Source organism: Thamnophis elegans, chromosome 1 (genome assembly GCF_009769535.1).
Source record: "Thamnophis elegans isolate rThaEle1 chromosome 1, rThaEle1.pri, whole genome shotgun sequence".
Taxonomy (NCBI): Eukaryota; Metazoa; Chordata; class Lepidosauria; order Squamata; family Colubridae; genus Thamnophis; species Thamnophis elegans.
Window position 1 is genome coordinate 173,620,805 of NC_045541.1, and position 131,990 is coordinate 173,752,794.

The window sequence follows — 131,990 nt, forward strand, 5'->3', positions numbered from 1 at the left end:
CTGGGCATAGCTAGTCTAGTGAAGAGAAGGACCAGGGGAGACATGGGAGCAGTATTCCAATATTTGAGGGGCTGCCACAGAGAGGAGGAAGGGAGTCAAGCTATTCTGAAGAAGCTCCTCGGCTGAGAAGCAAAACATCTTCAAAGAAAAACGAGTTGCCTCTTGAAAAACACCTTTGGGACAACTATGATTTGGATAGCAATAGCAATAGCAGTAGACTTATATACCGCTTCATAGGGCTTTCAGCCCTCTCTAAGCGGTTTACAGAGAGTCAGCATATTGCCCCCCACAGTCCGGGTCCTCATTTTACCCACCTCGGAAGGATGGAAGGCTGAGTCAACCCTGAGCCGGTGAGATTTGAACCGCTGAACTGCTGATCTAGCAGTAGCTTGCAGTGCTGCATTTAACCACTGCGCCACCTCGGCTCAATGATGGATGACTGAGAATCTCCATAAACATCTGGTTTCATATTCTTTTTCCAAAAATCAAGTCCTTTTAATGATCCCTTCTCAATCAGACACACATAGAATAACGTGAAACAAAAATAAAGAGTTTACTATCCATAAAAACGAACAGAAATAGATCTTTATGTAAGAAAATGCATAAGGCAAAAGGTTGGCAGAAGCTGGGAAAAGTAACGGAGCTCACTCCATTATGCGGCGCTAGGGATTCAAACTATAAGGACAACACACAAAAACTGCAATTATAACTATATCACCTGATTTTGTAAGTCTTAAAAAAACAATTTTTAATGTTTACCAAACCTGTTCAAATATTTTCCCAAAAGGATAGATAATAATGTGACATTTTCTGATTAACCAAGCATACGATTTTCTGAAAAATGGCCAAATCACCCATCTTGGAAAACCAATCTTTTACATCTGAAATTATAGTATTTTTTTCACCTCCTAGTCTTTACACCAGTGATGGGCAACCTTTTTGGCGTGGTGTGTCAAAAATCGGCAAAAAATCGAGCATAACTCGCGTTGTGTGTCACTTCGACAAAAACATAATTTTGCGCAATTTATAGTTTAAACTACAAAAATGTATAATTGCAATATATAATTGTATTTAATAAACCAAAAACAAATTATTTAACATACCTGCTTAGTAACTTCTTTGTTCATCAGTCGATTTCATATGTTGCCCTTGATATTATTGAACTTGTTTGGGGTGCCGTGAACCAGGGCTGTGCAGTCGGCTGCTTCCAGCTCCATGTCCTCATCAACATGCCGCTCCAGCCCGCCCCTGCTATGAATATTCCTAGTGACGCGAGGGCTGCTAATGGCGCTCACAGTTCCCGTTGGCACTCCGCTGTTCCCTGCTGTGGTGCGGTCGTAACCGACAGTCCCAGTACAGGAGTAGACTCTCTGTGCCGGCCTGACTGGAGAGAGGCGCGCACTTTTCTAATCACTGTTCCCGCGCTCCTCTCCTGCGGGTCCTCCCTCGCCGCGCTGATGACGTGTGTGCGCACGGCACGCACGCCTTACCAGCAGCCCCTGCGCTCAGAAAGGGGCGGCGGCGATACAGTAAGTGATGTGGGCGGGGGAGATCACACGTCCCGCCCCCCCCCCATTCCTCCAGCACAGATTCTTTCATCCTCGGCGGCCGTGCAGGAGCCGAGGATGAATCGCATGAAATCCTGTGCGTGTCACCCCAAATGGCTACGCGTGTCAGCACTGACACGCGTGTCATAGGTTCACCATCACTGTTTTACACTCTTGTCTGAGTGCAAAGAAACTCACATTTGTCCTGAACATTGCATTCCAAAGAGTCAGTATATAATTCATTATTATATACATCTCTTTAAAAACCAGTTTTCTCAACCATTCTGTCAACGTATTACAGGTAGTCTTTGACTTATGACCACAATTGAGCTCCACATTTTTGTCACTAAGCGAACTGTTGTAAGTCGAGGACTACCTGTACCTGTGTGATCATTTGAGCCTGGCCATTTGTGCCTCCTTGAGTGAAGAGTCTGGTTTGGCTTGTTCTTTGAAACTTAGATCCTGCATCCTGATGTTGACGAGGTGCCAAACATTCCTCAAAGACATCTTAATTCCTACAGTGAAAAGAGGAACTGTCAAGGAACGCAAAGTGAAACCCCCTCATAACCTGCCCAGATATTTGCTTTGCCCTTTCTGGGCCGCTCTCCAAGTCCCACCCGTCTCCTCATAGCAAAGCTTAGCCCAGCCTGTTGCAACAATTGGGGAAAAACCACTTAGATCTGCAGCAAGAAAAGAAGCAGGTGAAGTCAACATTCTGCTAAAAGCCCTTGAAATGCCTTAAGAGGGATGGGGTGGTTTGCAACACCTCTGCCTTGAGATTAGCAAACAAAGCCACTAACGGGCTTGGCGTCTCCTTTTTGTAAAAAAAATAATTCCGCTGAGACACAGAGCCCCAGTATAATTTTAGTCCAACCTTGTTCGCTACATGGCAAGCAAGAGTCTAGAAATTTAGAAGCTGTTTAGGTTTAGGTTTCGTTTTATTTATATGCCGCCCTATTCCCAGCGGGACTCAGGGCGGCGCACAAACCCAAGGAGGGAAAGGGGAACACAAAAAAATACAAATACAGGCATTTAAAAACAACCAACAGCCACACACATCGAGGGGGGAAGGGAACTCATCAACCCCAGGCCTGCCGACACAGCCAGGTTTTAACGGCTTTTCGGAAGGCCTGGAGAGAGGTGAGGGTCCGAATCTCTGCGGGGAGTTCGTTCCAAAGGGCCGGAGCTGCCACAGAGAAGGCCCTCCCCCGGGTAGTAGCCAGATGACATTGGCTGGTAGACGGAACCCGGAGGAGGCCGACCCTGTGAGATCTGACGGGTCTTTGGGAGGTAATTGGCAGCAGGCGGTCTCTCAAGTACCCAGGTCCAATACCATGAAGGGCTTTATAAGTGACGACTAGGACCTTGAAGCGTATCCGGACACCAATCGGTAACCAGTGCAGCTTGCAGAGGATAGGTGTAACGTCGATGTACCAAGGTGCACCCACGATCGCTCGCGCGGCTGCATTCTGGACGAGCTGAAGTCTCCAAATGCTCTTCAAGGGCTGCCCCATGTAGAGTACATTGCAGTAGTTTCTAAGGAAATAATTTTCATAATCATTTTACAGGTTGTTCTTGACTTATGACCGGTGGCTTAGTGATTCTTCAAAGCTATAATTTTTGTGTCCCGCCAGCAGAGCTGGCAGCAGATTCGGACAGTGAGGAGGTTGGGGAGGAACCTGGGCCAGTCCTGGAGTCTGGGGAAGGCTCTGAGGAGGGCTCTGTGTCGGAGGCAGAGAGTGGGCCAGGGCCGTCTGACAGTTATCAGCTGCCTTCGGTGTCAGACATCAGTGAGGCAGAAGAACAGCTGGAGCCTGTTCCCAGTGTGCGCATGCGCAGAGTTGCCAGACAAAGGGAACAGCTAAAGAACGGGTGTCGGCTTGGGAGTAAGGCCACAGGTGGCCAATGAATGGAATGGAGGAAATAAAAGAGGAACAAAAGGGGAGTGGAGTTTGCAGGAGACAATTAGTTTGCTTAATTGGTTCTCTCCGAGACTCCTTGCCAAGTTTTGCAGATATCGGCCTGGCAGCTCTCCAAGCCAGATAAGGTCTGTGACTGTAAATCCTCCTTTAAAAGACTTTGCTGGATGTGAATGAGCAGAATTCACTGTAAATTAATACGAGAGATTTTTGTCGGGACAAGGAGTTTGCTTCATGGTCTTGGGAAGCCTGGGTCAGAATAATAATTCACCACCCAACAGGTACTAATAACTCACTTATATTGGCTCCCCCCCACCCATCTCAAGACTGCATTTTGGACTCTTGGTAACCAGCTGCATTTACAGCCATTTCCAGTGTCCTGCAGTCACCTAACCATGCTTTATTATTTACTTTTATTTATTTGTATCCTGCTTTTATTATTTTTGCAAAAAACTCAAGGTGCCGAATATATCCAACACACCTTCCTATTTTTCCCACAACAACAACCCTGTGAAATGGGTTGGGTGGAGAGAGAGGGAATGGCCCAAAGTCGCCCAGCAGAGTTTCACGGCTAAGCCGGGACTTGAACTCACGTCCTCCCATTTGTTAGCCTGATGCCATAACCACTAGATCTAACTGACTGTCTGGATGTACATTTTTTGGCATTTAGAGCAGGTATCAGACAAAAAGCACCAATAGAGAACAATGTGTTGTGAATGCGGCAGCCATTAAGCGAAGGCAGTCATTTTTAAACAAACTTAACCACTGTATTTGCTTCGCGACCGCCATATTTACTTAATGACCTCTGCAAAAAAGGTAGTAGAAATGGGTCCAGTCACATGGTGAACTACTTTATGACTGTCATGACTTGTGACTGCAAATGCTAGGCTCAACTGCTCCCATAAGTCAAATAACACCTATACATCACCCAGACTATATTGTTTACAACAATTCAGTGTTCTATTTCTTATACAGGTAATCCTCAACGTACGAACATGCACATTTCTGTTGCTAAGTACCATGTTTCCCCAAAAATAAGACAGGGTCTTATTTTCTTTTGACCCACGAAATAAGCACTTGGCATCTTATTTTCAGGGAGGTCTTATTATTTTTGAGGTGCAGGAGGTGGCGAGCATGGTCACCTCATGGCTGCTGCTGTGTGTTGCAGTATTTTTGGGGAGGGCTTATTATCTGGGGAGGGCTTATTTTTGGGAAAACAGGGTAAGATAGTTGTTCAGTGAGTTTTGCCCCATTTTATGACCTTTCTCGCCATAGTTGTGAAGGGAAAAATTGCAGCTGTTAAGCTAGTAACATCGTTATTAAGTGAATTAGGTTCCCCTATTGACTTTGCACATTAGAAGGTTGCAAAAGCCGAGTACGTGATTTCCGGGGAGACTGCAACCGTCATAAAGACGATTCAAACGCCAAGCACCTGCATTTTGATCATGTGACCATGGGAAAGCTGCAAGGGTCGTGTGAAAAATAAGTCTTTTTTTCCCAGTGCTGTTGCAAAGGGTCTCTAAAAAAAATGGTCGCAAGTCGAGGACTACCTAAATTGGGCAGCCTAAATGTCCCCCCCAAAACAGCTGGCACTGGCTATGGGAGGCAAACTCCATCTAAGCAGAGTTTTCATCATCCCTTTAAAAGGATTTTTATTGAAATAGTTCAAAATACGATCTCAGTCCGGCAGCTGCCAAACTGGCTGAAGGAGAAAGCTTTCGGCTATTTTGCAGTCTATTTCAATGATTTCATTTTGAGGCCATTTCGATCCACCTGCAGCGATAGTCCTTGTGCTATCCTTTCCCAAGCCTGTTTTGCTTAAACTGCATTGCTTCCAACCATGCGTAACCACGACTAATTTTAGCCAGATCGGGACACATAAACCACTTAATCTTGGCTGGATCGTGTTCCAGTGTTGTAGACATAAATAGCCATCTTCCAGTATTGAAAAGGCCATTGGACTGCAGTCAGAACATATTTACTCTGTGATGCTTTAGAGCAGTGGGGTTTTCCCCCCCAATACTGGCAACTTTAATAGGGGTGGAGTTCAACTCCCAGAATTCTCCAGGCTGGGGAATTCTGGGAGTTGAAATCGATCCCTATTAAAGTTGTCAAGATTTCAGACAGCTTTAGAGAAACATTTCTTAAAGTGTGGTCCTAAGACCCCTGGGGTTTCCACAAAACCATCTCAGGAGTCCATGAAATCAGAACAATTTCTCAGTGTTTCTTAAAAAAAAAACCAATACGACATTAAAATCCCAACTAACACAGCCATGAAAAGCAGCAGTGACAGCAAAAGGGCATTGGTACTTACCTGATACGCCTCTTCTAATAAGGTGGAGATAGCATCCATGTATGGGCTGACACTGTCCTTACTCTGATTGGACTGAGTCTGATTACTAATTAATTAGTGAGCCTTATAACCCTCCTCCTGAGGTGGCTCCACCCAGTTTCCAACTCAGTCCACTCTGGGACAGCCGGGTTAAAGGAGTTCTGAATTTTTTTTTTTTTTTTTAACAAACATGATTGTGGAGGGCAGAAGTGGAATCAATAGATGGAAATGGCAGGGTAGTGAATTTCATCCAAATAATCTGATACACTTTTAATGGTAATCAATAGAATATTGGAGAAATGGAAGATAAGGCCGAAGAAGATGTGATGTGTGTGTGTCTGTGTGTGTCCCTGCACTGATAGTATTTTAAGCAGAAATTTGCCAGGGAAACCTGTAAAAGCACTAAGTTAGGGGTGGGGTGGGGTGGACTAGATGGTCTCAATCAACCCTTCTTAATTTTAACCTTTCATTTTACACACACACACACACACACACACACACACACACACACACACACAAGTACCACTCACTCATCACAAAACCTCCAAAACCGTAAAGCCTACAAACTTGAAATTTGGCACATACTGTATTTTTTGGAGTATAAGATGCACCGGAGTATAAGACACACCAAGGTTTTGAAGAGGCAAATTAAAAAAAAGTAGGTAGAGGGATAGAGAGGGAGGGAAAGAGAGAGAACTACTGTAGGTAGGTAGGGAGAGAGAGAAGGTAGTTAGTTAGTTAGTTAGTTAGTTAGTTAGGTAGGTAGGTAGGTAGGTAGGTAGATAAAGGGATATATATATAGAGAGAAATAGAGATAGAGAAATGCAATAGGAAGGTAGGGAGAGAGGGGGTGTAGGTAGGTAGGTAGAGGGATAGAGAGAGAAATAGAAAGAGAGAGAGAGAGAAATACAGTAGATAAGTAGCGAGAAAGAGAGAGAGTAGGTAGATTGGTAGGTAGAGGGATAGAGAGAGAGAGAAATAGAGAGAGAGAGAGAAATACAGTAGATAGGTAGGGGGGGAGAGAGAGAGTAGGTAGGTAGGTAGATAGAGGGATAAAGAGAGAGAAATACAGTAGATAGTAGGGAGAGAGAGAGAGAGAGAGTAGGTAGGTAGGTAGATGTTTCCAGGTGTATTTATTCATGAGTAGAGAAGGAAATTCCTGACAATCTGCAGCACCTAAGACTTTGTTTCTGCTGGCATAACACTTGATCAATGTAATTTTCATCAATCAGTTAAAGAGCTTTCCAAAAGGAAAAAAAAGTTTTTGCACTCTGCAAACCTCCCAAAAACAGCCCGCTTTTCGTGAACACGGACCCATTTTTTTAAGGCATGAATAACCTTGGGGGAGCTTGCAGGGTGCTCCTGGGGTGGGTGGGCCAAAAACGAGCAAAAAACCGTGGCACGACATAACCGCGAATGTCAAAAGCGCGCCGACAACACCGCAGCGCTAAAACCGCGATGTCAAAAGCGCGCCGACAACAGCGCGCTGACAACAGCACGCCGACAGAAGCACGATTTAACTTAAGGTAAGGTTTAGGGTTAGGTTTAGGGTTAGGTTTAGGGTTAGGGTTAGGTTTAGGGTTAGGTTTAGGGTAGGTTTAGGGTAGGTTTAGCGTTAGGTTTAGGGTTAGGTTTAGGGTTATTTTTAGGGTTATGTTACAGCGCGCTTCTGTTGGCGCGCTGTTGTTGTCGCGCTTTTGTCGCGCAGTTTTGACGGTGCGGTTTTGTCACCGCGCTTTAGTCACACGCGCTTTAGTCTACTGCGGTTTTGTAGTGGAACCCAAAAAACACCCAATTTTTTGTGAAAACAGGCCCATTTTTTGTCAAAAAAAATTGCATGCATAGCCTTATGGAGACTGCTGTGGGCGGGGGGGGCAAAAATCGGCCTGTTTTTTGCTCATTTCTGCCCTCCCCAGCCCCCAGGAGCTGTCTGAAAGCCTCAATAAGGGTATGCACGGCCATTTTGTTGAAGGGGCAGGGCTTCAGGAGGCAAAAAATGGTGTATTCAATGTATAAGACGCACCCAGATTATCAGCCTCTTTTTTGAGGAAAAAAGGTGTGTCTTATACTCCGAAAAATACGGTATATTCTTCTTGGCTTCTAGGTGCTCGCTAAGAAAGGATTTTTCAAAATGACCATCAGATCATTAGTATTTCTTATTCAGTAATTAACACGCTCTGATGCTAAGGAGTTCTACTCCCCCTCCCCACCTGAAAAGAACTCTGTTCCAACTGCCAGTTGCCTCACATTCCATTATCTCAGTTCAAACTGGCAGATATTGCACTCCTTCACTCAAGAGCGGTCTGGAGCTCCTTACAGTACTAAATGTCGGTACCTCACCAAAATGCCTATACCTTCCACCTATGGAATTGCTTCCGGACTCAAGGCAGCGGGAGCGATGAGCCAATGGATTGAACCAGATTTCTCCTGCATTGCCTGATCACATAGTTTAACCACGAAACATGGATATCCAGCTAGTATATTTATATCCAGCTTGTACTATTTTACAAATAAGATGTGAATGTATTTAACACACCTTCCTCCTTCTATTTTCTTCACAATAACAACCCTTTATCAGATGAATTGGACTGAGAGAGATGGACCGAAAGTTGGCTGTCATGGCTAAGATGGGACTTGAACTCAGAGTCTCCCGCTTTCTAGGCGGATGCGTTAACCACTAGGCCAAACTGGCTCTGTGTTTTAATCCTGTGTTTCTAGAAAAATAGCAGCCAAACAACCAGTGTAGAAGATGAGCTTAATGTACAATAATCGAACCACATTGTGAGCAAACCTTTGGAAGAGGGAAGGCTCCATGGTGAGATTTTTCTCATTTCTAATGTTTTTATTTCCCCCAGTCGTCCTTTTAAAAGAACGCAGCCCATAATAGGCAAAGAATCATGCCACAGTCAGATCTTACCTCCGGCCAAGGATTTTTGTAGCTTAAAATTTAGGGAATTTGGAGAAGGTCGCAATCCTACATTCCAGAGTGAGGTTTACTCTTGAGTAAATGCACAGGCGTAACATAACTCCTAAAAAGGAAGGGGGGAAAAAACCTGTGCTGAGGCGTCAAAGAGAAACTGCTTCTCCTCTTCCAATGCTGAATATTTTTGGGGGAGGATTTCAATTAATTGGTAAAACATGAGCAATAGCTTCCTATCAGTTTGATTTGTGCCAGTAATTTCTTCATTAGAACTTTTATTCATTCCCAATCTCAGCAAACTTTAAGATGTATGGACTTCAACTCCCAGAATTCCCCAGCCACCATACATAGGCTTGTGGACAGTCCCAAGCTGGAAGAAAGACACTGGAAACATGGAGGCTGATTGGAAAAAAGGTTTGATGATGAGCAGAACCACCAAACACATGGTTCTGGTCAGGGGTGGGTTCCGGCTTCTGTTACTGCTGGTACTGTGCATGCATGCACATAAACAAAAAACACTGCAGAAGACAGACTTAAGATACAGAAGGATCTTGACAAACTTGAACATTGGGCACTATCTAACAAAATGAAATTTAGTGGTGAAAAGAGTTCTACATTTAGGCAAGAAAAACGAAATGCACAGGTACAGTATAGGTGGTACCTGGCTCAACAGTAGTAACTGTGAAAGGGATCTTGGAGTCCTAGTGGACAACCATTTAAACATGAGCCAGCCGTGTGCAGCAGCTGCCAAAAAAGCCAACACAGTTCTAGACAGTACAAACAAAGGGATAGAAACCCCATGTTTCTGCATTTCTCCCTTTGGAAAATATAATAATCTTCCTTTTTAAATATTCCTCAAAATATTTCATTCTTCTAGGAGGGTGTGTGTGTTTTCCTCAGACTTCAACACCCAGAATTCTATAGCCACCAGGAGTGGACTTATAAGGGGTTGCAATTTATTGTGTGTGAAAGATAAGATTGTAGATTGTAGATTGTAGATAAATTTATTTATAGGCCGCCCTTTTCCCTGAGGGGACTCAGGGCGGCTTACAACGTATAGGGGAGGGAGTACACACAATGACATGTAAAAACAGTACGTAATTAAAATATAAGCAACATTCACTCATCATTCGGGAGGGGACGGATTATAATCTTTAACCCCAGGCCTGACGGGATAGCCAGATCTTGAGGGCTGTGCGGAAGGTCTGGAGGGTGGTGAGGATACGAATCTCCACGGGGAGATTGTTCCAAAGGGTCGGAGCTACTGCTGAAAAGGCTCTCCTCCGCGTAGTTGCCAGTCGACACTGACTGGCGGATGGAACTCGGAGGAGGCCTAATCTGTGTGATCTGATAGGTCGTAAGGAGGTAATTGGCAGGAGGCGGTCTCTCAAGTACCCAGATCCACTACCATGAAGGGCTTTATGGGTGGTAAGTAGCACCTTGAAGCACACCTGGAGATCAACAGGTAGCCAGCGCAGCTCGCGGAGGATGGGTGTTATGTGGGCGAACCGAGGTGCACCCACAATCACTCGCGCGGCCGCATTCTGTACTAGCTGAAGTCGCCGGATGCTCTTCAAGGGCAGCCCCATGTAGAGCACGTTGCAGTATTCCAGCCTAGAGGTCACAAGGGCACGAGTGACTGTTGTGAGAGCCTCCCGGTTCAGGTAGGGTCCATTATGGCAACCATTTTGTGAGTGTGCTCTCAAAAATCCCAAATGAATGAACCAGCCTAAAAAGCTTGGATGTTCCTAACTGAGAGGAAATCTTTGGGTTCCTACAGGAAAACTCCTTGAGTTTTGAGGCTTTTGCTATAGTCCTGTAGGAAGTTATCACCAGAAAAATGAAATATCCTAGGGAATATTGAAAAGACAGAATATTACATTTCCCTGGATGTGAAAAGGAAGAAACATGTTCTAAAGAGAGAGTAGGAACCCTGCAGCTTCCTGCCCCCTCCCCCTTTGTCAATGGGCCATTAAGATGTCCAAGCCAGTCCCTTTACATAATAAAGAGTTCTCACTTTCAGATTCAGGGTGACCGGATTAAGGCATGATTAGCCTTTACCCACTCCCCACATGACATCTGAGAACTCAACCAAGCCTAGATTCAAAACACAGCCTAGAGAGTTGCCCCTTCATGGGCCCATGGGAGTCTGACAACCAATCAGAATACAAGCTCAAGATCAAAGGCCAGAGAGGGCACAAAACCAGGGATTTTCAGCATCTCAGCCTCTCTTCTCTTCTTCTTCACCCAACATTGAAGCATGTGGTCTCCCTTTTCTGTTCAGGACTCAAGCCATGTGGTCCTGTCCACCATTAAACCATCTTTACAAGCAGCCTCCACGTCTCCAGTGTCTTTTCCCCCCACTTGGATCCGAACCCAGAAAGACATTTCTTTCAACAGTCCTACAATGACTTACAACTCTTTCTTTTTTAGATATCCCTTGGACTGTTCCTCAGATTCTACTGAGTCACTCAGGCTGTGTTGTTCCCACAATCTGTTGTTGAGTTAGCTCATTTTCTGAGTTCGCACGAAATGTCAAATCATTAACCAGCCAGAAGGGCTGGACTCAGAGGTGGATTCGGACCGGTTTGGCCAAACTGGTAGTGGTTTGCTAGCCTAGGTTGCCGGAACTGGCAGCGACACAGGCCTACCACGACTCCAAACTGGTTCCCCGCTCCGCGCAGCATGCTTCCCCCCCACCATTTTTTAATGTTCTGTGCATGCAGAGACCTATTTATGGGAAACTGCACATGCGTGCAGAGTGCGTGTGTCTGGCATGTGGGTGAGCAAAGTAAGAGCATGTGCGCGCACAATTTTACATGCACCAAACCGACAGTAATGCCAGCAGCAACATACCCTTGGCTCACCCTCATCTGTCATTTGGAGTGATTGAAGACTTAAGATCAACACTCAAGAGCTTCCAGCGAGCATGTCCTTGATCTTGATTTGTGTTGTGTGAATATAGTTACTGGTTCTCCAAAATCTAGGACAGAAGTGGGTCAGTGGTTAAAATGCTGGCCTAGAAACCAAAAGATTGTGAGTTCAAATCCCACCTTAGGCATGAAAGCTAGATGGGGAATTTTGGGGCCAATCACCAGGAGACTGTGAGTTCTAGTCCCACCTTAAGCATGAAAGGCAGTTAGGTAAACGGATTGATTAAAGCCAATCAGCGGGAAACCATGGCTTAAGGTCTGGCTTTCAGCATTCAAAGCCTGCTGGATGATTTTGGGCCAGTCACTCTCTTTCTCAGCTTAACCCTCTCTAGGAAGTTAGCACACACCCTTCTCTTCTTGGTGGGTGCTAACTTCCTACAGTTGTCAAGCATCTGAATGTAAATCAGATGACTGTGAGATGCCAACAATGGTCATAAAGTGTGAAAAAGGCTCATCAGTCACTTCGTTCAGTTCCGTTGTAACTTCAAATTACCTCCACCAGACCGATTAGATCCCACAGCTTAGGCCTCCTCCGAATTCCATCCGCCGGCCAATGCCGACTGGCGACTACCCGGAGGAGAGCCTTCTCTGTGGCTGCTCCGACCCTCTGGAACGAGCTCCCCGTGGAGATTCGGACCCTCACCACCCTCCAGGCCTTCCGCAAAGCCCTTAAAACCTGGCTGTTCCGACAGGCCTGGGGCTAAAGAGCTTTTGCCCCCCCTCCTCGAATGGTATGGTTGTTGTGTGTTTTTTAAATTGTGTACTGTTATGTTCGTCTTTTTATCCCCCTGTCTGTACCCCCTTCCCTGACTGAATTGTGAGCCGCCCTGAGTCCCCTTCGGGGAAAAGGGCAGCATATAAATGTAATAAATCCAATCCAATCCAAATGGTCACCGAACAAACTGGTGAAAGTTGAGGCCTATTAATTAGTATGTTGATTTTAATCCAGATCTGGGTTAGGGGGAGGAAGATGTAAAAAACCGGGGGGGGGGGGGATGCCGAGAAAAGCCATTTATCAGACCTGGAGACAGCCCCCCCCCCCCCCCCAAATCCTGGCTCAAAGCAGGACAACATTTAGGCACAACTTTCTCTTTAGCAACTTTCTTCTGTTTTCTAAATCCCGCTAAGCTGGCGGATGGAGTGAGCCACCCGGTCCGTGGGCTGGGTGATTCATGCCACAAAAGTTCGAAAGGAAAAAGACGCAGCCATAGCTTTGGATTCCTGGCAGGGCTGGTGACTCAGTCTCCCTGTAAGGGACACGCTGTCCCCATTACACAGCATGGGAGGTGGTGGAAGAAAGAGTTGATGTCACGGCCAATTGTTTTCTCCCGGCCCACCGATCTTTCCGTCTTCCCTCTCCCCGGAGGTTGTGACCGCCCTGTGGACAATGGATCATTTAAAAGGAAAAAAAAAAAAAAAAAACCACACTGGGCAGAGCAAGGTTATATGAAGGTGCCAACCTGCAAAACACATTTTGGATCGTTCTCCAGTCGGATGTCCTTGTTAGCACAGAGGGTGAGAAAAAACCTCTGCACGAGCTCAGAAGACAGGCAAGGTTTGCCGTTCCAAATGAAAAGAAAAGCGACATCAGAATGTTTGGCCAATGCTGGGTCTGTTTGAGATTTATTTTGCACATGGACTGACTGGGTCGGTGTTTTTCTCAACCTTGGCTACTTTACTTTTGGTTCCACCACAAATCCGCGCTAGACTAAAGCGCGCTCGACGAAAGCGCGTACGTGACGTCATCACAGCGCGACGAAAACGGCACGCTGTGAGCGGTAAATTTAAAATTAACACGAAAACCTTACCCTAACCCCCCCAAACTTAACCCTAAACCTAACCCTAAGCCTAACCCTTAACCTAACCCTAAACCTAACCCTAAACCTAACCCTTAACCTAACGCTAAACCTAACGCTAACCCTTAACCTAACCCTAACCCTAACCCTAACCCTTACCTTTATGTGAATCGGCTTGCTTTAATTTTATTTTAATTTTATTTATTTTTAATTTTATTTGTCGCGCTGCTGATGACGTCACGTACGCGCTTTGATTGGGCGCGCTTTAGTGGACCGCGGTTTTGATGGGTCACGTTTACTTTTAAGATGTGTGGACTTCAATTCCCAGAATTCCCCAGCTACCATGCCTGGATTAATTCAATAAGGTTTAGGGGTCGACAATTGGGACTGGGATTTCCATTGTAAGCTGTTGCCGTGATTAGTTGAGTTAGACCTACTTTCGTGACGATTTTTACCGCAGTCGTGTGCACATCGCTGTGGTTGTTAAGCAAATCACATGGCCATTAAGTGAATCCAGCTTCCCAATTGCATTTTTGGACAGAAATCGACAAAAAGGGTAACAAATCACGATCACATAAGATTGTGATTTGCAACTGGTCATAAATGGAAAGCTGAAGAATGAGGGGTACCTTGATGTTTTCTGAGCCTGGTTTTTTTTTTCTTGCAGGCATTTCATTACCAAACTAGGTTATGTCATCAGTACAAGACCCCACTCCCTTCTAGTACTGGTGATGTTACCTAGTTAGGGAAACGAAACGTCTGCAAGAAAACAAGCAGGCTCAGAAAGACCCTTCATTTCAACCCTGAGCTACAAATATTCCCCTTTATTGGTATCAATAAGGTTTAGCTCACCACTTGAGACAGGTGGGAACTGAATATGCCATCTTAGAATACAAGTCAGACTGAAAATTTAGCGCTTGCATTCACACAATACTAAGATGGCATATTTTAACAGTGCTCAATTCTCTTCTTCTTTAGAATAGAGTGGAGTGGAGTGGAGTAGAGTATAATTCTTTATTGGCCAAGTGTGTTTGGACACACAAGGAATTTGTCTTTGGTGCATATTTATTGATTAGATTTTTATCCCACCTTTATTATTTTATAAACAACTCAAGGTGGCAAATATACATAATACTCCTTCCTCCTCCTCCTCTCCCCTCTCCCAACCCTGTGAGGAAATGGTGGGATTCAAATAATTCAGAGGTTCCCAAACTTGGCAACTTTAAGACTTGTGGACTTCAACTCCCAGAATTCTCCAGCCAGCTCGAGCTGGCTGGAGAATTCTGGGAGTTGAAGTCCACAAGTCTTAAAGTTGCCAAGTTTGGGAACCTCTGATACAACTGGTTCTCTGCCCTAATGACCAGCTGGGTAGGCAAGGCTCAGTGATCATGTGACTGGGTGGGTCTGCCCAACTCAATGTCACTCAGGCTGATGAGCCTTCGCCTTAGCTGTTACAATGGTAATAAGGGTTAACTGGAGAGGCTGTTTCAGTAAGCAGGGCAATAAAGATTAGGCTAGAAACAACACCAGAATGTTTCCTTCCTGCCTTCCTTATAGGATTACCCCTGTAAAATGGGGGAAAAAACAAAATGAGATTTCTTCCAACAACTGGCTCTCCGAACTGCTTAAAAAGTTAACAACTGGTTCTCCCGAATAGGTGCGAACTGGCTGAATCCCACCACTGCTGTGAGGTATATTGGCCTGAGACTGGCCCAAAATCACCCAGCTGGCTTTCTTGATGTTTTAATATTTTATAACATTCCTTTTTTTAAAAAAAACATTTGTAATTCACCCAGAGTCACTTGACAGTGAGATTGATGGCATATAAATGTAATAAATAAATAAGTAAGGTTTAAGCAAACTTCCTGGTTATTCTGTTCATTGCATTTTTTTCTCCTAGATACTTGTGACTCTGTTATCCGAAATGTAGTTAAATTTTGCTGTCTCATTCGGTATGCAAAATACACAGCAGACTGATTGATATGCCCAGGTAATTCTAGAATTTGTTCCTTCATAGCAGTGTTTCGCAAGCTTAGCCAAATTTAGGACAAATGGAGGTCAATTCCAAAATTCCCTATCCACTTAAAAAATTTATAGTGTAAAATCTTAACATTTTGTACTCATCACCATCCTATTTTTATACTATTAAAATGTACTATTACAGGTTGTCCTGGACTTACAACCACGATTTGGCGCAATATTTCTGTTGCTAAACGAGACAGCTGTTGAGTGAGTTTTGCCCCATTTTACAACCCCTCTTGCCACAGTTGCTAAGTGAATCACTGCAGTTGTTAAGTTAGTAATAGTTGTTAAGTGAATCCGGCTTCCCCATTGACTTTGCTTGTCAAAAGGGGATCACCTGACCCTGGGACATTGCAACCATCACAAATATGAGTCGGTTGCCAAGCATCCAAATTTTGATCACATGACTATGGGGATGCTGCAACGGTCGTAAGTACAATACAATACAATACAATAGCAGAGTTGGAAGGGACCTTGGAGGTCTTCTAGTCCAACCCCCTGCCTAGGCAGGAAACCCTATACCGTTCCAGACAAATGGCTATCCAACGTCTTCTTAAAGACTTCCAGTGTTGGGGCATTCACAACTTCTGGAGGCAAGCTGTTCCACTGATTAATTGTTCTAATTGTCAGGAAATTCCTCCTCAGTTCTAAGTTACTTCACTCCTTGATTAGTTTCCACCCATTGCTTCTTGTTCTGCCCTCAGGTGCTTTGGAGAATAGCTGGACTTCCTCTTCTTTGTGGCAGCTCCTGAGATATTGGAAGACTGCTATCATGTCTCCCCTAGTCCTTCTTTCTATTAAATGAGACATATCCAGTTCCTGCAACTGTTCTTCATATGTTTTAGTCTCCAGGCCCCTAATCATCTTCGTTGCTCCTCTCTGCACTCTTTCTAGAGTCTCCACATCTTTTCTACATCTTGGTGACCAAAACTGAATGCCGTATTCCAAGTGTGGCCTTACCAAGGCATTATAAAGTGGTATTAACCCTTCACATGATCTTGATTGTATCCCTCTGTTTATGTAGCCTAGAACTGTGTTGGCTTTTTTGGCAGCTGCTGCATACGGCTGGCTCCTATTTAAATGGTTGTCCACTAGGACTCCAAGATCCCTCTCACAGTTACTACTGTTGAGCAAGGTACCACCTATACTGTACCTGTGCATTTCGTTTTTCTTGCCTAAATGTAGAACCTTATTCTTGTGTTAACTGGTCATAAGTCATTATTTTCAGGGCCAGGGCCACTAAATGAATGGTATCAGTCAAGGACTACCTGTATTTAAAGCTTTATACTAGGATTGAAAGGTTTGTATCTGTGATGGCAAACCTATGGCATACGTGACAAATGTGGCATGCAGAGCAATCTCCAGGTATACCAGCAATCGTCCTTCTGGGTTCCGGTGCGCCAGCTGGTCTTCGTGCATGCGGGAATGCTGGAAACTGGAAGAATAGTTCCCTGGTGTCCATGCGCTTGCCAGGAAGCTGAGCTTCCAGTTTCCAACATGCACATGCGCGCTGGCCAGCTGGTCTTCGGGTGCGCAGGTGCACAAGAAACTGGAAGACCAGGTGAGTGGTGCGCATGCATGCACTGGAAACTGGAAGCATGCACATGCTGGGGAACTGTTCTTCTGGTTTCTAGTTCTCCTGTATCTGTGCACCGGGAAGCTGCTCTTCCGGCTTATGGCACTTCCCCCCCTCCCCCCCGCTGCGCACGAATGCTCCCGTTTCAGCACTCGGTGCCAAAAAGGTTCACCAACATTGGTTTATACTATTACTGTAAATTTCAACCGCAGCAAAGAAATATGGCTATTCTTCAAGGTCATCCCTGTGTTCCTAAACCTAAACTTCAAAACTGTCCTCACACATAATTCACACGTTAGCCTGGATCCCCAAGAAAAAAAGTGACATTATAATGAATAATAATAATACACATTGCCCCCCCCTCCAAAGAATCAGAGCACAAAATATAACCCGGGTGGACACAATCTTGTAGACAACCCTCACTCTGTCAAGGACCTTGGAGTACTCATATCTAATGATCTAAGTGCCAGAGCCCACTGTAATAACATTTCCAAAAAGGCATTAAGAGTTGTTAACCTAATAGCAATAGCAGTTAGACTTATGTACCGCTTCATAGGGCTTTCAGCCCTCTCTAAGCGGTTTACAGAGTCAGCATATTGCCCCCAACAATAATCCGGGTCCTCATTTTACCCACCTCGGAAGGATGGAAGGCTGAGTCAACCCTGAGCCGGTGAGATTTGAACAGCCGAACTGCAGAACTGCAGTCAGCTGAAGTAGCCTGCAGTGCTGCACTCTAACCACTGCGCCACCTCGGCTCTAATCTTTCGTAGCTTCTTCTCTCATAATATAGTACTGCAAACCAGAGCATACAAAACATTTACTAGACCAATTCTCGAATACAGCTCGTCTGTCTGGAACCCACACGGCATATCGGACATTAATACAATCGAACGAGTCCAGAGATATTTCACGAGAAGAGTCCTCCACTCCTCTGCTCATAAGAGAATACCTTATGCCACCAGGTTTGAAATTTTGGGCTAAGACAACTTAGAGCTACACCACCTTCCGTCTGACCTAAGCATAGTACATGAAATTATCCACGACAATGTTCTACCTGTCATGTATTCTTCTACCGCAACAATACATGACCTCACAATAGATAGAAATGTAAGGTAAACTGCTCCAAACTTGATTGCAGAAAATACGACTTCAGCAACAAAGTGGCCAATGCCTGGAATCACCCAGCCCTCTTCTAGAAAAATGAAATATCCTAAGAAATATTGAAAGGACAGAATATTTCTCTGGATGTGAAAAGAAAGAAGCATGTTTTAAAAGACAGAATAGCTGCCTGCAGCTTCCTGCCCATCCCCACTTTGTCAGTGAGCCATTAAAGCCTGAGCTAGTCCACTTTACATAATAAAGAGTTCTCCCCTTCAGCTCCAGAGGGATGGGATTAAGGTATGATAATATTGGCCCTTTACCCAACTCCCCATATGGCACCTGAGAACTCAACCAAACCTGGGTTCAAAACGCAGCCTAGAGAGTTGCTCCTGCATGGGCCCATGGGAGTCTGACAACCAATCAGAATACAAGCTCCAGATCAAAGGCCAGAGAGGGCACAAAACCAGGGACTTTCAGCATCTCAGCCCTTCTCTTCTCCTCCACCCATTGAAGCATGTGATCTCCCTTTTCTGTTCAGGACTCAAGCCATGTGGTCCTGTCCACCATTAAAACCATCTTTCCAAGCAGCCTCCATGTCTCCAGTGTCTTTTTCCCCACTGGAGCCGAACCCAGAAGGACATTTCTTCCAACACTGACTCTGTGATTTCATCCCCAAACCCCCAAAACGTTAACCTTAAGCTGTCTAGTGTGGACCTCACCCCTTTCCTAAGAGGTCTGTAAGGGGCGTGCATAAATGCACCAATGTGCCTACCATCCCTGTCCTACTGTCCCCACTTATTCATATCCATTTCCTGCGTACATAATCATGTTTATACTTACATCTGTTATCTTATACATGCTTGACAAAATGAATTGAATTAAAAATTAAATTAAAATCAAAGTTGTTCCACTGATTAATTGTTCTAACTGTCCAGACCCCTTGGGTACCATCACAAAACAACTGGAGCATCACTTGGACATCATCGGCGTTGACAAATTCTCCGTGGGTCAATTGCAAAAGGCAGCTTGACTTGGAACAGATGGCACCCTGCAACGATGCCTGAATATTATTAAACAACAATATCCGGGCCTACCATCCCCGTCCTAATATTCCCTTGTGTTCGTATCCATTTCATGTATCCAAAATCATGTTTATAGCGTGGCACGACAAAACCGCAGTCCACTAAAGCGCGCCCGATTAAAGCGCGTACCTGACGTCATCAGCAGCGCGACAAATACGACCGTGGAGAAAAAAGGGCGCTTTAAAAAGCGCTTTTAAAGCAAGCTGATTCACGTTAAGGTAAGGGTTAGGTTTAGGTTTAGGTTTAGGGTTAGGGTTAGGGTTAGGGTTAGGGTTAGGTTAAGGGTTAGGGTTAGGTTTAGAGTTAGGTTAAGCGTTAGGGTTAGGGTTAGGGTTAGGTTAAGGGTTAGCGTTAGGTTTAGCGTTAGGTTAAGGGTTAGGTTTAGGGTTAGGTTTAGGGTTAGGTTAAGGGTTAGGTTTAGGGTTAGGTTTAGGGTTAGGTTTAGGGTTAGGTTTAGGTTTAGGTTAAGGGTTAGGTTTAGGGTTAGGTTTAGGGTTAGGGTTCGGGGGGTTAGGTTTAGGTTTACGCGTTAATTTTAGCTTTACAGCTCACAGCGTGCTTTTTTCGTCGCGCTGTGATGACGTCAGGTACGCGGTTTTGTCGAGCGCGCTTTAGTCGACCGCGGTTTTGTGGTGGAACACATATATGTGTTGCCTAATACATGCTTGATGAAATAAAATAAATAAAAATAAATAAAATAATAAAATAAAACCCAGTGAAAGGCTCAAGGAGCTGGAGGGAAGCTGTCATGAAGGAGGCTGCTTCTGAATAAATCTTCACTTTGATGGTTTCAGCTTTTTGGTGGAAGAGGAGGAAGTGTTTCTGCTTTAATTTTTTTTTTTTCCCCAAGGAGGGTGTGACTGAGCCCTCCAGTTATTTCTCCAAGGTCTGCAAAACTAAAGGAATTTCCTCCTGGCAGGGTCCCTACTTCAAGTTAAGATTTCTTTGATCCTTTCCTGGAAGGTTGGCATTGACGATGACGGGATCCTTCAACGGCTTCTCACCCAGAAACGGGAGAATGGTTGTTTTTACAAAGCGAATCGCCTGACCTCCCTTCTCTCTGACTCACTGCTCTGACTTAAGCAACTTCCCACCCCAGCTCACCCAGGGATTTCACTCTTTGTCCTGCCACTGGGCCAGCTGTCATCTGATCCCCGATCCCGAACCCCCTCGCCCCCCCTTGCTGAAACCTCCAGCACCATTTCCCGTTCTTTAGCCCTTCCTGAGAACTCCCCTCCTAAGCCGGTTTGGTATCATGGTTAAGCCAGCAGGAGATAGTGAGTTCTGGTCCTGCCTTAGGCATGAAGCCAACTTTTCTTACCATAAGAATGTAATATAAGTATAGGGTATGGTGTATGGTATAGGGTTTCCTGCCTAGGCAGGGGGTTGGACTAGAAGACCTCCAAGGTCCCTTCCAACTCTGCTATTGTATTATTCTATTATAATATGATATGATATGAAATGATATGATACGATACGAGAGGAGAGGAGAGGAGAAAATAAAAATAGGATAGCCTAGCCTAGCCTAGCCTAGCCTAGCCTAGCCTAGAATAGAATAGAATAGAATAGACCTTGGAGGTCTTCTAGTCCAACCTTCTGCTTAGGCAGGAAACCCTACACCCGTACAGACGAATAGATATCCAACATCTTAAAAACTTCCAGTGTTGGAGCAATCACAACTTCTGGAGGCAAGTTGTTCCACTGATTAATTGTTCTGTCAGGACATTTCTCCTTAGTTCTAAGTTGCTTCTCTCCTTGATTGGTTTCCATCCATTGTTTCTTGTTCTATCCTCAGGTGCCTTGGAGAATAGTTTGACTCCCTCTTCTTTGTGGCAACCCCTGAGATATTGGAAGGCTTCTATCACGTCTCCCCTAGTCCTTCTTTTCATTAAATAGACATACCCAGTTCCTGTAACCGTTCTTCCTATGTTTTAGTCTCCAGTCCCCTAATCATCTTTGTTGCTCTTCTCTGCACTCTTTCTAGAGTCTCCACATCTTTTCTACATCGTGGTGACCAAAACTGGATGCCGTATTCCAAGTGTGGCCTTACCAAGGCCTTATAAAGTGCTATTAACACTTCACATGATTTTGATTCTAGCCCTCTGTTTCTGCAGCCTAGAACTGCATAAATAGAGGGATTGAACCAGCCTTCTCTCTCTCAGCCTAGGAAGAAGAGAAGGGAAAATCACTTCTGACAAATTTGCCAACAGAATTGCAGGGATCTGTCCACCAGGCAGTCACCAGTTCTCCTTGAAGGCACAACAAAAGAAAAAAAAACTACCCATGCACAGCTGAATCCAAACATACAGATAGTTCTTGACTTTCGGTCATAATTGAGCCCCAAATTTCCATTGCTTAAGCAAGGCAGTTGTTAAGTGAGTTTTGCCCCGTTTTATTACCTTTCTTTGCCACAGTTGTTGAGCTAACTGTGTGGCCTTACCAAGGCATTATAAAGTGGTATCTTGATTCTATCCCTCTGTTTATGCAACCTAGAACTGTGTTGGCTAAGCACCCGAATTTCGATCATGTGACTGTACAGATGCTGGGATGGTTAAGTGCAAGGACCAGTCGGAATCAACTGTTTTCAGTGCTGTCGTAACTTCAGTCACTAAAGGAATAGTTGTAAATCAAAGACGACCTGTAGAAAGACGGTTCAAAAGAATGCAAGCGGAATCGGATCATTGATACAACAAGCATTATCAACATAGCCAGTTAGATGCCTTTAAAAAGTTTGGAAACCAAACAATTTCTGTTTATTGGTCTTGGGAAACCCAGAAGAATGTGTGCCAGACCAGTTACATTCTTTTGGGAAACAGTGGCATAGTATTACACATAATAAAACCACAAAAGGTATCTCTGAGGTCATCCAGACCATTCTTATGCAGTACCATACATTTCAAAGACATTGTCATCATTCCCTCACCATGTTCACAGTACACATTGGAGACCCATGTTTGTTAAAAACAAACAAAGGCTGCATTTATCCAATCTGTGAAGTCTGATTCATGTTAAACTTCACTAGTCTGCCACCCCTCCCACCTAGTGTCTTGCAACAGAGGGATAGAATCAAGACCACGTGAAGTGTTAATACCACTTTATAATGCCCTGGTAAGACCATACTTGGAATATTGCATTCAGTTTTGGTCGCCACAATGTAAAAAAGATGTGAAGACTATAAAAAGTGCAGAGAAGAGCAGCAAAGATGATTTGGGGATTGGAGGCTAAAACATATGAAGAACGGTTGCAGGAACTGGGTATGTCTAGTCTGATGAAAAGAAGGACTAGGGGGGACATGACAGAAGTCTTCCAATATTTCAGGGGTTGCCACAAAGAAGAGGGAGCCAAGCTATTCTCCAAAGCACCTGAGGGTAAAACAAGAAGCAATGAATGGCAACTAATCGAGAAGAGAAGCAACTTAGAACTAAGGAGAAATTTCCCGACTGTTAAAACAATCAATCCGTGGAACAACTTGCCTCCAGAAGTTGTGTTTGCTGGAACTTTTAAAGAAGAGATTGGACAGTGGGTTGGACTAGAAGACCTCCAAGGTTCCTTCCAACTCTGCTATTCTGTTACTCAATGAGGAAGAATTATGGCTTCCTTCACAATGAATCCTGAAAAAGGATTTATTATTCATTTTTCCCAATGCGTGTCCAGTCTCATTGGCTAATATATAATTTGGTATAATGCACAAAGCCAGAAAATGACAATTTCTGAGTTCATTGAAATATTCCATCATGACTCAGGAGAGATTCCTTTCTGAAGCCTGGATGAATCTTTCATATATAATCTACGCATGTTTAGCGAAGCCAGACAAACACTACTTTCCAATGCAGGAAATCCTGAATTTTGCTCCCTGTACATCAGAGGTGGGTTCCTGCCAGTTCTAACCTCTTCTATAGAAGAGGTTCCACAAATCTACAGTGCCATTTAGAACCGGTTCCAGCTCCCTCCCCCCACCCATCCACACATCATCAAGATGAAGAGCGAGAGGAGGAATCCTGAGAGTTGAAGTCCACAAGTCTTAAAGCTGTCAGGTTTGAACACCCCTGGGTTTTTTCTAAAGGGTTAGGGGTGCGAGGGTCTTGTAACTTGACAGCTTTAAGACTTGCACGCTTCAATGCCAGAGTCCCTGAGCCAACATGACTGGAGGAGGAATTCTGGGAGTTGAAGTCCACAAGTCTTAAAGCTGTCAAGTTTGAACACCCCTGGGGTTTTTTTTTCTAAAGGGTTAGGGTTGCAAGGGTCTTGTAACTTGACAGCTTTAAGACTTGCACACTTCAATGCCAGAGTTCCTGAGCCAACATTTTGGTTCCTAAGCAAGAGCGTTGTTATGTTTCACCACATTTTACAAGTTAGCCACACCCACCCAGTCACATGGCCAGCAAGCCACTCCCACCTGGTCACATGGCCAGCAAGCCACTCCCACCTGGTTATATGGCTGGCAAGCCACTCCCACAAAGCAGGCCACACCTACAGAAGAGGTTCTAAAATTTTTTGAAACCCACCACTGCTGTACATGTAATCTTTTTGTGTAAGGCGGAGCTGAGATTCTATTTGTTTTTTCCTAGAGAGGTGTGTTTGTGTGTACGTATGAGGAGGGGGTAGTGTAATTGTTCCATAGCTAGCAGAAATTTTCTTTTTTCCCCTAAATGATGGCACCCTTTCAAAAATCCTCTTTTCTGATTTTCTCAGCCAGCAAGAGCTTTTACTTTCCCTCTTAGGAATGGAATGGAGAGAGTAGCGTGGGATCAACAAACAATTAAATTTTGCTTCGAAAAACTGCTTGATGTTAGTTTGAAAAATGCACAATCTGGAGAACTCAATGAACCCCCTGATCTGAATTAGGGGGAAGGAAAAGGAAACTGTTCAGAACATGCATAAAGTCTTATACTATACATCCAATCAATAATATTTCTTGATAGTTATACTTATTTTCTTTATTGTTATTACTTATTATATTTTTTTGCAACCCATCTTGCCACAAGGGGACTCTTGCCGATTTTTCTCCCCTTAGGAAATATCTTTTAGGAAGCTGTGGTTTCCCTATAATAAAGCCATTTTAAAATATTTCTAAGAAGGGATGGGCAATAATGATTGTTACTGGATGAAAGACCACGTGGAAATCCCAAAGCTCTAGACTACCCTGCGCGGTTGAAAATCATTCCAGAAAGAAAACCACTGACTGAAACCACCTAGAAACTAAGGAGAAAGTTCCTGAAAGTGAGAAGAATTAATCAGTGGAACGGCTTTCCACTAGAAATTGTGGGTGCTTCAATGCTGGATGTTTTTAAGAAGAGATCGAACAATCATTTGTTTGAAATGGTAGGGGGTTGGACTAGAAGACCTCCAAGGTCCCTTCCAACTCTGTTATTCTGACTGCTATATACCTGCGAAACTCCTGACCACGGCAGCTGCCTGCAGAAGCTATGAGTTCAGGAAGAGCCCCAAGTTGCAGTCACATAACGAAGTGTTTCTGACAAACTAACTGTTATCTTGCTAAGATTCAGACTATGCTCTCCCTGCCTATCTCTGGTTTGGTCTAGGTGGCACAGTGCAATTAAATAGATTACTTTCATTTAAGTCAAGCAGGAAACATTCATTTCCTTATTGTTTTGTCAAAGGTGGACCTACCTATATACATACCAGTATTTCTATTCTACAGATCAGCTACTACTGTAAAAGGTGAAAAGTTTAAAGGACAGTGAAAGTGAGAATGAATGAATGAATGAATGAATGAATGAAGGAAGGAAGGAAGGAAGGAAGGAAGGAAGGAAGATGAATAGAATAGAATAACAAGAGTTGGAAGGGACCTTGGAGGTCTCCTAGTCCAATCCTCTGCTTAGGCAGGAAACCTTACCCCACTTCAGACAAATGGTTATCCAACATCTTCTTAAAAAGGTCCAGTGTTGTTCACAATTTCTGGAGGCCAGTTGTTCCACTGATTAATTGTTCCCACTGTCAGGAAATGTCTCCTCAGTTCTAAGTTGCTCTTCTCCTTTATTAATTCCCACCCATTGCTTCTTGTCCTACCCTCGGGTGCTTTGGAGAATAGCTTGACTCCCTCTTCTTTGAGGGAGGGAAGGAGGAAGGGAGGAAGGAAGGAAGGAGGGAGGGAGGGAGAGAGGGAAGGAAGGGGATGGGAGGAAGGGATGAAGAAAGGTAGAACGGGAGGGAGGGAGAGAGGGAAGGGAGGGAGAGAGGAAGGAGGAGAAAGAAGAAGAAAGGAGGGAGGGAGAAAGGAAGGAAGGAGGGAAAGAAGCAAGAGAGAAAGGAAGGGAAGGGAAAGGAAGGGAAGGAAAAGGGAAGGAAAGAAAAAGACTTTTTATTTACACAGAACTCTTAGGCACTCTTGGCTGTGGCCTCCTGTGTTACCTCAAGCTGGCACCGCTGAATATGCCCGCCAAAGAGTTTACACTTCGCCTGGGGCAACAACATCGCGACCATAAAGTACCTTTGAACTTAATTAGCTGGGGGAAGCCAGCCGCTCAGATGTCCTGGAACGGGACGGGGCTGGGGCTGGCAGTGGGAGGAGGCGGCGAGACAATTGCGTGACTGGAAGGTCCTTTTCTTTATTGTACCCGCTGTCTTTGTGCCGGGGGAACAGACACGTGTGTGTCTGTGTGTGTGTGTGTGTGTGTGTGTGTGTGTTGGGGGGGAATGAAGACCACTTTTTTTGGGGGGGGGAAGGGCAGGCTGAAGAGGAGCATCAGCGGTCCAAACTGCGCAGAGGGAGAGGGAGGGCAGGGAGGTGGGGAGGGGCAGGAAAACCCCCGCACCCACGGAAGAAATCGCCCTCCGAGCCAACCGGCGGGGTAAAGGATTCCTTCCACTGACTCAGAAGCGCTCTTTGCAGCTGCCGGTTGAGTAAGAGGCAAAAGGAGGTCAAACCAAAGGGGGGGGAAGGGGGGGGGAGAATGAGTTGGAAGTTGGTCATTGTTTTGTGCTTGGGGGGGGGGGTTGGTTCTGGATCCCCGATTCTGGATCTCCCTCCCGCGCCTCTCCTCTTGCAAATCAGAAAAGGGGGAAAAAGGGGGGGGGGAGAAGCAGGCTGGTTCTCTATATAGCACGGAATTGGGGTGGGGGGGTTGGTTGGTTTGGTTTTGGGGGGGGGAGGCGACGGGGAGGGGCAGGAGATCTTATTTAGCAAAGGGCTTGTTCATTCCAAGTTCATTTCTCTCCTCTCCCACCCCCCCCATAAACTCCACCAAAAGCCCACGGGGCGGGGAAGGGCGGGGTGGGGCGGGGAGTGCAAAAGGCATATTAGAGGACTTGTCAAGTTTGAACTGCTCAGACGAGCTTCGGATAAGCCCTGGTTTGCCTCTCTATAGAGGGCTGGGGGGAAAGGGGGGGGACAGACGAGAGGAGAAAGGATAGAAGGAGAAAAAAGAAAATAAAAAGATTGGGGTAGAAGTTTTTTTAAAAAAACTGCCTCCCCCCATTTGGCAAACTTTAAAGAAAACTTTGAAGAGCCTAAAAAACCCTTGGAAAAAAAGTGGGGGGGGGACACTTCCCCCCAAGATATATAGATATATATATATTTATTTTAAAAATAGAGTTACGGTCCCCAGCTCCGTTTTTTGCGCAAGGATGAAACTTTTCCTCTTCTGCTGCTTCCTCGTCCTGCGAGCGGATTCCCGCAGCTGTAAGTAAGGCGCTCGGCGGGTGCAGCTCGCTCTCTCGGACGGATCTCTGAGTCGAAGCCGTCGCTTTTCGGGAGAGGGGGCGGAGGGGGGATGGGCAGAGGGTGGCGGTAGGTGGGATGGGTGGCAGAAAGAAAGAAAGAGACAGAAAGAAAGACAGAAAGAAAGAGAAAGAAGAAAGAAAGAAAGAAAGAAAGAAAGAAAGAAAGAAAGGATGGAGAAAGAAAGGATGGAGAAAGAAAGACAGAAAGAAAGAAAAGGCTTAAAATCGGGGAGGGGGCTTGGAAGAAACAGGCGCGTGGAGGGCCGTGGGGATGGAAGCGGGTCCCATGGGGAGATGCCAAGCCGGGGTGGAGATGGGGGGGTTTCCCTAGGTTTCATAAATATCTAATAAGCTGAAAATGAAATGCAAATATTTGACTTAATATTGGAATCGATTCCTTTTGCGTGTCTAATCACACTTGGCCCAAATCAAGAATCCTGTTCTGCTCCTTTCTTTCTAAGGCTGCTTTAATTCAGGCTCCAACATTGGCACATGCCATTATAAAGTAATAACCATAATCAACATCATCATCATAACACCAGCGGTAACCACTGTAATAATCATATTGGTGAATTTTTTTTCTTTTTTTAAAAAGGAACTGCCGAGGAACCCGTAGATGTTCCATTTTAAAAGCAGAAAAGGAACAAATCCTTTTGCCCGCCATCGAGTTTTCTTTCGTGGGTTTCCCCCCTTTTTTCCCCTCTCAATTATTCTGGCTTCCATTGCTAATTCCTTGGTTATCTTTTTTTTTTAAATGCCTCCGGGGATTAATTTAATCCTTCCGCACCCTTCCTCTAGATCCGAGTTCTCCCTTCTCCCCCCCCCCACCCCCCCGCCAAATTATAAAATTGCCTCTGTGTGTGTGTGTGTTTTTGGTATATGTTGCAATTGCAAGGGAGGTGTTAAAAATTTGGAAAGCCCCCATAGATCGTTTGGGTATTTAAAGAAGAGGTTTTTTTTAGAGAGAGGTAGAAAGAAATAAAACTGTCTAATCAAACACACACAAACACACACACACACACACACACACACACACACACGATTTGGCTGTCCGCTTCGGATTAAGAAAGAGGGGGAGATGAACATTTTAATTTTAGATCTGAAAGTAGTGTGGGGTTTTGTTTTGTTTTATTTTTGTTTAAGGGAAGGTATTCAAATTCTAGACATTCTCTTTTATTTTTCAAGCCAACAATGTTCTGCTAAGTTAGTGAGTCCTAATTGATATATACCTCCATCTTCAAGTTTTCTGTAGAAATTTTTTTTTATTTCTTATTCTGCTGCACTTCTAGATCAGAACTGGACACGTCTTATAGTTTTGGCTGACAGGTATATATATATATATATTCAACATGTCAGAAGTTGGAAAAAAATGGGCATCCAGCAAAACTCAAAATATGTGGGGGTAGGGAGAGGCTTACACACATCTTCTTTTTTAGAAAGTTTGCTCTGAGCTGATAGTGAAAAAACACAATGTTCTTCTCTGGAATTATTGTTGGTGATATGTGTGTGCCAGGCCAGGAAGGCGGGTGAGAATTGTGAGTATTTAAAAAGCAACTTATTTAAAGAGGTAGGAATGTTTGAAGGCTATCCACCCAAATTATATTTTAGACCATAGGATTTGTGGAATGTGGAAATTGGAGGGAAAATATTCCTATTCCTCCTTTTCAAACTCAGGTTCTGCATTTATTAAATTATAGTAAAAATCTGGGTGCATTGCATTAACTAGAGAGAAATGTTTCAAGCTTCCTTGGGACACTGAATCTTAAACTCCTTCTATTGCATTAAATCCAGGATTTTTGCATAGTTGTTTTAGTTTTAGCTATTAGAATTTTTTCTATCCTTGGTTTTAAGCAACTTTTTTCACTCCAAGTCACTCTTCACTCCAAGTCGATTAGAATAATTAGTTTTCCTTCTTCATCTTTCTCCAGTCTCGAATGTTTATGCCTTGTAATGCTGGTCAACCTTAACCCATGGCAAAAAGGTTGAGCCAGGATTAGGTTAGAGGCTTAACCAAGTCAACCATAAAACCTTGGCTAATTCTTTTAGCATTATGTATGAGACTATCTTGAATTGGGGAACGGGTTGAAGTTAGATACAAAAATGTGTCAAAAATAGTCAAACATCAAAACAGAGAGACAATGGTAAATACATGATGTTTCCCCCCCCCACACACACACACCAGAACTGCCTCAAATTGAATGCAAGAAATGTTCTGTAACATGGGTGTTTATGTCCAATGCTGTTTTTTCTCCAATAAGGGGGGAAATGATCATTTTGGAAAGGAACTGCAGATCTGTTACTCCAAAAAGGAGAACTGGTAAAGCTCACCCATCCAATTCCTAGTATTTTAATCCCACTGCACAGACCTTGTATGTTACCTCTCAAATAATTATCAGGGCCCATTATGGAATAAAAGCTTCAAGTTATGTTTTCCTCTGCCTTAGTGTAGTATCCCCTGTTGTTAAAAAAAAAAGAATCATATACCCATTTCTGTACTGTAGAGCATTTCATGCAAAACTTGAGTAGAATATTCTTATTCTTTTTCCTCCTCTCTTTTTAAAAATATAAACAGTCCACCACGTTATTTTAATTAAAGAAAGTTTATGGACTAACAAAGGGGCATGTACAATTGCTAATTTTCATCTGCCCTGACCAGAAAATTAATGCCACGGGATGATGGGAGATGCAGTCCACAAATATCAGGCAGCGATGTACTTTTGCATAGTTAATAGAGAAATCATCTCTTTTGCTTCTAAGGGAGTTTAAGGAATGTATATCTTATTCTGCAGAATGGCTTTGCCAGCCTAGAAATTGTCTGGAAACCACACCACGGATGGCATCTTGCAGAGCACACAATTTATACAATTCTCCTCCGTTGCACAGGGATAGGATGACTTCCCCGCCCTTCTGGCTCTCCCTTTTCCCGATGTGGTGCCTTCCAAACTTTTTTTTCCAGCTTTTGTTATTCCCTGCCTGTAACTGATTTGGAGATGGGGGCTGCAGCCAGGCCTTTGAACGGCCCCCGGAGGCTGTACTGAAGGGAACAGGAATTTGATTAAACGTCCTGTCACTTAACAAGCAATTAATTAAATGCAGTTAGTATGTGGTGTTCCCACATTTTAATGCAGGCTGGGCGATGGTTTTCTGCATGCATTGCCCCCACAAAATTCTTGGTTACACTGGATGTACGAAAGCAGCACCGGTCTGCAATTCTTTAAAGCCACTGCATCTTTTCCCAGCATCACGTGGCAGCTGCAGAGGTGTTCTCCGGCACCTTTTCTGAATTATTTCCAAACTGTTGCACAGCTGTAACGGAATTATTTCCTCTTCAGATCCAATACTATGCATAGTGTGTTGGAATCATTTGGAAGGGCTCCGGGAGCTGCAACCAAAACCAGGAAGCCCATTAAAAACACGCAGTTTTGCACCATTTGCCCTGGCATATCAGACTAGAAAAAGTGGCCGTAAATAATCCCAGAGATGATGGTCGTAAACGTAGACTTAAATCAGTCGAGAGATTGATTCCCTTTTATTGCACTTAGCCGCCTCACTTCCCCACCCATCTATTTATATGGAGTCATCCATTTATAAAGGGGATTTTGATAGGAGTGGAAAGTCTGGAGGAATCTCTGCCCTAAGGAAGGTCGAGCCCACATTTTGCTGTGACTGAAAGTGTGTGTGTGTGTGTGAGAGAGAGACAGACAGACAGACAGACAGACAAGACAGACAGACAGAAAGAGAGACAGACAGAGAAAGAGGGAGATAAAGGAAAAGCAAGAGAGAAAAGAAGTTGAGGGATAGATAGATAGAGAGAGAGAGAGGGAGGGAAAGAAAACAAAGAAAGAAAAAAAGGAAGGAAAAAAAGAAAGAAAGAAAAAGAAAAAAAGAAAGAATTGAAATTGTAGTATAATTGCAGACAAAAAAATAACAAATCTTCTCTAGGCTAAGCTAAAATGGAGTTGGGGGGTTGTTTTTATTTGCTGGCGCTGGAGGCAGGAGAAAAATTAATCTCCCCCTCACCCCTTGCCAGTATTCCTCAGAGCCAAGAGCCAAGGTGGCGCAGTGGTTAAATGCAGCACTGCAGGCTACTGCTAGATCAGCAGGTCAGCGGTTCAAATCCCACCGGCTCAGGGTTGACTCAGCCTTCCATCCTTCCGAGGTGGGTAAAATGAGGACCCAGGATTGTTGGGGGCAATATGCTGACTCTATAAACCGCTTAGAGAGGGCTGAAAGGCCTATGAAGCGGTATATAAGTCTACTGCTATAGTTGGGACACGTTTTTGTTTGTTTGAGGGATCAGTCAAAAGAGAAACATGAAACAACAACTGCACGGTGATTTTTTTTTAAAAAAAAACAAACCCTGAACACATCTGGCATTTCAAAATTTTATGAGAAGGCAATCCTCAAATCTTTCGTAGATGTCCTTGCTTGCAAGTAACCAACCAGAGCAAGTGAATTCCCACCAATTCTTCCCCATTGGCTCCGGAGGTGGGTTTTTTTTTTTGCAAATGCAATATTAGGCATTTGTTTCTGGAGCAAATGTTATCGATTCCCTTAGACGGGCGGGAGGGATGCTTGGGGAAGAGAAGGTAGACACACACTCAGACACAAACACACCCCGCTGTTTATGTGTGGGACAGGAAGTTTATATTTCCACTTAAAGATGAGAAATTGGTCCAAGAAGAAGTGATATTTTTAGAGAGCACGCTGTGTGCATGGCAAAATTCTGGCTATGGTTAGGGCGAATGGATACCCTCAGGCTTAAACGTTTCTCAGTAAAAGATTTCTTTTCCACTTAAGGAATGAAACTTACCGTAATGCCCGAATAGGATAGGCTCAAGAAGAAGAAGAAAATAATCTACTTGTAAGCTAGGTTTTTCACTGTGGGGTTGGGCCCCCATGGTGGGGAATCACAGCTGAAGCCCACCCCCTAAACCTCTGCCTCCTGCGCTCCAATATTTTTCATTTTTATGCTGAGGATTTTGTTCTTTTCTTGTTCTCTTGAGAGCCGAGGTGGCGCAGTGGTTAAATGCAGCATTGCAAGCTACTTCAGCTGACTGCAGTTCTGCAGTTCGGCTGTTCAAATCTCACCGGCTCAGGGTTGACTCAGCCTTCCATCCTTCCGAGGTGGGTGAAATGAGGACCTGGATTGTTGGGGGCAATATGCTGACTCTATAAACCGCTTAGAGAGGGCTGAAAGCCCTATGAAGCGGTATATAAGTCTAACTGCTATTGCTATTGCTATTCATCGGCAAGAAAGATAGGAAACTAGTTAAATATTTACCTGGGAATGAATGGCCCTGCCTGAAGTGGTTAGAGTTGCAATCAGATGATGCTTCTCACTTCTCGCAAACTATATTCTGATGGTACCCAAAGCTGAGAAGGGGAAGGATTTATTTTTAGACCTTGGATTCATTTTCAACTATTTTCCAAGTTCTGAAAGGGTCAGTTTTGCACCTTCCTTCATCTTAAATTGGGAATGTCCAACCTTGGCAGCTTTAAGATGTGTGGACTTTAGCTCCCAGAATTCCCCAGCCAGTTGAAATTCCCTACCCCAGGGGAATTCTCCACCCAGGGGAATTCTGGGAATGGGAATCCACAAGTTTTAAAAGTTGCCAAGGTTGGATGCCCTTGGTTGAAATAATATTCTTTAAAGGTGCTTTTTTCAAGAGGCAACCGGCCTGTCTTGTTTTTCCTTGGAAGACTTTTCGCTTCTCATCCGCTACTCAGGTGACCCCGAGGATACAGACAAAGCTCCAGGTAGCCTCAATGGCTCTCTAAAAAGGATGCAAATGACCAGCTGTCTGCAAGGAGTATAAATCCTGGTTCCACCACAAAACCGCATTCGACTAAAGCGCGCTCGACGAAACTGCGTAGCTGACGTCATCACAGGGCAACAACAGCGCGGAGACAGAAGCACGCTGTAAACGCTAAACCTAAAATTAACCCCTAAACCTAAACCTAACCCCCCTAAACCTAATCCTAAACCTAACCCTAAACCTAACCCTTAACCTAACCCTAAACCTAACCCTAAACCTAACCCTTAACCTAACCCTAACCCTTAACCTAACCCTAACCCTTAACCTAACCCTAAACCTAACCCTAACCCTTAACCTAACCCTAAACCTAACCCTAAATCTAACCCTTACCTTAACTTGAATCGGCTTGCTTTCAAAGCGCTATTTAAAGCGCCCTTCTTTCTCCGCGCTCGCTGTTGTCGCCCTGTTGATGACGTCAGCGATGCGCTTTAATCGGGCGTGCTTTAGTCGAGCGCGGTTTTGTCGTGCCACGATAAATCCTTCCATTCCCCACCATCCAGTCAGAGCTGAAGAAGCTTCTTGGATGAGAAGCGAAACGCCTTCAAAAGAAAAAACAAGAAAGTCCAGTTGCCTCTTGAAAAAAACACCTTTGAGACAACCACGACCTGGATGCCTGAGAATCTCCATAGACAAATATTCTTTAAAGGTTTATGGAGCTGAGAATAACTGTCCAATGTCAGGTTATATGTTCAAAATGCCACCAAAAATGTTACTTGGGCTCACGATAGTGAGATAGCCCTTGATTTACAACTATTCATTTAATGACTATTTGAAATTACAGTGGCACTGAAAAAAGTGACTTATGACTGGTCCTCACACCTACAACCATTGCAGCATCCTTGTGGCTGCATGATCAGAATTCGTGCTTGGCAACCGGTGTGTATTTATGACAATTGCATGTGATTTTGCGATCTTCCCAGCCAGCTTCTGACAAGCAAAGTCAATGGGGGAACCTGGTTAATGTCCACATCATTCACTTAACAACTGCAGTGATTCGTTTTAACAACCATGGCAAAAAAAAAAAGGTTGTAAAAACCAGTCATGACTCTTTTAACAACCATCTTGCTTAGTGCTGGAATTCCAGCCCCCCTCGCAGTCAGAAGTTGAGAACTACCTGCAAGCAGCCTTTCTGAGGTAAAAGCCTAGGAAGAGTTCTCTTTAAATGAGGCCTGCAGGACAAAATGACTAAGTTAAACCAACATTGAAGAAATTTTACTACTCATAGATAGTTTGTTGCCAGATATCTAATTCAACCTCCCCACCACCATCCTTTTTCTCTCATTAAAACATGCAAATGCTGGGCCTTAAGCTGATCTGGAGCAACAATTTTCTAGATTCAGAATAGCAGCAGGGATATTTTGCTCCAGTGCTCCTGCTTGATTGCCAGGAAAAGCTTCATTCTTGCCCAGACGGAATAGAATAGAATAGTTTAGGAATAGGAATAGGAATGGGATAGAAAATAATATAGAATAGAATAGAATATTATAGGAATAGGAATGGGATAGAAAATAGAATAGAATGCAATGGAATAGAATAGAATATAGAATAGAATAGGAATAGGAATGGGATAGAAAATAATACAGAATAGAATAGTTTAGGAATGGGAATGGGACAGAAAATAGAATAGAATGGAATAGAATAGAATAGAGAATAGAATAGAATATTATAGGAATAGGAATGGGATAGAAAATAGAATAGAATGCAATGGAATGGAATAGAATAGAATATAGAATAGAATAGGAATAGGAATGGGATAGAAAATAATACAGAATAGAATAGTTTAGGAATGGGAATGGGATAGAAAATAATATAGAATAGAATATTATAGGAATAGGAATGGGATAGAAAATAGAATAGAATAGTTTAGGAACAGCAACATGATTGGGATAGAAAATAATGCAGGATAGAATAGAATAGAATAAAATAAGGAATGGAACAGAACACAATAGAATAACTTCATTGTAATTTTCCTGTATACACAATGACACACATTAAAATGAAAAATATTCTAGCACACTGAGAGCAAGTGAGATTGAGGGAGATTAATCTGAAAGCTTCTCCGAATACAGGTAGTCCTCAATTTACAACTATTTGTTTATGACCATACAATGCTACTAAAAAAAAAGGGACTGATAAATGTTTTATGCACTTACAACCATTGCCGCGTCCCAATGGTCTCCCGGGAGTCATATTTTATTCATCGATTTGATTTTTCTCCTGCTGTTGTTGGCATTCAAATATCCATGCCACCACAAGAGGGAGACAAAGAGGAGGGATTTTTTGTTTCTATTTCTTTGCTGCAATCTAGTGGTCCCATACAGAATTGCAATCCAGATTGGTTACTTGATTTTTGTGGGCCTGTTCAATTCTCTCTGGTCCTATTGCTAAAAACGGGTTCACTATTTTATGGCAAGCATTGGGAAATTATTGTGGGTAACTTCCACTTCAATTTCCACTGAGCACACTCCAGATCAGAGCAAGTACGCGTACTCCGTTCAGATGAGCTAGCAAAAAGTATAGCCTGAGGCTTATTTATCAAATAGCAGCCAACTTCAAAAGTAATTAACTGGCAAAACGAGGATAAAAGGCAAGTAGGGAAGCTAAGAGACATGAACAACAGGCAAGAATTTAAGTTATCTGTATAACACCAGGCTTTTCAGCACCACTGTAATAATACTGAGAATAATTAGCATGGAGTACCTCAAAGGGAGTGGCCTTAATTATTCCAGCCTTAACCCTTTTATGTGCATAACTGCAGCGGAGTAGAAATGGAAAGGAGGACACTAGGTGATCCCTTTTCTAAACCCGGAAGGAAACAACTTGGTGGATGGGGTTATCCAGGAAAAATCTGGAATATGTCCTAAAACAGGTTTAGCTTAACCAAACAAAGAAAAAACAAATCCCAACCATAAAGCCAGGAAAATGTGCTTGGTATTTTCCTGTGCACAATATACCATATCTACTTTTCTATCTATCTATCTATCTATCTATCTATCTATCTATCTATCTATCTATCTATCTATCTATCTATTATCTATCTATCTATCTATCTATCTATCTATCTATCTATCTATCATCTATCTATCTATCTATCTATCTATCTATCTATCTATCTATCTATCTATCTATCTATCTACTTTTCTGTATTAAGTTTTCTGTATTCCCAGGGACAAAACCATAAAAGGAGAGTTCCCCTAAAGTAGGGGTGTCAGGCTCAAGGCCTGCGGTGTTGTGGCCTGCCAGCGGCCAACAGAGCTGGCAAACAGATTCGGACAGTGAGGAAGTTGGGGAGGAACCTGGGCCAGTCCTGGAGTCTGGGGAAGGCTCTGATGAGGGCTCTGTGTTGGAGGCAGAGAGGGGGTCAGGGCCGTATGCCAGTTATCAGCTGCCTTCAGAATCAGATATCAGTGAGGCAGACGAACAGCTGGAGCCTTTTCCCAGTGGGCGCATGCGCAGGGTTGCCAGACAAAAGGAACAGCTAAGGAACAAGGGTCGACTTGGGAGTAAGGCCACAGGTGGACAGTGAATGGCCCCTCCCATAGGGAATAAAAGAAGAATGAAAGGGGAGGGGTGTTTGCAGGAGATAATTAGCCCATTCCTGCATTCTTGCCAAGTATTGCAGCGTCTGAAAGATACTGTATTTTTCGGACTATAAGACGCTCTGGAGTATAAGAAGCACCATGATTTTGAAAAGGTAAATTTTTAAAAAAGTTTTTACACTCTGCAGGCTTCCCAAACCCTCCGCAGACCTCGTTTCTTGCAACAACAAAAAGGGGGGGGGGGCTTGCAGAGCTTTGGGAGGCTTGTAGAGTGCTCGGGGGGGGGGGGGGCAAAAACAAGCAAAAAAGGCCTGTTTTTTGCTCATTTTTGCCCTCCCCAGCCCCCAGGAGCACTTTGCAAGCCTCCCAAACCCTCTGCACATCCATTTTGCAAAGGGGGCAGGGTTTCGGGAGGCCAAAAATGCTGTATTCAGTGTATAAGATGCATCTAGATTTTCACTCTCTTTTTTTGGGGGGAAGGTGTGTCTTATACTCCGAAAAATACAGTAGGTCAGAACACATGGGTCGAATCCGGCCTGCGGGGTATTTAGATCTGGCCTGCAGGGCCTCCCTGGAAACAGTGAAGGAACGGCCCGTGGTGCCTCTGCCAGCGAAAATGGAACTTGGGAAGGGCTGCAAGAGGCTGTCGTGGCCAAAAATGGCGCTTGCAAGAGCTGCACACGACCCTCTTGAGCTCCGTTTTCTCTGACAGAGGATTGCTTAATTGTGATCGTAAGTCGAGGGCTACCTATAAATGTGGGTTTCTACCAGGGGTGGGTTTCTTGCCCCGTTCCAACCGATTCGGTTGGAACGGGGCTGGCGGCATCCTCGTGCACGCGCGCGGTGCATGCATGCGTACTAGCGTCTGCTCCTGGATGATCGCGCAGGCGCTGTATGCGTCCTGCGCATGCGTGGAAGCGCAGAACTCATCAAAACCGGGTAAGGACCACGGGCAGGCGGGCGCGCCCTTTGCCGTTCCCGGAAGTTCGCAGGGACCGCCGTGAACCGGTTGAAACCCACCCCTGGTTTCTACCAAAACTGTGGTCAATCACAGTCACACGCCTGCCGGGCGCTGCAAACAATTGTAAATCCAGGTTGTGCAAACTTGGAAACAGGGATGTCAGTAGCTTTTAGGAGGGTTCATCATACCTTCAAACGGTTGCTAAGCAACTAGCCATAGGCTGAGGACTACCTGCATGCTGGACCAACACTGGGATGCCCGCATCAAAAAAGTCACGTTGTGACGACTTGTTTAAGGTTTATTAAAATCTGTATGCCGCCCACTCCCATCGGGATTCTGGGCGGCTCACAGCAAGACAGAAACAGTTTAAATTTAAAAATAGAAAAATGCAATATTAAAAATTCACATCATCCGTTACATCTAAGCGGGGGCTGGATATCCATCAACAGCCCCAGGCCTGCCGGAACAACCAGGTCTTAACGGCTTTACGGAAGGCCAGGAGAGTGGTAAGGGTCCGGATCTCTGCGGGTAGATCGTTCCACAGGGCCGGCGCAGCAACAGGGAAGGCCCTCCCTCAACACACTGAAAAACACACCTTGGCCGCCATTTTGACTTTTGTTGCCCTCTTTCCCTTCTTCCATGGAGCGAAGGAGCTTGAGAGCACGGCTTGATTTCTCCCACCCAGTCAATGCATCTTTGGGCTCTTTCTGTTTCCCAAAGTTGACTTCTCTTTTATTCTCTTTATTGTGTGAGGGTTTTGAAGCCGGTGAGCAGGAGTTGGTGGTTGAAGTTCTGTTTGTGTGGGTTGAATTGTTTGGTGTGATTTTATTCTTTGGGTTTTATTTTTTGTTTTACACGGTTCAGTCTCAGCCACCGTTTTTGCATTGTTGTAGCAAAGCACTTGCAAACACAGCAGGGAGCTAGAATAATTATTTTAAAATTTAAATATAAGCTACGCTGGTCACCTGGTACACATTTACAAATAAACCATTCCCAGAATGGATTCTGTTTAATGTGGAATATAACACCAGAATATGATTATAGCCACTGTCTTTTTTTTATTACGGGGCAGAGGAAACCAGGGGGAAAAGGAATAATAGTTGCAGTTTTTGCTTGAATTCTTGTTGGTGTTTTGCATCGCTACATTTTCCTTTTCGGTGTACAGGTAGTCCTCAACTTAAAGCAAAGTTCATTTAGTGACCGTTCAAAGATAAAATGGCACTGAAAAAAGTGACTTACGACCATTTTTCACGCAACTTTTGCAGCATTCCCATGATCACATAATCCAAATTCGGATGCTTGGCAACTTGGCACATACTTGTAACAGTTGCATGTCCCCGGGTCACGTGATCCTTGTTGCATGTCCCCTGGGTCACGTGATCCTTGTTGCATGTCCCCCGGGTCACGTGATCCTTTTTTGCGACCTCAAAAAGCAAAATCAATGGGATTCACTTAACAACCGTGTTACTGGCTTAACAATTGCAGTGATTCAATTAACAGCTGTACCAAGAAAGGTCGTAAAAGGGGGCAAAATTCTCTTCACAAGTGTTTGACCAAGCAACATAAATTCTGGGCTCAATTGTGGTCGTAAGTCGAGGACTGCCTGCATTGATTTAAGTTTATGAACTTGAGCCAAAGAATAATAATTCTTTATTTCTGTTTGCCACCAAAAGAATCTTAGGTGGATGGGTGACTATAGAAGTTTGTGGAAAGAAGGAAGGAAGGAAGAAAAGAAAGAAAGAGGGGGAAAGAAATGACTTTCCTATTTATTTTCCTTTCTTTTGTACACAGTTAAGATGCTGTGACAACCAGAAAGTGTACAAATGGTTGGGATGGACTCCTTGATTGGCACTGTAAAATAAACCTTAAATGGTATAAAATCAAGGGACAGATAGTCCTTGATTTACAACTGGTTGCTTAGTGACCTTTCAAAGTTATGGCAAATTTCCCCGAGGCTACTTACGTTAGGGTTCGAAGTTTGAACAGCTCCTCTCCTCTGTTCATGTGATTGCATTTTGAGTGCTGGGCAGCTTGCATTTTCAGCTGTTTGCAGCAGGGGTGGGTTTCTCGCCCCGTTCCAACCGGTTCGGTTGGAACGGGGCCAGCGGCGTCCTCGTGCACGCGCGCAGTGCACGCATGCGTACTAGCATCTGTGCGATGCTCCAGCTGCTCCTGGAGGATCGCGCAGGCGCTGTATGCGTCCTGCGCATGTGTGGAAGCGCAGAACTCATCAAAACCGGGTAAGAAACGCGGGCGGGCGGGTGGACCTTTCGGCGTTCCCGAAAGTTACTTACTTCCGGGTTCGCCGACCAACCGGTTCGCGGGGACCGCCGCGAACCGCCTGAAACCCACCCCTGGTTTGCAGCATCCTATGGCCACATTATGAATCAGAATCAGAATAGAGCTGGAAGGGATCTTGGAGGTCTTCTAGTCCAGCCCCCTGCTCAAGCAGGAAACCCTAAATTCAAATTCAAATTTAATAAATTTAAATGCCGCCCAATCCCGAAGGACTCCGGGCGGCTTACAGAAATACATCCCTAAAAGGATAAAAAAAATTTAAAAAGAGAAAAGAAAAACAGATTAAAAAAATCACTTCATGTACTCAATCTGGGCCGGGCTGGACCTCATTCATGAGGTCAACAGCCCCAGGCCTGCCGGAATAGCCAGGTTTTAGTAGCCTTTCGGAAGGCCGAGAGAGTGGGAAGGGTCCAGATCTCTGGGGGTAGATCGTTCCATAGGGTCGGAGCAGCTACAGAGAAGGTCCTCCCCCGAGGAGCCGCCAGACGACATTGTCTGGTCGACGGCACCTGGAGAAGGCCCATCCTGTGTGATCTTATCAGCCGTTGGGAGGTATGTGGCAGAAGACGGTCTCTCAGATATCCGGGTCCTAGGCCATATAGGGCTTTATAGGTAATAACCAGCACCTTGAAGCGCGTTCGGAGACCGATAGGAAGCCAGTGCAGCTCACGGAGGATAGGTGTAACATGGGTGTATCTCGGTACACCCAATATCGCTTGCGCGGCTGCATTCTGGAGCAATTGTAGTCTCCAAACACTTTTCAGGGGCAGCCCCATGTAGAGCGCGTTACAATAGTCGAGTCTTGAGGTGACGAGGGTGTGAGCTTCAAAAGTTTCAGCAATGGGTTCTCTGCCCACTTGCTGGGTGGATGTGGCTATGGTTGGTGCGGCCTAGTAGGCCTTCTACACCACGCCGAGGAGGCCGTTTTCATCTTTCCCAGCCTCCGGGATGGTGAAAACTGCCTCCCCTGGGCTCTGGAGGCCTTCCCGTGAGGCCCATTTTTTCCCCTCCCCAAACCTCTATGCGGCCCTGCACTTTCCTTGCATCCAAAATGGGCCGCATGGAAACCCTTGGGAGGGGCAGGATGGGGTGGGCAGGGCCAGCCAGGGGCGGGATTTGAAGGTTCTCCGAACCGTCCACAATGTTAGCTATGGATTCTCCTGAATCTGGGCGAACCTCTAGCAGCCCATCCCTGCAAGCGACTGTTCAGTCTATTATGAAATAGGCAGACTCCATCGTGACCCGTCAAAAGCGCGAACGTCATAAGTGCGCCGACAACACCGCGGCGCTAAAACCACGATTTCAAAAGCGCGCCGACAACAGCGCGCCGACCGAAGCGCGATTTCATTTAAGGTAAGATTTACAGTTAGGGTTAGGTTGAAGGTTAGGTTGAGGGTTAGGTTGAGGGTTACGTTACAGCGCGCTTCTGTCGGCGCGCTTTTGTCGGCGCGCTTTAGGGCTAATTAGTCGCTAATTCATTGCACGGTTTTGTCACCGCGCTTTAGACACCGCGGTTTAGTCAGGCGCGCTTTTGTTGTGCGCGCATTTGTGGTGGAACCAACTCCATTACAGTGGTAACTCAAGGACTTTCTGCACTCAACAGCTAATCTGCCAGTTGATTGCGGAGTGCTTTGTTTCCCCCAAAGAGGAACCTTGAATGAAAAATCTGCTTTTCCCACGTGTTGGAATACCATGTGTAAAAAAGAGCACAAAGCCATTGTTACAGCAACCTGCCATTTTTCTAGCTCTGTGCAACTTCCCTTGGCCGAGTTACAGTTTGTCGGAAGATGGGAAACCGAGACTTCCAAAGAATTCCCTTTTCCATTCTTCATTCCCATGAACCTCCCAAGCCCTGGGCTCTGAACACCTGGATTAGTTTCAGCGAATTCCTTCTCTTTACTGAGGTCATCAGGCCCCAATTAGCAGACTTGGCCAATTCCCCAGTTCAATCAAGCTGTCTCAGGTATTACAACTCTTTGGGAACTGGAAGAGAAAATAGCGTGGTCCCTCGGGAGCCAGTATGCTAAAACTTTGCCAGCGTGCGCACAGATTTCAACCATACTGGTATGTAATGATCCTCAGCATCCTTGAATCGGCTGGCTAGATTTTATTTTTAAAGTGGGTTGATTTGAACCAAGAAGAAAAGAAGGAAAAAAAAAATATGTAGTTTTGTTCCATCAGGGGATCTGTCTGCTATAAAACCCCAACAGTAGCCAGATTTCTCTCAGGAAGTCCACTAGAAATTTATAATAATTAGGGGTGAATTTAATATTGCGGAGACTCAGGTTTAAAATCTTACAGGGTGATCTGGGCTCGCCAATACCTGTTAGTATAATCGGCTTGGAGACATGCTGCTTTTTGACCTGTTAATTCACGCAAGAAAAGTTTCCTCTGTTATTGTTATTCTGCTTCCTCGCATAGTCGGCCAGATGTTCAGACTGGATTCAGCATTTTTATCCACCTATTGAGTCCTTCCCAACGACCTGGAATATTGTTGTTTAATAATAATCAGGTATCGTTGCATGATGTAAGCTGTTCCAAGTCAAGCTGCCTTTTGCAATTGACCGCTGGAGAATTTTGTCAACGCCGATGATGTTCATATGGTGGTCCAGTTGTTTTGTGATTGTACCCAAGGGATCTGGACAGTTAGAGCAATGAATCAGTGGAACACCTTTAATATTAATTTTATTTTTATTGATTTTGTCAAGCATAAAATAAATTTTATTTAATTTGTCATGTATAAAATAACAGATATAAGTATAAACATGATTATGAATACAGGAAATGGATATGAATAAGTAGGGAGAGTAGGACAGGGACGGTAAGCACGTTGGTGCGCTTATGCACGCCCCTTACAGACTTAGGAATGGGAGTGAGGTCAACAATAGACAGTTTAAGGTTAATGTTTTCGGAATTTGGGGATGAAACCATAGAGTCAGGTAGTGCATTCCAGGCATTGACCACTCTGTTGCTGAAGTCGTATTTTCTGCAATCGAGTTTGGAACAGTTTACCTTAAGTTAGTATCTCTTGTGAGCTCATGTATTGTTGTGGTTGAAACTGAAGTAGTCACTGACAGGCAGAACATTGTAGTAGATAATTGTATGTACTACGCTTAGGTCAGACTGGAGGTGGCATAGTTCTAAGTTGTCTAAGCTTGGTACTATAAAGTATTCTGTTGTAAGCAGAGGAGTGGAGGACTCTTCTCATGAAATACCTCTGAACTCACTTGATTGTATTAATGTCCGATATGTGCAGTGCGGATTCCAGACAGATGAGCTGTATTCGAGAATAGGTCTAGCAAAGGTTTTATAGGCCCTATTTTGCAATACAATATTACCGGAGAGGAAGCTTTGCAAGATTAGGTTAACAACTCTTAATGCCTTTTGGGAAATGCTATTATAGTGAGCTCTGGCACTTAGATCATCAAAAATGAGTACTCCAAGGTCCTTGACAGAGTGAGGGTCATCCAGGTTGTATCCTCCCAGTTTGTATTTGGTGTGCTGATTTTTTTTTTATTTTTTTTTGCCAATGTGCAAAACAGAGCATTTGTTGGTTGAGGTTTGGAGTTGCCAATGGTTTGACCATTCTGACCATTTTGTTTTTTTGTCAGTCCTTTCTCTTCTAATCTGATGTCTTCGGATGCTGCTTCATCCACTATCCAGTCTTTTTTTAATCTTTTTTATCGACAATTGTTAAGTCTCGGGTTACTTATTATTATTATTATTATACAATTGTATCACAGCGGCCAGTTGTTTCGCTGGATTTGGCATTGGTTACTAGTCGGGCCCCACCCAGGGGCCTAGGACTTTGTAACGTATTTTCGTAATATGCGTGCAGATCCAAGCAGTGCGGCTTTTTGCATTTGACTGATGGTGATTTTGTCAATTTTTAACTGCTTCCCTTAACTACTCCTTGCTTCCCTCCCTCCTTCCTTCCCTACTTCCTTCCCCCCTTTCTTCTCTTTCTTCTCTCCTTCCTTCCTTCCTCCTCTCCTTTCCCTTCTCTCCTTCTTTTTTAAATTTGCCTCTTCCAAATCTTGGTCCATCTTATCCTCCGGTGCGTCTTATACTCCGAAAAATACGGTAGTTAATCAAGCAGAGCTAATTTTTATTGCTAAAGGTTGGCCATCCTTATCAGGCAGTCTGAAAATTGTTTTCTTTTAATAGGTACAGCAGCCTAGAATACTTTGCATATCTCCTGCTCAGCAGTATCGTTCTGTTTGTAATTGATACAATTACCCTCCAGGTATTTAATAATTCTTTCTTCTTATCACATCAAACATGACACTTCCCTTGCAATGGTCTGAGATTCTCAATCATCCTGGTCATGGTTGTCCCAAAGGTGCTTTTTCAATAGGCAACTGGACTTTCTAGGTTTTTCTTCGAACATATTTCGCTCCTTATCCAAGGAGCTTCTTCTTTGAAGAAACGTCTTCGAATAGTCACTAAATGAATAAGTTATAAGTAGAGGACCACCTCTAGTAGCCTTATTTTAAGTCTATCGTTAATACAAAATAACTTACAATTTAAGTTATTTTATATATTTTATTAGTAGACTGCGACCCATATGTGTGTACAATACATTATTTTTATCCAAGTTTAGATACAATAAACAAGTTGCATGGTTTTTCACTAACGTATAGCATCAATTGTTCTGATTTTGGCAATAAATCCCATTTTAATTCTTTCCACCCTCCCAGCTTGTTCCTATTTCCCTTCTCCCCCCCCCTACCTCCAATGTGTCTTTTTCTGCTTTTTCTTGTGCTTTTTAAAGGATAACTCAAGCATAAAAATATATCCAAGAAAAGCTACGGATGTCCATTAGGTTTTTACAGAACTGTAAATGTCCTGGGATTAAGCAACGTTTCCCGTTTAAATAAACACAGAGTTAAATATATATCTATTATGGCTAGCAATTGCACCGTGCGCTTGACCGGTCATTCATCAATGCATTAATCTAAAAAAAAAATCTTGCTCTGTCACCCTTCCAGGGTTTAAGCTTCCGAAAGTTAAAACTATGTGACAAGACAGACTCCCGTTCATTATTATTTTTTTTAACAGAGAGAGGGGAAAAGGAAAGGACTAGTGACTTGTAAATGTTGCAGGTTTGTTCCTGCAAATCATCAAGAGTTGAGTGATGAATTCCCTTCGGCCTTCATTTTGGCAGGCTCTCCTCTCCTCTGCCATAACAGAAGCCACACTCAAGGATGTTGGTCTTTCTGAGGTTACACTGCAATGCGCTCTACATGGGGCAGCCCTTGAAGAGTATTCGGAGACTTCAACTCGTCCAGAACGCAGCCGCGCGAGCGATTGTGGGTGCACCTCGGTACACCCACGTTACACCTATCCTCCGCGAGCTGCACTGGTTACCGATTGGTCTCCGGATGCGCTTCAAGGTGCTAGTCGTAACTTATAAAGCCCTTCATGGTATTGGATCTGGGTACTTGAGAGACCGCCTGCTGCCAATTACCTCCCACATACCCATTAGATCTCACAGGGTTGGCCTCCTCCGGGTGCCATCTACCAGCCAATGCCACCTGGCTATTACCCGGGGGAGGGCCTTCTCTGTGGCAGCTCTGGCCCTCTGGAATGAACTCCCCGCAGGGATTCGGACCCTCACCTCTCTCCAGGCCTTCCGAAAAGCCGTCAAAACCTGGCTTTGCCGGCAGGCCTGGGGGTGATGAGTTCCCTCCCCTCTTGACATGTATGGTTGTGCAACTGTTCGCTACTTTTATTATTTGTATTTTGTCTTTTATGTTCCCCTTTTCCCCCCCCCCGCCTTGAATTGTTCGCCGTCCTGAGTCCTCCCGGAGAAGGGCGACATAAAAATAATAAAATACAATACAATATACAATACAATACACGATTGAAATACAAGTACAGGAATTGGCTGCTCTGGGTTTGAGCGATCCTCTAGCGAAGATTCTGTGCGGTTCGGTGAACCCTCAAATCCCACTCCTGTCTGGGCCTGCCCATCCCACCCTTCCCTTCCCAGGAGTCTCCACGCCGCCCATTTTGGATGCTAGGTAGGTGCAGGGCCTGTGTGGAGGCTCGGGGAGTGCGAAAAACGGGCCTCCTGGAGGCTCTGGAAGGCCGGAAATTGGCCCGTTACCAGCCTCCAGGGAGCCTCCGGAGCCCGCAGAGAGCAAAAACGCCCTCCGCCCCGTGATGCAGGAGGCTGACGAGGCCACACCCACCATGGCCACGCCCACCCAGCAACTGGGCAGAGAACCTGTTGCTAAAATTTTTGAAGCCCACCCCTGTACAGGTAGCCCCTGACTTACCGCAGTTATATAGAGCCGAGGTGGCGCAGTGGTTAGGGTGCAGTACTGCAGGCCACTTCAGCTGACTGTTATCTGCAGTTCAGCGGTTCTAATCTCACCGGCTCAGGGTTGACTCAGCCTTCCATCCTTCCGAGGTGGGTGAAATGAGGAGCCAGACTGTGGGGGCGATATGCTGACTCTGTAAACCGCTTAGAGAGGGCTGAAAGCCCTATGAAGCGGTATATAAGTCTAACTGCTATTGCTATTGCTATAGTTCATTTTGTGAGCGTTCAAAGTCACAATGACGGCACTGAAAAAAAGTGACTTACAACCGTTCTTCAGAGTCACGACCTTTGCAGCCTCCCCATGATCATGTGATCAAAATTCAGATGCTTGGTAACTGCTTCATATTTATGACCGTTGGTGTGTCCTAAGGTCATGGGATCCCCTTTTGCGACCTCCTCGCAAGCAAAGTCAAGGGGGATGCCAGATTCGCTTCACAACCGGGGCAAGGAAGTGATACAATGGGGCGACACTCACTTAACAAATGCCTCACTTAACCACAGAAATTTGGGGTTCGATTGTGGTCGTAAGTTGAGGACTACCTGTGGGGGTAGTTCTTGACGTACAGCAATTCATTTGATCTTTCTTTATACTTTTCTCAGTATTAAAACCTCCACCAGGTCATTGCTGGGTCATTGCTTAATGCGTCCAAAGTGGGATAATTTAAGCCTAGTGGCTTGAAAACTTTTGGGTTGATCAATCAATGATCCAACGGTTTGTTTCCTTAGCCATCCATGACATTCTCAGGGCTCTTCTCTAATACCAAGAGCATCAATCCTCTTCTTATCCTGCTTCTAAGTCCAATTTTCATTTCCATGGATAGTCACTGCAGTTTGCACCATTCTGATCTTTGTAGCTGCAGACCCATCACAGCATCTGAATATAGGGAAGAGGAGAGGAGAGGAGAGAGTCGGAAGGGACCTTGGAGGTCTTCTAGTCCAATCCCCTGCTCAGGCAGGAAACCCTACACTACTTCAGACAAATGGCTATCCAACATCTTCTTAAAGACTTCCAGTGTTGGAGCATTCACAACTTCTGGAGGCCAGTTGTTCCACTGATTAATTGTTCTGTCAGGAAATTTCTCCTCAGTTCTCAGTTGCTTCTCTCCTTGATTGGTTTCCACCCATTGCTTCTTGTTCTACCCTCAGGTGCCTTGGAGAATAGCTGGACTCCCTCTTCTTTGTGGCAACCCCTGAGATATTGGAAGACTGCTATCATGTCTCCCCTAGTCCTTCTTTCTATTAAAGTAGACATACCCAGTTCCTGCAATCGTTCTTCATATGTTTTCGTCTCCAGTCCCCTAATCCTCTTTGTTGCTCTTCTCTGCACTCTTTCTAGAGTCTCAACATCTTTTGTAGTCCTTGACTTACAACTACAACGAAGCCCAAAATTCCCATTGCAAAACAAGACAGTTGTTAAGTGAAGTTGCCTCACTTTATGACCATTTTGAATCACAACAGCTGTTAAATTAGCAATTTGGTCGCTAAATTTCTCTTGATTAATAGCCAGCCCCACTTGATTGAATGGATGATGTATTAATTTTAATAATTGTATCTTTTTAAATTTTTTAAATGCTTTTATTTTTGCTTGTGAGCCGCCCAGAGTCCCAATGGGAGTGGGCGGCATACAAACTTTATTAAACTCAAACTCAAACTATTAAAACTTCACAATCCCAAACAGAATTGAGATTATCGCTGTTATCAGTTGAGAATCTGCAACTGAACTGTGGGCAAAGTTGAGAAAATTCAGCCTAAATATTTAGAATTTTCTAGGAAATCATTATGACTCTTTCATATAAATCCTTAGCAGTGGGTTTTTTTCTTCTTATCTTTCCCCTTTTCCCCTCCCCTGCTTTTGTATTTACTTTGTATTTTAAACTATTTTATAACTCAATAAAAACATTAAACATGAGAGTAAGGGAAAACATAATTTCAATCGTGACCCGTCAAAACCGCGGTAGACAAAACCGCGCTCGACGAAAGCGCGTACCTGACGTCATCAGCAGCGCAATGAAAAAAATTAAAAATAAATTAAATTGAAATTAAAATAAAATTAAAGCAAGCCGATTCACATAAAGGTAAGGGTTAGGGTTAGGGTTAGGTTAAGGGTTAGGTTAAGGGTTAGGGTTAGTTTAGGGTTACGTTAAGCGTTAGGGTTAGGTTTAGCGTTAGGTTAAGGGTTAGGTTTAGGGTTAGGTTTGGGGGGGTTAGGGTAAGGTTTTCGCTTTAATTTTAAATTTACCGCTCACAGCGCGATGTTTTCGTCGCGCTGTGATGACGTCACGTACGCGCTTTCGTCGAGCGCGCTTTTGTCTACCGCGGTTTTGTGGTGGAACCAATTTCAATCACTTTTTATCAAATTTTCGTGGCTAACTCCTCCTCCAGCTGCTTAAAGCATCCATAATGAGGAATCTAATAAAATCCAGCCTCTTGAAAACTTTCTGGCAACTTGTTAAGAGTAATTTAGTTTTCCAATGTCACTTAATACCTGGCCATTAAATATTGTTTTTTCTTCTTCTTAAAGCTATAAAATATATTGTCAGGCTTATCTGGAGGCATAAACATTCAATTTCTCAAGACTTGTTCTTGCTTTCTGCAATTCCGCCGTCTCTCCTTCTTCTTCCTTTTCTCTTCAACTTGAACTCTTTATGTCCTTCCCTTTCAAAATACGTGTTCTGCTCTGTATCTATATGGAATACGAAAAGTCCAGTTGCTTGGAGAGGGGAAGAAATGGCTTTTTTGGAACCCAATCAGCTGATTACAATCAGCTGTCTGTTCGGAAAAACCCAGTTTATGAAGTTTTGAGTGTCTGCTGTAAAGGGATCCTGTCTATACATCCATTTGGTTCTGGAGGGAGGCCAGCGCTAAACCCTGAAATTTGGTCTGCATTCATTACGTACAACCGGCAAACTTCGTGGTCTTTGGAAAGCAGACATCAACTTGACCTCCCCTCGATATGGTAATTGTTGGGTTGGATTTCATTATGTAGCAATTCTTCAGCTGGTTCCACCACCCAGAACACCCCTTTTTCCATGAGATGTTTTTGGGCATTTCCCAGGACTGTATATAAAAATGTTTGGCTCTGAAATAAATCATTGTGTTTTAGAGACAATAGCCAGAAAGAGGAGAACTTAATTCTCTTTTGTCTTTTGCCTGGGACTAAATGGGCAGCCGAGTGAGTAATTTAAGAAGGAAATAGGGATGGCGTATGGAATTTGTCTTCTTCTCTTTCATATTTAACTAATTTCTGGATTTAAAAAATAGAATAGAATAACAGAGTTGGAAGGGACCTTGGAGGTCTTCTAGTCCAACCCCCTGCTTAGGTAGGGAACCCTATACCACTTCAGACAAATGGCTATCCAATCTCTTTTTAAAGACTTCCAGAGTTGGAGCATTCACAACTTCTGGAGGCAAGTTGTTCCACTGATTAATGTCAAGAAATTTCTCCTCAGTTCTAAGTTGCTTCTGTCCTTGATTAGTTTCCACCCATTGCTTCTTGTCCTACCCTCAGGTGTTTTCGAGAATAGTTTGACTCTCTCTTCTTTGTGGCAGCCCCTGAGATATTGGAAGACTGATATCATGTCTCCCCTAGTCCTTCTTTCCATTAAACTAGACATACCCAGTTCCTGCAACTGTTCTTCATGTATTTTAGTCTCCAGTCCCCTAATCATCTTTGTTGCTCTTCTCTGCACTCTTTCTAGAGTCTCCACATCTTTTTTACATCGTGGCGACCAAAACTGGATGCAGTATTCCAAGTGTGGCCTTACCAAGGCATTATAAAGTGCATTCTAACCCAGGAAATCTCTCCTCAGTTCTAAGTTGCTTCTCTCCTTGATTAGTTTCCACCCATTGCTTCTTGTCCTACCCTCAGGTGGTTTGGAGAATAGCTTGACTCCCTCTTCTTTGTGGCACCCCTTGAGATGTTGGAACACTGCAAACGTCTAGCTTCATGAGATTTGCTGAATGTAACCAACTTGTTTCTCATCTTCTGCCACTTTCAGATGTGTAGACTTTAGTTCCCAGAATTCCCTAGCCAGCATGCTTGGGCTTTCCCAGCCATGGTTGGGGGGGGGGGGCAGAGGATGATGACTGAAGCCTTCTGGGTGTTGAAGTATCCCCTTTTCCCCTTTTGGGAGCCGCCCTGAGTCCCTCCCGGAGAAGGGCGGCATACAAATAAACTAAATCTTAATCTTAATCTTAAATCCACACATTTTCAAGTCGCCATGGTTGAGAAGTAGAAGGCTGGCCTACTTGGCGCTGTCTTTTGAAAGATAGCAGAAACTGTTCTCTGATGAGAGGGGTGGGGGAGTGTTTTTAGTAGATAGTTCTTTATATTATTTATTGCATTTCTGATTTGATTTAGGAATCATAAATGTGAAAATGGCAGCAACAATGGTGCAGATCCCTTCTTCAGATCCATTCTTCACTTCTTCTTTTTTTACTCGCTATGTGGCTTCCCCGCACAGATACACTTAATAATACGAGGACATAAATACAAGTCGTACTTGCCTCTTGTAACGTTAAACTGCCTCGAGGGAAAACTCTATGGAATCAATACTAGATTACATTTCCCGGCTACTTTTAACAGACCAAACAATTAATTTAGCTCCTGTCCTTTGCCTGAGCGAGATCAGATGTTTGGGGTTGGATTCTGATTCCTTTCAATTGAAGGATGGAAGGATGAAGGGAGGGAGGAATGGATGCAGGGATCCATTGCAACAACTCTGGATGTATTTCTACAGCTAGAAGTAAGGAGAAATTTTCTGGCAATAATTAATCAACGGAATAGCTTGCGTTGTAGATGCTCCATCCCTGGTGCTTTTCAAAAATAGACTCCACAATCATTTGACTGTGTTGGAAGAAAAATGTCAATCTGGGTTCAGTTCCAAGTGGGGAGAAAGACGCTGGAAACATGGTGGCTGTTTGGAAAGATGGTTTTAATGGTGGACAGGATCACATGCCTTGAAGATGTTGGGTGAAGGGGGAAAAAGGGGGAGAGATGCTGAGAGTGCCTGAGTTTTATACCCTCTCTGGGCTTTTGAATTTGAGCTTGCATTCTGATTGGTCGTCGGACTCCCATGGGGCCATGCAGGGGCAACTCTGTAGGCTGTTCTGAGTCCCAGGCTTGGTTGAGTCTTGCTGGGTGATGTAATCTTCCCAGGTGCCATGTGGTGAGATGGGTAGAGGGCTAATCCTACCTTCGTTGGATCTTGGGTGAGAGCATTTGCCTATGAATAGACCTCTTTATCTCCTAAGTGTGGACATCTGCTGTGGGCTACTGAGGATGCTGGGGGCTATTAAGAATGAGTCTGCTTGCTGCCTAAAAACATGTTTCTCCATTTCTCATCCAGGGAAATATAATATTCTGCCTTTTTAATATTTCCTATAATATTTCATTTTTTCTAGGTGAGGGCTGGGTGCTACCTTCCTACAACTGTGCCGTATAAGACTATCAGAGATCCCTTCCAACCCTATAATTTTATGAGGTGGTAGTCAAGGAGATAAACTAGGTCTTGGCTCAAGTCCATCTTTAACCGTAGAATCTCCCTGTGTAATTCTGAACTACTCATAGTTTTCTAGGGTCATCTGCTTCAACCAGCTGGTTGTTATCACTGAGCTTCATCACTGGAAGCTTTCAAGAAGAGACTGGACTGCCATCTGTCACAAATGGTATATAGGGTCTCCCACTTGGGCGGGGGTGGGGGATTAGACTAGACTAGAATAGAATAATAGAGCTGGAAGGGACCTTGGAAGTCTTCTAGTCCAACCCCCTGCTTAGGCAGGAACCCCTACAGCATTTCAGACAAATGGTTATCCAAAATCTTAAAAATTTCCAGTGTTGGAGCATTCACAACTTTTGGAGGCAAGTTGTTCCACCCTATAATTGTTCTAACTGTCAGGAAATTCCTCTTTAGTTCTAGGTTTCTTCTCTCCTTTATTAGTTTCCACCCATTGCTTCTTGTTCTGCCCTCAGGTGCCTTGGAGAATAGCTTGACTTGGAGAATAGCTTGACTCCCTCTTCTTTGTGGCAGCCCCTGAGATATTGGAAGACTGCTATCATGTCTCCCCTAGTCCTTCTTTTCATTAAATTAGACATACCCAGTTCCTGCAACCGTTCTTCATATGTTTAAGCCGTCAGTCAACTAGATCAGTGGTCTCCAACCTTGGCAACTTTAAGACTTGTGGACTTCAACTCCCAGAATTCCTCAGCCAGCAAAGCAAAGTCCACAAGCAAAGCTGGCTGAGGAACTCTGGGAGTTGAAGTCCACAGGTCTTAAAGTTGCCAAGGTTGGAGACCACTGAACTAGATGACCTACAAGGAAGGTCCCTTCAAACTTCTATTCTATTCTATTCTATTCTATTCTATTCTATTCTATTCTATTCTTTTCTATTCTGTTAATCTGTAATCTGTTAGGGTTAGGCTTACTGCCTTTCGGAAACCCTACAATGGAAGTAGTAGAGCCCAAATGACATGGTAATGTCTGAAAGTGCACCCCCCACCCCCACCCCGTGGAAAAAAGAGTGTTTGGAGTGACACCTAGTGGTGGTTGTCCAAAGAAAACCGGCATCACAGAGAGGTTGTAGAAGTTGATTACTAATTTACAGCCTCCATAAAGCTTGGTTGGAGAAGGAATCCGGATAGATCCATCGCATGTTCATTTTTAAGGATCCTAAATCCAATGTCGCTGGGAAAATGATGAGCTGCATTTATTTATTTATTTATTTATTTATTTATTTATTTATTTATTTATTTATTTATTTATATTTTATTATTTTATTTTATTTTATTATATTATTATATTATTATATTATTTTATTATTTTATTATTTTATTATTTTATTATTTTATTATTTTATTATTTTATTATTTTATTATTTTATTATTTTATTATTTTATTATTTTATTATTTTATTATTTTATTATTTTATTATTTTATTATTTTATTATTTTATTATTTTATTATTTATTATTTTATTATTTTATTATTTTATTATTTTATATTTTATTATTTTATTATTTTATTATTTTATTATTTATTATTTTATTATTTTATTATTTTATTATTTATATTTATTATTTTATTATTTTATTATTTTATTATTTTATTTTATTATTTTATTTTATTGTTTTATTATTTTATTATTATTTTATTATTTTATTATTTTATTTATTTTATTTATTTTATTTATTTTATTTATTTTATTTATTTATTTATTATTTTATTATTTTATTTTATTTTATTTTATTTTATTTATATTTTATTTATTATTTTATTTTATTTTATTATTTATTTTATTTTATTTTATTTTATTTTATTTATTTTATTTTATTATATTATTTTATTTTATTTTATTTTATTTTATTTTATTTTATTTTATTTTATTTTATTATTTTATTTTATTTTATTTTATTTTATTTTATTTTATTTTATTATTTTATTTTATTTATTTTATTATTTTATTTTATTTTATTTTATTTATTTTATTGACACTTTGTTGGTCATCATTTAAGGCAGGGATCACCAACCTTGGCAACTTTAAGAACTTGTGGATTTCATGGCTGGCTGGGGAAATTCGGGAGCTGAAGTCCACAAGTTCTTAAAGTTGCCAAGGTTGGACACCTCTGATTTAAGGGAAAGGCAACAGGGTCATGGATTGTTAACCTCCTAAAATAAGAAGCAACCTAGAGCTAAGAAGAGATTTCCTGACAGTGAAAACAATTAACCGGTCGAACAACTAGTGTCCAGAAGTTGTGAATTCTCCAACACTGGACATTTTTAAGAAGAGATTAGACAAACGTTTGTCTGAAATGGTATAGGGTTTCCTGCCTGAGCAGAGGGTTGGACTAGAAGACCTCCAAGGTCCCTTCCAATTCTGCTATTCTATTCTATTCTATTCTATTCTATGATCAAAATTCAGATCTGTTTCATATTATTTATGACAGTTGAAGTGTCCTGGGGACATTTTTACACCTTCTGACAAGCAAAGTCAATGGGGGAGCCAGATTCACTTAACAACCGTGTTACTAACTTAACAACTGCTGTTAATTACTTAATCACCGGAATTGATAGAAGTTGCTGGGGAATTCTGGGAATTGAAGTCCACCCATCATGCTGTCTGGGGAATTCTGGGAATTGAAGTCCACGCATCTTAAAACTCCAAGGTTAAAAAAAATACCGGTTTACTAGCCCAACATTAGGGCATCTGTGAGCAGGTAGTGAGTCAACAAAATGATTATTTAGCTTTTAAAGACTATATTAGAAGGGGATTTCCCCATGAGATACCTTCAGTCCAAGGCTGGCCAAAAGACATTTGTGCATGATAAACTTGTTAGTTTTTACGGTATGCAAACCTCAAGATCAACTCATGGCCGAGATGATCCAATCGCTTCATGCAAAACTTCATTGAGTATATCATTTCGGCACAGATGGGGGCAAAACCAGATTTAACTAATTCTCGTGCAAACCCATATAATTAAAGTACAGATTCTCCTTCTCCCTGTTAGACCAGGCCACATTGTCCAATTGGGTCTCATTGTATTGTTATGAGAAAAAGTCTTTAGCTCTGACAAACACCTGCCGAAGTGTCCTTGATTCTCACGGCTGTCTTCTTGATGTCTGGATCCTACATTCCATCTCCCCTTTCTCTCCCCGCTGGTTTGTTGGCAAGCTGAGAAGTGATAATGGTTGCAACAGCAAAAGCGCACTTAGAAACTTGACAGCAATTTTACAATATCTGGGTTTCCAGGATTCTCCACCTAGCCTTGCTCTGTTGATCTGGAGCAGGGCTGTCAAACTCAATTTCATTGAGGGGCCACATCAGGGCTGTGGTTGACCTGGGGGGGGGCATGTGGGTGTGGCCAGCTTGACGCCACTCCGCAAACTGCTGGCATGTTTCCTCTTCTCATTGGGTAGACGGGGGCGAAGAGTAGACCAAGCCAAAGCAACATAGGATGGCCCCTAACATTTTCCACAATGGCCCCATGGGCCGGATCTGACCACATCGCGGGCCGAATCCGGCCCACGGGCCTTGCATTCGTCATCCATGATCTGGAGCTTAATAGCTGCATGTTTTATTGAGCAACTGCAGAGACTGACTTAACAACCGTGGCAAAAAAAGGTTGTAAAATCAGGCATGATTCATTTCACAACTGCCTTGCTTAGAGCATTAGAAATTCTAGTACCAATTGTGGTTGTAAATTGTGGTTTCACTTGTAATACCAGCCAGCTGAGATTTAGTATGAACCCAGTTTTTTTTGTCGTTTGGCTGCCAAAAAGTAAGTGCGGAGGACCACTGTATATTTCTCATATCAGCTGTATGAACAGTGGCTTCTCTTGAACTTGGATGTGTAATCAGTGTTTTGGGGTCACTTTCCCCCATCTGTCCTCTTGCTATCTGTGCCCCCCTTCTCTATGAGAATAGAGCAACTTTTCAAGCTGTATTTCCTGGACTAGAATCAGTGATGGGTTTAAATTTTTTTTACAATCTCTTAGGTGTGGTGTGGCCTGCTTTATGGGAGTGCTTGCCGGCCATGTGACTGGGTGGGCGTGGCTTAGCAGTCATAGTGATGGGGTGGGCGTGGCCAACTTGTAAAATGTGGTGAAACTCACTTAACAACGCTCTTGCTTAGCAACCAAAATGTTGGCTCAGAAACTCTGGCATTTGAAGCGTGCAAGTCTTAAAGCTGTCAAGTTACAAGACCCTTGCACCCCTAACCCTTTAGAAAAAAAACCCCTCAGGGGTGTTCAAACTTGACAGCTTTAAGACTTGTGGACTTCAACTCCCCGAATTCCTCCTCCAGTCATGTTGGCCCAGGAACTCTGGCATTGAAGTGTGCAAGTCTTAAAGCTGTCAAGTTACAAGACCTTTGCACCCCTAACCCTTTAGGGGAAAAAAGCCCAGGGGTGTTCAAACTTGACAGCTTTAAGACTTGTGGACTTCAACTCCCAGAATTCCTCCTCTCATTCTTCATCTTGATGATGTGCGGACGGGCGGGGGGAGGGAGCTGGAACCGGTTCTAAACAGCACTATAGATTTGTGGAACCTCTTCTACTGAAGAGGCTAGAACTGGCAGGAACCCACCCCTGACTAGAATCCTCTAAAAATGACACCAATATCACGCTTTGGCTTCTCAGATACCTTTAATTATTACTACATTATTACTACATTTACAAATAGCCTCTGTATGAATTAAAATAGTTAGTAACTAGAAGATCTCCAAGGTCCCTTCCAACACTGTTATTCTATTCTATTCTATTTCTATTCTGTTCTAACTGTCCTAGCATATTGATGTAAAATAGGTGTTTATGAAAAGACAGAACTATAACAAATGGACACAAACATGCAGAAAGGCACAGGCAGTCCTCAACTTATGACACATTTGGAACTGGAGCTTCTGTTGCTAAGCACTGTAGTTGTTAAGTGAGCTGCATTGAATTTTACAGTCATTTTTGCCATGGTCATTAAGTGAATTGCAGTGGTTAAGCGAATCCAGCTTCTCCCATTGACTTTGCTTGTTGGAAGCCGGCCTGGAGGTCACAAATGGAAATCACATGATCCTGCAATCATCATATATGCACATGCTGGTTGACATGCAGCTGAATTGGGATCAGAGCCGAGGTGGCGCAGTGGTTAAATGCAGCACTGCAGGCTATTTCAGCTGATTGCAGTTCTGCAGTTCGGCTGTTCAAATCTCACCGGCTCAGGGTTGACTCAGCCTTCCATCCTTCCGAGGTGGGTAAAATGAGGACCCGGATTGTTGTTGGGGGCGATATGCTGACTCTGTAAACCGCTTAGAGAGGGCTGAAAGCCCTATGAAGCGGTATATAAGTCTAACTGCTATTGCTATTGCTATGTGACTGCAGGGTGACTGCAAAGTTCATGTGATGATTGGTTGCATGTTTTCAGTGCTGTTGAAGTTTTGAACTGTTAAATGAACGGTCGTAAATTGGGGACCACCTGTATTTGGAAAGAATGTACTCTATGAAGCAAACAAAAGAAATGTACATCTAGGCATGGCTAGAATGGTTGGGATCAGGCTGCATGCAAATTTAATGTTGATTGATAGTCCTTAATTGATAAATTTGGTGTAGAGGTTAAGGCACCAAGCTAGAAAATGTGAGACTGTGAGTTCTAGTCCCGCCATAGGCATGAAAGCCAGGTGGGTGACTTTGGGCCAATCACCAGGAGACTGTGAGTTCTAGTCCCGCCATAGGCATGAAAGCCAGCTGGGTGACTTTGGGCCAATCACCAGAAGACTGTGAGTTCTAGTCCCATCATAGGCATGAAAGCCAGTTGGGTGACTTTGAACCAATCACCAGGAGACGTGAGTTCTAGTCCCGCCATAGGCATGAAAGCCAGCTGGGTGACTTTGGGCCAATCACCAGAAGACTGTGAGTTCTAGTCCCGCCATAGGCATGAAAGCCAGCTGGGTGACTTTGGGCCAATCACCAGAAGACTGTGAGTTCTAGTCCCATCATAGGCATGAAAGCCAACTGGGTGACTTTGAACTAATCACCAGGAGACGTGAGTTCTAGTCCCGCCATAGGCATGAAAGCCAACTGGGTGACTTTGAACCAATCACCAGGAGACGTGAGTTCTAGTCCCGCCATAGGCATGAAAGCCAGGTGGGTGACTTTGAGCCAATCGCCAGAAGACTGTGAGTTCTAGTCCCGCCATACGCATGAAAGCCAACTGGGTGACTTTGAACTAATCGCCAGGAGACTGTGAGTTCTAGTCCCGCCATAGGCATGAAAGCCAACTGGGTGACTTTGAACCAATCACCAGGAGACGTGAGTTCTAGTCCCATCATAGGCATGAAAGCCAACTGGGTGACTTTGAACTAATCACCAGGAGACTGTGAGTTCTAGTCCCGCCATAGGCATGAAAGCCAGCTGGGTGACTTTGGGCCAATCACCAGGCGATAGTGAGTTCTAGTCCCACCATAGGCATGAAAGCTGGCTCGGTGACTTTGGGCCAGTCTCTCTCCCTTAGCTGAACCTACCTCACAGGGTTGCTGTGGAGAAAATAGGCGGAGGAAGGTGTGTTGAATATATTCATCTCCTTGATTTTATTTTTAAAAATAATAAAGGTGGAATACAAGTAAATAAACACATAATACAAATATATTTCCTATTAACTATTGTAAAAAGAAGGGCTGCTAATGCTATTTCTGATCGCCAAGTGGCATAACCTCTCACCTTCAGGGTTATTTTTGGATGCCCCCCTCAAGGAACCAACCAACCAACAACCAGAGATTGACCTGATCTTTTCTTTTTCCCTTTCGCTGCAGACCCAGCCATCATAGCTCCCCAAGACGCCACCCTCCACATTGGTGCTTCGTTCACGGCCAACTGTTCCGTCACGCCCAATTCAGGCCTGAAGGCCGAGGACCTTTATTGGACCCTGAATGGCCGAAAGCTCCCAGCCGAGACCTACAAGGTCCTGGGGGCCACCGCCCTCAGCGTCACCCTCACCCAGCTGAACGGATCGCGCCAGCAGTCAGGGGATAACCTGGTGTGCCACAGCAAGGAAGGCGGAAGCATCTTGGCTGGGTCGTGTCTCTATGTAGGACGTACGTTGGAGGCTTTGTTGGGTGGATTTCCTACCCCCGCCGCCCATTCTCTGGCTCAGACCATAGGCAGTCCTCAACTTATGACCATGACCCCAAAGGTGCTTTTTAAAAAACAAAGCAACTGTGGGACAACCATGACTCGGCTGACTGAGAATCTCCATAGACATTTCTGACCACAGCTGAACCCCAAATTTCCATTACTAAATGAGACAGTTGTTAAAGTGAATTTTGGCTCATCTTACGACCTTTCTAAGGTGGCTCAGTGGCTACGATGCTGAGTTTGTCGATCAGAAAGTTCGGCGGTTCGAATCCCTAGCGCCGCATAACGGAGTGAGCTCCCGTTACTTGTCCCAGCTTCTGCCAACCTAGCAGTTCGAAAGCACGTGAAAAATGCAAGTAGAAAAATAGGAACCACCTTTGGTGGGAAGGTAACAGCGTTCCGTGCGCCTTCGGCGTTTAGTCATGCCGGCCACAGGACCACGGAGACGTTTTCGGAGAGCGCTGGCTCCTCGGGTTTGAAACGGAAATGAGCACCGCCCCCTAGAGTCGGGAACGACTAGCACGCATGTGCGAGGGGAATCTTTTCCTATGATCTTTCTTGCCACAATTGTTGAATGAATCTCTGCAGTTGTTATATTAGCCGCACAGTGAATGTGGCTTCCCCATTGATTTTCCCCTGTCAAAAGTTGGCAAAAGATGATCACGTGACTCCTGGACACTGCAACCATCATAAGTATGAGCCAGTTGCTAAGTGTCCAAATTTTGATTATGAGGCTACGGGGGTGCTGCAACGACGGTGAATGTGAAAACTGATCACATAAGCTGCTTTTTTTCAGTGCCATTGAAACTTTGAATGGCCACTGAACGCATGGCTGTAAGTCGAGGACAGTGGTGGGATTCAGCCAGTTCACACCACTTCGGGAGAACCGGTTGAACTGGTTGTTGGAAGAAATCATTAGATCGAGAACCGGTTGTTAAATTATTTGAATCCCACCACTGGTGGAAAACTACCTATATAAATGCCAAAGAGAGCTGCAGTGAATATAGACTGGGGGGGGGGGGGGGGGGGGGGATCACGATTCGCTTTTCTTTAGATGGTGAGCTAGAAGCTTCGACCAGGTTAAAATTGGCTTTATTCATTTATTCATTCATTCATTCATTCATTTATTTGCAGGTAGTCCTCGACTTACAACAGTTCATTTAGTGACCGTTCAAAGTTGCAAGGGCACTGAAAAAAGTAACTTATGGCCATTTCTCAAACTTACAGCCTTTGCAGCCTCCTTCCGATCCTGTGATCCAAATGTAGATGCTTGGCAACTGGTTCATACTTAGGACCGTGGCAGTGTCCCAAGGTCACGTGATCCCCTTTTGCTATCTTTGGACAAGCAGAATCAATGCGGGAAGACAGATTCACTTAACAACCGTGTGACTAACTGACCAACTCCAAATAATTCACTTAACAACTACAATACAATGCAATGCAATGCAATGCAATGCAATACAATACAATACAATACAATACAATACAATACAATACAATACAATACAATACAATACAATACAATACAATACAATACAATACAATACAATACAATAGCAGAGTTGGAAAGGACCTTGGAGGTCTTCTAGTCCAACTCCCTGCCTAGGCAGGAAACCCTATACCGTTTCAGACAAATGGCTATCCAACATCTTCTTAAAAGACTTCCAGTGTTGGAGCATTCACAACTTCTGAGGGAAGCTGTTCCACTGATTAATTGTTCTAACTGTCAGGAAATTTCTCCTCAGCTCTAAGTTGCTTCTCTCCTTGATTAGTTTCCACCCATTGCTTCTTGTTCTGCCCTCAGGTGCCTTGGAGAATAGTTTGACTCCCTCTTCTTTGTGGCAACCCCTGAGAAATTGAAACACGGCTATCATATCTCCCTTAGTCCTTCTTTTCATTAAACTAGACATCCCCAGTTCCTGCAACCGTTCTTCATATGTTTTAGCCTCCAGTCCCCTGATCCTCTTTGTTGCTCTTCTCTGCACTCTTTCTAGAGTCTCCACATCTTTTCTACATCATGGCGACCAAAACTGAATGCCATATTCCAAGTGTGGCCTTACCAAGGCCTTATAAAGTGATATTAATACTTCACATGAACTGTGGCAAGAAAGGTTGCAAAATGGGACAAAACAAGGGATGAAATTCAGCAGGTTATGACAGGTTCCGGAGAACCAGTAGCGGAAATTTTGAGTAGTTTGGAGAACCGGCAAATACCATCTCTGGCTGGCCCCAGAGTGGGGAGGGAATGGAGATTTTGCAGTATCCTTCCCCTGCCACGCCCACCAAGCAACGCCCACAGAACTGATAGTAAAAAAATTGAATTTCATCACTGGGCAAAATTCACTTAAATGGTTCATTTAAAAACAGAAATGTTGGACTCAATTGCAGTCATAAGTTGAGGACCACCTCTATCTATCTATCTATCTATCTATCTATCTATCTATCTATCTATCTATCTATCTATCTATCTATCTATCATCTATCTATCATCTGTCTGTCTATCATCTATCTATCTATCTATCTATCTATCTATCTATCTATCTATCTATCTATCATCTATCTATCATCTGTCTGTCTGTCTATCATCTATCATCTATCTATCTATCTATCTATCTATCTATCTATCTATCTATCTATCTATCTATCTATCATCTATCTATCTATGAATGAATGAATGAATGAATGAATGAATGAATGAATGAATGAATGAAAATTTTGTATGGCCGCTCAACTCACTTTTAGTGATTCTGTCATTCTTACAATGATAAAATCCAATAGTCACTCAAATAATCCATCTGCAGGGCTCCATCCCATTCTGGGTTCCTGGGGCCCATTTAGCGTTTTGGGGGTTGTTGTTTTGGCTTTCCAGCGTCTTCTCTGAAACCTTGAAGCGCGATACAAGAAGGTTTCTGCTCTTGACTGTTGCTCTCAAAGAGAAAAAGATGCCATTTGAACCATGACAGATGTCTAAATCAGTAGTCTGAATTTTTATCATCACAGGGCTATTTTTAAAGATTTGGTTTCGGAAGGATGGAAACTCCTGCTGGCTTGTTGTCACGCAGAGGGCAACTGCAGGCCATGGTTTAAAATTTCTCACCAGTGCCAAAGGAGAAAGAGGCGCTGCTGTTTTGAAAAGCTCTCCTTTTACTATTTCGTATCCATCGGCCTTTGTGCTTCCCTGTAAACAGCAGAGTCTGTTTACCAATATAGAAAGACAGTCCTCAACCTACAACCACCATTGGAACCTGAATCTCCCTGGTGGTTAAGTGAGTTGTGCCAGATTCTATTTAGCTTTTTTGCTATGGTTGTTAAGTGAATCACTGCAGTTCTTTAAGTGAATGTTGTTAAACAAATCCAGCTTCCCGCATTGACTTCACTTGTCAGAAGCCAGCTAGTACACAGAACTACTGCAACCACTGAGTAACCACTGAGTAACCACTGAGTAACCACTGAGTAACCACTGAGTAACCACTGAGTAACCACTGAGCTGCAGGGACACAGTGGTTAGAGTGCAGTACTGCAGGCTACCTCTGCTTGCCAGCTGCCACCAGCTTGGCAGATTGAATCTCATTAGGCTCAAGGTTGACTCAGCCTTCCATCCCTCTGAGGTCGGTAAAATGAGGACCCAGATTATTGGGGGCAATACACTGACTCTGTAAACTGCTTAGAGAGGGGCTGTAAAGCACTGTAAAGCGGTATATAAGTCTAAGTGCTGTTGCTAAGTGCTAAAAGGTGATCACATGATCCCTGGGATGCTGTAACTACCATAAATAATGCCACTTGCCAAGTGCCCTAATTTTGATCACCTGACCGTGGAGATGCTATGATGGTCATAAGTGTGAGGCACACCTATAAGTCACTTTTTTTCAAGTGTCATTGTAACTTCAAATTGTTGCTAAACTGTTGTGAATCAAAGCCACCTGTATATACCTGAGTATAGAGCCCTATGAATTTATTTATATTTTTCAGTGCCTCCTGAAAAGCCAACCAACATTTCTTGCTGGTCCAAGAATTTGAAAGACCTCACCTGCAGATGGGTACCTGGGTCAGAAGGCGAGACACACCTGCATACCAATTATTCCCTGAAATATAAGCTGAGGTAGGCATGGGCATAGAAGGGGTGATAAGTTGGTGATTTGCCCTTTAAAATGAGCCGCGGTGGCGCAGTGGTTAGAGTCCAGTACTGCAGGCTACTTCTGCTGGCTGCCTGCAATTTGGCAGTTCAATTCTCACCAGGCTCAAGGTTGACTCAGCCTTCCATCCTTCTGAGGTGGGTAAAACGAGGACCCAGAGTGATGGGGGCAATAGGCTGACTCTGTAAAACCGCTTAGAGGGGGCTGTAAAAGCACTGTGAAGCGGTATATAAGTAATTACTATTGCTATTGCTATTACCATGTTTTCCCAAAAATAAGACAGGGCCTTATTTTCTTTTGACCCATGAAATAAGCCCTTGGCCTTATTTTGGGTCTTATTATTTTTGAGGTGCAGGAGGCAGCAAGCGTGGTCAACTCATGGCTGCTGCTGTGTTGCAATATTTTCGGGGAGGGATTATTTTCGGAGGGGGGGCTTATTTTAACGCACCGGGGAAGTGTTAGTTTTAGGGAAACAGGTTGAAGAAAAGACACAGAATGAGATGGACTTTTGTAGTCTTATTGAATTTCAGACAATTCTTCCTGACCTGGTATCAGTCAAAACAGGATTGTGATCTCTATGCTGGCTGGGGAATTCTGGGAGTTGAAGCCCACATATCTTAGCATTGACGAGGTTGAGAAGTAGTGATTTAGGGCAGGGGTCCCCCAACCCATGGTCCACGGACCGGCACCAGGCGTTGGCATGCCAGCAACCACACCGTGCAAATAAGCAGTTCGGTATAGTGCTTAAAGTGCTGCCTAGAAACCAGGAGGTTGTGAGTTCTAGTTGCAGCTTAGCCACAAAAGCTGGCTGGGTGACCTTGTGCCAGTCATTCTCTCTCAGCCCAACATACCTCACAGGGTTGTTGTGGGTAAAATAGGAGGAGGAAAGAATATTAGAAATGTTTATTGCTTGTCTTACCTATGCAGTAATAAAGGTGGAATTTAAAAAAATCTAATCCATAAAAGAACTCTCTTGTTTTACAGATGGTATGGCCGGGACAATATCTGCCAAGAGTACCACACCGCTGGCCCATATTCCTGCCACATTCCCAAGGATTTAGCTCTGTTCACGCCTTACGAAATTTGGGTAGAAGCATCCAACCGACTGGGAATGGCTATATCTGATGTGGTGATGCTGGACATTGTCGACGTTGGTAAGAAGGTCCTCGAAGTTGACCAACAATCTTGATGGCAACTGTTCACGTTTCGTTGGCAAAGCTGTTTTAAACTCACTGTGGTCAACTTTGATGCTATCGGGGATGATTCCGTGAGGCTAATGTTTCCCTTGACAATTTCAAAAGTTGTGCAAAAGTTTCAGCTTCTGTGGCTTTGAATGCTACCAGTTGGTTTCCTCTGGCCAACTCAGCCCTGATTACTACAGGTAATCCTCAACCTATGACCCACAATGAAGCCCAGCATTTAACGGGAGCTCTGCCCATCGCATGGCACTCGGGTCTCGAACCTGGGCTGCCTGCTTTCCAGCCGACAAGCCCAACGTCTTAACTGCCGAGCTACCATGTATCTTTCTGTGTCACAATGAGGGTATAAAATCCATCGGGTACCATATTTTCCCGGAAATAAGACCTAACCGGATAATTTTTTCAGGATGCTTGTAATATAAGCCCTACCCCCAAAATATGTCCCAGTTAAGATCATCAACCAGACTGACACATTTAGTAATATACTCCCCCCAAAATAAGCCCTAACTGGAAAATAAGCCCTAATGCATCTTTTGGAGCAAAAATGAATATAAGATCCAATGTTATTTTGGGGGGAAATACAGTAGCAGTCATTATCCTTCACAGCCCCATTGTTAGTGTTAAGCTGCTAATTCTCACGGGTGGGTAGACTTCACAAGCATGGAGATTCCACTTAAATACAGGTAGTCCTTGACTTATAACCATTGGTTTAGTGACCACTCAAAGTTACAACGGTGACCCGTGATCATTTTTCACACTTATGACTGTTGCAGCATCCTAATGGAGATGTGATCAAAATTCAGATGCTTGGCAACAGATTCGTATTTACGACCATTGATGGGTCCCGCGGTTATACGATCATCTTCAGCGGTGGGTTTCACATTTTGTTATCACCGGTTGGCCGCGCGCCTGCTTGCTTTTCGCATGCCCACTTCGCAGGCGCCCCTTCCGTGCTTGCGCCTGGTCTCAAAAAGATGCCTAAATAGGACGGCATAGAGCCAGGGCGGGTGGGACTGGCTGGGGAATTCTGGGAGTTGAAGTCCCCCGGTCTTAAAGTTGTCAAGGTTGAGAAACTGCTAGTGGCAAGAGATAAATTCTAGCCAGTCATTCTTTGTAATGACAATCCTTAACATATGTTGTAACCTCACATGGGATACATTGGACTCCTATGGAGAAGTAGGAAAAGTTCAGACATACCGAGAAACAGATCTTTCACCTCTCAGGAAGGAAGCCGTGAGCAGGAAACAGGTTATATGTGAGTGGAATTGCTCCTAATCTAATTAGGATCTTTCTTCTTCTTTTTTTCTTTTTTTCCTGTGCGGCATTTTGCTCCCTTCCAGACATACATTTGAGGGACGCGATGGCTGAGTGGCTAAGATGCTGAGCTTGTCGACCAGAGGGTCGGCAGTTCGGCGGTTCGAATCCCTAGCGCCGCATAACGGAGTGAGCTCCCGTTACTTCTTCCAGTTTCTGCCAACCTAGCAGTTCAAAAGCATGTAAAAATGCAAGTAGAAAAACAGGAACCACCTTTGGTGGGAAGGTAACAGTGTTCCGTGAGCCTTCGGCGTTTAGTCATGCTGGCCACATGACCACGGAGACGTCTTCGGACAGAGCTGGCTCTTCGGCTTTGAAACGGAGATGAGCATCGCCCCCTAGAGCTGGGAACGACTAGCACATACGTGCGAGGGAAAGCTTTACCTTTACCTTAGACATACATTTGCTGTTTTTTAACCCTTTCCCTTTCAATTGGGCCCTCCAAACGTTCAAACCTTGTTGGCATCAGCTAGCCACTAATAGGGCTGAGATGGGACAAAGCAATGATATATACTCCTCAACTTACAACCATAAGTTGTGCTGGATGTTAGGTGGGTTACCATGGAACTGACCTGACTTCACTAAATTTTTGCAGTGGTCATTAAACAAAACCATTGTATGTAATAGATGGTTATTTTGCTGGAAACTGGAAGTAAATGGGAGTTTCCCAGCAAAAAAAAAATGCCATAAGTTGAAATTATGTGACCATAGGATGCTGTGAATGGCCATAAATGCAGATCGGTTGCCGAACACCCAAAATGTCATCACGTGACTTTGGGGGGGGGGGGGTGTCAGCTGTTGGAACATTGAACTGTAAATACCTTTTGGGGAGTCTGTTGTATCTTTGAACAGTCACTAAGCAAACAGTTGTTAAGCAAAGCCTATGTGAATATAGAGTCTGCACTGTTGAAAGGAGGGGGACTGGTGTGGTAGCCTAGAGGTGGAGCTCTCGCCTCACAATCCGGAGGTTGTGGGTTTGATCCTACGTAGAGGCAGATATTTCTCTGCGCACGTTGAGAATATATCTGCTGAATATAACTCCACATTGGCAACCTGGAAAGGCATCCGGCCAGTCAACACTCATCTCCATTCAGTTGTCCAGATTCCACCCTGAAAGAGGTTAATAGAAGATGATGTTGAAAGGAGGGGATACCATCCGCATTAGGCAAGGAAGAGCGTTCTATTTATGTTTGATTTTACATCAATCAGGAACTAAGAATCAGGACCGTACCTTAAGTTGCAATTCAGAACATATTTATTGTTGAAGTCTATACACAAGAATCTAGCCAACTAAAGTCCAATGCTAAATCATTAGTGGGAACGTAATGATTCTAGGCTGATGGCTCATTTAACTCCACCCCACCCAGCTCTGCCTCTTGGTCTCCTACAACATGCAATCAAACCCCTGAAAGCACCACTGGTGTTAAAGAAGATGCTAAATCCATAGCTCTTTCAACCTCTTGCTCTTCCCTTGTGACTGAGGCCCTGGTGATGCAGCCACTCTGCAAGATTTGACCTTGGCAGGCCTTCTTCTGGTTGGTTTCTGTAGAAAGATGTGTATACAGCAAGCTACAGCTGAGGCACTGAGGCACTTTTTCCAAGACCCACAAATATCAGAGGACAGCGGTTGTCCTAAGAGATGTTGGTCTGGTTTCCCCTCTTTCCCTGCAGCAGCCATTTCCAATGAGTCCTGTCAAAACGCCAGGCCTGGACTCCACTTCACACAGGTGGTGTTGTGGCCCGCCAGTGGCCAGCACAGCTGGCAGCAGAGTCGGACAGTGTTGAGGTTGGAGAGGAACATGAGCCAGTCCTGGAGTCTGGGGAAGGCTCGGACGAGGGCTCTGCATCGAAGGCAGAGATGGGGCCAAGGCCATCTGGCAGTTCTCAGCTGCCTTTGGAGCGATACAGCAGTGGGGCAGAGGAACAGCTGGAGCCTGTTCCCAGTGTGTGCATGCACAGAGCTGCCAGAAGAAAAGAACAGCTGAGAAATCTGGGTCAACTTGGGAGTAAAGCCACAGGTGGACGGTGAATGGCCCCTCCCATAGGGAATAAAAGAGGAGCGAAAGGGGAATGGGCTTTTGCAGGAAACAATTCGTTCATTCATTCGTTTCAGGAGTGTGAAAATCTGTCCATGAATCTCAGAGACTCTGTGCCCAGTCTTTCCTTGCACAGCACCTCATTTGGGAAATATTTACATGGCAGCTTTCCAAGATAGATTAGGTCTGTGGTCATCAACATTCCTTTGAAAGACGGTTTATAGAGCCTTGGCTGAATGTGAATGAGAGGAATTCACATTTGTTTAATAAAAGGGGTTTTGTCGGGACCAGGAATCTGCCTCGTGCTTTTTGGGGAAGCCTAGGTCGGAACAGGTGGTTCCCAACTTCCCAATGAAATATTGGGACAAGTGGATCCCTGTAAATAAAATGTTGCAGCAAGGCGGGGTTGTCTGCAGTCGGCACTGCTTTGCTACGAACCCATCCTCAGCAGAGCCTTTTCCCTTAATAATGGTGGTCCTCATTTAACGACCAGTTGCTTAGTGACTGTTCAAAGTTACGATGGATCCCCCCCAAAAGGGAAAGATAGTCCTCGACTTCACAACAGTTCATTTAGTGACTGTTCAAAGTTACAACTGCACTGAAAAAAAAAGCGACTTAACGACCGTTCTCCAGACTTACAACCTTTGCACCATCTCTATGATGATGTGATTAAAATTCAGAATTTGGCAGCTGGCAACTACTGTATTTATTGGCGGCTGCAATGTCCCAGGACCATGTGATCCCCTTTTGCAAACTTCTGGCAAGCAAAATCAATGGGGAAGCCAGATTCATGTTGCTTAACTTAACAACTGTGGCAAGGAAAGTTGCAAAATGGGGCAGAATTCACTTCACCGTTTCACTTATTAACAGAAATGTTGGGCTCAACTGTGGTCATAAGTCAAGGACTAGCTGTATTCAGGACCTGATTTCGAAGCTATGATACACACACACACACACACACACACACACACACACACACACATATATCCTGTAATCATGTGATGACATTTTGGGCGCCTAGCAACTGTCTCACCTTTACATATGTCCACAGAGTCCCAGGGTCATAGGACTACAATTTTCTATGTTTTTATTTTTTATTTTTACTGATTGCTGGAGTTTGCTCTGTTGACAGGAGGCAACCTAAATAGGAGATAACTAGCATGCCTGAAAGATGCATTTTGCTGTGCTTGCCTCCAGTCTCTCAGATTTCCTAAAGATGCCCTAATTGGTTCATAACTATCGAGTCAAGTTTTCGATACAAAAACAGTGATTTATTAGGAGTGCCATTAGGGAATATCTGTTGGCAGTCAAGCCTGTGCTTTGTTTGATTTACTTCTGAACTTTACCCCTCTTCCTTCCCTCCCCTCAGTTCTGTGTCATAAATCACATTACCCTATAGTTGCACCCCTCCCAAACCGGCCGCAGTAATCTGAGATCCGACTCCAGCCGAACAGTATGTGTGGAATGCACTCCCCCTCATTCTGTCCCCATGACAACACTGAGTGTTGACACAGTCCTTTTTAAGTCTTAATCTTGATTTTAAGTCCTGACTTGTCCCCTGCTTGACAGTCACAACCGATCCACCCTCGGATGTCCACGTGAGCCGAGTGGGAGACCTGGAGGACCAGCTCAGCGTGAGGTGGAGTGCACCTCCCGCCTTGAAGGATTTTCTCTTCCAAGCCAAATACCAGATCCAGTACCGGGTTGAGGACAGTTCAGAATGGAAGGTGAGCCTCCTTAACAGGGTGCGAAATTTATCCTGCACAGGGCAACCATCAGCCGGAGTCATCGGGAGCTGCAGCGTGGTGGGGCCGCATCCACATGGACACGTGGTCCAAATTTGGGCCCTTGGAGACTCACAGGTAGTCCTCAAGTTAGTACAGATACTCCTTGACTTAACAACCATTTGTTTAGCAACAGTCTGAAGTTACAACGGTACTGCCAAGTTTCCAAGTAATACATCCCCTTCAATAAGGCATATTCCTCTAAGAACATTTTATTGGGACATATCAAATTGGCACAGACTTGGGGGAAAACCAGGTCTTAAGTTCCCGACGGTTTTACACCCAATTAAAACTTCCCCTCCAGAGTTTCCAGTCACGTGGTCCAATCGGCATGTAGTCCAGTTGCTAGGTGACCTCACTCTCCACCTTTCGAACACCTGCACCAACGTCCTTGATTCCCAGGGGAAATAATTTTGTTTAGGCTAAAAAAACCAGCTATCTTTACACCCACTTCCCTCGCTCCTTAGCTCCAGCCTGTGTCAGCCCTGAAGCAATGCGAAGAGAAATCATAGAGGAAAAAAGCTACAAGGAGAAAATGGCCACAGTTAGGTCAGCTTTTTTTAGAACCTCTTCTGTAGGTGTGTCCTGCTTTGTGGGAGTGGCTTGCTGGCCATGTGACCAGGTGGGAGTGGCTTGCTGGCCATGTGACTGGGTGGGTGTGGCTAACTTGTAAAATGTGGTGAAACACTTAGCAACCAAAATGTTGGCTCAGAAACTCTGGCATTGAAGTGTGCAAGTCTTAAAGCTGTCAAGTTACAAGACCCTCACACCCCTAACCCTTTAGGAAAAAAAAAACCAGGGGTGTTCAAACTTGACAGCTTTAAGACTTGTGGACTTCAACTCCCAGAATTCCTCCTGTTGCTCTTCATCTTGATGATGTGCGGACGGACGGGGGGAGGGAGCTGGAACCGGTTGTAAACGGCACGGTAGATTTGTGGAACCTCTTCTATAGAAGAAGTTGGAACTGGCAGGAACCCACCCCTGGCTTTAGGGTACTCAAAAAAGTGACTTAACTGTTGTTCACATTTACATTTACGTTGCAGCATCCCCAGGGTCACATGATCAGAATTTGGATGCTTGACAACGGGCTCATATTTATGACGGTTGCCATGTCCTTGGGTCATGTGATCCCCTTTTGCGAACCTCTGACAAGTAAAGTCAATGTGGAAGCCACATTTTATTTTATTTATTTATTTATTTATTTAGTTTGTATGCCGCCCACTCCCAAGAGACTCAGGGTGGCTTACAAGTAAAAAAGGGAAGGGGAAGACATACAAAAACAAAACAACATTAAAAGGTCCACACATTCACAACTTAGGGTGGGGCTGGACAAAGTCAGTGAGCCGCCCTGAGTCCCCTTCGGGGAAAAGGGCGGCATATAAATGCAATAAATTCAATTCAATTCAATTCAACCCTGATGCAGCCCTCAATGAAATTGAGTTTGACGCCCCTGCTCTAACTTATATTTGAAGTTTAAGTAACAAACATTTCAGAGACAACTTGTTTTTCTTCAAACTAAAAGTGCGTGTTTCAACTGACTGATTATCCTGTCCTTAGGCCATGTACTACCTTGGTACATTTTATGAGTTGAGCGCCTGCTGTTAAAAGTAAGCGTGACTGGATTTAATGCAGCTTATTGGAAAGAAATGAGACTAAAGACTGCAGGCTTATCCTCTAAAATGGCTGATGGATTTTTAGTTTTTAATATGAGTATGAGGAAAATAATCAACAGAGTGTGCCTTAACCGCAGAGAGCAAGATAGTGCCAAAGCAACATAGTTTATAGAATTTATTTTATTTTACTTAAGTACATTTATAACGCCACCTAACCCACTACATGTGTGTGTGTGTGTGTGTGTGTGTTGTATTTGTGCTGATAAATAAATAAAGGGAGACTAGTATAGATCTATTTCAAGCTATTTAGCTCTCATCAGCTAGCCATACCCTTACTGGGATTTGAACCTGTGCTGTATTACATATTAGGCAGTTCTGTTAACCACTAAGCCACAAGGTTCATACAATACAATAATACAATAGCAGAGTTGGAAGGGACCTTGGAGGTCTTCTAGTCCAACCCCCTGCCTAGGCAGGAAACCATATACCATTTCAGAAAAATGGCTATCCAACATCTTCTTAAAAACTTCCAGTGTTGGGGCATTCACAACTTCTGGAGGCAATTTGTTCCACTGATTAATTGTTCTAACTGTCAGGAAATTTCTCCTCAGTTCTAAGTTGCTTCTCTCCTTGATTAGTTTCCACCCATTGCTTCTTATTCTACCCACGGATGCCTTGGAGAATAGTTTGACTCCCTCTTCTTTGTGGCAACCCCTGAGATATTGGAACACTGCTATCATGTCTCCCCTAGTCCTTCCTTTCATTAAACTAGACGTACCCAGTTCCTGCAACCGTTCTTCATCTGTTTTAGCCTCCAGTCTCCTAATCATCTTTGTTGCTCTTCTCTGCACTCTTTCTAGAGTCTCCACATCTTTTCTACATTGTGGTGACCAAAACTGAATGCCGTATTCCAAGTGTGGCCTTACCAAGGCATTATAAAGTGGTATTAACCCTTCATGTGATCTTGATTTTATCCCTCTGTTTATGCAGCCTAGAACTGTGTTGGCTTTTTTGGCAACTGCTGCATGTGGCTGGCTCATTTTTAAATGGTTTTCCACTAGGACTCCAAGATCCCTTTCACAGTTACTACTGTTGAGCAAGGAATCACCTATACTGTACCTGTGCATTCCGCCAAGCTGCTACCGGTTCAGCCGTACTGGTCCGAACTGATAGGAACCCAACTTTGGTTAATATCACTTTATAATGCCTTGGTAAGGTCACACTTGGAATACGACATTCAGTTTTTGTCGCCATGATGTAAAAAAGATGTAGAGACTCTAGAAAGAGTGCAGAGAAGAGCAACAAAGATGATTAAGGGACTGGAGACTAAAACATATGAAGAACGGTTGCGGGAACTGGGTATGTCTAGTTTAATAAAGATAAAGACTACGGGAGACGTGATAGCAGTCTTCCAATATCTCAGGGGCTGCCACAAAGAAGAGGGAGTCAAACTATTCTTCAAAGGACCTGAGTGTAGAACAAGAAGCAATGGGTGGAAACTAATCAAGGAGAAAAGCAACTTAGAACTGAGGAAGAATTTCCTGACAGAACAATTAATCAGTGGAACAAATTGCCTCCAGAAGTTGTGAATGCTCCAACACTGGAAGTTTTTAAAAAGATGCTGGATAACCATTTTCTGCCTAAGCAGGGGGTTGGACTAGAAGACTTCCAAGGTCCCTTCCAATTCTGTTATTCTATGATTCTATGATTCTTGGACCTCCTGAAGAGAATGGGCATGAATTCCTTAAATCACAGCAAAAACAGGAATTGGATTTGGGAGATAGGCGCTTGATAAGGTGTCTGGGGGTGGGTATCAAAAAATTAAAGCTGGAGAGTGACTGACTGAGGTTCCATCTCTTTTTTACATGTCGCAGAAGTGCGTAAGTCATCTTTATCGGTATAATCTACCTGTCCAATATAGTCTTCCTTGTTTTAAACTCCCGTCCTGTACAGAATCTGATTGCCCGTTTTTATTTTTAAAATGTTGGTTTAAAACAATTTTGTTTTGCTAGAGATTTGAAAGATAACGATGTTAAAAGAGCCCAGGTTTGGGCTATTGATTCGTTTCATTTACATGAAGTATTTATTTCCTAGCATTACGAGACATGCATTTATTAATTATATATTTTTAAAATCTTGTTTTGTACTGCCAAGAGTCCGAAGTCTTGAGATAGGGGCAGGATAAAAATGTAATAAACAAATAGTCGAAGAAAAATAAAAGCACTTTACAAAAAAGAGAGCTAATTGGAAACATACAATGGAAACCATACAGTAACTACAAGAAAAATGTAGAACTGGATTTAATGCATAAACTGCTTTTGAAAACAGTAAAAAGTTTTATAATACAAAAAAAAAGAGCTGAAGTTAGAGTGGATAAAGTCATATATTGGCTTCTAATCTTCCACCAGAACTTCAGTTAAAGTTTCTATGTTCCCCAGCTGTATAGCAATTTGGCCTAAAGATTAAGGAAAGGGGGAGGAGGCCTGGGAAGGAAAATTATGGCCGATCTGAGCAGATGTGACAAATTCACTTGTACTCAGATTAAAATTGAGGAAGAGCATCCCAAAGTCTGTGAAAATCGAGAAGATAACAAGGAGGGGGGGGGGTGGTGGAGAATTTCTGGTGAAATGTCAGCTGCACAAGGAAATAAACAAAAATAAAATGTGGTTTTGTAAAAAAAAAGAAAATAATCCATAAAAACCAGATCTTTAAAAAATTGCTTATGAGCCAAACATCCTGCCCTAAGGGGATAATTTTTTTTAATAAAAACAAAAATCTGGGATCCGCTTCAAAACTGGAAGGAGAGACATTAAAAGCAAAAAAAAAAAAATTTTTTTTTTTTGGTTCAAACAGATCGCAATGCTGTAACCACAAGGGATCAAAAAATCTTCAAATGGTTTTTTTTAACATTTAAAATCCCAGTGAAGTTATCAAATGGGCTCTGGGATTTAAATCAAATCCCCATCAATTTCAGCTAGCGCTCTAAAATTGTATGCCTAAATTACTTTTAGGGGATAATAAGTAAGCCCTGGAAACCAGTTTCCCATCGTTCTTAAAAACTGGCATTTTTCAAGTCCCAGAATATATATCTGTCAACCCAAGTAGACTGAATGTATTCTTTCCACTAAATCATCATGCAGGTAATCCTTGACTTACGACCAAAAGTGAGTCCGCAATTTTGGTCGTACGTTGTGACGATTCTAAAATGAGTCACCACATAACCAGACCTGATTTTACAATCTTTTTTTGCTGCAGTTGTTAGGTGAATACTGCGGTCATTAAGTGAAGCAATAGTTCATGAGGGGCTGCTTGTACCAAAAATTGGAAGTAAATGCCAGTTTTTGATAAAAACATCATAAATCATGATAACGTTGACTGCAGACTATTGCAAATGACCCTGAATGCAGGTGCCCAAAATGCAGTTATGTGACCACTGGAGGTGGTGTGGATGTTGGAACTTCAAATCAGGGTCATAAATAGCTTTTTCAGTATCTCTCATAACAGTTGCTAAGCAACTGGTCGTAACTTGAGGCCTACCTGACTTGGTCTTATTGTACAAACTCCATTGTGATTTGTCAAAGCTGGCTAAAACAAATTCCGTCTCAATGCAGTTTTTCTCTGCCTTGACAGTTTTAAGATGCCTGGTCTTGAGTAATTCCCAGAGTTCCCAGTCAGCCATGCTAAGCTGGGGAATTCTTGGAGTTGAAGTCAGGGGTGGGTTTCTCGCCCCGTTCCAACCGGTTCGCCGGCGGCGTCCTCGTGCACGCGCGCAGTGCACGCATGCGTACTAGTGTCTGTGTGATGCTCCAGCTGCTCCTGGAGGATCACGCAGGCGCTGTATGCGTCCTGCGCATGCGTGGAAGCACAGAACTCGTCAAAACCGGGTAAGGAGCGCGGGCGGGTGGGCCCTTCGCCGTTCCCGGAAGTTACTTACTTCCGGGTTCGCCGACCAACCGGTTCGCGGGGACCTCCACGAACTGGTTGAAACCCACCCCTGGTTGAAGTCCACATGCCTTAAAGTTGCCTAGGTAGAGAAACACTCTCTTTCTGACCTAGGCTTCCTCAAAAAGTACGAAGCAGATTCCTGGTGCCGACAAAACCTCTTTTATTAAACAAATGTGAATTCCTCTCATTCACATTCAGCAAAGGCCTGTCAAACAGTCTTCCAAAGGTGAAATTATGACCACAGATTTTATCTATTTTGGAAAGCTGCCATGTAAATATTTTCCAAATGCAGTGCTGTGCAAGGAAAGACTGGGCACAGAGTCTCTGAGATTCACGGACAGATCTTCACACTCCTGAAATGAACTAACAAATGAACAAATTGTTTCCCACTCCCCTTTCACTCCATTTTTATTTTCTATGGGAGGGGCCATTCACCGTCCATCTGTGGCTTTACTCCCAAGTTGACCCTGATTTCTTAGCTGTTGTTGTCTTCTGGCAGCTCTGTGCATGTGGACACTGGGAACAGGCTCCAGTTGTTCCTCTGCCTCACTGCTGTCTAGCTCCGAACAGCCAGACGGCCCTGGCCCCATCTCTGCCTCCGACGCAGAGCCCTCATCAGAGACTTCCCCAGCCTCCAGGACTGGCCCATGTTGCTCCCCAACCTCCTCACTGTCCGACTCTGCCGTCACCTTCGCTGGCTGCTGGTGGGCTAGAACACTTATTTACGTTCTGTGTATTCTTTCTTTCATCTTGTATATTTCTTTCATCTCTTTTTACAGCTGGACTTTTTACAGTTTTAGTCATGCCCGTATTTCAGACTTTTGACAAATGTCGGTCCTCCAGAAAAACAGAGCCCTTTTACAAGCCATGTTGTGACGGCTTCCGCCTGATCAAAGTTTTCTCCTCCCTTCAGATTCAATCCACCTTTATGTGCAAAAAGGTTAAGAAATCATAAAATTCGTTTGGTGTTTCTAGGCGCCCTAAAAACTCTCAAAACGTTGGGTACAATTTTTCAAAAATCTGAGTGTCTATATTTATATTATAGGCACGAGAGAACATACTCTGTTCTGCATCAGTGAAAGCTTCCCATTTATAATTTAATTAATTAATTAATTATATAATAAAATTATATAAAAACTATTAAACAAGAGATAAGAAAAAATAAGATTTTCTTACGGAAAATGTTTTCTTAAAATAAGGGGGGAAAAAACAGAAAAAGTAGTAAAATATTGGGACTTGCACCCTTTCTATCCAATAACCATCTTATTGTTTCCTCTTTTTTTCTTCTCTTACTTTGTATTTCCCTTTCCCTTCCTTTTTAACCCTTTTGTAACTCCCAAATCCATAAATCATCAGTTCAGCCTTTTCTCCTTTCAACAAAAAATCCTTAGAAGATTTCATATATGTGTGTGTGTGTGTGTGTGTGTGTGTGTGTGTATATATATATATATATATATATATATATATATATATGTATATGTATATGTATATGTATATGTATATGTATATGTATATGTATATGTATATGTATATATATATATTTTCTGAGGTTTTCGCGGGTGTTAGTATGTAGGTCTCTAGTTGTTCGGGTTTTCTCCCACGTAGAATTGGAGATGTCTTGGCGACGTTTCGACGAAGTCTCATTCGTCATCTTCAGGCTGCTTCTGACTACTTCAGGTTTGGTGTTTCCAGGAGTAGTTGGAAACACCAAACCTGAAGTAGTCAGAAGCAGCCTGAAGATGACGAATGAGACTTCGTCGAAACGTCGCCAAGACATCTCCAATTCTACGCGGGAGAAAACCCGAACAACTAGATATATATATAGATATATATATATGCTATATTTATGCTGATAAATAAATAAAGGGAGACTAGTATAGATCTATTTCAAGCTATTTAGCTCTCATCAGCTAGCCATACCCAAGTTTGGGAATCGATACTTGGGCATACCAGGGGTTGTGACTTTATATATATATATCCGTGTGTCTGTGTACACATTCCAGCATAACTCTCGAACGCCTCAAGCAACATCAACCAAACTTGGTACATGGATGATTTACTCTCTGGAAACAAATATTGTGAGGATAAGACACCCCTAAAACCCCTCAGAGTGTATATTCTGTTAAGATAGATGCTGCTGTGCCTTAAAATGGCTTCTACTGTACTACTGTAAAATGGCTTCTACTGTGCAGTGCAGTGGAGTTGCCATGGTTATGGCTTCACAGTACTCCACAAGGGGGCTCCCTCTGGTAAGGGGGGAAATCCAACATTAGAAATTACATTTGGTCCGAACATTTTCCCCCTATAAACAAATACCCAGGCAATGCCGGGTTTTCGGCTAGTCTGTTTTTTTTAAAAGCATTTATCATTTTTCTCCTAACCTCCAGAATTTTCTATTTCTCTTCAACTACATCCAAAGTTTGCATTTCGATGGATGGAAGAACCGGGCCTCTCTTAAAAATTAAATTTCCCTTTCTCTTGATAGGTGGTCGATAACGTTAGCAACCAGACATCGTGCCGGCTGGCAGGCCTAAGGCCCGGGACCGTATATTTCGTCCAAATCCGCTGCAATCCTGTCGGTATCTATGGTTCAAAGAAAGCCGGCATTTGGAGTGATTGGAGCAACCCAACGGCGGCCTCCACCCCTCGGAATGGTGAATAGGACCAATTTTCCATCCTTATCTTTGGCAAAGGGGGGATGGTGGTGTTTTCTAAGCAGCCTAGAACCCAAAGGTGCTTTTCCAAGAGGGAGCTGTTTTTTTTTCTTCTTTTCTTTGAAGACATTTCACTTCTCACCCAAGAAGCTTCTTCAGTTCTGACTGGATGGTGGGGAATGGAAGGATTTATACTCCTTGCAGACAGCTTGGTCATTTGCATCCTTTTAACGAGTCCTTGAGGCCACCAGAAGGCTTACCTGAGTAGTGCAAATGAGTGTGGAGCCTTCTGGGAACTGTTGAAAGGACCGTGTTGTAGGCTGGAGATAGAAGATGATGTCGTATCCCTCACCCTCTGTTGAGGGAGGACTGTTCAGTTGTGGCATAGGTGGCCTCTTTGACTCCTCTTCCAAACCAGAGGTCCTCTCTGTCCAAAATGGGGACTTTGCTGTCTTCAAAAAAATGCCCGTTGTCTTTTAAATGCAGATGGACTGCAATCCTGATGGGTTTGTTCTCCTATGTTGTGCCAGGCATTTATGAAAATCCAGCTGCCCCTTGAAAAAGCATCTTTGGGTGAACCATGACCTGGATGACTCGAGAATATCCATAGGCACCTTCTTAGCCTAGAACGAAGAAGAAATTTCTTGAGAGTGAGGGCAATTAATCAGTGGAATGGCTTTCCTTCAGAAGTTGTGGTTGCTCCATCAATGGAAGCACTTAATAGCAATAGCAATAGCAGTTAGACTTATATACCGCTTCATAGGGCTTTCAGCCCTCTCTAAGCGGTTTACAGAGTCAGCATATCGCCCCCACAGTCTGGGTCCTCATTTCACCCACCTCGGAAGGATGGAAGGCTGAGTCAACCTTGAGCCGGTGAGATTAGAACCGCTGAACTGCAGATAACAGTCAGCTGAAGTGGCTGCAGTACTGCACTCTAACCACTGCGCCACTTTGGCTTAAGAAGAGATTGGACAGCTATTTCCCTGAGATGATATAGAGCAGTGATGGCGAACCTTTTTTGGCTCCCGTGCCAAAAGTGGGGGAGCGCAGGGGGGGGGGTGTCGTGCATGGGCGTGCCACACCCATAATGCTATGCAGGCGACACTGCCCTCCCCTCGTGCTTTTGGCGCAGTTTTTTCACCCTCCCCAAGCTCCAGAGGCTTTCTAAGAGCCTTGGGAGGGCGAAAACAGCCTCCCCCCGCTCCCGGATGCCCTCTGGAGGCCTCAGGCGTCACTTCTGGTTTGCTCATAGGGCCAGTTTTTTGCCCTCCGGAGCCTCCAGGGAAGCCTCCTGAAGGCTCCGGTGGTGAAAAACAGTCCTACGAGCAAATCGGAAGTCAATTTCTGAATTCTCAGTTTGCCCGTAGGGCCGGTTTTTCGCGAAGCCTCCGGAGGGTGAAAAACAGACTCAAAAGAAGATTGAAGTCAGCTGGCCAGCGTGCACATGCGCGCTGGCCAGCTGACAGGGCAGCACCTCGCGTGCCCTAACCAATGGCTCCGCATAGTGTGTGATAGGGTCGTCATCACGGATATAGAGTCTTCTGCTTGAGTAGTGGGCTGAACTAGAAGACCTCCAAGATCCCTTCCAACTCTATTCTGACAAAAGTGCAATGGAATAATATGTTCCTCCAGCTAAAGAACAATGATGATGATTTAACCCCAACTGTTTACTACAAGTTATAAACCACAGCCTAGCACAGTTTTCTCTTCGTGTGCCCCATAAGGCAATGTGCCCCGCCTGCTCCCCTGCGCATGTATGACCCCCAGCGCCCAGCTGCCCCACCATGTGCATGACTTCTCACACATGGGCGTTCCCCGAGCTCCATTTTGGGCCTAGCAGGCCTCCCTGAAGCCTCCTGGGACCAATAACGGGCCGTGGGAGGGGGAGAAAGGTAAACGATAAAAGTAAAGGGAGGAAGGACCTGTCCCAAAATCACCCAGCTGGATTCTGTGACTGAGAGGCGACCTGTTTTAATTCAGCACCTTCATGTCTGAACTGTAATGGATCTTGGGCCAGTGGTTCAAAGTTGTAGGGCGAGCTTCTGTGGCTGAAGAGGGATGGAAACTAGGCCTTCCTATTCTGTTATTTCAGAAGTCCCCAAACGTGGCACCTTTAAGACTTGTGGAGTTTAACTCGCAGAAATCCCAGAGTTGAAGTCCAAAAGGCTTAAAGTTGCCAAGTTTGAAGACCTCTGTGTTATTCTGTTTTACTGCCTAGCGGTCCGGTCACCACAGGGAGCACCGGAAATCCCCTAAGTGGAACTCCTGCTCCTTCGCCAGGTGTTTGTTTTCTTGGCTTTCTCTTGGTGGCCTTCTTCCAGCTTGAAGCTCAGAGCTCCTGTCGCGTTCCACTTCCCAGAAACCTGAGTAGACATCCTCTAGCATCTGATTCTGTGTCAGGAGTAGATTTGGGCTTCCAAGCCAAGAGACGCGGAAGAAATCTGGGTCTTCCTGTTGCCCTGCACCTGGCTTTTCTTGTCCCAAAGCCAGCTGAGACCCTTGGACCTCAAATGCTGCCCTAACTCCTCCATTCTTCCCAAGCCTTCACGCATAACATTCATTTCCTCCTGGCTTTTTTTAGGATACCTGATGGCGGGGGAGGGCAGGAAGGAAGGAGCGAGGGAGGATCGGCCAGTTTTCCTGAAGAGAAGATATACTTAATTCCCCACGTTCATTAAATTTATCTCTGTCTGGAAGACTTAGATACTAAGGATGGGCTGAGGATAAATTGTGTGTGTGTTGAAGAATAATTGGGATGATTTCAGGAGGATGTTGGGAGGTGGGGGAGATAAAAGAAAGCGTGCAATCTTTTTTTTAAAAAAAATATGGGAATGACATAGGCAAAGCACAGGTGGATTTCGCCTCCTGAAAAAGATAGTTGAGCTTCTAAGGTTGCCCATAAAATCTTTTATTCTTCTTCTTGTGCCATATCCATCATCGGACGTGGCGATCATGCTTGCCCATCCTATTTTTGTCAACAGCCGCATGAAAAAACACTGCTGAATTTTATCCAAACCGGTCCCTTAGATTTTATTATTATTATTATTATTCGCAACAACATTGTATCACAGCGGCCAGTTGTTTCGCTGGATATGGCATTGATTACTAGTCAGGACCCACCCAGGGGCCTAGGAAGTCGTAACGTATTTTCGTAATATGCGTGCAGATCCAAGCAGTGCGGCTTTTTGCATTTGACTGATGGTGATTTTGTCAATTTTTAACTGTTTTAAATGTAATTCCAGGGCTTTTGGAATAGCACCCAGTGTGCCAATTACCACTGGAATTACCACTGCTGGTTTGTGCCATAATCGTTGGATTTCGATTTTTAAGTCCTGGTATTTTGCGATTTTTTTCATATTCCTTCTCGTCGACCCTGCTATCACCTGGTATTGCAATGTCTATGATTGTAACCTTATTTTTCTCAACCAATGTGATGTCTGGTGTATTATGCGCCAGTATTTTGTCCGTTTGTATGCGAAAATCCCACAAGATCTTGACCATCTGCTTTTCGGTGACTTTTTCAGGCTGATGTTCCCACCAGTTTGTTGCTGTTTTAATATTATAATTTTTGCACAATTTCCAATGGATCATTTGTGCCACTGAATTGTGCCGCAATTTATAATCAGTCTGCGCAATTTTTTTACAGCAGCTGAGAATAGTTTTATTGGAAATATCATATTGGCACAGATCTGGCGAAAACCGACTCTGAAGGTTCCCACGGTTATCACCTAATTAAAAGAGAAAGTTTCCTCACAACCCCAAACAATCAGTCACATGGCCCAATCAAGGGGCTGTCTGGCGACCTCAGTCTGCCTTCCATGAACCAGGTGTGAGAACGTCCTTGGTTCCCAAGAGAAAGTATTTTGTTTTGGCTAAACAACCCCAGCTTTCTGTAATCCTCCCCACTCTATCCCTCAGCTCCACGGTGGCGACACTGAAGCTCCAAGATGGCTTCGGCCAGGCCAGCTTCAGGGTTGACACCACACACTAGATCCGTTTCTCAACTTTGGTGACTTGAAGATGTGTGGACTTCAACTCCCAGAATTCCCTGGCTGGGGAATTCTGGGAGTTGAAGTCCACACATCTTCAAGTCACCAAGGTTGAGAAACACTGTCTTACATGGATATAGTATGCTCCACATATACAGGGGTGGGCTTCAAAAATTTTAGCAAGGGGTTCTCTGCCCAGTTGCTGGGTGGCCGTGGCCATAGTGGGCATGGCCTTGTTGGCCTCCCGCACCACGGCAGGGGGGATGACTTGAAGAAAGCCTCCGGGAGGGCGAAAATGGCCTCCCCAGGCTCCCCTGGCCCGTTTCCGCCCTTCCTGAACTTCCGGTAGGCCCGTTTTTCGGTTCACCAACAAATGCGCGCTCGAAAAAACCGTGCCGACAAAACCGTGGGGAGAAAAGCGCGAGTTTGAAATCGCGCCGACGAATGAGCACAGAAGCGTGCCGACAAAAGAGCGCCGACAGAAGCGCGCTCTAAACCTACCCCTAAAGGTAATCCTAAACCTAACCCTAACCCTGAACCTAACCCTAACCCTAGACCTAAACATAATCCTAACCCTTACCCTTACCCTAACCCTTACCTTAACCGTAATGGCGCTTCTGTCGGCGCTCTTTTGTCGGCGCGCTTCTGTGCTCATTCGTTGGCGTGCTGTCGACGTCACGGTTTTATCACCACGGTTTTGTCGGCGCACTGTTGTCGGGCGCACATTTGTCGGGTCACACGTTTTTCACCCTCCTCCAGCCTCCGTGCACATCTTGCACTTACCTGCATCCAAAACGGGCCGCATGGGGACTCCTGGGAGGGGTGGGGTGGAGCAGTCGGGGCCAGCCAGGAGTGGGATTTGGGGGGTTCTCCGAACTGCACAGAATCTTAGCTAGAGGTTCTAACGAAGCCCTGCGAGCCCCAGCAGCCCACCCCTACACATACAAAGAACACTTAGTTGTGTCGTCACCTTGACCCTCTCTGTGGTCCCTCCTGCAGATTTTAATAATTTGGGGGAGCTTGCATCTAAATACCAGTAGCTAGTCCATAGCCCCAAAAGAGACAGTATTATTGCCTCTAGACTACAGGCTGGTAGGCCTGGCATCTTTGAAAGACACTTGGGTAGCATCTGTACAGTTGGATGTTTAGATCCAGCTGGTCTGCTCTTCTGGGGTTTATTTAGTTATTTTTTAAATGTGTCTAGCTTAGTATATCAATTTACTCCTAGCAACTCTGCTATTCTTCCTGCATAGCAGCAAATTGATTGCAATTGATTGATACTGCTGGGGCAGAGAACGTGAGTAGATTGGGAAGCTGGTTTATACCCTTTCTGTAGGCTTCATAGAGGCATCTGATTGGTTGTTGCAGGAAATGGAAAGGAAGCTGGGTTAAATAAATCTTTTGTGCTAAATAAATCTTTTTTGATCCAGCAGAACCCTCTCCTTCTCCTCCTCCTCTCCTTCTTCTTCTTTCTCTCCTCTTCCTCTTCTCCTTCTCTGCTTCCCCTTTTTCGTTGCTTCATTTTCTTTTCTCTTCTTCCTTTCCCCTCTTCTTCCCATCCTCTCATTTTTCTTCCTCTCCTCCTCTTCTCTGCTTCCTCTCACCCTCATCTTCTCCTTCTCTGCTTCTCCTTTTTCTTTGCTTGACTTTCTTTTTTCTTCTTCCTTTCCCCTCTTCTTCCCATCCTCTCATTTTTTTCCTGTTCTTCCTCTCCTCTTCTTCCTCTTTTTTCTTCTTTCTCTCATCCTCTCCACCTTCTTCATGTCGTCTACTTCCTCTCCTCCTCTTCCTCTAGCATTCAGGGTTAAGAGTTTTGTGCTCCCCCCCCCCGGCGGAATATATTCCTTGTCAGACTTCGCTTCCTCTCTTTCAGGACGGACTCCAGGAGTTTGCGAACCCAAGAACGGAGAACATAACAACACGCTACGCCGAGAGCTCAAGCAGTTCTTTGGATGGATGCGCAAACATGGGACTTGTGCCAATTTGAGCATCAAAATGTACGATCAGTGGCGGGTGGCACTGCAGAAGTCCCACAAAACACGCAACCAGGTAGAAAAGGACACCTGAGTTTTCAATGAAAAGCAAAGGGAATCATCTGGTCGGTACAAGGATGGGTGTAGAGCAGTGGTGGGTTTCAAATTTTTTTCGAACCTCTTCTGTAGGTGTGGCCTACTTTGTGGGAGCAGCTTGCTGGCCATGTGACCGGGTGGGAGTGGCTTGCCAGCCATGTGACTGGGTGGGCATGGCTAACTTGTAAAATGTGGTGAAACCCACTTAACAACGCTGTTGCTTAGCAACCAAAATGTTGGCTCAGAAACTCTGGCATTTGAAGCACGCAAGACTTAAAGCTGTCAAGTTACAAGACCCTGGCACCCCTAACCCTTTAGAAAAAAAACCACCAGGGATGTTCAAACTCGACAGCCTTAAGACTTGTGGACTTCAACTCCCAGAATTCCTCCTCCAGTCATGTTGGCTCAGGAACTCTGGCATTTGAAGCACGCAAGTCTTAAAGCTGTCAAGTTACAAGACCCTCGCACCCCTAACTCTTTAGAAAAAAAAACCCAGGGGTGTTCAAACTTGACAGCTTTAAGACTTGTGGACTTCAACTCCCAGAATTCCTCCTCTCGCTCATCATCTTGATGATGTGCGGACGGGCAGGGGGAGGGAGCTGGAACCGGTTCTAAACAATACTGTAGATTTGTGGAACCTCTTCTATAGAAGAGGTTAGAACTGGCAGGAACCCACCCCTGGTGTAGAGCCACTCACTGACTCCAAATGTTGACTTACCTAAAGGCTAGACTAGACAATGGAGAATAGAGAATGGAATGGAGTAGAGTGGTGTGGAATAGAGTAGAACAGAACATAATCAAATGGAGAATATAGAATAGAATATAGAACAGAACAGAGCAGAATAGAATCCGGAAGGTACCTTGGAGGTCTTCTAGTCCATCCCCCTGCTCAGGCAGGAGAACCTATACCGTTTCAGATAAGTGACGGTCTAGTCCAGTGATGGACCCTCCCCCCGCGCCCTATCCCCTGAGCATGCGTGCATGACAGTCCCCTCCGCATGTGTGTGCAACACCTCCTGCCCTGTTTTGGGATTAGTAGGCCTCCCTGCAACCAAAAACAGGCTGCGGGAGAGGCGCGTCGTGCATGCACAGTGGAGCTGAGCTGGGACGTTGGCTCGCATGCCCGCAGAGAGGGCTCTGCGTGCCACCAGTGGCATGTGTGCCATAGGTTCGCCATCACTGTTCTAGTCTCTTATAGAAGTGGGTGGTCTGCAAATAATTGTGCAAGTAAATAGGGATGAAGATCCGTCAGTTGGGGAAGGGGGGGAAGTGCTAGGAAGCCACTGCTGGCCGTATCTGGTTTTAATCCTCTTTTTTTTCTCACCAGGTCCTGTCCAGTGACAAATTGTAGCTTTGATGGATGGTGGGACCAGGACTTCCGCTTAAGCGCCATTCCGGTTGCTGGGTTCAAGCTTGCCAAGAATACACCCAAAGGAACTCAAGAGCAGCCATAATCCAGGTGCCCTGAGCGGCATTGCCAAGGCGGTTTCACCACCACTAACGCCCTTCCTATAAACTAGCTAGACGCTGGGCAGAAGTCAGCACCTCTTCTTCCCCCAGAGTAACTCTAAACCAGCTTCTCGCATACGATGTTTTTCAGCTGAGTTGAACTGACGCGTTTTCTAATTAGTATATAGAGGAGCTGCCCCTAGTTGAAGGACGCTTTGCCTTCTCGGAAGAGCTCTTCGCGCCAGCTTTCTTTTTTAACAGTGCCAAGATAAAAGAAACGGGAAATCTACCCAGGTTTTTCCCCTCTCGGCACACCCATAAAGAGGTTTCGTTTGCTTCCGGAGAGTCGTTTTCGTCTCGTGCTCCTTCATTATGAAATTGGAATCAGCAGTCGATCGAAAAGCAGAAGTGGCTAAACGGAACGAGCTGTTTAATCAGGAAAAAAGAAACAGGCTTACATTGAACCTCCTAATTCTCCCAAAGGGAAGGACGGCAACATTGGTTGTGAAATTTCACAGATTTTTTAAAAATTCTTTGTTTGTGTGTGTGCTTGTTGTTAAAAATATCAAGTGTTCAATACTTGTTTTATGTCCAAAGATTTAGACTGTTTCCCCCCCCCCCCGCCCTCGTTGCAAATCTGGGAGGTTTTGCACCCAGAGCTGAACTCATGTTTTGAACTGGTGCCACCTGCCTCTCCTTTTAATTGGGCTAAACCAGCCTCTTTGTTTAGTGATGTGTTGGCCTAGAGTTGGCGCTCTAGCCTCACCATCAGGAGGCTGGGAGTTTGATCCTAGGTAGAGGCAGATATTTCTCTCCTTGGGAACGATGAGAATATATCTGCTGAATATAACTCCGCATTGGCAACAGGAAGGGTGTCCGGCCAGTAAATGTTCAGCTCCATTCAGTTGCCCAGATTCCACCCTGCAAGGGATTATGAGGATCGTTAAAAAAAGATGAACTAAGAAAGGCAAGCTACGGCCTCTCTCGTTTTTATGGCATTTACTATCTGATAATCCGGTGTTGCCCAGGTATTTATTTATAGGGGGAATATGTCTGGACCAAACATAATTTCTAATGTTGGATTTTCCCCCTTACCAGAGGGAGCCCCCTTGTGGAGTACTGTGAAGCCATTACCAGGGCAACTCCACTGCGCTGTACAGTAGAAGCCAGTATGGCAGTACAGCACAACAGGCTGTATCTTAACAGAACACCACCACCCCATGAGGGGTTTTAGGAGTGTCTTACACCCACAGTATTTTTCTCCAGAGAGTAAGTAATCTGTGAACTAAGTTTGGTTGAAATTGCTTGAGGCGTTCCAGAGTTATGCTCGAACACACACACACACACACACACAGCCCGTATGTATGTATGTATGTATGTATGTATGTATGTATGTATGATGTCTCTCATATCTAGATATATCTCTATATATAGATAGATAGATAGATAGATGTATCTAACATTCTCTCTCTCTCTCTCTCTCTCACCTTTTTATCATTTTTCTCTCTATCTCTCATCTATTTATCTATCTATCTATTTATCTATCTATCTATCTATCTATCTATCTATCTATCTATCTATCTATCATGTTATCCATATATTCTATCTATCTATCTATCTATCTATCTATCTATCTATCTATCTATCTATCTATCTATCTATCTAATCTATCTAATCTATCATCTATATATTTCTATCTATCTATCTATCTATCTATCTATCTATCTATCTATCTATCTATCTATCTATCTATCATCTATATATTTACCTGTCTATCTATCATTTATCTATCTATTTATATATTTTATCTATCCATCCATCCATCCATCCATCCATCTACAGTATCTATCTATCTATCTATCTATCTATCTATCTATCTATCTATCTATCTATCTATCTATATCTTATCTAATCTATCTATCTATCTATCTATCTATCTATCTATCTATCATCTATCTATCTATCTATCTATATCTTATCTAATCTATCTATCTATATCTTATCTATCTATCTATCTCTCATCTATCTATCATCTGTTATCCATATATTCTATCTATCTATCATCTATCTATCTATCTATCTATCTATCTATCTATCTATCTATCATCTGTTATCCATATATTCTATCTATCTATCTATCTATCTATCTATCTATCTATCTATCTATCTATCTATCTATCTATCATCTATATATTTTTATCTATCTATCTATCTATCTATCTATCTATCTATCTATCTATCTATCTATCTATCTATCTATCTATCATCTATATATTTACCTGTCTATCTATCATTTATCTATCTATTTATATATTTTATCTATCCATCCATCCATCCATCCATCCATCCATCCATCCATCCATCTACAGTATCTATCTATCTATCATCTATCTATCTATCTATCTATCTATCTATCTATCTATCTATCTATCTATCTATCTCTCATCTATCTATCTATCTATCTATCTATCTATCTATCTATCTATCTATCTATCTATCTATGATAGATAAAAGACCAGCCTCCCCAATTTCTCTTGTTTACAAATAGTGCCATTTTCAACCAACATGGTCCTGGTGGTGGAGGATGGAGTTTGTACAAGTAGTCCTTGACTTATAACAGTTCACTTAATGACATTCCAAAGTTATAACGGCACTGGAAAAAAGTGACTTATGACTGTTTTTCATGCTTACGACCATTGCAGCCTCCCAGTGGTCATGTGATCGAAATTCAGATGCTTGGCAACTGGCATGTATGTATGACGTGTATGCAGTGTCCTGGGGTCGTGATCCCCATTTGCAAACTTCTGACAAGCAAAGTCAATAGGAAGCCAGATTCATTTAACAACTGTATTACTAACGAGTGATTCACTTAACAATTGTGGCCAGGAAGGCCATAAAATGGGGTAAAACTCGCTTAACAACTGTCTCATTCGCAACAGAAATTTTGGGTTCAATCGTGGTCGTAAGTCAAGTAGTACAGGTAGTCCTCTTCTTACAAAAGTTCATTTAGTGACCGTTCAACTGAAAAAAAGGACTTATGACCATTTTTCACACTTACGACCTTTGCAGCATCCCCATGCTCATGTGATCCAAATTCAGCTCCTTGGCAACTGACTCATACTTACAACCGTTGCAGTGTCCCAGGGTCACATGATCCCCTTTTGCGACCCTTTTGACAAGCAAAATCAACACTTAACAACCAAGCTACTAATTTATAAACTGCAGTGCTTCACTTAACAACTGGGGCAAGAAAGGCCGTAAAACGGGGAGGGGAAACTCACAAGAAATGTCTCCCGTAGCAGCAGAAAGTTTGGGCTCAATTGTGGTCATAAGTCGAGGACTATAAGTCAGTAACTTAGAAAGCCCTGTGCTGGGAACGTATCTGGGAGTAGCCCTGACAGTTTAGGGTTACAATCCGGAATTGGGGAGCCCCCCACCCCACCCCCAATCGGAATACCCTTGTCAGGCAGGGTGAGCATCCAAATAAATGCTAAATTTGTAAAATGCCCCCAGTGCTTCCTTCCCTCCTCCAAACGCAATTTTCTTAATCCCTTGTAAGAGCGATTCGGGTTTCGGTCCAGGGTGAAAAGTAGCAGGATGAAAGATGAGGTTTGCCAAAATAGACCCTGGGGATGCCATGTTGACTTTTTTGAGAGAGAGAGAAGTAAAAAAAAGAGAGAGAGAGTCTGTTTTCTTTAATTGAAGGGATTGAAAAAAAAAACACCGCTTTATTTCAGAACATAAACAAGCAATTCCCCCCCATCTTGTCCCATAAAGGCCGTCGAGACCAAGTGCCAAGAAACCTTCCAGAGAATCAGCTTTGTTGGGGCAGGTGGCCAAGCCACCACTGAGCGGGGCACCTCCTGTGGCATCTCGCCTGTGGGCATCGGCCTGGCACGATGAAAGAAGGAAGCTGGGGTGGGCGAGCTGCAGGCGAGCGAGGATCAACCTTAGCCCGGGGGGTGGGGGTGGGGGGGAGCTCTTACGTCCCTGGCTCTCCCACCGCCCTCTTCTCCATCCCCAGCCTTTCTTCATCCTTCTCCCACGGGACGGCCTGTCAACTGCTTTCTTCCGAATCGTACTTGAAATCCTGAAGAATTTCGCTGATTGCTTCGATGGTTTGAATTAGCCTGCATGAGCCGGATGGAAACGATAAATAAAGCGCCAGATGGAGCCGATTAGCCGCGCTCACCCGCGCCCCTCGCAGCCCGGCCTTGTTTATGAAAGCCTACGAGAGGGGCAACCCCAAGGGCCGGGAGGGGCTGGCTGGGGGGAGGAGGGGTGCAGGGAGGAAGGTTAGGCTTCAAAGAGCCAATGTGGAACAATCTGCAAAAATGGGGGCTCAGCAGAGAGTGGGGGGTAGAATATGGCCCTTTGAAGACCCTTGCCGAGGGCTTTTTGAGCCCCCCCCAAAAAAACAGGGGGGGGAAATATTCCCACATCCTCGCTTCAAATTGGCTTGGGTTTACCCCTGCCCTGATTTGCGAAAGGACAGGACCCGTTTTGGGGGCAAAATCGTGACTCTGGCGTTCCCATAAGAGATGGGTTTCCCACGACGCCGTGCGGCGCTAAGCATTGTGGGAAATTCAGCTGGGATGCTTTGAAAGTCCCAACGATGGGAATTGGTTTGCTTTCTCCCAAGGTTGGAAGCGGGAGCAAGAGGCATGAACAGTTGTTACTCTGCGTGGGGAAAGATGAGAGGGGGGGGGGGTGGGAGGGCTTGGGGACTGGGGTGGGAGGGAGTGGGAAGGGCATGAAAATGGCCTTAATGCAGAAGGGACACGGACCCTATGGCCAATCAGATTGTGCATTTTGGAACCGTTGCTCGGTTTACCAAATCTCCCTAAAGCCAAACTGCATCTAACACAGAGCTTCCTCCGTGCATCACAGTGCAGGCATTGTGTTCACACAACCGGCTAACCCTATTCAAGGAAAACTCAAGGCAGCTGATTGATAATGAGCCAAGCTTGATTTATTTTTGCCTTAGAGGCAAGTAGGCGTGTGTGTATGTGTGTGTGTGTGTATGTGCGTAGGTATATATGTGTGTGTAGATAGATAGATAGATAGACAGACAGACAGATACAAAAGGAAGATAGATAGATGATAGATAGATAGATAGATAGATAGATAGATAGATAGATGATAGACAGACAGACAGACAGACACAAAAGGAAGATACAAATAGATAGATAGATAGATAGATATAGATAGACAGACAGACAGACAGACAGACAGATAGATACAGAAGGACGGTAGATATGATAGATAGATGATAGACAGACAGATGTGAGAGATATGATAGAGATAAATAGATGATAGATAGACAGACACACATATGTATGTATGTATGTATGTATGTATGTATGTAGCATGTGTATATATGTGTTATGTATGTGTATGAGTAGATATATAGTTTCTTTTGAGTGCCGGCAACAGAATTTCATTTTTAATGTGGGACTAGTGCCAACCGAGCCACGCCCACCCAGCCTGTCATTAGGCAGATCGTATTAGTGGTCCGCAGGATTTAAAATTATGAATTTAGTGGTCCCTGAAGTCCGAAAGGCTGGGGACCACTGCATTAGGCAATGTAGATAAAACTTTATAGCGGGGGTGTCAAACTCTTGGCCCGCAGGCCGGATGCATTGCGCCCTGGCCACACCCACACCTGGTTTAGCAAAGAGGAGGAAAGTCGCAATACATCGCGCGGCGACTCCGCAACGACACGAGTTTGACGCTCCTTCTTTATAGAGTTGAAAGAGTAAACTTCAGTAAACCTGTATTTGCAACGGCAGCTTCAGTGACTCACTTGTGCTTCAATTCTTGCACCTCTTGCGTGTGGGCTTCTACTCCGGGCTGGTCCTGGGCGTTTTGTTTAGCAAGTTGCAGTTGTGCTGTCTGGGGAGGAAAAGGTGGATGTGAGACCCTCCCCGAGAAACAGGGACAAAGCTATAAAGTTGATTATCCCCCATCTTCCTCCAGCATCAGATCCATTTGTGGAAGATGCTTAAGCCAGCTTGTTGAATTAATGCAGACTCTGCTTTTATGCAATATCCTGAACGATAACCTACAGGTAGTCCTTGACTTATGACCACAATTGGGACCACAATTATCATCATTAAGCAAAGCCTCTGTTAAGTCAGTCACATCCAATTTCACCCCCATTTTTGCCATGACGGTTAATAGCAATAGCAGTTAGACTTATATACCGCTTCATAGGGCTTTCAGCCCTCTCTAAGCGGTTTACAGAGTCAGCATATTGCTCCCAACAACAATCCGGGTCCTCATTTTACCCACCTCGGAAGGATGGAAGGCTGAGTCAACCCTGAGCCGGTGAGATTTGAACCGCCGAACTGCAGAACTGCAGTCAGCTGAAGTAGCCTGCAGTGCTGCACTCTAACCACTGTGCCACCTCGGCTCTTGATAGTTAAGCGAAGCACCGTGGCTGTTAAGTAAATCATGCAGTCATTAAGCGGATCTACTTTCTCCATTGACTTTGCTTGTGGGAAGCAATTAGGAAGGTCGCAAACTGTGACCCTGTGATCCCCCGTAAACTATCCTATGTGCATGCTGGTTGATGGGCGCTTGACTTTAAATGCCACAATGGTCATTAAGTGTAAGGACTGTTTGTAATTTTCTTTTCAGCGTTGGTGTAAATTTGTACAGTCACTAACACTACAGACACTGGTCATAAATCCAGGACTAGCTGCTTGAATTTACCCGCTACAGTGGTCATCGGTGTGTGTGTGCTGTTTGCAATTCATTTTTTTCAGTGTTGGTGTTGGTGTAACCTTGTGCACAGTCACTAACAATTGGTCCTAAATCCAGGACTAGCTGCAATCAAATAAACTGGGTTTGGACATTACACCAAGGAGTAAAACCGCAAAGCCAAGTGTTGTCTAAGTAGAGAAAATGAGTCTCTTTAATCTGGCTAAGCTCCGTGTGTGTGAAGACAGCTGAAAACAGTCAATTTCCCCAAACTGATGTCCTCCAGGTGTGCCTGGCTGTGAACTGGAGGAGCTGAAATCCCCCACATCTGGAGGATATCATCATGAGGTTAAAATACTAATCTAGAACTGAACAGATCCGCTGTAATGCTCAGTTCTTCTTTTCTTCAGCATCACCTTTGCCTTCAACGGCTTCTGGCTCAACCTTCCTAACAGAGCATAAAATGGGGGGCAGAAGGAACCAAGTACTCTTTAGGGGGGAACAGAGAGATAATGGCAGTGATGGTATTCAGCTGGTTCGGATTGGTTTTGTGCAAACTTTAGTGGCGACCCGCCCCGGCTCTATGTCGTCGTATTTAGCCATGTGTTTCTAAGCCACATGCGAGCATGCAAGCCACACATGCGAGCAAAGCACATGTGCAGAATACCATGCACATGTGCAAGCGTGCTCACAGTTTTGGTGTGCGGCAAACCAGCGGTAAAATTATATGAAACCCTCCTCTGGATAATGGTGCAACATTTGGAAGATGCCCCCACACGCCAAAAATTGAAATCCTGCCCCTAAAAAAATACTAATGAGGAAACTTAAATCTTGTTATGCGTTTCTCTCTGTGTTCGAAGGCTGGTTGGTGAGTGTATATCAACTCCAGGAAACACCCAAAATTTACAGACCAATAACAACAACAACAAAAACCCACTAAAACGGAAGGAGTAAAGGTGAGGTTTCTACTAAGTGGAGCAAAACCTCAGGTGAATTCGTTGCAAAGACCCACGTAGTTTTTTTGGCATTGTTATAAGATCCGATTGCCGTTTTATTTATTATATTTATTACATTTCTATGTTGCCCATCTCCCCTACAATGCGATTCTGGGCGCTTACAAATTATAAAAGGTGGGAAAAATGGTGAAAAGATGAAAACAAGCCAACACTAAAATATTATTTAAAAACTACACACCTACAAGAGGGACAGATGTGGGAGATGGGGGATGATACCTTCTTACCCCTCCAGCAGTAAGCCCTTTATCTATTGCTTCAGGAACTCCTAGTGGTCTCCCATCCTGGACCTAACCAGGTATGATCCTGTTAAATTTTTTTAACTCAGCGTAGCAATAGCAACTACATTATTTATTTATTAAGTTTATATCACACCCACCTCCTGTGATAACGCTATATGTGTGGTATTATAGCCCGTATTATAGAATAGAATAGAATGGAATAATTTATTGGCCAAGTATGGCTGGACACATAAGGAATTTGTCTTCGGTGCATATGCTCTCAGTGTACATAGAGAAAAATAAAATACATTCATCAAGAATCATGAGATACCACACTTAGTGATAGTCATGGGTTACTAATAAGTAATAAAATCATACTAGGAACACATCAAAAAATATAAATTGTAAAGATACAAACAACATGGTTAGAGTCTCCACATCTTTTCTACATTTTGGTCACCACGATGTAGAAAAGATGTGGAGACTCTAGAAAGAGTGCAGAGAAGAGCAACAAAGATGATTAGGGAACTGGAGGCTAAAACATATGAAGAACGGTTGCAGGAACTGGGTATGTCTACTTTAATGAAAAGAAGGACTAGGGGAGACATGATAGCAGTCTTCCAATATCTCATGGGTTGCCACAAAGAAGAGGGAGTCAAGCTATTCCCCAAAGCACCTGAGGGTAGAACAAGAAGCAATGGATGGAAACCAATCAAGGAGAGAAGCAACTTAGAACTAAGGAGAAATTTCCTGACAGTTAGAACAATTAATCAGTGGAACAGCTTGCCTCCAGAAGTTGTGAAAGCCCCAACACTGGAAGTCTTTAAGAAGATGTTGGATAGCCATTTGTCTGAAACGGTATAGGGTTTCCTGCCTAGGCAGGGGGTTGGACTAGAAGACCTCCAAGGTCCCTTCCAACTCTGCTATTGTATTGTATTGTAGTGTTGTACAAGCAAAATAGTATAGTGTTGTATTATATATTTCAGCCAGTTTGGTCTAGTGGTTATGGCACTAGACTAGAAATCAGGAAAAGCTGAGTTCTAATCCCACGGAGACAAAGGCTGCCTGAGTGACTTTGGCCCAATCACTAGAAGACTGGGAGTTCTAGTCCTACATTCGGAGACTGGAAATTCTAGTTGCACCTTAGACATGAAAAGTGGCTTGGGGATTTTGGGCTATGTCCTATCTCTCTCTTTCTTTCAGCCCAACCTACCTCACAGGGTTGTTGTGGGAAAAATAAGAAGAGGAAAGAGTATTAAGGACGTTGGCCACTTTGAGTTATTTCTAAAAATAATAAAAGGGGGATTTAAAAAAAATCTAAAATGAAATAAAATAAAAATATTTCAATGAACATGTTGCATTACGAATCGTATAATGTCCCGTTTGAGCACAGCCATCTGGGTTGAAATCAAGGTAATAATAAATCTCCGCCTAATTGGCAACCCTAACTTACAAAGATTAGATCTCTAAAGTAGGGATTTCTCCGAGATTCCTCACCATGGATTCTGTTATGACAAACAGGATCAAGACAACAGGTCTTAAAATTCGCCGAGCCCTGCGGGATGGGCTCAAGTGGCAAGGAAGGGCTGCTCACCAGTTCGAGTTTCTCCTGCTCCTTCTCCTGAATCCGTCCCAGGTGATCCGCGAGGTCCCTCCGGCCGTGGGAGCCCTCCAGGTTCTCCTTGATCTGCAAGATCTCCTGGGAAATGCCGTTGAACGCCAGCGTGATCTCGTGCACCAGCTGGCGATAGCGGAGGAAGTCGTAATCGGGGCCGCTTCGCAGGTAGGCCTGGTGACCCCTGTTTTGGGGAGGGGGATATTTTAGTAGAGAAGCGAGAGAGAGATTTTCCTACAGGTACGGAGAACAGAGGGCCACCTGCAAAGGGAAGCCGATGGGGGGAGGGGGGAAATTGAATTCTAAAGTCAGCCACTTGAACCTGTGAGCCACAAGCCCCCCACCCCCACCCCCTTACAGCATCCCAACTGAAATTGGGGATGGAAAATGATCCATTTTCCAAACAACCAAGATTTTCGGAAGCAAAACACGTCCATTTCTACTGTGAAAGTCTCCCCCACATCACCTACAGCAGAGGTCTCCAACCTTGGCAACTTTAAGCCTGGCGGACTTCAACTCCCAGAATTCCCCAGCCAGCTTTGCTGCTTCTTCTTCTTCTTCTTCTTCTTCTTCTTCTTCTTCTTCTTCTTCTTCTTCTTCTTCTTCTTCTTCTTTTTTACAAACTTGGCTTGGGTCTTGGAAACAAAGATGATGAGGGAATTGGAAGCTAAAACATATGAAGAACGGTTGCAGCAACTGGGTATGTCTAGTTTGATGAAAAGAAAGACTAGGGGAGACATGATAGAAGTCTTCCGATATCTCAGTGGCTGCCACAAAGAAGAGGGAGTCAAGCTATTCTCCAAGGCACCTAAAGACAGGTCAAGAAGCAATGGGTGGAAACTAATCAAGGAGAGAAGTAACCTAGAACTGAGGAGAAATTTCCCGACAGTTAGAACAATTAATCCGTGGAACAACTTGCCTCCAGAAGTTGTGAGTGCTCCGACACTGGAAGTCTTTAAGAAGATGTTGGATAGTCATTTGTCTGTAGTAGTGTAGGGTTTCCTGCCTAGGCAGGGGGTTGGACTAGAAGACCTCCAAGGTTCCTTCCAACTCTGTTATTCTATTCTATTCTACTCTATTCTACTCTATTCTACTCTATTCTACTCTATTCTACTCTATTCTACTCTATTCTACTCTATTCTACTCTATTCTAACTCCTGATAAAATAAAGATTAACAGGCTCTGCTTCCCATTAAAGATGCTGGACATTCATTCAAACCAAGACCCTCCATCCCTTGTGTTAACCGTGGGATAAGCCAGGACTGTTTTATAACAGCATTATGGGCCGTGGGGCAAAGCAGTGTACTGGAGCCCCTATGACAGCCACTCACAGGAATAAAAATGTAAAATGGTTGATAAAATTAAACATATTTATTTTATTGACACTTCCAACCAAATCGATGTTGAAACATTCAAAACATGCTGTGCAGCAACAACTAATCACTATGATGAACATTTGAACATTATGTGAAGCTTGAAAAACACAATAATACAGTTGCTACATTTAGAATAGAATAGAATAACAAGAGTTGGAAGGGACCTTGGAGGTCTTCTAGTCCGACCTCTGGCACAGGCAGGAAACTCTACACCACTTCAGACAAATGGTCATCCAACATCTTCTTAAAAACTTCCAGTGTTGGAGCATTCACAAAGGCAAGTGGTTCCACGGATTAATTGTTCTAACTGTCAGGAAATCTCTCCTCAGTTCTAAGTTGCTTCTCTCCTTGATTAATTTCCACCCATTGCTTCTTCTCCTGCCCTCAGATGCCTTGGAGAATAGTTTGACTCCCTCTTCTTTGTGGCAGCCCCTGAGATATCGGAAGACTGCTATCATGTCTCCTCTAGTCCTTCTTTTCATTAAACTAGATTTACCCAGTTCCTGCAACCGTTCTTCATATGTTTTAGCCTCCAGTCCCCTAATCATCTTTATACATTCATATATTTGTATTAAGTGTTACAACCCCTGGTATGCCCAAATATGGGAGGAAGCCCACTGCTTCCACTCTCTGTCCATCGGCTCATCACAAGAGACCATCCAGACAGAAACTCAATATTTTTACTGTTGCCTTTGTTCCATTTGTGTTGTATTTATTTATTCTATTTATCTATTTATCTATTTATCTATTTATCTATTTATCTATTTATCTATTTATCTATTTATCTATTTATCTATTTATCTATCTATCTATCATCTATCTATCTATCATCTATCTATCTATCTATCTATCTATCTATCTATCTATCTATCTATCTATCTATCTATCATCTATCAGCACAAATACAACATTCATATATTTATACGATACAAGGTGCATGGAAGGGTTAACATACACAGATTAGTATGGGGCCCCTATGTTCATGGGGCCCACGGGCAAGTACCCATCAGGCCCATGCATTAAGACAGCGGAGTTATTTTCGCCCCTGCTGGGTTTTCGGGAAGGCTTCATTGATTTGTCAATGGCGGCCCTCCCGGAGACAGACATCCTTGCCTAGAGAGGGATATCACCCCATCTCCTGGGACACCCGAAAGCCTGTGTGTGGGGGGTTTGCTGTGTCGGGGATCGGATTCCCCATCCGCAGGAGTAAATTATCTGCACACCAGGCTCCCCACAAGTAGCCCACAAGGAGTTTTCCCTCCGCAAATAGATCACAGGTGCTGGGTGGGTGCTGCCCCCTTGATCATCTGGTTTCCATCAGGAGCCTGGGGGGGGGGGGCAGAGAGAAAAGGGGGGAGAGGAGGCCTCCTGCAGGGCCCCCCTTGAATCGAGTGGTGTGCAAATAAAAGGGGTGTATGGGGGGGTGGGGAGGAAGAGACTGGAACCGCCCAGCCCATTTTATGCCTGCAAAGCAATTGGTAAGACCAGGCGTTTTGCAAAGAAAGCTCAGGCTTTTGAAACGCTTTTTGTTTGGAAAATAGAATCCTGGGATTGGAAGGGAACTTGGAGGTCTTCTAGTCCAACCCCCTCTTCTCAAACAGGAGACCCTCTACTCAGGGGTGGGATTCAGCGGGTTCGGACAAACCGGATGTTAATTTTAATCTATTCGCCGAACTGATAGTTCCAAGGACTCAAAGGACTCAAATTTTCTAGAAAATTCCAGAAACCACAACAAGAAATAATTTGACTGGTTCATTCCTTGTTTATAAAGTTGGGTACCAAATTTTCCACCAAACTGGCTCTCTCTCATACAGGTAGTCCTCAACTTACAACAGTTCGTTTTGTGACTGTTCAAACTTGAAACGGCACCGATAAAAGCAACTTGTGACCGCTTTTCACACTTACAACTGTTGTAATATCCCCATGGTCACTGATCAATATTAGGATGCTTGGCAACTGACTCATATTTATGATGGTTGCAGTGTCCTGGAGCCACAGTATCCCTTTTTGTGACCTTTTAATCAGCAGGGAAGCAAGATTCACTTAACAACCGTGTTACTAACTTGACAACTGGGGTGATTCACTTAACAACGGCAGCAAGAAAGATTGTAAAATGGGGCAAAACTCACTTACCAACAGTTTCACTTAGCGGTGGAAATTTTGGGCTCAACTGCGATCTTAGGCCGACGACTACTATATTTTTTGGAGTATAAGACGCACCAAGGTTTCGAAAAGGCAAATAAAAAAAAAGTTTTTGCACTCTGCAGACTTCCGAAAAACAGCCCGTTTTTCGTGAAAACAGGCCCAATTTTTTCAAAAAAAGGACATGCCTTTAGGAGACTTGTAGAGTGCTCCTGGGGGATGAGGGGGGGCAAAGACAAGCAAAAAAAATCCAATTTTTGGTCAAAAAAAGGCCATGCATAGCCTTTAGGAGGCTTATAGAGTGCCCCTGGGGGCTGGGGGGGCAAAATTGAGGAAAAATGGCCCATTTTCCTCTCATTTATGCCCTCCCCAGCCCCCAGGGGCGCTCTGCAAGGCTCCTAAAGGCTATGCATGGCCATTTTGGTGAAGGTGGCGGGATTTCAGGAGGCAAAAAATGCTGTATTCAGTGTATAAGACGCACCCAGATTTTCAGCCTCTTTTTTGAGGGAAAAAGGTACGTCTTATACTCCGAAAAATATGGTATCTGTATTTAAAATGATGAACGCCCCCCCCCCCAATCAAAATGCAAAGAGGAGAGAGAGCTGGCAAAAGTTTTAGAGAAAAAAACGTGTTCAAATACTTACTCCTCGAAGAGGTGGTAAGCTTCCACCCGCTCTGCTTGCAGGGCGTAAAAACGGCGCACCAAACTTTGCACATCCATCCTGCAGCGGAAAAGGGGAGATTTCTTGTCAGAAGAAATAAAAGACATACAGGTAGTCCCCGACTTACGACCACAATTGCGCCCCAAATGTATGTCGCTAAGTGAGAAATCTGTTGAGTTTTGCTCCACTTTACGACTTTTCTCGCCACGTTCCTTAAGTGAATCCCTGCAATTGTTAAATTAGTAACCTGGTTGTTAAGTGAATCTGACTTCCCCATTGATTTTGCTTGTCACAAGGTCGCAAAAGGGGATCACGTGACTCCAGGACACCGCAACCGTCATAAATGTGAGTCAGTTGTCAACATCCAAATGTAAATCATGTCACCCTGGGGATGCTGCAATGGTCATAAGTGTTGGAAACAGTCATAAGTGAATGTTTTAAGTGCTGTTGTAACTTTGAATGGTCACTAAATGAACTATTATAAGTTGAAGACTACCCATAATGCCTTTTGTCCAATGTTGCGGTTACCAGAACAACTTCTTCGAGGGGAACAGAGTGGGGTGAATATCACCCTAAATTAGCATAAATCCCTCAAAGTTTATTCTTACCTGTTTGCTCATACAGGTAGTCCTCAACTTACAACAATTCATTTATCTATAGTATAGCCTTTATTGTCATTGTACAAAATAAACACAACGAAATTGGTTTTAGCCTCACTGGTGCAACCTATGATGACAAATAGAAACAACATAAATAGTATAAAGAATGACCGTTCAAACTTTCAACGGCACTGAAAAAAGCGACGGTTTTTCACACTTACGACCGTTGCAGCATCCCCATGGTCATGTGATCAATCTTTTGACAAACAAAAGATTCACCTAATGATCTTGTTACTAACTTAACAACTGCAGTGATTCATTTAACAGCTGTAACCAAGGTCGTAAAATGGGGGAGAAAATTCACTTAACAAAGGTTTCCCTTAGCAACAGAAATTTTGAAGACTACCTGTACTTGATAAAAGAGTCATTTCCTGAAGCGAGGTGGGCGGCAAGCAAGTTTTAATAATAAATAAAATAAATGTCTATTTAATTGACCCTTAAAAAAAAAAAGAAAAGGAAGGAGGAACTAACCAACTTTTAGGGAGGAAAAAAAAAGAAGAGATTTAAAGAGGTTTATTCAAGGTAGGAAAGAGAGCCCCCAGGTCTCAGGGCAATCTACCTTAAACCGCCCCAAGAGTGGGAATAAAGGAGGGGAGTTAAGCACGGACTATAAATCACCTTGCATGCATGCAGCCACTGTGGACTTTGAACCCCCAGCAAGAGAATTTGTACGTGCTTTTCTTTCCATTTTTCCGTTTTCGGGAAATGAAAAGCAGCGTGTTTTTTTCCAGCCTGCCAGATTTGCCTGTCCTCCCAAATCCCTGAAGCTGCTTTGATCAAAACAACAGTTTGCAATTAGAAAAGGGCCCTTTGGTGTGTGTCCACCCTGCATCGAAAAGGGGGGGGGGACACTAATGAGTGTGACATTGATCGGGGTGGGGGGGTGGATCCTTTAAAGTTAGAAATTCCACAATCTTTCCCCCCCCCACCGCCTCAAAAGTGTGCTTGGAGAGACCGTGTCTGGTTTGGCTGCTTCGCCTAAAGTCCTCCTTTGCCAAAATCCAATTTCTCGCCCTCCATACACAACGTCCATTCAACCCTTGGTCCTTAACGGCAAATCCTGGCAACACAACGGTGTTGTGTCAAGCTGGGGCCTCCCAATTGGAGCCAACTTTTGAGGGTCTTGAGGGATGACACAAGTGATGCTGACGAGTTTCAGCTTCTCTTTGCACACTCCCTCTCCAAAATGCACACCCTCCTTATTCACTCTCTCAGACTCCTGTGCACACACACACACACATGCAGTATATATACAGTACACAACAGCTGCATCTTTTAACTTGGCACTTGAGGGGGAGGAGAAAGCGCCCTTCCCCTCAACAGACTGTACAGCAGCACGGGGGCCAAAGTGCAGCAATCTTGTGGGCTTGCAGGGGCCCCTACCCCAGCCATGCCCCCCCCCCCGTCATACCGGCCAGCTGCTCCATCGCTCATCTTCATTATCCAGAAATATTTTGATTGACTGATTGATTACCTTTATATGCCATCCATCTCACTATTGAGGCTACTCTGGGCAATTACAATACAGCTGGTTCTCTACTTATGACCGGTTTCAGGATAGGGGTAGGGATAAGGGATAAGGGTAGGTGTAGGGATAAGAGTAAGGATAGAGATAAGGGTGGGGTAGGGATAGGGATAAGGGTAGAGGTAGGGATAAGGGTAGGGATAAGGGTAGGGGTAGGGATAGGGATAAGGGTAGGGGTAGGGATAAGGGTAGGGGTAGGGATAGGGATAAGGGTAGGTGTAGGGATAAGGGTAGGGGTAGGGATAGGCATAAGGGTAGAGGTAGGGATAAGGGTAGGGGTAGGGATAAGGGTAGGGGTAGGGATAGGGATAAGGGTAGGGGTAGGGATAAGGGTAGGGATAGAGATAAAGGTGGGGGTAAGGATAAGGGTAGGGATAGGGATAGGCATAAGGGTAGAGGTAGGGATAGCAATAAGGGTAGGGGTAGGAATAGGGATAGGGATAAAGGTTGGGGTAGGGATAGGGATAAGAGTAGGGGTATTTATTTATTTATTTATTTTATTTTATTAAATTTTGTATGCCGCCCACTCTCAAAAGAGACTCAGGGCAGCTTACAATAAAAGGAAGGGGGGATATATAAAAAATAAACAACAGTTTAAAATTACACAACAGTCACAAACCTGAAGTGGGGCTGGACAACTCAACAGCCCCAGGCCTGCCGGAACAGCCAGGTCTTAGTCGCTTTGCGGAAGGCCGGAAGGATAGTGAGGGTCCGGATCTCAACGGGGAGCTTGTTTGGGTAGGGGTGGAGATAGGAATAAGGGTAGGGATAGGGATAAGGGTAGGTGTAGGGATAGGGATGGGGCAGGTGTAGGTGTAGGGATAAGGGTAGGGGTAGGGATAAGGGTAGGGGTTGGGGTAGGGATAAGGATAAGGGTAGGGGTAGAGATAGGAATAAGGGTAGGGATAGGGATAAGGGTACAGGTAGGGGTTGGGATAGGGATAGGGATAAGAGTAGGGGTAGGGGTAGAAATAGGAATAAGGGTAGGGATAAGGGTAGGGGTTGGGATAAGGGTAGAGGTAGGGGTTAGGGTAAGGATAGGGATAAGAGTAGGGGTAGGAGTATGGGTAGAGATAGAAATATAGATAGAAATAGAGAATAGAATGGAAAGGAATGGAACAGAACAGTACTATGTTGACTTTTTTGGAAGCTGCTGCACACGGCTGGTTCATATTTAACTGGTTATCCACTAGGACTCCAAGATCCCCCTCACAGTTACTACTATTAAGCGAGGTATCACCTAGGCCAGGGGTGTCAAACTCAAGGCCCACGGCTTGCATTAGGCCCATAGGGTGCTTAAATCTGGCCAATGTGGCTGGTCTGGAAATAGCAAAGGGCTGGCCAAGGTCCTTCTGGCAGCCAAAACAGGCAGTGAAACGTGCCCCGTTTTCGGCCTGGATGGCCTCCTGCAGTCTGCTGGGCAAAACGGGGACTTGGGCGGCTGCACAGCCTCCTGCACCCCATTTTGGCCAGCTAAGTCCTGCAGGAGGCCGTCCAGATGATCAAACTTCAGACACTCGGCAACTGATTCATATTTAGGATGGTTGCAGTGTCCTGGGGTCAGGTCAACATCTTTTGCGAACTTCCAACCAGCAAGGTCAATGGGTGAGCCGGATTCATTTAACAACCGCGTTACTAATTTCACAAGCGCAGTGATTCACTTAACAACTGTGGCAAGAAAGGTCGTAAAATAGGGCCAAGCTCACTTAACCAATGTCTCGCTGGGCTCAGTTTTGGTCGTTAAGTCGAGGACCACCTGTATCCAGGTCTAAATCCTTCAATACTCTTCAGGAGTATTTGATGGGGGGGGGACTGTGTTGGCTGTGAATGATGGGGCATGTAGTCCCTAATATCTTTAGATGGGAAACCCACCCAGCCCTGCAAAAATTCTGCCCTGCAGAATTTCTCCGCTGCTCTTTCTCGACTCCCTCAAGGCTTCACTTCTAGTCCTCCTGCGCCCCCTTGTGGGCATTGGCAGGTTAGCCGAGCGCTGCTGCCTTCTCTCGCTTTTCCCATTGTTTCCTGTTTTTCTCCTCCACCTGTTTTCTTGTTTTATTTACTTATTTATTTTGCAGCAGTCGTCATCCAGCTGCTGGAACCTTCTGGTTCTAATGAAGGGGTCTCCATTGCAAATTGCAAATCACACACACACAGAAACCAAATTTCAGATTAACAGAGTTGGAAGGGACCTTGTAGGTCATCTAGTCCAACACCCCCCCCCCAAGCAGGAGACCCTATGCCATTTCTGACAAATGGCAGTCCAGTCTCTTCTTGAAAGCCTCCAGCGATGAAGCTCCCACAACATCCGAAGGCAACTTCTATTCCATGGGTTGATTGTTCTCACTGTCAGAAAATTTCTTCTTATTTCTAGGTTGAATCTCTCCTTAGTCAGTTTCCATCCATTATTATTTTTCTGGCCTTCAGGTGCTTTGGAAAATAGCTTGACCCCCCTCCTCTCTGTAGCAGCCCCTCAAATATTGGAACACTGCTATCATGTCTCCCCTGGTCCTTCTCTTCACTTCACAAGCCATGCCCAGTTCCTATACCTGTTCATCGTATGTTTTAGTCTCCAGTGCCCTAATCCCCTCCTTTCGAGCCGCTGCTGCAACAACTTACATTTGTTCACCATTGAAGCAAAAGGATCAAACCACTCTAGTTAAACCAGACTCACAAATAATTATAGAGTGGTGTTTCTCAAACTTGGCAATTTTAAGACATGTGGACTTCAACTCCCAGAATTCCCCAGCCGGCTGACCATCATGCAGAATTCTGGGAGTTGAAGGCCACATGTCTAAAAGTTGCCGAATTGTGGCTAGAAGCATGGAATAGCTGGGGTCTCTTTCCTGCTTTGTCAATCAGGAAACACCCCATAAAATGATTTTTAAAAAAGGGAAAAAAAACTGCAATCAAATCGATCAAGTTTCTTTTTTAGGAGATATAAACCTGGCTACAAACAATTCAACCCACCCTCGGCATCCCTTCCAAAAACAGGAGGATCTGACTATGTGCAAGTGTCTTTTTTTAACACATTGTGTGCTGTTTTATATACATAGCATTATCCTAGTTCGGGTGAACCCCATTTCACAGGATTAGGAAGCCCTGAAAGTGGCCAAGATAAAATGCTCTGTGTTTCCCCCAAAATAAGTCAGGGTCTTATTTATTTTTTACCCACAAAGTAAGCGCTTGGCCTTATTTTCAGGGAAGTCTTATTATTTTTGAGGTGCAGGAGGCGGCGAGCGTGGTCACCTCATAGTTGCCGCTGTGTTGCAATATTTTTGGGGAAGGCTTATTTTCAGGGGAGGCCTTATTTTAGTGCATGCGCTCAAAAGCCCGATTGGGCTTATTATCTGGGGAGGTCTTATTTTGGGGAAAACAGGGTATATACGAATGCCTGCAATTTTTATGCCAATCCTTCTCCCCGTTCAATGGACAAGATCGAAGAGACTTTTAAAACCATTCTTTAAAACCACATGTAGATATGGATCATAAGGCTGATGTGCAATGAGTATTTTCACCTAAGCATATGCTCTAATAAATGGAAAGGGGGGGGGGTAAATTATGCAATGCCCATTCTTTCTCTAGTCTTCAGGAAAGAGTTTTTTCATGTCATAATTTCTCATTAGTAACTCCAATCTTATACAATAGAATACAATACAATAGCAGAGTTGGAAGGGACCTTGGAGGTCTTCTAGTCCAACCCACTGCCTAGGCAGGAAACCCTATGCCGTTCCAGACAAATGGCTATCCAACGTCTTCTTAAAGACTTCCAGTGTTGGGGCATTCACAACCTCTGGAGGCAATTTGTTCCACTGATTAATTGTTCTAACTGTCAGGAAATTTCTCCTCAGTTCTAAGTTGCTTCTCTCCTTGATTAGTTTCCACCCATTGCTTCTTGTTCTGCCCTCAGGTGCCTTGGAGAATAATTTGACTCCCTCTTCTTTGTGGCAACCCCTGAGATATTGGAAGACTGCTATCATGTCTCCCTTAGTTCTTCTTTCTATTAAACTAGACATACCCAGTTCCTGCAACCGTTCTTCATATGTTTTAGTCTCCAGACCCCTAATCATCTTCGTTGCTCTTCTCTGCACTCTTTCTAGAGTCTCCACATCTTATTGCACTTTGAATATGTTAGATCAGCAAAAAAGCCAACACAGTTCTAGGCTGCATAAACAGTGCAGTGTTAATACCACTTTATAGAGCCGAGGTGGCGCAGTGGTTAAATGCAGCACTGCAGGCTACTTCAGCTGACTGCAGTTCTGCAGTTCGGCTGTTCAAATCTCACCGGCTCAGGGTTGACTCAGCCTTCCATCCTTCCGAGGTGGGTAAAATGAGGACCCAGATTGTTGGGGGCAATATGCTGACTCTGTAAACCGCTTAGAGAGGGCTGAAAGCCCTATGAAGCAGTATATAAGTCTAACTGCTATAATGCCTTGATAAGGCCACCCTTGGAATACTGCATCCAGTTTTGGTCGCCACAAAAAAATGCAGAGACCCTAGAAAGAGTGCAGAGAAGAGCAACAAAGGGGACTGGAGGCTAAAGCGTGTAAACAATGGCTGCTGGAATTAGGTATGTCTAGTTTAATGAAAAGAAGGACTAGGGGAGACATGATAACAGTCTTCCAATATCTCAGGGGTTGCCACAAAGAAGAGGGAGCCTTCCTTCTTATTTTATCTATCTCCTACTCTGCTTCTACTCAAAAAAATAACAACAGCAACAAAGTCAGGGTTTCCTGAGGATCTCTTTTTTCTTTATCCTTATAAGAGATTAACAGATTACAGATTAACAGAACAGAAGGGACCTTGTAGGTCATCTAGTTCAGGGGTCTCCAATCTTGGCAACTTTAAGCCTGGAGGACTTCAACTCCAGAATTCCCCAGCCAGCAAAGCAGGCTGGGGAATTCTGGGAGTTGAAGTCCTCCAGGCTTTAAGTTGCCAAGGTTGGAGACCCTTAATCTAGTTGACTGGGAGCTAAAACATATGAAGAACGGTTGTAGGAACTGGGCATGTCTAGTTTAATGAAAAGAGGGACTGGGGAGACATGATAGCAGCCTTCCAATATCTCACAAAGACGAGGGGGTCAAGCTAGTCTCCAAGGAACCTGAGGGCAGAACAAGAAGGAATGGATGGAAACTAATCAAGGAGAGAAGCAACCTAGAACTAAGGAGAAATTTCCTGACAGTTAGAACAATTAATCCGTGGAACAACTTGCCTCCAGAAGCTGTGAATGCCCCAACACTGGAAGTTTTAAAGAAGAGATTGGATAGCCATTTTGTCTGAAGTTGTGTAGGGTTTCCTGCCTAGGCAGGGGGTTGGACTAGAAGAGCTCCAAGGTCCCTTCCAACTCTGCTATTCCATAATTCTATAACCCAATTTTGCAATACGATCGAAGCATGTCTTGCTCTGATTCTAGCTTGGAAATCGTGTCACTCACATCTCTGCAGCGTCACCGTGCGGTTATTCTCTAAATATTAAAAATCGGAGGTACTTACTTAACTCAGCTCTGCAGGGAAGTCCAGCTAACAATTTTGCAAGCCGAAGAGGCTGACAAGGCTATTTTGAATTCTCTAGATCGTCTCTTTCTCCCTCTTTGAGCATCTGCCGAGGTTGGTCGCTTAACTGCTTAACGCCCACAACGGCGGCCAACGGTGTGCAGATGCGAAACTTATTGGAATGCCCCCGTGGCTTTTTAAAGGGATGTTTGCTAAAAACGAAAAATGAGAATGGCGCTCAAAAGGTTGTTTCAATGTCGCGGCTTTAAATCTTTAATTCCTTCCAGGGCTCCCTGAACGAAGTTGTCTTCCCTGGGAATGAAGGAATAAACGATCTTGAAAGTGAATTAAGCAAATAAGTGATGGGCTCTTCTACACTTAAAAGTCTACCTTCTTTTTAAGACAACCTGCTCTTCCTTCCGGGTAACCCGTATGAGCTCGAATCTTTGCAACAGGATCTTGTGTTGGCCCCTGCCGGCCAGGCGGACTCATGACAAACCATTGTCTTGGCAGTCGAACAGGCGGGCTGGAGATGGCTAGCAAAAGTTGAAATAAGGGCAATTAGCACTTTAGCTCTTCAGCCCATTGAATAAAAGCATCCCGATTTTCATTTTATTAAATTGTTACTGCTATTATTTGTATAACTAGCCAGAAGTTTGGTATTTTGGCATTTTTATCTACCCTCAGGTAGTCCTTGTCTTACAATCACAATTGGGACTGGAATCTGTCATTGAATGAAAATCTCCCTTCAAAAATCTAAGGATTTTCAGCCTTTGAGGGAAGAAACACTCACCCGAAACCTGTATCAGGCTCCCAGGGCCTCCCCCACCCTGGTGAGGCTCCCCACATTCCTCACTTTGCCCCCCTCCCTGATTCTGCTTGAGTATCAGTTTCCTGTGGGGCTTAGTGCTCTCTGGTGGTTTTCTTGCAGACGTTTCATTACCAAACTAGGTAACCTTATCAGTGTGATGGAAATAATGTTCTAAATTGCAACCATCAAATGCTGCAGATTATCAATGAGGGCTAGTTGCCAACTGCCCAAAATGTGATCATGCGAAGGGGGGGGCAGTGAAGGAGGCGAGAGCCACTGTAACTTTGAATCTGAGTCACAAGTAGCTTCAGGGAGGTATGTCGTAGCTTAAACAGTTGCTAAGTAACTGGTCATAAGGAAAGGACTCCCTGTATCCCTTTTTTTTAACCACCTGGAGGCCTTGCAGGTAACATATAGCTGAAATTCAGGCATAAAACGAAGAGAGAGACACAAATTTGGTGCACTGAATGTTTTATTCCAAGTGGCAGGGAAAAATGGCCTCTGGTGAGAGGAGGTGAAGATGAATCACGTTGGTGGGACACCACAGCCAGGTCCTAGAAGAAGGGATGGGGGCAGTTCCTGCCATGCTCTTTACTTGACCTTCTTCTTTGGGCGCAGGTTGTTGGTGTGGCCACATTTCTTCTTACGACAATTCACAGCACGGGGGTGCAGGCGGGCATAGCACCTAGAAAGGAGGGGAGACAAGAGGAAGCCTTGTTACTGGTCTCCCTGGCACAAGCTGAAGCACCTGAGCATTCCAGTTTTGCACCTGGAGATGAACTGTGGTTGCAGAAACCGCTCCTGCCTTGATGTGACACAGATGAACCAATGAAAGCAAAGACAATGGGGAAAGCCAAATTCACTTTACAACTGTGTTAGTAGTAACTTAAAGGTAAAGGTTCCCCTCGCACATATGTGCAAGTTGTTCCCGACTCGTGTGTGTGTGTGTGTGTGTGTTGCTCATCTCCCTTTCAAAGCCGAAGAGCCAGCACTGTCCGAAGACGTCTCCGTGGTCATGTGGACGGCATGACTAAACATCAAAGGCGCACAAAATGCTGTTACCTTCCCACCAAAGGTGATCCCTATTTTCCTACTTGCATTTTTTACGTGCTTTCAAACTGCTAGGTTGGCAGAAGCTGGGACAAGTAACGGGAGCTCACTCCATTACATGGTGCTAGAGATTCGAACCGCTGAACTGCCAACCTTTCTGATCGACAAGCTGAGCATCTTAGCCACTGACACACCGCATCCCTATACCATCTCTATTTACTGCATGACAATACAAACACAACATAATGTAAGGTTTGTGTTTAAAAGTAACCTGCCAGTAGTTCTTTTTTGAATTAAACTCTGAAATGGCTTATCTGGACCTCGCTGGAAATATTCCAGCATTGTACCAATCCTCCTGGAACTGCCCAAACTCCAAAGGTCTTTATTTCAAACTTGAAACATCACCATTTTAACTTCAGATCTTTTCTGGAAGTGAGGAGGAGGAGGAAGAAGAGATTTATATGCTGCAATAGAACTTCCAGCTTTTCTAAAAGAAAAGGTTCTACAATGGGGCATTTTGAATTTGAAATGTTTGGTGCAACCCCTACAATCTACCACCAAGAATCAAATGCTGGAAATAAACAATAGGACACCTGATTGTTCACACACCCCAGTAGAATCTCCTAGAGAGCAACTTCTGCCCACTATCAGAGAGCAGGACATGAAGCTTGGATTGTGTAATGTTATGGGTTTACAAGATCAAAAGATGCATAGGTAGGAAAAACATAGCCTGACAAGATGATTATTTTATTGACTTGGTGTTGCTCTGTGACCTTAATAAAGATTGAAATTGAATTATAATTCAATGTTGTCCAGAACCTAAAACAAAATGCAATAAAACAACTGCCTTTCAGTCTTTTAGTCACAGCTATTGCAATTACGCTGCGACCAGCCAGTCATGTTGAACCTCCCCAAAAAGCTACTCAATATCTGATTTTGAAGTTATGATAGCCACAGCACCTCCCCAAGTCAGGTGATCGTATTTTCCAGCAAAGAACACCCATTGAGTAAAATGGCTTTGCTTAATGACCGCTGCAAAAAAATACAAGATTGGGTTGTAAGTGGAAGATTGTATGTAAGAATATATTTTCCATCCCCATTAATGTTACTGAAGTTCTCTATCGTGAGCCAGGTACTTCCCAAGTCCCCTAGATGTGTGGGATGATCACATTCCCTAAACTGAGGCGGCCAAATGTCCTACTGTTCAGCCTTAAAAGCCTGCACCCACCCCCATCTTCCTGGAATCACCCACATCCCCCGTGGGACATACTTGCGGCAGATCATCTTGTCGCAGTTATACTTCTGGGCCAGCTGGCGGAGCGAAGGCTCAATGATTCCTCCACGGAGACGCAGCACCAAGTGAAGGGTGGACTCTTTGGTGGGGAGAAAGACAGAAACAAGATTAGCAGCACGGACCAGAGTTTGTAGAAACTCTGGCAAAGGGGAGAGTTGGGATCTGCCATTCTTCTTTTTTAAAAAGTATTTTTATTAAACAAGTTTTTTACAAATATTTTTTTTACAATTTCCTTCTGTACATTTCCACATCAGTACACATCCATTATGTATGTATTCCCCCCCTTATTTTAATTTCTTTGTCCACACGATACTAATATATACATTCCTTAAATTACAATCCTTTATTGTGTATCGTTTCCATTTATACGTTTCATCTCTACATATACATTGCTAATTCTTAATTCTTCATGTGTCTTCATTTAGTCTTTCCTTAAGCTTTACACCTATCCTCTAACCATTTATACCACTCATTCCATACCATGTAATATTCTGTTTCCTCCTTATCTTTTATTTCTTTTGTGAGCCTGTCCATCTCAACACACTCTTAAATCTTCCCTTATCACATTTTCCTCTGTTAGGAAGTTATTGTTCTTCCAGCTTTGTGCACATATTATTCTAACTGCCGTTATGATGTGTAGAATTAAATACTGTATTTTAAAAATCATATTTCCTTGAGAAACTGGAATCTCTAGGAGCATGGAACACAAAATGATCTTCAATTGTTCCATGTTCCATATTAAGCTCTGCAAAGTATCTGGGGCCAGAGAGGATCTGTTTCTGGCAGTGATCTTGAGAGATTGACAGTGAATCATCACCAGTTGGATAAACAGAAACATGGCAGTTGCTACCCAAGCTCCCTGCCAGAGCAGGATGTTCTCAGTCATCCTTCAGTCTTGCCCGTTACCCTCGCACTATGTTGGCGAAAATGAGTACCATGTGGAAAACAGGAAGTAAGTGGGAGGTATCCATTTATCCTGCCTGTGATCTAACTCAAAGTTGTCATCCCTAAGCAACATTGCTCTTTAATGTTAGTCAACTTGGTGAAAAATTCAGCCCATTTCAATAGCTCACTGCATCTTGGACTCTACATGGTCAGATGTCACAATAGCAAATTCATTTTTTGGAAACAATCAGAATTGTAATCGCCTCAAAATATTTAAATTAAAAACAAAAGTCCCTTCTTTTCTACTAGCTGAAAATGGCTCTTTCTACAGGGAAGAGGCACTGAAACTGTCTTGAATCCACTTGATGTGTATGTGTGTTTCTGGCAAATATGAAGCCCCATATAACAAAACGAGGCCAAACCCCTCCCCAAAATTGAGGAGAGTAAGAGATGGGTGATCAGTGCCATACCTTTCTGGATATTGTAGTCTGAGAGTGTCCGTCCATCTTCCAGCTGCTTTCCCGCAAAGATCAGACGCTGCTGATCAGGAGGAATACCTTACAAAACAAAGATTTTTGTATGGAAGTCAATTATTGAAAGCAGACATGGGGGAGAATTTTTTTTTAGAGAAAACCAAGAGGTTTCACACAGTCCTTCTCTCAAGTAAAACTGCACTAGACCATGGACAGACCTTAACAATTGTGCAAGACAAGTTTAGAATTATTTTTCTCCATGCGATGGAAGAGAAAGCATAGTTTGCAAAAGTCTCTTAGTTTCAACAATGCTGTACCTCTCAAGGGAATATTTACACTTTAGCAGCATATCGAAAACGTATGTTTAAAAGTGACACTCCCATATCCTCACACAATGAGACAGGAAGAATCTGAAAGCTACTCATAGTGAAGATGGAAGAATGCCAAAATTTTGAGGACACAAAAAACTTGGCTGTGTCCCTGAGGACAGAGATAAACCTCCAAGTGCTTCAACGACCCTCTAAAAAGGATGCAAATGACCAGCAGTCTGCAAGGAATATAAATCCTTCTACTATCCAGTCAGAGCTGAGGAAGCTTCTTGGATGAGAAGCGAAACCTCTTCAAAGAAAAAAAACCAGAAAGTCCAGTTGCCTCCTGAAAAAACACCCTTGGGACAACCATCACCTGGATGACAGATAATCTCTACAGACTAAAGTCTTGGCTATTATATTAGCAATCTCTCTCCAATTCTAAATTCCATCTTGCTTCTTCTCACTGTACACAGAAGGATGTAAACATATGAATCAGTGAGTCTGCTTCTTAAGTTCTTCATCCCAAGATCTTGTTGAGAAGTTGTTTGCAATACTTTAAAGTCAAGATGATATTCTGGGCCTGGGCTTATGTATGGAAGCTCTGGATTAAAGAGCATTCTTTTGCCCAAATATTCGTCTTGGCACCTATTCTTTCCATCCTTCCGGATCCTTATTTGAGTCTTTCCCTCTCATTTAAAGTAGAACTTAAAAAAAAAATTCAATGCATTGTTTTCTTCCTGGTTTCTTTTTGAATAAGTTTTCTTTCTTATGGATTTTATTATATATATACTATATGATAATATATTTAAAGTCACAACCCCTGGTATGCCCAAATATGGGAGGAAGATCACACTTCCATTCTCTGTCCTTCGGCTCGTCACAAGAGACCATCCAGACAGAAACCCAATATTTTTTACTGTTGCCTTTTGTTACATTTGTGCTGATAAATAAATAAAGGGAGACTAGTATAGATCTATTTCAAGCTATTTAGCTCTCATCAGCTAGCCATAACCCAAAAAATATTGGGTTTCTGCCTGGATGGTCTCTTGTGACGAGCCGAAGGACAGAGAATGGAAGTGTGATCTTCCTCCCATATTTGGGCATACCAGGGGTTGTGACTTTAAATATATACCTTTCACCTGGCCTGGCTGATAAGGAGTCGAGCTCTGTAGCTCAATGGTTAACACATCTGCCTAAGAGGCAATAGAGCACAGGTTCGATTCCCAGCAAGGGTATGGCTAGCTGATGAGAGCTAAATAGCTTGAAATAGATCTATACTAGTCTCCCTTTATTTATTTATCAGCACAAATATAACATATATAATATACATAATTTTATATTATTATATTACATTACTATATTACTCTCCTATTACTATACTAACTATACTATGCTATACTATAGTATTCTTTCCATCCATCCACCAAAAGGCTGTATGTATGTATATATGTTCCAGCATAACTCTGGAGCACCTCGAGCAATTTCAACCAAACTTGGTACACAGATGACTTACCCTCTAGAAACAAATAGAGGGTGGTGGTGGTGGTGTTTAAGAGGACTGCATGAGAGGAGGAAGGGCAGGGATGATGGGCATGGGAGTAGGGGGACGAAAGGCCCCTTTCAATGGCTCCCTGTCCCTGCCACACTAACGCTTCGACGGCTATACATACTCGCCCAACGCCGGGTTATCACCTAGTCTATTATAAAGGTCACATTCTAGGAAAATAATTGCTTCTGTCTAATCCTTTCTAGAACAGAGACTGTGCAGATCAGAAGGAATAGGTCCAAGTGGAAGTCAATCTTTTTTAAGCACTAGCAGTCACGACTCTTTCCAGTCTTCTCCAACAGGTTGTATCCCTGACAATGTTTGGGAAAACAATCCCAAACACGTGGTCATGGACGAGTAACCATTTTTTTGGTCAAAGAAATCTGAACAGTAACAGCTCTGTTTCAGTTGGCAACGCTCTGCTTTGATCTTCAGTGTATACAGAAGCCCAATTAGTTCCCACCATAGCACAGTTCACCAGAGGGCAGCTCTGGAATGTCCCCAGCCCAGGAGATCCATCTGTTTCCTAGAGACAGACTAGCTGTTCTATCAGGCTGCTATGTAATCTCAAGAGTCAATGCTCACCTTCCTTGTCCTGAATTTTTGCCTTGACATTTTCAATTGTGTCACTTGGCTCCACCTCAAGGGTGATGGTTTTGCCGGTGAGGGTTTTCACAAAAATCTGCATTGTGGCAGCTGAAGTTACCTGGAGAAAGTAGAGAAGTGACAAGTGAATCAAGACTTTAGAAGAACCCGATTCTGACATCACTGTATGCACCACAACCCACATACAGTTCTATGTTTATGTAGTAATTCCTCCTTATCCACAATATTTACATTTGCGCCTTTTTATCCATATTTAGATCTACAAATATTCCTCTAGCGTTTCTCAACCTTTGCAACCTGTGTGGATTTCATCTCCCACAATTCCTCCCCAGTATGCTGGTGGGGGAACTGTGGTCATTTGAAGTCCAGGTATTTTAAACTTGCCAGGGCCAAAAAACTTTAGGCATTACATACGCATCCATAGAAACCCTAGATATATATCCATATTTTTAGACTAGAATTCCTTATTGGCCAAGCGTGATTAGACACACAGGGGATTTATTTCCAGTGCGTAAGCTCTCAATGAACATGGTGGTATCTCTTAACAAATTCCCCATTCTCTTTTTATGTGTTATTTTGTGAGAATGGACTTACACACTCATTTCTTGGTCTATCTTCTGTATTATACCTATATCTCTGCATATTTATCTATAACCCTAAAACTACACCTCTCCTTTTTTGTTAATATAGACTACAAGAGTTGGAAGGGACCTTGGAGGTCTAGTCCAACCTCCTGTTTAGGCAGGAACCCCTACATACCACTTCGGACAAATGGCTATCCAACATCTTCTTAAAGACTTCCAGTGTTGGAGCATTCACAACTTCTGGAGGCAAGTTGTTCCACTGATTTAATTGTTTTAACTGCCAGGAAATTTCTTAGTTCTAAGTTGCTTCTCTCCTTGATTAGTTTCCACCCATTGCTTCTTATCCTTCCCTCAGGTGCTTTGGAGAATAGCTTGACTCCCTCTTCTTTGTGACAACCCCTGAGATATTGGAACCCTGCTATCATGTCTCCCCTAGTCTTTATTTTTTTTATTAAACTAGACATACCCATGATATAACTTTACCCCAACCTTCTTAGGCACAGTTTAAGCATCCCTCGTCTCTATACCTATATAAATGCTACCCATATAATACAACTCTGGCTGAGCCCAACCAAAATTGGAAGGGAGACCACCAGGAAGCCCCAGGAAAGGAGGGGGAGCAAGAGGGAGTGGCTAAAGCTTCCCAGAAGGCAGTAATGGCCAGCCACCCCTACTGTTGCCAGGGGAACCACATGGTTGCGTCCACGAACTCCCCAGAAATCGAGCTCCACTTCATCTAACCTAGTTAAAAAGTATCTGTTGATAATCAGACGCGTGTTCAAGTTGTCTTGCTGTCCCCGGATGGAGAGTCACGCAAGGACGCTTTGTAAAGCGGGCCGAGAAAGAAGCGGGTCTCCCCCACCCGACACAAGGCCTGGCCCGACCACCCTCCACGCGCCTCCAGCAGCCTCTCCTTACCGAACGGAAAAGAGCGAGCCCCGGACGGAAGCGGAAACCAGGCCCGCTTCCGCCAAAGCGCTCCTCCCTCTAAACCCCACCGCTCGCCCGCGGCCTACGTCACAGTCGTTGCCCGGGTTACCGCGGCAACGCCTAGGCCTCAACCCTTCCCCCCCCCCGGAAGCAACGCGCTTCCTAGAGTTATGAAAATGTGTAGAAGAGCCCTGCAGCTTTTTTTTTTGCGCGGGGGGGGGGAGGCGGGAGGGGATTGTGAGTTTCTCGTTTCTGAAGATCAAGTCTGATGCCTTCAGAAGTTGTGGGAATCCCATCAAGGGATGTTTGCAAAAAGGGACTGGAAAACTATTAGTCTGAAATGGTATAAGACAAAAGTGGGGAACTATGGCCCTTTTATGACTTGTGGACTTCAACTCCCAGAATTCCTGAGCCAGCCATGCTGGCTCAGGAATTCTGGGAGTTGAAGTCTCCAAGTCATAAAAGTTCCCCACCTGTGTATAGCGTCTCCTGTTCTTGCATGGGATTGGACTAGATGACCTCCAGTGTGCCTTCCAATTCTAACATTCTACGTTCTCTCTCTCTGTCTCAGAATATTTGTAAAAGAAGCAAGATTTATTGGGTGATGGGTGAAGTGGAAATTTAAAATATCTAAAAGTGCAATGCTATTCTAAGCTGCCAGATCTAAATGCCAATAATTGGCATTTTTCTGCCTCCCTTTGCTATCATCCAGTGGTCCCCTGGAGACTGGCAAGCCGGGTCTGATCACCCTAAACACTGGCTGTCTCCGAGATTTTGGTCCTGATGTATCAGTCCATGTTTGACATCACCAAGTGGTCTTCCCTCCAAAGACTAACCATGTCTCCTTAGCTTTTCAAGAGCAACCAGAGTTGGTTAGAGGCTGCCACCCACTAAGCATAAAGAAAAGTAAATCTAGAGCAATTCTGGGAGTTAAAGTCCACATAGCTTAAAGTGGCTGAAGTTGAGAACCATTGATCTAGCCTAGAGCAAAAGAAAATTCTGGCTGGATTAATTTAGGCAATAATATGCTGATCACAAAGCCTTGTTTACCAACAACCTTATGCCTCAATATCATCATGAACCCTGCTACTGACTCCTTCAGCAACCTGCAGTCTGTCAGGTTTCCAAGCGTTGAAACCCAATCAAAAAAGAAATGTGCAAAATCCATCTTCTAAAACAAAATTATTTTATTTAGGTAGCCGTCAAATTGGCAAAGTCTCTTGTAATTCCGGATCTGACAGAAGCTGGAATTACACCATATAATATTGTGATTTAGAAACATCCCACAAAAGTCCCGTTCTCCAATGAACACTCAATTCACATTGCCCAGTGTCTTCAAACTACACCTTTGTTCTCACCAGCAGCAGACTCTGTTCCCACGGGAAAGAAGCCAAAATAATCCTCACTATTCGCCCCCAACCTTTAGAATGTCATGAGCTGCAAAAAACACCCTTACATAGTAAAGAGAAAGAAAAGGAATAAACACGTATAATAGCTAAATAAAATGGCTACACGTATGTCAATTTTGGCCTTGACACAGTCAAGGAAGGAGAGCAGTGCACCACATTACAAGATTGTTGTACATTTATTTTCTCAAAATTAGATCCTCTGAGATGTATCTTCAGTGCTGTACTTGTGAATAAGGAATCTGATAATGAAATGCCTAGGACTGATGATAGTGTTGGGGGTGCCAGATTCTAGACATAATAGGGCTGATGCCTTATGATGGATACACAAGTGGCAGCTGTCTGTGACCCGTCAAAACCGCGCTCGACTAAGCCGCGCCCGATTAAACCGTGTCACTGACGTCATCAACAGGGCGACAACAGCCAGCGCGGAGAAAGAAGGACGCTTTAAATAGCGCTTTGAAAGCAAGCCGATTCAACTTAAGGTAAGGGTTAGGTTTAGGGTTAGCTTTAGGGTTAGGTTAAGGGTTAGGTTAAGGGTTAGGTTTAGGGTTAGGATTAGGTTTAGGGTTAGGATTAGGTTTAGGGTTAGGTTAAGGGTTAGGTTTAGGGTTAGGTTTAGGATTAGGTTTAGGGGGGTTAGGTTTAGGTTTAGGGGTTAATTTTAGGTTTAGGGTTTACAGCATGCTTCTGTCTCCGTGCTGTTGTCACCCTGTTGATGATGTCAGCGACGCGGTTTAGTCAGGCGCGGTTTAGTCGGGCGCGGTTTAGTCGAGTGCAGTTTTGTGGTGGAACCGCAGCTGTCACGGGGGCATACATAGTTTCTGGTCTTCAGATAACCATCGAACCATGGTAGTTAGCTTTGTGGCTTACCAAATTGACATTGACTGGATCTGATAAAAATTTGAGAGGGGAGGGAGGGAGGAAGGGAGAGAGAGAGAGAGAGAGAGAGAGAGAGTTTTACATCTTGGAGCGAAGGGAAGGACGCGACAAGAAGTATGAGGAAAGTGACTTTTATTCAGCTCATAGTGGAAACGATTCAACGAGGCGTATTTCGCGCCCTACATTTATACCCCCAGGTTTGAGCGAGGGACCAATGGCGCGTCGAGTAGCTCGACCAATCAGGGCGAGGATTGGACCGGCTCTGCCCGGGAACCAATCAGGACGAGTCCTTTGTAGCTCGACCAATCAGGGCGAGGATTGGACCGGCTCTGCCCGGGAACCAATCAGGAGGAGTCCTTTGTAGCTCGACCAATCAGGGCGAGGATTGAGCCGGCTCTGCCCGGGAGCCAATCAGGAAGAGTCCTTGTTCGCGCGCTTGTATTTCCCGCGCTAGTATTCAACACCCCTCCCCCCCTAGTCATAGAGTTCCTTTAGGAGGGGCAAACATAGTCTTGTAGGTAGGCGGGACGGTGGCGTTCTCGTCCCGATCTCCGTGGTTCCCCGGCGGTCGTCGACGGGGGGGGAACCGCTGGCGGAGGCGTGTCCGTGGTGGGGGCTTGAGCCGACGGCGCGGCTCCGCGAGAGGGCATTGGCTCCGGGTCCCGTGCCCGATGTCCGTCCGCCTGGGGTGGCGTCTCTGTGGCCAACGGGGTGTCTGGTAGGGGCCCCGTGCAGTCCGGTTGGGGTGTAGGTTCAGAGTCTCGAGAAGGGCTCCGCGGAAAGGAGTAGCCAGCTGGGGTGCGCCTGCCCGGAAGGTTCGCGACGGCTTGACCCCCGTTCGCCGGGTGGAAACGGTCCGTGGGGAAAGGAGTCAATGGGGGTGGCTCCTGTTGAGAGCAGATTTCTGGGGAGCTGGGGCCGTCTCTTTCCGCAGGAAGGCGACGCCTTAACTGGTCCACGTGTCGCCTCCATTGTGTCCCGTCGGCCAGGCCGACCCTGAAGGAACAGGGGCCGGTCAGAGCTGTGATGGTTGCGGGAACCCACCGTGGATCCCCGGAAAAGGAACGGGCCCATACAGGATTCCCTAACTTAAACGCGTGGGACGGAAGGGCCCCCAGGTTGCTTGGCGGATCTCCTGCGTAAAGTGGATGGAGCCTGTCTAGGGGGGTTCGCAATCTCCTACCCATCAAGAGCTCCGCGGGACTTTTGTTGGTCGTTGGGCAGGGTATGGAGTGCTGGCTCAAGAGATAGGCCGCTACTCTTTCTTGCCAGTCGCCCTGGTCCATGCGGCCCAAGGCTTCTTTTGCTGAGCGAACTGCGCGCTCCGCCCGGCCGTTGCTAGCTGGGTGATAGGGGGCTGTGGCCGCGTGTCTGATCCCCTGTTCGGCCAGGAATTCTTGGAACGTGGTGGAGGTAAACTGGGGCCCGTTATCGGAGACTATCACATCCGGTAACCCATGGGTAGCGAACATCTTACGGAGGGCCCTTACTGTACTCTCTGCTGTGGTGGAGGTCATGATTACTAGCTCCACCCACTTGGAGTAAGCATCGACCACTATCATGAAGTTCCGGCCGTGGAAGGGGCCGGCAAAGTCGATGTGTAAACGGGACCATGGGCCTCTAGGGATCTCCCACTCTCGAGGGGCGGCTACGGGGGGATTCGGCCTAGAGTTTTGGCAGATCCTGCATCGGCCTACGTAGTCTGCGATTTCTGTGTCTAACAAGGGCCACCATACGTAGCTACGGGCTAAGGCTTTCATTCGTGCTATGCCTGGGTGGTTTTTGTGGAGTGCGGGCAGGATTCGTGCTCGTAGGGCTGTAGGGATCACTACCCTATCCCCCCAGACAAGGCAACCCCCGTGAAGGGCGAGTTCGGCCTGTCGTACTTTGAATGGGCGGAAGTGTTCCGCTACCTTTTCCGTGGGCCACCCCCTCAAAACCCATGAAGCGACCTGAGATAGGACGGGGTCAGCCTTTGTGCAGGCTGCCACGTCCGTGGCAGAAACGGGGAGGTCGGATTCGGCAATGGACAGAATAGAGAGCGCGGGCACGTGGGCTGTGTCCGTCTCTGGCAGGGGGCAGCGGCTCAGGGCGTCTGCGTGTCCTAGCTGTTTGCCCGGACGGTATAACAGCGTATACGAGTACGCCGTTAGGAACTCTGTCCAGCGTGTCATGCGGGGGGACAAGATGGGGGGAGTCGGCTTGTCACCCGCCAGTAGCCCCAGGAGGGGCTTGTGATCCGTGACTAGGGTGAACTTTCTACCATAAAGGTAGTCATGGAAACGCTTAATGCCGGACACTGCAGCCAGGGCTTCTTTATCGATTTGGCTGTAGTTCCGCTCCGTGGAGGAGAGTGTCCGGGAATAGAAGGCTATGGGGGCTTCTGAGCCGTTTGGGAGGACGTGGCTCAGCACCGCCCCTACGCCATAGGGGGAGGCATCGCAAGTCAGAATTAGAGGCATCCTATCGCTGTACTGGATTAGGACTGCCGATGAAGTTAAAATATCCTTTATAGCCGCGAACGCGTGCGCTTCACGGCTACCCCATTTCCAGGCTGCTGACCGGTCAAGTAGACGGTGTAGCGGCTCAGCTAGTGACGCCTTGTGGGGGATAAAAGGGGCGTAGAAGTTTAAGAGCCCCAGGAATGCTTGTAACTCCGCCCTAGAGGTGGGTGCGGGTGCGTTTTTGATGGCGGCAACTTTGGAAGGAGTGGGGTGGATGCCTTGGGCATCAATGAGGAACCCCAGGAATTCAACTTTGGGAACTGCAATTTCGCATTTGCTGCGCTTTAATTTCAGTCCCGCCTCCCTGAAACGTGTGAGGACCTCCCGCAGCGTTTTCAGGAGCTCCGAGTGGCTGGGGGCTGCGACCAGGACGTCGTCGAAGTAGGGAACGACGCCTGGGAGCCCGTGGAGCAACCGCTCCATGAGGCTCTGGAAAATCCCAGGGGCGACCGAGACGCCGAATTGCAGACGGCGGCAACGGAAAGCTCCGCGGTGGGTGACGATAGTCTGGGCTGTAGCCGCATCGTCGTCTACGGGAAGCTGCTGGTAGGCCTGTGCCATGTCTAGCTTAGCGAAAATGCGGCCCTGTCCTAAGGAGTGGAGTAGGTGCTGTACTACGGGAACCGGATACGGGTTTGCCTGTAGGGCCAAATTGATGGTCGACTTGTAGTCGGCACATATTCTCACCGATCCATCGGGTTTGACCGGGAGGACTATGGGGGTTTCCCAGCGGGCGTGATCTACGGGCTCGAGTACCCCTTGTTCAATTAACTTATCGAGTTCCGCATCTACCTTTGCTCTCAATGCGAAAGGGACCCTGCGTGCCTTTAGCCTAACGGGGGCGACCTGAGGATCGAGGCAGAGAGAAATGGGGGTACCCTTGTAACAACCCAATTTCCCGTCGAACACATCTGAGAACTCGTCTAGGACGCTATCTACGGGGAGGGAAACTACCCTGTGTACCCCTTCTATGGTGAGGCCCAAAGCGGAGAACCATTCTAACCCCAGGAGGGCGGGCAGGTTGTTCCTTACGACTAAAACTGGGAGTTTCCCTTTAAAATTTCCATATTCCACCCGGATGTGGTATAACCCAGCTGTGGGAATCCCATTTCCCTGGTAATCTAGGAGGGAGACCCTGGCGGGGCGCAGCTTTCTCTGGGGGACCCCGGGGCAAAGGCGGGAGAACAAAGCCCAAGATAGGAGAGAACGGGATGAACCGGAGTCCACCTCCATTTGGCAAAGCTGACCTTCGAGACGGACGGCGGTGCTTATTTTCCGCTGGCCGACGGGAACGGGGGATGCCTGGTAGACCACGCAGTCGGCGCTGGGGGGCTGGTAGGTTGAGTGGCAGTCCTCAGTGCGCCTCGCGGGACGTGGCTGCTGGCGGCGTGGTGGTGCCGGGCGCTGGTCGCTGGGTTGCATAAACGACGGGGCTGGCAGGGGAGCCCGGCATACTCTGGCGAGGTGTCCTTCTCCTTGGCAACGGCGGCAGACGGCAGAACGGTACGGGCAGGCTGTGCGGCTGTGGCGGCCGCCGCATCCGCGGCAAGGTGCGTTTGAGGCCGGCTGAACGGGTGCCGGTGGTTGCTGGGGTGGCCTCCGTTTGGGCTGCAGCCTCATCTGGCCGACGATTTCCTCCTCCTCCTCCTCCTCGTTTTCGGCAGGGGAGAGATCGTCGACGAGGTTCGTCTGGGCGAGCGGCCCCGCGACGGTTTGTGCGGGGGGGTTTAGCTGGAGGCGTTCCATGTCGGCCGTGGATTGCTCGGAGAGTTCGGCGGCTCGCGCTATTTCCACGGCTTGCATCAGGGTAATCTTGTGATTCCGGAGCAATCGGCCGCGTAAGTGTGCGTCGCGGACCCCGCACACAAACTGCTCCGCAAGGTTTTCCTCCAGGTCTGCAAAATCGCACTGGGCGGCCACAGTGCGCAAGGCCTCCAGAAAATGGCTAATGGATTCATTAGCCCTTTGTACTCGGCGGCGGAAAGCGAAACGGCGTGCAAATAAAGAGGGTGAGGGAGCGTAGTGGTTCCTCAGCCTGGACATCAGCTCGGCCCACCCAAGTTTGTATGCTGGCCTCGGGGCGGCCAGGGCTCTCGCAGAGGCGAACATGGACGGCTCACAGCAGGACAGGAAGAAGCTGCATTTCTCCTCATCGGTCTGAGCCTGGTTTTTCGAAGCGATCAGGTAACACTCGAACCGCTCCATGAATCCGTCCCATGATTCTCCGGTGGCTCCGCCGAATGGCGCGAAAGGAGGAAGCGATGATGCCATCGTGGTGTGGGGCCGGAGAGGGGAGAGGCAGGACGAAGAAAAATTCGCGTTCGCTGCCGGAGTTCTCGGTCTGACGATAGCGTTCTGGCTGGTTCAGACGCGGTGGCAGCTGGCTGTTCTTCTTCGTGGTCGCGGGAATCGGAATCCCACCTTCGTCGCCAGTTTTACATCTTGGAGCGAAGGGAAGGACGCGACAAGAAGTATGAGGAAAGTGACTTTTATTCAGCTCATAGTGGAAACGATTCAACGAGGCGTATTTCGCGCCCTACATTTATACCCCCAGGTTTGAGCGAGGGACCAATGGCGCGTCGAGTAGCTCGACCAATCAGGGCGAGGATTGGACCGGCTCTGCCCGGGAACCAATCAGGACGAGTCCTTTGTAGCTCGACCAATCAGGGCGAGGATTGGACCGGCTCTGCCCGGGAACCAATCAGGAGGAGTCCTTTGTAGCTCGACCAATCAGGGCGAGGATTGAGCCGGCTCTGCCCGGGAGCCAATCAGGAAGAGTCCTTGTTCGCGCGCTTGTATTTCCCGCGCTAGTATTCAACAGAGAGGGAGGGAGGGAGGGAGGGAGACTAACTTTTACTTTTGCAAAGGGGCTTCTTTGTCCACTGCACAATATGAATCTCCAGGTAATTCAGACAAAGCAAAAATTAAGGCGGTGGGGTTTTCAAGTCTTTTCATAGAGTACTAGCTGATAACCCAATGTTGCCTGGTTATTTATTTATCCTAATCCTATATTAGACAGAATTTCTAATGTTGGATTTTCCCCCTTACCAGAGGGAGCCACTTTGTGGAGTACTGTGAAGCAGTTACAATGGCAACGCCACTGATCTGTACAGTAGAAGCCATTTTACAGCAGTACTTTAAAAGCCATTTTAAGGCAAAACAGGCTGTATCTTAACAGAACACCCCCCCAAGGGGTGTTAGAGGGTGTCTTACCCCCCACAGTATTTGTTTCCAGAGAATAAGTAATCTTACTATAGTATATGAGTAAGTCATATACATTTGGTATATGTCAGAAAGCAAGCGATCAAACAATAAAAGACATTGAGACTTGTGCAGTGAAAAACAAGGAATTCTAGATAACATTCCAGAAGTGGCAAATGTATTAGTTATGCTACTCTTTCCCAGCTGGGTTTGTATCTTTCTTAAAACTTGGGAGTGCATTCAAGGACTTTCAGAATAAGTTCTCTTTTGTTTAGAGCTGAAAAGATAAGTTCTCACATACCAAAATAAATGGCCTTGGCTAAGAAGCAAAAATGTTCTCCTGAGGTCGTTTTTTTTAAAGGCCTAGAATGCTGTGTTAAAAGTGGAGAAAAAAATGAGGCAGGAAAGAACAGAACAGAATAACAGATTTGGAAGGAACCTTGGAGGTCTTCTAGTCCAACCCCCTGCTCAGGTAGGAAACCCTTCACCATTTCATACAAATGTTTGCCCAATCGTTTCTTAAAAACTTCCAGTGTTGGAGCACCCACAACTTCTAGAGGCAAGCTGTTCCATTGATTAATTGTTCTGACTATCAGGAAATTTTTCCTTAGTTCTAAATTGCTTCTCTCCTTCATTAGTTTCCACCCATTGCTTCGTATCCTACCCTCAGGTGCCTTGGAGAATAGCTTGACTCCCTCTTCTTTGTGGCAGCCCCTGAGATATTGGAACACTGCTATCATGTCTCCCCTAGTCCTTCTTTCTATTAAACTAGACATACCCAGTTCCTGCAACCGTTCTTCATATGTTTTAGCCTCTAGTCCCCTAATCATCTTTGTTGCTCTTCTCTGCACTCTTTCTAGAGTCTCCACATCTTTTCTACATCGTGGTGACCAAAACTGAATGCAGTATTCCAAGTGTGGCCTTACCAAGGCATTATAAAGTGGTATTAACACTTCACTTGATCTTGATTCTATCCCTCTGTTTATGCAGCCTGTGTTGGCTTTTCCTGTGTATTTCGTTTTTGTTGCCTAAATGTAGAACCTTACTCTTTTCACCATTGAATTTCATTTTATTAGATAGTGCCCAATGTTCAAGTTTGTCAAGATCCTTCTGGATCTTTAGCCTGTCTTCTGAAGTGTTGGCTCTTCCTGCCAGCTTGTTGTCATCTCCAAATTTGATGAGTTCCCCATTTATTCCCTTATCTAAATCATTGATGAATATGTTGAAGAGTACTGAACCCAAAACAGAGCCTTGGGGTACTCCACTGCATACTTCCCTCCATGTAGATGCAGTTCCTTTGAGGATTACACATTGAGTGAGGTTGGTCAGCCAGTTGCAAATCCATCTGGTGGTGATGCTGTCCAACCCACATTCTTCTACTTTATCTAGTAGTAGGTTATGATCTACCTTATCAAATGCTTTACTCAAGTTCAAGTAAACTATGTCGACGGCATTCCTCTGGTCCACTAATTTTGTCAGTTTGTCAAAGAATGCAATAAGATTAGTCTGGCATGATCTGCTTTTGACAAAGCCACGTTGGGTTTTGGCTATTACTTTGTTTACTTCTATTAAATGTAAAAGAAAGTAGGTGAACAATTCTTTGGATATCAAATAGCTAATCATTTTCTCTTTTAATAAAGTAATTTTTTTTATCTGCCATCTACTAACTTTTTTCCTGTACCATTTAATTCATGAAAAGGGAGGGGGAAAAAGGAGGAGAGCATGAAAAAGTAAGATAGCAGTGACACACGAGGTATTGGAAGACTGCTATCATGTCTCCCCTAGTCCTTCTTTTCATTAAATTAGACATACCCAGTTCCTGCAACCGTTCTTCATATGTTCATAAGAAGAAAGGAAGGAAATGGAACTAAATCGAATGTAATTGATGACAAATTGGCTGTTGACTTTAACAAAATACTGAAAACTATCAAGATCTATGCTGTGTACTGCTGATTGTTGAGTAATTGTTTAATACATCTTCCAGGTCATAAGCTGTCTATCTCTTTGAATATCACTTGTTAGTGTGGGTAGAAATATCCGTGACCCGTCAAAACCGCGGTCCACAAAAGCGCGCTCGACGAAAGCGCGTACGTGACGTCATCAAAGCGCGACAAAAAAAATAAAAAATTGAAATAAAAATAAAATTAAAGCAAGCCGATTCACATAAACGTAAGGGTTAGGGTTAGGGTTAGGGTTAGGGTTAGGGTTAGGTTAAGGGTTAGGGTTAGGTTTAGAGCGTTAGGGTTACGTTTAGCGTTAGGTTAAGGGTTAGCGTTAGGTTTAGCGTTAGGTTAAGGGTTAGGTTTAGGGTTAGGTTTAGGGTTAGGTTAAGGGTTAGGTTAAGGCTTAGGGTTAGGGTTAGGGTTAGGGTTAGGTTTGGGGGGGTTAGGGTAAGGTTTTCACTTTAATTTTACATTTATCAATCACAGCACGATGTTTTCGTCGCGGTGTGACGACGTCACGTACGCGCTTTCGTCGAGCGCGCTTTTGTCTACCGCGGTTTTGTGGTGGAACCGAAATATCCATCTGGTTCAGTTCCAACCTGGGAGAAAGGCACTGGAGACAAAATGGAGGCTGATTGGAAAGAAAGCCCATTTATTGATGAAGCAGAATCACCAAATACGTGTGATTCTAAGCAGATGACCACATGCAGTTGAGAGTGGGAGGTATTTATACCTTTTCTTGGGCTTTGCACTTGAACTTCCTGTTCCTGTGCATGAACATGTAATTTATTGGCTGTTGTCAGATTCCCATGGGGCCATGTACAAATCCTAGGAATTTGTCTGAGCTAAGTTTGATTGAAGTTTGGTCCGCTAGGGGTGGTGCGACTGAAATAATGCAATAGGAATTGCATTGGGCAATTGCTATTGTGGCTGAGGGCTAATCCTACTTTTGTTGGATCTTGAGTGAGGATATTTGCTTATGAATAGAGCTAGCTATCTCTTTATCTCTTAAGTGCTGACACCTGTATTGTGTTTTATGTTCCCTTTTCCCACCCTTTGAGTTGTTCGCCGCCCTGAGTCCCTCCCGGAGAAGGGCGGCATACAAATAAACTAAATCTTAATCTTAATCTGCTGAGGGCTATTAAGAATGATGGGGCCTGCTTTCCAAGAACATGTGTCCCCATTATTCATCCTGGGAAATATAATATTCTGCCTTTTTAATATTTCTCAAAATATTTCATTCTTCTAGGAGAGGGGTGGGTGGTTACATTTTGCACTAGGGGTGGGGTGGGACAACATGGCCAACAGGGCTAATATGAGGCAAACCCCTGGTTGCGTTGATTATCAATTAGCATCTCATTGCAGAGCTCTTATCATATTGTCCAAGAGAGGGCGCTGTAACTCCCAGAATGGTATTTTTTGTCAACAAACATCCAATGAAGATAATTGAAATGGGTGTTTTTCCGCTATTCTTTTTTGAGAGCAAACATGTTTGTAAGTTGGGGTGGGTGGGTTGTGGGAGGGAATCTGGCCATTGCAGCTGTTGTCCCCAGCCTGCCACCAATATAATTACAATCCCTTTTCCTCCAAACAACAGAACTGTTTCTAATTTCTGTCATTTCTATTATTTAATGTTCTACAGACTGAAAAATATGGTAATCAACTGCAGATTGGAAACAGAAATAAATTATGCTCCTCTATGCCCACACATTGAGTCCTTCCTCAGTCTAGTAACCCCAGATAAGTTGGACTCCCAACACCTACACAGTTTTTCCTTATAGGAATTATTGAAGTTGAAATTTGGTGCCGTATTTTTTGCACTATAAGATGGAAATGTCTGTGCATCTGTGGGAAGTTATCATCCAGCCCTCTCCCAGAAAAATGAAATATCCTAGGAAATATTGAAAAGGCAGAATATTTCTCTGGATGTGAAAAGAAACATGTTTCAAAAGACAGAATAGTTGCCTATAGCTTTCTGCCCATCCCCAGCTAATGGGCCATTAAGATGGCCAGGCTGGCCCACTTTACATAATAAAGACTTCACCAGGAGCTACAGAAAGGCATGATAATATACTCAACTGACTACAAGGCAACTGAGAATTCATCACAGCCTAGAGAGTAGCCCCCTGCATGGCACCATGGGAATCTGACAACCAGTCAGAATACATTTCTTACACAGGAACAGGAAACAGAGAGGTGGGACTGAACAGGGTATAAAAAGCCTAGCAATCCCCTTCCTCAGCCCTTCTCTTCTTCTCCATCAACATTGAAACATGTGATCACCTTTTCTGTACAGGGCTCAAGCCATGTGGCTCTGCCCAACAATAAACCATCTTTCCAAGCAGCCTCCATGTCTCCAGTGTCTTCTTCCCCATTTGGAGCTGAACCCAAAAGGACATTTCTTTCAACACATCTTATAGAGCGAATATTGCAGCGAGGGTGTGTGTGCGTTTGTCACTGCCACCTGTCACTGCTCCGCTGTTTGCCGCCACCAGGGAATGTTGAAGTCTTTGCTGCCGAGCAGCTGATCGACGGTTAAATCGGCCTCCCGGAATACTGCGGATCAGCTGTTCTAGGCGGTGGGGATCGCCACTGCCACCGTTCGCTGAACTGCAACCTCCACTACTGCTCATCGGTACCAATCCTTGCCGTAGTCGCTGATCAACATTGCCAAACGGCACCGATCGGCAGCACCGATCGGCCTCAGCAAATGGTGGCAAATGGTAGCGGCGGAGGCAATCCCCACACGCTCACATTTGCAAACCGGTAGGGAAGGTAAATGTATACCAGCCCTGAGTCCAACTCCAGGCCCAAGCAAATGTCACCATTTCTGACAGATGGCAATCCAGTCTCTTCTTGAAAGATTCCAGTGCTGAAGCTCCCACAACTTCCGAAGGCAACTTCTGTTCCATGGGTTGATTGTTCTCCCTGTCAGAAAATTTCTCCTTATTTCCAGGTTGAATCATCAGTTTCCTTCCATTATTCCTTGTCTGGCCTGCTTTGGAAAATAGCTTGACCCCCTTCCTCCTCTCTGTGGCAGCCCCTCAAATATTGGAAGACTGTTCTCATGTCTTCCTTGGTCCTTCTCTTCCCTAGACTAGCCATGCCCAGTTCCTGCAATTGTTCATCGTATGTTTTAGTCTCCAGTCCCCTGATCATCCTGGCTGCTCTTCTCTGCATTTTTTCTAGAGTCTCAACATCTTTTTTTACCGTGTGGTGACGAAAACTGGATGCAGTACTATAGGTGTGGTCCAGAGGTGGGTTCCTATCAGTTTGCACCAGTTCGGTAGAACCGGTTTGTCAAATCTACCGAACCGGTTAGAAGAGGTTCCACCAGTGGACCCGGAAAGCAGGCCACACCTACAGAAGAGGTTCCACTGGTGTAGTCTTACTAAGGTTTTATAGAGTGGTACTAGTACCTCCTTTGATCTTGATTGTACCCCTCTGTTAATGCAACTTAGGATTGTATTGGCTTTTTTGGCTGCCGCTGCACACTCTTAGCTCATATTTAATTGGTTGTTCATTAAGACTCCAAGATCTCTCTCACAGTGACTGCTATTAAGCCTGATTTAATCCAGTCTATATGTGTGCTTTTGATTTTTCTTGCCTAAGTGTAAGGCTTTACTTTTCTCTACACTGAACTTCATTTTTTTTCGATAGGGCCTAGTGTTCAAGTCTGTCAAGATCCACCTGGAGCTTGAGCCTATCATCTAGGGCCGTGGTAGTGAACCTATGGCACGCATGCCAGAAGTGGCATGCAAAGCCATCTCTCAGGGCACGCGAGGCATCGCCTGTTGTCCTTCCGGGTTTCAGCGCATTGACCAACGGGTCTTCGTGCACATGGGAACGGCGGAAACTGGAAGTGCAGCTACCCAATGTGCATATGCGTGCCGGGCAGCTGCTCTTCCGGGTTCTAGCGCATGCACGCATAACAGGCAGCTGGCCTTCGCATATGCGTGCACGCCACAAACCAAAAGGCCAGGTGGCCAGTGGACATGCACGCACCCGAAACTGGAAGAGCAGCTGCTTGGTGTGCATGAAGACGCCGGGAAGATAATCTTCTGGTTTCTGGCGTGCTCATGTGCCACCTATTCTTCCTGTTTCTGGCATGTGTGCATGTGTGCACAGACCACCTGGCCGGACACGTGCTCACGTGCATCGGAAACTGGAAGAGCAGCTGCTCGGTTTCCAGCACTCGGGCATGCTCCTGTTTCAGCACTCGTTGCCAAAAAGATCCACCAACACTGAATCTAGGGTATTGGCTGTTCCTGCCAGCTTAGTATTAGATGGATGCCTTGGAATATTGCATCCAGTTTTGGTTGTCACAAAACTCCGGAAAGACTCTCTGGAAAGGGTGCAGACAAGAGCAACGAAAATGATTAGGGGACTGGAGATTAAAATGTTCGAGGAACAGTTGCATGAATTGGGCAGGTCTCATCTAGTGAAAAGAAGGACTGGAGGAGTCATGATAGCAGAGTTCCGAGTCAAACTATTCTCCAAAGCACCGGAGGCTAAGACAAGAAACAGTGGGTGGAAATTAAATCAAGGAGAAAAGCAACTTAGAACTAAGGAGAAATTTCCTGACAGTGAGGACCATTAATCAGTGGAGCAGCTTGCCTTCAAAAGTTGTGGGTACTCCAACATTGGAGGTCTTTAAGAGGAGATGGGACAGCCACTTTTCTGAAATGGTATATACAGGGTTTCCTGCTTGAGCAAGGGTTGGACTAGAAGACCTCCAAAGTCCCTTCCAACTCTGTTATTTTGTTATTCTGATCTTTGCTTCCCATTATGATGTTGGTACACATGCTAGATCCCCATGGCTCTACCAGAAAGAGATCCTTTGCTGCTGTAGGGTGCTCCAAAAACCACTTTTTAAAAAGTGCCAGGAAAGAGCAGATGGATAGAACTGTTTGGAGTGAAATTGGAGAGCTCTGGTCACATTTACTTGGACACAGTTCAGAGGGAGGAAGAAGCAGAGCAGGAAAAAACAAGACCTAATCATTCCAATCTCTCTGAAACTTCTCAAAGAACGTTTCCATGGCTGTGTTTCACACAAAATCTTAATCTAGTTATGGCAAGTGCAACCATGGGAGGGAAGGAGGAAAAAGAAAAAGAAAGAGAGAAAAAAAGAAAAAAAAGAAAAAAGAAAGAGAAAGAAAGAAAGAGAAAGAAAGATTTAAAACTATTAGGCTTAACTTGTGTGAATGCAGATGGTAGGGCTTTGCCCAATCCGGTTAAATTTAGTCCACTCCATCCCCATAATCGTAAACTAAAAATCTGTTTTATAATGTGCTTAATATTTTAGAGTGAAATGGAATTTTTGGTTTAAAATAGGTTAAGCTACTTCATCCAGGGCCATACACTCTTGCCCGGTGGCCTCAAACAAGTCGAAATATTGATTTGTTTATTCTGAATGCAGAAAATAACAGATGAAGCTGCTTTTTTTTCTTAGATTAAATTATTCAGGGATTTAATCTTGCTTTCTCCGCTGCCGTGATCTTGTGCAGGGGTTTGCCCAGCCTCCTCCCTTGTAACCTGACAAAAATGAAGCATTCTCAGTTCACATCACTTTCTTCTAGCAATGCCAAGGGTAAGCGTTAGATTAGGCTCCCTGGGTATCACCTGGCCCAGCATTGACCAAAATTATGATTTAAAGTTATTTGGTTTTTATAAGCCTACTTCTCTTCTGAAGCTGCCTTTGGAAGCCTGCTGAAATGAAAGCAGCCTAAAGATGAAACACTTCTGCTGGTTTGAAAACTGAAGAAAGAATTCCTCTTAAGTGTCCAGACATCAGCAAGCCAAATATTTTGGTCCTGGGATAGTAAGGTGTTGTGGCCTAGCGCTGCCACCAGACTCCGACAGCGAGAGGCCCTATGAGTCAGCTCTGGAGGATGTGGAGGACCCTGGACAGGGTTCCAACTCCGAGAAGGGCGCAGAAAGACTGGTTGGCCACCAGGTGGCGCCTGAGCCTTGGACCAGTGGGGAGGAGACAAGGGAGAGTGATCCAGAAGCCAGCAGTGAGTTGTTCCTGGATGCACACCATCGAAGAGGTACTCAGCATCAGGAACAATTACGCAATTACAGGAGGTAATTGCGCTCAGCTGATGGTCATTAGGCTCCTCTCCAGACTATAAAAAAGACTGCTTGTGACACGCCCTTCTTGCAGAAGTCAACGCATTGACTAAAGAGAACATAACTAACTTGGCAGGCTGGATTGCTGCCAAGGTTTGTCTGAATTGCTGCAAAGGTTTGTCGGACTTGCTGCCAAGGTCCTTATCTGTTTGTTTGCTTGGCTTTCAGCCACCGAGAGTCTGGTCTTGTTATTAAAGGACATTCTAATTAAGCTTGACTCGGCTTTCGTTACTGGACGGAGGAGGGGGTCAGAACAGTAAGGTGTTTTGATTTGTGACTCGTTTGAAAAGATTATTGATTGATCAAAACTTTTTGACAGTTTATTATTAGCTGTATCCACTCATACAATCACCAGCTGTGAGTTTTAAGCGCTTTACAGGCCATAGAGCAAAAATAAAGCAGCTCCTGCAAATTGAAAGAACAGCTCAACTTCCCCTGTCCCTCCTCATTGCTAATGTGGTACAAGCGAGTACAATGCACATACAAGAAGTAACAAAGGGCTAATAAAAATTATGATGGTGATGCATCATTCTTGAAGACGTCTTGAAGATGCTTCATTCTTGAAGAGCTTTAATGAAAAGAAGGACTAGGGGAGACATGATAGCAGTCTTCCAATATCTCAGGGGTTGCCACAAAGAAGAGGGAGGGTCAACCTATTTTCCAAAGCACCTGAGGGCAGAACAAGAAAGAATGGATGGAAACTAACCAAGGAGACAACCAACCTAGAATTAAGAAGAAATTTCCTGTCAGTGAGGACAATTAACCAGAGGAACGTCTTGCCTCCAGAAGTTGTGAATGCCCCAACACCGGAAGTCTTTAAAAATAGATTGGACAACCATTTATCTGAAATGGAATAGGCCCAGGGTTTCCTGCTGCAGCTAGGAGACCTACAAGATCCCTTCCAAGTCTGTCATTCTGTCTTGATGAGAGTTTTATATAACGTCTAAATTTTTATACTTATTTCATATTTTTTCTCAATGTGCTGGATTACACAATGTATACACAATGAGGGAAATAATACCCTCACCACTGTCAAACTATTCACTAAGGCTGCATTACTATTACTATTAGTTTTTTCATCATTCCTATCACCTGTCTCCTCCCACTTATGACTGCAGGACAGTAATTTTGTTGCTTGTATCCTTACGATTTATATGGATAGTGTTTCCTAGTATTTGATTGCTTATTTGTATCTTATGACTGTCATTAAGTGTTGTACCTTATGATTCTTGACAATGTATCTTGTCTTTTTATGTACAGAGAGCATATGCACCAAAGACAAATTCCTTACGTGTCCAATCACACTTGGCCAATAAAGAATTCTGTTCTGTTCTGTTCTGTTCTGTTCTATTCTGTTCTATTCTATTCTATTC

The 131,990-nt window shown here is 44.5% G+C and overlaps 3 protein-coding genes across 4 annotated transcripts; 1 reads left to right on the top strand and 2 right to left on the bottom strand.

Moving 5' to 3' along the window:
- Positions 1-26,590: 26,590 nt before the first annotated feature.
- On the top strand, positions 26,591-85,148 carry CRLF1 (cytokine receptor like factor 1). Its single transcript, XM_032225144.1, has 8 exons — positions 26,591-26,870; positions 58,146-58,427; positions 62,437-62,566; positions 63,585-63,754; positions 68,719-68,876; positions 76,977-77,145; positions 83,008-83,183; positions 84,531-85,148. Exons 1-8 carry the CDS (start codon positions 26,816-26,818, stop codon positions 84,552-84,554), a joined length of 1,164 nt encoding a protein of 387 aa, XP_032081035.1. The 5' UTR covers positions 26,591-26,815; the 3' UTR covers positions 84,555-85,148.
- A 3,212-nt stretch (positions 85,149-88,360) lies between these two features.
- Positions 88,361-106,377, bottom strand: REX1BD (required for excision 1-B domain containing). The gene is made up of 5 exons (XM_032208770.1): positions 106,060-106,377; positions 98,369-98,446; positions 94,186-94,390; positions 90,459-90,547; positions 88,361-88,782 (listed from the first exon to the last, which is right to left on the bottom strand). The coding sequence occupies exons 2-5, from the start codon at positions 98,443-98,445 to the stop codon at positions 88,710-88,712; spliced, it is 444 nt and encodes a 147-aa protein (XP_032064661.1). The 5' UTR covers position 98,446; positions 106,060-106,377; the 3' UTR covers positions 88,361-88,709.
- Positions 106,378-107,324: 947 nt separating this feature from the next.
- Positions 107,325-114,606, bottom strand: UBA52 (ubiquitin A-52 residue ribosomal protein fusion product 1). Of its 2 annotated transcripts, none has more exons than XM_032217997.1 (5): positions 114,538-114,606; positions 113,015-113,135; positions 110,570-110,656; positions 109,191-109,293; positions 107,325-107,555 (listed from the first exon to the last, which is right to left on the bottom strand). In XM_032217997.1, exons 2-5 carry the CDS (start codon positions 113,115-113,117, stop codon positions 107,462-107,464), a joined length of 387 nt encoding a protein of 128 aa, XP_032073888.1. In that variant the 5' UTR covers positions 113,118-113,135; positions 114,538-114,606; the 3' UTR covers positions 107,325-107,461. The 2 variants fall into 2 exon arrangements, with proteins under 2 accessions (XP_032073888.1, XP_032073804.1); XM_032217913.1 differs by lacking the exon at positions 114,538-114,606 and adding an exon at positions 114,361-114,531.
- Positions 114,607-131,990: the final 17,384 nt, after the last annotated feature.

Bases quoted from the DNA above. Each gene is read 5' to 3' on its own strand.
- UBA52 (XM_032217997.1), bottom strand. From the start codon at position 113,117: ATGCAGATTTTTGTGAAAACCCTCACCGGCAAAACCATCACCCTTGAG. The intron at 110,657-113,014 runs GTGAGCATTGAC...TTGTTTTGTAAG, and splicing joins AAAAATTCAGGACAAGGAAG to GTATTCCTCCTGATCAGCAG. The intron at 107,556-109,190 runs GTATGTCCCACG...CCTCCTTTCTAG, and splicing joins GACAAGATGATCTGCCGCAA to GTGCTATGCCCGCCTGCACC.
- CRLF1 (XM_032225144.1), top strand. From the start codon at position 26,816: ATGAAACTTTTCCTCTTCTGCTGCTTCCTCGTCCTGCGAGCGGATTCC. The intron at 68,877-76,976 runs GTGAGCCTCCTT...TTCTCTTGATAG, and splicing joins AGGACAGTTCAGAATGGAAG to GTGGTCGATAACGTTAGCAA. The intron at 77,146-83,007 runs GTGAATAGGACC...CCTCTCTTTCAG, and splicing joins GGCCTCCACCCCTCGGAATG to GACGGACTCCAGGAGTTTGC.
- REX1BD (XM_032208770.1), bottom strand. From the start codon at position 98,445: ATGGATGTGCAAAGTTTGGTGCGCCGTTTTTACGCCCTGCAAGCAGAG. The intron at 94,391-98,368 runs GTAAGTATTTGA...TCCCCAAAACAG, and splicing joins GCTTACCACCTCTTCGAGGA to GGGTCACCAGGCCTACCTGC. The intron at 90,548-94,185 runs GTGAGCAGCCCT...TTTCCTCCCCAG, and splicing joins AGCAGGAGAAACTCGAACTG to ACAGCACAACTGCAACTTGC.